The sequence below is a fragment of the Agelaius phoeniceus genome, chromosome 9 (assembly GCF_051311805.1).
Source record: "Agelaius phoeniceus isolate bAgePho1 chromosome 9, bAgePho1.hap1, whole genome shotgun sequence".
NCBI classification, from domain to species: Eukaryota; Metazoa; Chordata; class Aves; order Passeriformes; family Icteridae; genus Agelaius; species Agelaius phoeniceus.
In genome coordinates, this window is record NC_135273.1 from 28,077,219 (window position 1) to 28,221,397 (window position 144,179).

The following is a 144,179-nucleotide window of genomic DNA, read 5'->3' on the forward strand; positions in this document are numbered from 1 at the left end:
ACCACTGAGCTCTGGGGCTGTGCTCCAGCTTTGCTGGTGCCAAGGAACAGCCTGTTTATTCCAAACAGGGCCTGAGAGGCATGCTCCAAATCACACTCTGAGGCTGCCTCTCCCCATCCACTACAGACATAGCCAAGATATGCAAAATGAGTAATGAAGGGGAAAATCATAAAGCAGGGCTCTGTTCAAGAATTAATGTGCTCATTTTAACTCAATAAGCTCAATCTTCCCTGTTTACAGCCTGGACTATCTCCTTTAACATTGAAACAATGGAGGGAGAACACTTGCACTGCTTTCCTCATGGTAAGCAGACAGGTGCATGCTGCTTGTTGGAGGAAAAAAAATGAGCCTCCTAATAGGATAATATAGTTTGGATTATATTAGTTACAGAAAAATTGAGATGAGAAAGCTGCAAGGGCATCATCATGATGAAACATGGGGCTGTTTACTGCAAAGTGCTGAGCTCCAGACAAAGTCATTGGGTGTTAGATGTGCATTATAATATGATCACTACTGTCTTTCCACAAATTATGGGCAAAAGGTAGATTTTTATATAGCTACACATCCAACTTTCCTTCACTAAGTATTTTTAGATATAAATTTTTAAAATATGCAGCTCATAATAGTGCCCATTTAAACCTCTGCAAGTGCACAGAACAGCAGCACAATTATTTATAATCCATATATAGAATGCAGAAATTGTATAGCACTCAATGAACATGCACTGCTGCACATTTATACAGAGGAACAATATCAGAGACATTTTTTGAATGAAGATCAATCCTCTTGACCAATGCAATGGAAAGAAAATTAGGGCTAATGAGAAGATCAATCAAAGAAAATTCAAAGACTTCCAGATATTACTCCAAATAGAGATCAGAGGAAAAGTGCTTTCACATCACTGGGATTTTCCAGTGTGTCTGAGGGACCTGAACCCTCCACAGGTTCACAGTACCTGTCCTGAATGTGGGCAGAGAAAGCCTCACACAGCACCAGCTGCACCTCCCAGTGGGCTGGGCAGCCTGGGCTCTTGTCCTACGGTGAAAATAAAGGCACTGCACTAAAGGAGCAAGATAAAAACTTGGCAATCAAGAGCATTCTTGAAAATCTTTTGCATCTGTGCCAAGGGAACGTCTCTGCTGGTATCATTCCAGACAGGAGCTCAGAGCAAACAGGAAGAAGGGCAAAAGGCAGAGGCTCTGGCAGAAAGTCCATCAATGATTCTTTAGGAGACTTGAACTGTGAGCCAAGAAATTAATAAATTATGACATCAAAGTCTGCATTGATATAAGTGACAGGGTGCTCGTTTAATATTTACTTTTATGTTGGGGGGAACTCATTACCTACAGAAATGTTTGTGTCTCTAGAAAAAAAAAAATCACTTTTTTCTTCTGAAATTACTGTTATTGGCATCCCTATTGACAGGGAGAAATACAGAACCACACAAAACTGCCCAAACCACAACATAACACTTCAATGTGCCCATCAGCTAATGCTAATCTATAATTGAACACCGTGTAGGTACTCAGGAAATCCATTAATCTATATAGATTGTTCCTTCAGGATGAGTGCTTCAGGTTACTTTACATAAGGAAAGGCATCCAAGGTCTAGGACATTGTCAAAAAACTCACAGATCTACAGAAATACTAACTAGGCATTTAAGGAGAGACATCTGACAGCTAGAATGCTCAATAACTTCAAAAAGAACACACTCAGTGAAGATGTCCACCACAGAAAATGCCTGCAAAGACATAAAAGGACTTAACTGGCTTTGAAAATCAGTCAAAACTTGTCCAAAATTGTGATCTCAAGGTTTGGCCCTTGCCATTTCTTCCCTTTACACAGATAGCTCTTCTGTTTGACTGAGAAAAAAATTTGTCAAAGAAAGCAAATACATTAATGTTTTAATACTTTTTAATGCTATTTTCTAATTGTCTCTATTACCAAATCAAAGATGTGGGCCAATAAAATTGAGACAAATCACATGAAAATCACAACTGAAATTTTAAAAAAATGAAGTCTTATCCCCAGCTTTATCCAAAGGACACATGACATTTCATGAGACTTCCTAATATTCTGCTATGTCTAACTAGCAGGAGATCTCTAGAATGTACCTTTGATAATAGGAATGCTAGTGTGCATCTGCCCCTTGTTCCTCTTCTGCTCTGCAGTGTTTTCAGGAACAGGCTATATTTGAATTTCATTTCCTGATTCCATTGGTCTCCTTGGTACTCCGAAGCCAAAGCCACGATGGAAATCTTGGCAGAGGCCAAGTTTTAATTCACCAGTAATACAATCCATCAGAATTACAGATAAACTGCTAAAGTGCAGTTTACATTTATGCCAGGTTTGTAGGAGATCTTGTCATTGATTTATCCTTTGCCAAACAGTTTAGCACTCTGGAACAAAACACAGACTTTCTGAAAGCTGCTCTCATTCCATTCAGCAACACAGCACCTGTGAGTAAGAGGAAATGCTACTTCTACAGGCATTCTTCCTTACCCTGAAAGGGAAAGGAATACAGATTATTGCCATGGTACAAAGAACTTTTATTATTTATTCACTTTTCTTTCATTTCTTGACTTCACAAAAGCATTCATTTTTTTTTTTTAAAGTCAAAGCCGTTGATGACAGGAAATCATCCTTTACTGTACCATGAGGTGTTGCCTGCCACCCTCCAAAGGCACTGCTCCAAATTAAAACATGATTAGACTCTCTAGAACGTCCTTGTGAAAAAGCAGGGATGTGTTTACTTTCTCTGCCTTCCAAATCGACCTTGCTAATTTAGAAGTAAAGAAAAGATGGTTTTCCTAATTGCCAACCCTGAAAACTCTTGGAGCTTTCTGAGGCTCTGAGTATGTGATGTCTCAGTAACAGTAAAGACAAGGAAACAGTTAATGATTCTCAATGAAGAGCACAAATAGTCAATGATCCTGGGAGCTACCTGCAAGCAGACTCCAGCTCACACATCCACAGCTGGGCTGAATCTGCAAGGCTGACAAATAAAAAAGCAATAAATGTTTATTTTTTTCAACAAAACATAAAGCCATAATTTACAACACAAAGATTTTCAGAGCTGCTCTGCAAGAAAGTGCCTTATCTGCCCCTTAATTCCATGCAGGAGTTCGCCAAAGGTTCTCTCTGCCTATTTGCTGAAACAACACCCATTATAGGAGATATATGTGAGCATGGACAGCAACACAGGACTCCTTGGGATAGGGGAGGCCACAGGACACAAACTCTGGCCCTTTTCCATGGGAAACAAAAGCCACCAGCCCCGTTCCCTGATGTCAGTTTGCAGGAGGTGTTTGGCACTGCCAGGGCAACCTGAGTTGTTGGTGGTGGCAGATTGAGTCTGGAGACATCCTGCACTCTTTGGAATTTTAGGAGGCACAGCAGATTGGTTTTATTTTAGTGCATTATCCCAAAGAGCTGGCTTCAGTCATGGCCAATGGATTTAACTCCATGTACTTGAGGAAACTCTGAAATTCCCCTGGAGAGCAAAGGACTAAGCTGTGCTCCCAGCAGGCTCTCCAAGGATTACCAGGAATCAGTGTTCATCCAGCTGAGAAGCCAGAGCTTCAGGAGCAGGGCACTGGGTCACCAGGTAATCCCCTGCTGGGACAGGAGCAGAGGAAGTTGTCAAATCTGCTTTTCTGCCACTGAGGCTCCACGCTTTGGCCATCACAAAACTGACCCTTGGCTGAAACTGCTGAGCTGAAGAGCAGCATTGATTGGATTGCACTCAAACCCTGTCAGCAACCAGGAGCAGCACTTGCTGGACAACTTGCAGCCCTTGAGTCAGCACTTATTGGACAATGGTAGCAGCCACTGTCCAGAATAAAACATTCCCAAATTACAGCCATTTTCTATCTACACAGCAAGAGACACAGGACTATCTTTCCCACAACACCACTTACCTACTTTAGGCCCATGCTGCTCCTTTGCAAACTTCCCTTCATAGTTTAGAGGGAGACACTGGAAAAGTCTGCTGCTGAGTGGAAATTAAAACTGCAGCAGCCATTAAGCTGGGGAAAAGATGTTAATTCCAGAAGGTAAATAGGGCAATGCTTATTCTGCCACCTTCTACATGAGACTCATTTAGGTGCTCCTGACAAAGTGCATGTTTCTTGCTCGCACACAAACCCTTCCACCTTCAAAAACAACTCCTGCCTGATCCCAAACTGGTGCTTGCATCAGGGGCCTAAGGTGACTTTGGAGACTGGTCTTCTTTAGCCCAGCCTTCTCAAGAGGGAACACACTCTACATTTCCCGGTGCTGGTGGAAAAACTTCCAATGAATCTACTCCAGCTTTTTGCAAATGTCCAAAATGAAAGGTCACATGGAATGGGCCATGTGAAGCAAAATAAGATTTGCCAGCTCTATTTTCTCGTGTTGGTATCTAGAAAAGTCCACACAAACTTTCTTGTGTATTTGTTTTAATGTAACTCCCAATCTGAGCAATTGTGGCAACCAACACGAACTAAATAGAACACTGCTGATTACTTTCACATGGCATCCCTTCAAGCCCAGGTGCAAGCCAGAAGCAGATGTGGACATTCATCTTCTCTTTATTTTCAGGCAAGCAGGCCTACCTGCCCAGCTTTAATCCCCACCCTTGGGAGGCATTCCTGCTGCCTTGATTTACAATGCCAAAAGGCAACTTCTGTGAGGAGACTAACATCCCTGCAGATAAAGGAAAGAAAGGAGTTCTCCTGGAGGGTACTTCAGAGCAGGACCTGTAGCCAGGCCCTCAGAGTACCACTTCTGATAAAGCCCTTTTATCCCCACTGAGGAACCAGGGAGAGGAGAAAGGCTGGCTTCTTACATTATGCCCCTTAAATCAAGATATTTCAGTATCTTCTTATGGAACATTTTGGGGTTTGAAGCTTTTCCTGTTTTGTTTTTTTTTTTTCTTTTAATACTTGAATTCAATCAAATCCAGTCTATTTGCATAAAAAGCCCATTTGAAAATAACTAGCTAGAAGTGCCAAATTGCCAGCCCCGGAGGTGAAGCATTTTTTATGAGCAGTATGTTGTTCTCATGAGCAGAAGGGTACACTTTCAGTACCCTTCACAATGCTTGGCACAGAAAGACCACCAAAAGGTAGGAAGGATTCATTTCAACACTCTTTGATATGGTAGAAACTTTAGAAAAAATCCTAAATAGCTTTAAATGTGTATCAGCCTGTACTGTCTTTATTAGGAACTCATTAAATTTTTTTTGATTCATTTCCCATTGATTTTCAACTCATCATTACCTTTGCAGAGTCTACAAGATATATAATGTGTAATGCAACTCCTAACTATTTCCAACCTGAGATGCATCAGAAAAATGGGGAATTTAATGGCAGAAATTTCTTGTGACTCATGGTAGGTTTATGAGTTGTCAGAGTGAAGAATAAATGCAGTAACTTAATGGGAAAATAGAACAGCCATTGTCTACATGTCATAGCTCAGGTGCAGTTTCAGAGCTGAGAATATCCTTATCCAGCAAAAGCAATTAAATATATGCTTACCTTTAAGTAATCCCACAGGAATCTTATCAGTAATGATAAGCAAAATTTTTACTCCTCACTTTGAAGGTATATTTATAAAACAATGTCCTAACTGAGGCAAAAGAATTTCATTGTGACTTCCTCACTGTTAAAATTATTTGCCTCAACTCTGAACTGTTATTTTCAATATATGTGTAAATACCTCCATGAAAGAGAACAAAAAATACCCTGTCTTCATTCTGGAACCCATTTGCCCACATGTTGAAAACACCAGAGTTTCTGGAAAGGGAAGCATGAACTGCAACATACCTCTGAATGGCCACAAAATGAGTGGTCAAAGCATTTTGCAATTACCTTTCTCAAGTCCATTCCAAATTGTGATTAGAAGTCCACTTTAAGTCCACTCCCTTGGACTTTTCTCATGCAGCAGCCCCTGGGCAAGCAGCTGTTTTGTTTGTCAGCACAAGCTCCTGTTTTGGAGCTTTGCAACAGCCCCTGCCTTTTCCCACAGCCAAGGAAAGCACCAAGCATCTCTTCTGCTCTGCTGGGAGAGAATTCCTGGAGAGATGGTGTGTGGAGATCTTGTTTAAACAGTGGCAGAGGGAAGAGCCCAATGATGGATGAGGTGCTCAGGGAACTAGCTTCCCTAATAACTCGCTAAACCCAACAGCTCATGAATTTCTCTTTCCTCACAGGGCTCAGAAAGCCGTGCAGGATTCTGTCTTTCAGCTGCTTAGAGAATGAACCACTGCAAGGGTGGATAAAGGCTGGGAAGTTTGCCTTTCTCTCAGGTGTTTTCTGATAATAGGGAGTGTACAGAACACCCAGGATCACAGAAAGGTTCCTGGTCTCCTTATTCAAGGTGATTACAGCCAGAATTTTGCACACACTGAACAGGCCATTCACCCAGGGCTGGGGCTGGGTGAGAAGATGAATGAAAGGGCATTCTCCTGTCTGCTGCTCAGGCACAGCTCATCCAGACCTGTGGCAGTGCCCACTTGGACAGCACAGTCAGATGCCCCCACACAGCTTAATCACAGCCTGCTCTGAACCCTTGCTGCTGTCCCCATGTGTCCAGGCAGCCCAAAACCCTCCCTTGAGCAAAGAGGGACACCTGTCTGATAACTTGCTTAACATTTCAACTTCCTAAGAATCACCCATACTGCAAACAAACAAAAAAAACCACACAGGACAACCATCTTAAAGATCCTCACGTGTGCAAGACCTGTTGTTCCACTCCCACCACAGCAACACACATCTTGAGGTCTTGTCCCCTCTCCCTTTTATCATATTTTAAAATGTAGCAAATCTGTTAATTAGTGTCAAAGAAACAATGCAAACTAGCTGAAAGCAGCTTTCCTGCCACTGATCACTGACAAGCTAATAGGCCTGACATTTCCTTAGGCACACTACTCCTTTGATTAATGCAGCTGCACAATTACTTTTTTTTGAAAATTTGTGTAATACTCTCCCATAGCAGGAATTGATTTACAAATATAAGACAAAGAAGAGGAAGAGGTGGACTTTCAATATGGGGAAAAAGTTATAATGAGGTTCACAGTCAGGGAAGCTGTTCAACTGAATCTTGGGCAGTTTATTACTGACTTAGTAACAGCAAGAATCTCTTTAAAGGCAGAGAGGGGTTAGCAGCACTTCCCAGTGATGGGCCTCTGTTGCTAAAAATTCTTGGAGGAGAATTCTCCTATGTGAGACTGCCAACACCTTTTCAAAAGACTTGCACAAAAATAAAACCCTTCTTTGGTATTTCAATCTAAGTTATTGAAAATAAGTAGCTATTTTTTTGTTTATCTTGTTGTTCTTTGTCAAGTCAAGCTGCCTCCAGCTGTCTATCCCAAAGCTCAATGGCTGCTCCAGCATTTTTGAGCAAAACAGATTCTCTTGTCTTCAGGCTTACATATACCAAATGAAATAGTGACTTTACATCCAGTCTGGACTTTGTATTTTCTAGTCTGACAGAATTTGCCATGTGAAACACTCAACCTGAGAGGTTCAGTCTGGATTTTTATTTTCAGCTTTTTCCTTGGCAAAAAGCCACCACCGTCTCTCCTTGTAAACATGATCTCTTGTCCAAGATCATCAGTGGAGTTAGTGGACTGAAAAGTGGAACATTTGGTTGGTTGCTGTTCCCAAAGTTTTTTAGAAGAGTCATGGTAAAATCAATATCCCCTCTGATGACTCTGCCTGGGGTTCTTTCCTGAGGAAAATATCATATGTGACCTTACAGTATGTGCCCATCTATCCTGTTCTCACGCCCTCCTTTCCTCCAAAACTTTCTGTTACCAAATTAGAAATATAAACACATTCCAAAATGGCAGCCACATAGAAGAGAGTTTTCTGGGTTGTAAATTTTTTAGATGATTTTTTTTTGTGTGTGTTCCCTACATACTAAAGATATGAAAGGTGTAAAATCCACTCACACCTTAACACACAGAAAATCCAATCCCCACCAAGGATCAACCATGGAAGCAGATTTGGGAAGACTGAAACCCTTCAGCAGACCCACTGCTGGCTGAGCTGTCTGAGAAAGGCTGTGCTGTGACCAGGGGGTGATGACCAAGCAGCATTCCACATCTCCAGACAGGGATATTCCCTTGATAAGGACAGATTCAAACATCTTTCCACCACAGTTCCAAAAGTGAAACCTTGCAGGTTTCCCCTGTCCACACCACATCCTTGTCCCAGCTGGTCCTTGCTACAGCATGAGACATCATCCTCAGCTTCTGGAGATTCAGAGTTTCCTGGACACTAATGAATTTCCATGAAAGGTTTCAGTTTCAGTGAATCAGCTTTTCCTAATGAAAAATGACACTGACAGAAATTTCTCTGCCAGCTCTCTCACATTGAATAACCTTCAGAAACTCAATTCACCTCTGTGATTCTCCATCTTGAAACAGGGCAATAACACCAACCTCTTTTTTTATAACCTTCTCTGAGATGTATGGACAAAAGCACTGTGTAAGGGCAAAGCATCCATATTATTTACTAATCTAATCTAATTACTGAGACAATAAGGGAAAAGCAAAACACTATGCTACTTACTGAGGTAACAAAATAAGGCCATTCCTCTGGCACCACTTTTTTAAATGTTACAGCTCAGGCTTTCTTTTTATTTTTTTTTTCTTTTGGTAGCTGTCTAAAGGGTTGATATAATTCTCCAGTATCAAAACTGAAAAAAAAGTTTCTCATCTCTTAAAGAAGGCAAAGCAAACAGGAATAAAAAAATCTATGAGCATACAAACAGCCTCTGATGGTTTTGTCTCAAAGCAAGATCTTTTTGTTGCTAGCATTTTCTTGAGCACACAAAGAATCAGTCCTGAAAAACATATCCATATTGCAAGAGCCATATCCAGAATTTTACACTTCAGGGATAAAACTCTTCCACATCTCAGAATACAACTTAAATTCTAGTAATAAAAGCAGATTAAGCACTCAGTATCCTTCCACTCATATCATCAGCAAAAAAAAAATCCACACAGAACAATGTTTTATAGAATAAATCTCCATATCAACAAAGCATCTATATATTTAGATGCCATTCAGCAGAGATTACCACCCAAAGCTATTTCTCACCACATTTCAGTGAGATTATAAAATATTCATACAAGACACAGAAATGTTCACTGCATGCAAAAATCCGCTCTCTTCTGCAGGGAGCTTTGGAAGTAAAAAAATGTAACCCAGGTTGGTAGGGGACTCTTCAACACCAGCTCAAGCTCACCTGCCATCCTGGACAATCTGGCTATAGGAACAAACTGGGAGCTCTGGAAGAAGGGCAGTGGGAAAAGTCATGAGAGAGTGGTGATATCAACACAGATTAACCAGCTCAGACTAATGTTGAGGGCAGACAAGCCCATTAGCTTGAGATACCCAAGAAAGCACAAAACCACCATCCAATCTCCAGAGAAAAGGCCTCCTTTAGTTATTACAACCTGGAACTCCATTGGAACAGGGCAAGACACCACCTTATATCCATAGTTCATGTCCTATTTCCTTGCTCTTTCACAGTGATTTAAGCATATGAACTCTTTCTCATTCTAAAACCTCTGCACACAGGTGCCAAAAAAGCCCCAGAAGTCCTTGCAAAAAAGAATGGGTAGCTACATATATCACAATACATTTTGTAAGGGCAAAGTTCCAGCCTACTGTCAATAAAATCAGAGAAAGCAAGCAAAGATCAGTTTGTATTCACTGACATTCACAGCCTGCTGCAGCAGGTTTTGTCCTGATCCTCCACCTCCCCACAGTTCCACTGTTTTTCAATTAATCAGGTACCAAAGTATAAAAACCCTTCTATAATCAAGGAAAAGACAAAAAATGATGTCTCCTTTTCTACCTACATCTTCTTTCCCTACCTCTTCCATTTCCAGAGAATTTTTCAATCAAGAGGCAATATAGCATGACCATAAAAATATTACAGGCTCTTAAAAGACCCTCTTGGCTTTGGAAAGAGTTTAAAATGTTAAGTAATTTCTGTCAGCTTTCAAGTCATTAAAAACCTCTGGAAAAGATTCAAACAGTGCCTGGGAGAGAGAATTATTTCTGTAATTGAAAGAAGAACAGCAAAACACAAGTCCTTTAATAGGCACAGACTCGTGGGAGATTAAACAATCAGCTATCTTGTCAACTCAAAATGTACACCTGGGCTTCTTTTTCCTTCATTTGTTGGTTTCAAGGTGAAAACTTATTATTTCATAAAATACAATTAGAGCATTTTGCATAGGAAGTTCCAGATCCCTAAATTTACAAAAAAACAAATGTGTAGAAGTGGTGAGTCTTCACACAGAGATTAATCCACAGAGAGGGGAGATGGAAGCTAGCCTTCCTGCCAGCCCATAATGAGTTTCATACTACCTACAAACTGAATGCATCTACTTGTGAGGTGCTCTGAGTTATTCTCATACCTCAGGCACAGAGCAGATCATTTAAAGTGACTTTTCTTATCTTCCTGGCATGGTTGAGTGGCTGCTGTGCAAAAAGCCATGCAAGGAAAGAAAGGTGTCAAACTGCAATGACCCTCCCAGCAGAGGACATTGAGCACAGAGACAAAATAGGAGCCTGATGAGCAGCATGACTGGGCCATCTCTCTGGCCTTTCAATACCTTCAGGTACTTTGCTGAATTTATTTGTCAGAGAAGTCCCTTGGTTTCCATCTCTCAAGGCCAGCTCTGCTCCTCTCCAGAGGGTCAGTCTGTTTCATCACTTCCATTCCAGTCTGGGCAGGCAGCTACATAAACCATGAATGAAAAACTGAACTTTTACAATGTTCAGCAACAACTCATGGTCAATTCTAGCCATTTTAGGCCTGGGGAGGTTACTTGCTTCCTTATTTTGCTGGGATTTTGTTGTCATGTTTGATTTGGGGTTTTTGTTGGGGTTTTTTTGGGTTGTGGTTTTTGTTGATTGGTTTAAAATCTTAAGTCGGTTTATACAGCCCTAAACAAATCACAAACCTTAATTTGTCTTTTCTAGAGGTCTTTCTAGTAAACATTCTCTCTTTCTTTGGTAACTTACTGCAGCCTCAGTCTCTAATCAGGTTTGCAGTCTGAGGTTTGCATGTATAAAAAGCTTCCATTGGCATTAACTGGAACCACCTTCCCAGAATCAAAGATTAAATGCAGCCATTAATGACTTGCCTGTTTTTGCTGGTCTTGCTCATTCACTGGTCATTGTCTGCAAGGCTGCTCTTGCATGATAGTGCTGATTCAGGGGATCAAAGCACTGCATCTTTTTATATATATAAAATTAAATTCAAGGTTTGCCTAGTGCTATTGCTCTACAGAGGTTTTTATCCTGCAGTAAATCCCTGCAAGACAGACACACAAATATTGGGAAGATTTATAGGGTACAAGTAACCAAATAAAACCAAATCCACTGGGCAGGGAGGTTTGGTGTCTTTTCTTCATTAACCAACAAATACAGGGAGAGATGAGTTAGTGCAGAGAGACAAGCACAGCAGAAGAATTAAAGCAAAGTGCCTCATGGAGGACACTACACAATGTTCTAGCAGAACTTCAGAGGAGCTCAGAATTCCTGTTTTACCCACCTTTTGATATAAATACCATCACAAGGCCCAAATACCTATCCAAACAAGAGCCTTAGACACAGCTGGCACAACCAGTGCCTCTCTGCCCATTTGGCTGATAAAGGACACTCACTCTATGCTGCTGCTCCTTTCTATCTTTATATCTCCTTCTCCTTTAGGCTATCAAGGCCACAACAACCATCAGGTACATTTTGCAAAGCCTAATGACAGAGATTATTCAGCTTCTCACTTTGGCAAGTGTCAGCCCCAGACAGAATGGATCAGTAGCTGAATCCTTTACCTTGTCCTAGGGCTTTATAGCATGTATGACTCACAACCTGGTGCTTGCAGAGCTGTTTCAGAATATTCAGGTCTCATGAGTGTATTTGAGCTGTTATGGTACTGCTGGATGACTAATTCTCAGGATATTAACCTTCCTGCAAAGGGCCATGCTCAGCTGCACTGCTCTGGTTGTCTTCCCTCCATCTAACAGTGATGGCCAGTGAGATCCAAACCTCTGATGAGAATTGAAAGAAGGAAAAAAAAAGAATCCTTACCAATATCTCTAAGCACCAATGCTGCTTAGAACAGCATTTTTTCTTTGAGAAAAGCAGCCTCACCTTTGAGAGCACTGAGTAGTGATGCATTTTGAGATGCTCCCAATTACATAAAATTGGTTTTAAGGCTGCTTTCAAAAGAAAGGAAGGGGTCTAAAATGCAAAAGGTTATTTGAGAAGAGGGAAAGTAACAATAGAAACGCAGACAGGATCTAATGAAATCTAAAATTAGAAATTAGAAGATGAAGTAGCAACATAATACCTAAACTATTAGCAAATACTCTAAAGAGGATGGAAAAGAGGAATATAGCAAAGGAAAATTGGCAAAGAGATGGACAATTCAGGGTTAGTAAAATATTCAGAAAAGCCTCATTTTTATTATCAGTTTGGGATGATAAAACAGAGGTGAGCTAAAATGTAGAAATTCAGGTACATACACATGCAAAACACTGTCTGGCAGAACACATGCCAGGTAAGAAATCATGCCAAGAGCAATCTAACTCTTGCTCACCCAGCACATGAACTACCCTATCTCTGTGCTGCACCAACACCTCACATTTTGATTCTTCTGGTAGAAACCCAATACAAGCAAAGGCTTTATGAGGAACATTTATCACAATTCTTGCTGCAGTAAGTTACCTTGGTGAGCTCCTGGTGGATTTTATTTCTTCACCAAGACATGCATGGTACACAGGGATAGGACCTGCACTTCAGCACCTGCCTGCTCTCCTCCTGTCTCCATCAAGGATGGATGTGCCTCCACTGCTGCTCCCCACCAGCTCTGAGCCCAGAGCAGGGACACTTCCACTGACAAACAGGACCTGCAGTTTCCTGCATGCCTTTCTTTTTCCCATGGCTCCAGCCTCCATCTTTCCAGGCACAAATGGCCTGGCTCCATCTTCTTGACTTCCTGCCTGCACACTTTTATGAGGTCCCCCTGAGCCATCTCTTCCCAGGATTTGCCTGGAGTTATTATTGCTTACAATTCAAGTCAATTTTGAGTGCTGAGCTCTGATGAGAAAGGTTTACTATTTTCAGTGCTTTTCTGCACAAACTGAATTTTCTATGTAAGCCCAAGCCCTTTTCTTAAGTTTCATAATTAGAGGTGATGTACATTGTAGTAGAGCTGATAAGAACAGGTAGCATTATTTAGGATCCAGCTGCAAGTCTCTGCAGGCCTTACCACAGGCTATTTGACCTTTTGGATCTCTTACTGCCCAGGTGAAAGCCCTAATCACTGCTGCAAACTGAACCAAACACCACAAGCCCCCTCAAAGGAGCATGAAACCCAAGACAGTCTTACAGAAGCTCTCTCCTAAGCCATTCTCACCAGCATCACCAAAGATTCTGTCTGACAGCTAATCGACATCAGTTACCATAACTACACTGCATGAATTACCTCGTGAAGGGAAAAGAATCCCCAGCTGTAAGTTACATTAAAACACAATAAATCCCCTATCAAAGTCATTATCTGAATCACTGATGCAGTCAAGTGCAAGAAGCATCTGATCTGTAAAGGGGATTTGTTTATCAAGCAGAATTTCAAGTCTTTAGGAAAACAGCATCAGCAGCCTCACAATTTAAATCTCAACACAGAATAATCTTAGATATCAAGTAAACATTTTGCCAGCAATTAGTTAAATTTGAAGAGGCAGGAATACTGTATGCAGAGAACTCTATTTTCCTGCCCTTTAATAGCACAGAGGGTTTTCAAAGATTTTTTTTTCATTGCACTACATTCAATCAAGTCATTTAATAGTTTAATTTTGACAGGGCCCATGAATGTACAGCTCCCATTCTCTCCCTCACCAGTCAAAGCAGCCCCAAGTTTCACTGCAGAGCTTTCTGAGGCACTGAGATGCACAGAGGGAAATGTGCTCAGCTTAAAAAGATAAATGCTTGTCAAAAGCAACTGCATTTCCTGCCCATTGTTTCCTCCCCTATTCATTAAACTTAGTGCTCTTCTTTTATCAAAATAGAAATTCTGTCACAGCAAACATAGCCCTAAAGTCTACAGTTACCAGATGTGAAAATAATGTCAATATATTAAACCTGTGTGTACACAATGCAGATACTCCAGCCAAGCCACCAGGCTTTGTGTTTCTTTACTCAGTCTTTCTCTGTAAAAATTGTGCTCTAGAAAACTGAAGTGTAAATAAGAATGTGAACTACCAACACCCTGAGAGATTTCCAATAAAGAGGGAAAATGAGACATTCTCTCTTTGCATTCAGCAAATTAACCAAATAAGAAGAAATCTGTTGTGATCCTAACAGAGCAGGGAGGTTTCTTTACAGATGCTTGCACCATAAAATGGTTTAAAAAAAAAACCAAAACAAAGCAGAAAATTTTGCAGTTTAGTAGTTTGATTAAAATGTAAGGGTAAGCATCTTTTAAAAATACTTTATTATTTTTCAATTAGGATCCTTTAAATCAGGATACTTCTACACTGAAGATAAATGGATTTTCCAGTGAGCTTTGCTGCCTTTCAGGTACTTGCTTATTTACCAGTATCTGAAATACTGCATCCATCCCCATGAACCCAATCATGGAAATTTCTCCATTATCTCAAGTCAACCTGGGCTTAAAACTTAACCAATGTCAGATGTAATTCTGTGCAGAGCACAGGATTCTCTGCCTTCCTCAAAACCCTGAAGAGCAGCATTTCAGCATCTGTTTTCATGCTCTCCAATTCAGGACTGCTCACTAATACACTCACTTGGAAATTTTCAAAATAATTTTCAGCTTTGGATTGAAACATCTCAGTCTTATTTTTTTTTTCAAGTGAAAAACAACAATTGAAAGGTTGTTGTTGTTCAAGTGGGAGTTCAAGTCCTTTTCTCAGGGAACAGAAATTATCTGTGTGGCAAATGAAGAGGGTGGGTTGATTTTAGCAGAGTCAGGTGGAGGCCTGTGATTTGGCCAGGTTTCAGGCAAGACAGCAAAGTCTACACTTAGAAGAGAATTGTCTCCAGCAGCACATGTGGCACCTCCATCTTTCAAGTCAGAACTTGACCTCCATATTTTTCAAAGTGAGTTTAAAATAAAGTATTTTTATTGATGCAATCCATGAGATAAGCCTCTGAGAAATCCAATATGCTATTGAAAGATTACTATTATTGAAGTTCCCAGAAGTTCAACTAGACACTTTTCAGAAATGAATCTTGAAATTTCTCATCCTGTCCTTTTATTATGATAAGTGTCCATTGATTGAGACTATGATGTGCATCAAGCACAAAGGGTTAATTGCTGTGCATCACTTTTGCTTAAAATAACTCCAGTGGAAAAGGCAGCTGTAACAGCCTATTGTGTACTTATTTTCAGGGAGTCTGAGCACATTTTCTGTGGAAACCATGGCAATTTGAATGTTCCTGGCAAACAAAGAAATAATTACCCTTGCAGTCATTGAAATCAACTATGTTCACATGATAGAAAAAAAAAAACAACAAAAAAAAACTAAGAAAAAAGTGTCCATTCCAGCCTTCTTAGACTGCAACAAATTACCCAAACTTAAGGTATAATCAGCTTCAGCAACAAAACTTGACAACCTTTTCTCTCCCTCCTTTTTTTCCTCATTCTATTAACTCATTGCTGAAATACAGCTGAAAATTCTGTATAAAAGTAAGGCCTTCTAAGTACATACAAGTATTTTAAAATCTGCCTCTCTTGTGTGGTCTGGGAGTCAGAGACAGGTAACGGAAAACACAAAAGGAAGCTGGAAAAATTGAGAAAATGGAGGAAAAACTGAAAGAGTAAGATCTTCAGAAAAAACCCCCTTCACACTGAAAACTGTTGGTTTCTGGGTAGCTTGGAAAGCAGTTCTGCTTGCTCACAGAAACAAGAAATCCCCCTGAAAGCGGGATCAATTCTAATGAAATTCATAAATCCCATGGAGCAGCTCAGAGAAGGCAGGGACAGGCTGTCCCTGTGGTAGGACAAATGTTTGCAGAGTCTGGAAAGCAAAGATAATAACAATAGCAATAAATTACAGCCATTCCCAGCCTTTCTTGAGCTTCTTCCTTTGCTCTGCAGACTTAGAAATACCAAACACAAATGTTGAGCTCTTCATTATTTCATTTGCAGTGATTCCTCCAGCCAAATCACCAAATATAAACTGAGAGCTAGAGAACAGCTGTCTCACAGAAATGCCAACAAGCACGGGGAATTTGGGAAGTACCACTGAAATCTAATGGAAAACCACGCTTCTCCCACCACTGCAAAACTTCTGTTCAGGCAGCACCTCTCTCTGAAGAGAATTTTCCCCAGCTGACCCAGAATACCTTCTTGGCTGAGGATGAAGAGGAACCACCCTGCCATATCAGCAACAACTCCCTGCCTAATGCTGACCCACCACAAGAAATTGCTGCTTGGTCCCCACAGGATCAGGGGGGCAGCAAGGACAAACACACCTTGCTCATACCCAAGGTCACTGGCCAAGAGGGCTGGTACCTCTGGAGCTTAAATCTAGCATGTGCACAAGGCTTGAGGTACAGAGGAGAAAGGCTTGAAGAAATGATCAGGAAGACTAGAAATAATTTATTTTCTTGGGAGAAGCAATTGTGTGTAAATGATCTCCTTTGTACAATTAAACTCTTTTTTCTTAGCCTGTTAAGAAATGTAAAAGGATGGACAGCCTAACAAAATGGTTAGCAGAGGGAATGGGAAATAATGCAGTTTATTGTATTTCAGATTAGCTATGCTTTCACAAAAAGACTGCTCCAGCAGGCTGAACAAAACCCCATTCCCCTGTGGGTTAGATAGGAGAAATTACCTTTTCAGGTTTTAATTTTAAGCTTAAATTTATGAAACACTAATCCACGATCCACTGAAGATAGCATTTGCCAGTATAGCCAGCAAAGCAGGAATGCTTACAAGCTTTCAGAAGTGTATATTTTAAAGGAGAAAAAGCATTGGACTCAGCCCTTTCCATTGTTCCCACAGTTCTCTGTTTGGCAACACTTCAAAAAGGAATTGGCATAAGAAGCTGTACAGTCTGTTCTCCTTAAACAAGCCAAAGATTTTGCTTTTTTTCCTTCATCTTTGATATATAGGGACTTTTTGCAAAGGAAAGGGACAAAGCAGAAGACAGAGATCTTTTGTTTCTTTTCCTTTTTTTTTTCCCATATGCATCCAGATATAACCATTGAACAGATCAAACACCCCTCATGTCCAGCAGCCAGCCCAGCCTGACAGTGGGATAAGGCACACTACATGTTCAGGACAAATGTTGTGTTATTTCCCCCAAGCTCCCCTTTAATCTCCAGAAAACTGCAGTTAGGAGACTTCTGGAGCCAGAAACAATGTTTTTATATTTCCAAGCCTTCAGAGGAATTGCCCCATTGCTTTTCTGAACACATGTCAACTTTTAGCATGAGGAGCATTCTGCAAGCTCTGTAAACAACTATTGCTTTTTATCAGTGCTGAACCTGCTGGTTTTATCTGCTATCCCTTAATTTTTCTATTGGAGGAGGGGAAAAAAAGAACAAACTTTTCCCTCTTTCTGCCTCTCTCTTATATTCCCTCTCAGCAACCTCTTTTCTACCCCAAAGGCTCTTCCCCTGTATCAATGATTGTGCTGAGGTTTCAGGACCTCCTTTACACCTTCCTATGTAATTTTTCCAGCTATACCCAGAAGCAGAGGGAACCAGAAGTTTTTATGGGATTCTGAATGGTTTTGATTTGTTCTAGTCTTTCCACAATATATCTAACACATTATACATATTTTTAGGAGAGTAATGAGAATTGAGTTAATATTTTTACCACACCATCCATCAGGGTGCTAAAATCTGATTCCTAACTGAAAGACACAGCTCAGAATCCATTTTTTTAATATGTACAGATGGGATTATTTTTCTCTTATGTTCATCACTTTGCATTTATCTACACAAAAGTTACATCTGCCATTTCTTTCACTCAATGACTTCAGCTCAAATAATTTCTCTGCATTTCTTTCAAGTTACCCTTGGTCATTAATATACTGACATTCTTAGAACTGTCAACAAACCATCTCCTGTCTCTTCAATCCACTTTCAGAATTATTTTGACCATGATTATCTTGAAGATCATATGTTAACCAGCACTGACTCAAATACAAGCTTCTCTCTAATAACAACATTCTCCACTTGAAAACTGATCATCCATTTCTATGTTCTTTCCAATTCTTTATCCGTGCAATAGCAAGGACATGCAACCTATGGCAAATCAGTGGACATCTTCATTCTTGAAGCTGCTTTAGTGAAGATAAATCTTCAATATTAAGGTAACCTGCATTATTGGGAATGCCCACATCCATTTCTTTCCCAGCTACTAAAAAAAATTAAAATTGACAAATCTGTGAAGCTTAAAAAAAAGTTAAAATTGACAATCTGTGAGGCTTAACCTTATCAGAAAGAATGCTATTTCTGCCTCCTCTTGAGCCCATTTCTGCACTGTGATCTCCTTTAGAGCCTTGTCAGTGGTTCTGGTCACAGGGTCAATGGCTGACATGCTCTGATAGAGGCTCAGTTTGCACCTGAAACCTCAGCTAAAGAGCCACAAAACCTGCAAGCACTTAAAGGGAAAAAAACCAAACAGGAATTACAGAGTCTTCCATATATCATAGCAGGAATAAAAAAAGTAAATCATTAATGTTTTCTTTTATTCTATAGCTTTAACCCAGCTCCAGTTTTGTGTACTAGGCATTCATTAGCCATGACAAATCTTTGATCTTTAGTAATACACCAAGGCAGAATAGCAGAATTTGAAAGGATCCAGTTGCCTTCTCTGTAGCAGTGGTGATGACATTTGCCCCTCTGTTTCCACAGGAACTGAGACAACAACAAGTAGAATCACACTCAAATACACTGTGGGCTCTATTTGCAAAATGTCTGATAATGAACATCATTCTGGACAATTTCACAGGAGCAAGAGATTGAAAAAATTTACTCCTTATAGGTTGGTACTTTAATGTTAAAATGATGCATTTATCAGGAAACGTATGTTTATTGTACACTTCTAGAAACTCTCCCTGTATTTTTATGATGTGATTAAGCAGCCTCAGTTTGCTAGTACTTGCTCATCAGTCTTTGATGAAACACCTTTTAAAGAATGTTGAAATATGCTATTTTTCTTCTAACTACTGTAGTAGAATGGAACTGGAATTGTGTAATTAGTTAATTTTATTTATTCTGCCATTAGCTTAAGAACAATGCACATTACCTCTCCCAAGCAGTACAACTCCAGTCAAAGATTAAATAAAATGAGAAGTATTCACTTCAAGATGCAACAGAAAAAGCAGAGAAGAGATTGTCTGTGTCCCCATTTAATTATTGCTAAGACTTTAAAATTAATACCTAACTCAGAATATTCATGTCAGCATATGAAAATTTAGAGAATTAGACAATCCCAGACAAGAGATATGTGGTTTGGTTGTTCTGGGGTGCAGTAGCAGTCAGAGAAGGTAAGCTTTGGAAAATTGATTATTGTTCTTTTCCCAAAATATGAAAGAGAACATCTCAAGTCTCCCTTCTCTTTCCAATTCTGAATGCAATGTTTAAAATAAATGAGTCATCATTTGAATACCACCACCTGAAAGATCCATATCAACTACTGCAGAAGAACCTTTGTGAAATAGATGCTGGAGAGCAAGAGGGCCACTGACAGTGGTCTCATCTTGATGGCTTTTAGTTGAGGCTGAGCTTTCAGCAGATCTTACCAGGCTGGGCAAATCACCCCATCCAGTGATCACCCCATCTTTGAGCTGCTGGACCGACAGAGCTGCACTTGTCTTCTCTGTGCTGGACAGGAATGCCTTTGGCAACAGCACATTGCTAAACAAACTTGTCTGAGCTACAGCCATTAGTAAAAGTGTGTCTCCAGCTTAGTTCAACTGGCTTTGGAAGTGAATCAACACCAACTGAATTAAATTTCAGTTAATTAAGTTTGAGAGCACCAGCAGAAGGATTAGTGTGAAGTAACTATTCCACTCCAAAACACAATTCAGATTATTCCCTTTTGCTCGTATGCTCCCCACATGAAGAAGTTATTTCTAAATCAACCACCCAAACCCCACTCAGCTAAACCTGGAATAATATATGATTTAGAAACACAATAATTCCATCAATTCCAACAACTCTACCTATGTGCTTAAAGGTGCTCACCTCTAACTGAACTAAATTAGGCCTTATGCTTATTTTGCATACTTTTCTCTTCCCCACTGCACAAGAACTTCTGCATTAGTATTCAGAGGAACCAGAGCTCTCTATTTGAGTGTTCCACTCTAGGGAACACAATTCCTATCTTGTATTATTACCAGCACACTCAAAGTCTGCCTTTTTAAGAGAAATACCCCAGTCAAAACAGGAGTTTTGGTTTCCTGCAGAGATTATTAGGAGATAGCCTTTGGTCCGTGCTGTGAGACAGGTTTGATCACACCCTTGCAGCCTTCCCTTCCAGCCTCAAACCTCCAGGAAATCACTGGAAAACAGTTATTGTTTTAATCACAAGTTTCAATAACCAGCCAAACTTAAGGCAGCTGCTGTACTAGAGTAAGAATAAAACCTTTCTTTAAATTCTTCCATTAATAAAATCTTTCAGAAACAAAAGGAGGAAAATCTGTGGCTTGTGCAAGATTAAATTAGAAGTACCAAAATGTCGTCAGCTCCTTTTGTTTTTGCAGAGCTGGAGAGAAAAGTGTGTCAAATATCCGTACCTTTAAAATGTATTTATCCTGTGAGGGGCACGAACCCAGGACAGAGACATTTCTAAATGCCAAGATCAATTCTTTTAGTGGAAGAGAAATAAACCTGTCCCAACCCTACCGGAAGCCACAGTCCTGTGGCACGAGGTTGAAGTCTAATGGATCTTCTGGTGCCCACATGTCCAACCAGTCTGAATTCCCAAACTTTTAACTGTCCCTCCTCTCTGGCCAGGCTGGTGCCTGTCCTACACTGGCAGGCTCTGTTCCCCTGGAGCCGAGGTGGCTGGAGTGCAGCTGTAACACTCGGATACTGTGCAGCCATCTGTGCAGTCTCACAGCAACTGTTCATCTAAATGTCTTCAGAATGCAGCACTGATGAGCCTTTCCACTTCTGCTCAGTAGGTGATAAGAGGGCATTTTACCCCAAGCTGTGGCCCAGATGTATTGGACACTAAATGCATTACTTCTGTTCTGTTTTCATTTTAGAATGAAAATTAATAAACACTGCTATTTGCAATGCATCAGCTCACTCATCTGCCACGAGATTTCCTCTGTGGCTCCTTCCAGTCACTTCTCAACACTAAGCTACCACAGGGTCATTCATAGACCTTCAAAAAAATCTATTTTGCCCATTTTAAGAGTAAATTTTCTATCCTCATAGGAAAAGGCCTGTACAGATCCATGCCATCCTCTCTTCCCCTCCAAGCTTCCAAAGCTGACTTTAACACGCTATCCAAAACAGAAGGCTCTCAGAGGAAGTCACTGCTTCACTAACAAACATCTCTCCTGATATTTCCCAAACAATTTTATTCTCATTTGCATACTTAGCTTCCTATTGCATGTAATTGTGTGTCTAAGTGGTTAATGCAAGTGTAATAATGCCAATTGCCAGCCTTTCAAAATTACTCCACTGACATGGATCAGTGACTCACCCCCTCTTCACTGAGCCTTTTGTTAGAAACACATCCTGTTAAGCAGGAGGAGAGCAAAGGTAAACCAGGCAGCACCCAAAACAGGACCTACAGAGAGCAGAAACAGCTGGGAAGGCTGACAAAGTGATTTTACATCAAAACAAAGAGGTGATGGGTTACACAGAGAGACTCTGTGTCATGAAAAAATCTCATTCCTTCGTGTTCACTCTACTCACTGCTCCCACTTAAAACCTCAGAGTTGGCTCTGCCTCATTGGTTTTCCTGTTAATTGCAGAGTAGAAGGTGAGAAAGTAGTACATTACCTGTGCTACTAGAGATAACCTGTTTATCTACCTGAACACTTGAAATCTGCAGTTGAAGCAACAGCAAAACATGTTATATCTAGTTTCAGACTTTCTTCTTTGTCTAGGAAGGCAGTAGAGGAATGGTTTAGAGGAGTTGGCAGTAAAACCAAGAAAACTGGGCTAGAGGAGTATGAGGAATAGCACATTTGTAGAGCTCAGCAGCATGTGAAAAACCTGCAGGAAGCATTTAGCTCATTTACATGATGTGCACCAACAGCTCGTGGCACTCAGGAACAGCCACGGTGACAGCTCCAACAACAGAGGTAATTTTCAGGGCAGAGAGGAGCAACCACTGGCCAGTGCACAGCCTGAAAGGCAGATGAGGTAAGGGCTCAGACCGAGCACAGGGAGCCTCAGGAGACTTTCATTCAAAGGATTCCAAGGAATTCCCTCTGTAGAGGACGCCCAATGCCTTCTGACAATACAACTGAGCAATTCCTTAACTTGTATAGAAGACAAAAAGGACTCTCCTCAACACAAAAGCTCACGAGGACAGGAGGTAAAATAGAACAGTGTAACAAGTGTGTGCACACATAGAAAGTGTTAGAGAAATTTCATTTATTTTCCTCAGACTAAAGCAGGAGAGAAATACTTAGAGCTGTTCGTAGATCCCAGGTAAAACTGATAGCTGTGTGCAGGTTTAGTGGCCAACACCAGGTTACCGGAAGATCCTTGAGTCTATTCCCTTTCCAGTGAAGAATATCTAGAAAGGCATCATTATGTCATTTCATAGCTCATGGAAAGAAATAGATTTTTCTCCTCTTGAAATCCTGTTAATTCCCAACAACTAAGTAAACCTGATGGTAGAATTTAACCACAGGTGTGACAAAACCAGCTGGTCTTAAAGGCAGAATACCTTTAGGTGACAATCTGTTTCCAATTCCTCCCTGCTCAGATTTAACACACACACTTTTCATTTTCCTATGTAAATGGAAAAACAGGAAAAAAATTTTTTTATGCCACAGAAAAAAAGACATCTGTCTCCCACACTATTTGAATTTAGGAATTGGAAGCCTGCCACATTTTCATTTGCACTAAGAGAAGTAACAGCAAGATAAAATCTAGTGGTTTGAGCAATTTTGGAAGATGCAGCAGTAGGTAAGGAGATCTTTGGAAGCACAATGAAGATCATGTTTTTGAAGCAAAAGGTTTTGACTTTCCCTTCCCACTGCTGAGAAGATACTGCTTTGGGAGAGACAATGTATTAGGAAAGGCAACTCTTGGATACCTGTTGGGAATACAAGGATACAGAGCAGCACAATAAGGTCAAGTGTGAGAAGTTTTCTCCCTTCTGGAGTCATGAATTGGATCACAACCCGTATTTTGGGATAGGCTCAAGGTTCTAAAGCCCTAAGGTCCATACCTCAACACATAACCACAATTCAGCCTGAGAAAAAGCTCAGAGACATCACTCAGATGCTCCTGCCCTGGCCCAAGGGGCAAAGCTGAACAAAGTTCCTCTGTCTGCTGCTCCCACTTCTAGATAAGTAAAACTTAATGCTCTCTACATAGCCCCCACCTTTTGTCAAAACACACATTGCCATATTTTATCTGAGCTTGCACCCTCACCCAGACACTGACTGGGAGAATGCAGGAAAACACCCCAAGAGCTTCCTTTGAAACCAAAAATCCTGTTAACATAAGAGACAATGGCCAACAGACAGCCCAGATCAGAGCACAGCACCTGTAATGTGCTTTCTTTCTCAGATAAACCCATAAGGATGAGGGCAACACTGCAGACAAGACCATGAGGAGCAGAGTAAAGCCTGATCCACCCTACAGAGACACAAATATTAAATAGCTACACTGACTCAGAGGAGTGACACTGTGCTGTGCCTTGCTGCATTCAAACAAAATGGCAGGAAAAGCCTGCTGGAGGAAAAGTTATTCTACTCTGCACTGATAAGGGCTTAGTGATTTACAGGCTCATCAGAAGGACAACTGCTGAGGTTTTGAATTGCCTGTTAGAAATAACTCGAGGAAGCTGTGATTTACAAAGATCCCAAAACTTGCCTGGATGGGCTTTGTTTTATTGTTTTGGTGATTTGCTCTTTTTGTTTGTTTGGCTGTGGGTTGTTTGTTTCAAGACAGTAGGAATTTAATTTCATTAGTTATTTTAAAATGATGCTTTGAGGGTGTTTTTTTTAAGTCTGATACTTGCAGCTGCGATTTTTTTTGTCTGTTTCTTTGATTGGGTTTATCTCACCTCCAAAAAAAAAAAAAACAAGCCAGCCATACTTTATGCTTTATACAGCCTTATCTTGCAACCTAGTATTTATAGCATTTACATCCTAACCTTTTATACCAGCAACTGTTGAGTTATCTCTCTGCCCTTTACTTGACTTTATTACACACAGTGAGAACAGGGTGGATCCCAGAGGTATTGTATGCTCAGTAAAAAAAAAAAAAAAAAATCACAGGTTTTAATCTGCCATGGGTCTCATTTCACATCACATGCAATGATTTGTACATTTCTTATTTTTTGATTCAAAACTGCCTAAAGTGAATAATCCACTGACTTTGCTCCCCACTCACCCATTACCCACCACCAGGTGATTATGGTCTAATGGTTCTGATCCACAGAGTGTGGCTGCTGAGCACACTGACATTCTTCACAGGCTAAAACTGTTTCTGTGAGGTTAAATCCTGCCAGTTCAGCTCTTGGAAGCGAGCCCCACTGCACATGTAGGACAAGATTACCACCTGAGGGAAGGGGGAAAAGCTGTGCATTAGGCCAGGTGTGTCATCAATCTGCACCTCTCACAACGGCTTTATTACAGACACAGGGCTTCAGGAAGGCTCCACTGCACCTCCTGGAAGGGCTCAGTCACTGAACTCCAGTTTCCCCCTGCTGTGGCTCAATACAGCACTTTATCTTCCATCTGATGGGCTCACAGCCCTCAGGTGGAAGACAGCAAAGTGACCAAGCAGATACTCTGAGAAGTACAAATTCTGTGGTGGTCTGACCTTGCTTATCAGCAGAACTGCTTAGACAGATTGTGCCTGCTTGATTCCAAATGCCACCTGAAGGGGAAACCAATGGGATCCAACAGTCCCAGCCTAGCAGTAAGATTACATCTGTACATAAGCTTGAGCAGGAAAGATAACTCAGTGGGGTTTTCTTTCCAGACTTCATATGAACTTTGATTAAGCACTATTATTTTATGTTTTATTATTTCAGACATTACCTTGAAAAACTGCTAGATGGTGCTAGAATATATACATATGCAATACTATGCTAATACAGGGGTTTAAACTGCAATCCTGGCCCCTGGAATTAGCCTTTGATGCAATTGCCTTGTGACTGCTTGTTGTGTATGAAGAGAGAGCTGTGCCCAGGATGGCAGAATCTTGCTTTCTCATGCTTTGCAGGAAGTGAACATAGAGAAACACTCAGCTGCATTCACATCAGAGCCCAGGTCAAGGAGAATGACTCATCCCCACGCTGCTCAGTGAGAAAGGGCACAGTTCTGCACACATTTAACAAATATGAAGCTCTATGGATTCTGTATTCCCAAAAACAAGCCATCCTGCATAAAAAGAACATCTTCCAGAGAACACTGTGTTTCTTTCTCAATGCAAATATTCTTGGAAAAAAGAGGCAAAAGAAGGGAAAAAGAGGAAAAAAAGGCAACCAACCAAACAGAAAAATAAAAAATCTGTTCCTAAGCATGTTTACAGCAAAGGAGAATTTGGTCAAGACACCAGTTGTCTGCAACTGGTAACTGTTTTATCAGTCTAGCTAATATTATTGATTTTTTGAGTGGTTTGTATGGGGAAGTTTAAGCAGGACATGTCATAAATATATGGGATTATAAATAAGATATGCAGTTAAAAATAAGTATGATAAAACAGAGGAAGTATCACTGGAGCAGTTAGGTTTACACAGTGCAGACTTGATCCATAATTTACTAGAGTTTTCATATGGGGAAAAAACTATACAGACATTTTAAAATGGTATTAATAGACTTGATTCTTAGCATTAATGGCTAAGCATGTGGACACTGAGAGAAAACACAGCCCCAAGCAAACTAAGACCAGTTTTAATTACTGTTAATCTACAGAGACATTCACATCAGAAATATCACCCTGGCATTTTCCTGTTTACCAGCTGTAGATCAAGCTCTGTAACATTTAATCTTTGTAAGTACTTGCCCTTTGAAAACCTCTCCTTCCCTCATCTTTCCCCCAACAGATCACCTCCTGTTCCAGCCAGCTTCTCCTGGCTATTCCCTGCCTGGGCAGCTTTCCTTCCAAGCCCCTCTCTCTGCTCTGAACCTTTTCCTTCCTGGGAGGGAATATCAGCTTTCCCCTGACAAATTAAAGCCCCGGGAGCCCAGGGCACTTCTGGGCACTGGAACAGGAGCCAGGACTGACCCAGCAGAACTGCAGGGCTGCCATCAAAGACAAAGCAAGCTCACCTAAGGAGCTGTTGAGATTAAAACAACAGCCAGGCCAGCCTAGAAGCACAAGAGCTACTTCAGGAGATCTAGAGCTGCTTTGTTCCTAGAAAAAGGCAACATTTGCACCACCTCGACCAACAAACCTACACTTCATCGTTGGCAAGCACCAATGACCACACTGGAGCAACGTTTACCCTTCAGGCCAGCAGCATCTGAGAAACCTAACACCTAATTCTGCCAAGCTACTGCATCCAATAAGTTGTAGTGTAAATTGATTTGCTTTCAGCTTCTTATGTTTGTGTGGTTCTCCCATATGCAAGAGTTTTTCAGCAGAAAATTTCAGGCATTCCTGAAATCTTTGAGAATAAAATGTCAAATAAGAACTGAAATTGTAAAGTGAATCCACTTCTCAGAAATCATAGTGCAAGGTTAATCCATTTGCTCCCAGAAAGTAAGTCTGTCATCACACATGCCATCTCTTGCACTCTTTCAGACCCCTAGATAACTGGACCCACTTCCAGAGGAGTGCTAGAAATTCCAGTTGTGCTTTGTGCTTTCCAAGAGGAAAATGACATGGAACCACTTTTGCTTGACCTTTCCTTTTCCAACATGTTATTTCTACATTTTTTGAAGGAATCATGTATAATAATGGTAAGAACATCCATAAAGACTTCTTTCTATATGACTTTCAACTCAAGATTTTATAGTAGGTCTGTGTGACATTTCCAAGAAAGCAAATTACTGGCATTGAGGCACTGAATTTATCAAGTTCTTTTTGAACTTTCAACATGAAGCTTAAGACAAAGTTTTCCTTTCCTGGAGGAAAAAAAAATATCTTAGTTGCCATTTTGCTGCTTCAGTTGAGGTAAGGATTTCTTTGTACCAAATTAGAAAAAAAAAAAAGGAGGGAGAAATAGTCTGTAGGATTAACACACTTTATCTAAAAACCATTTTAACTTTCTTGACTCTGTGACACTATTATTATCTGCAAAACACCCATTAAGAAAGATTTTAATTATTTTTCCTCTGAAAAAATAAACCCCGTTTGTTCAAGCAAGTGAAATTGAGGATTCAGGCAAAGCATTCCAGCACATTTCCAGCTCCTGTTCCTTACCTGTAATTGTCTATGCAGTCATGCTGTACCCACCACACCAAGCAATGGATATTTCCCATTAGCACTTTTTAGATAAATAGCTGCACCTTAGAGAAATAATCCTTTTAAAGACAGAAGAAAGCTCTCCAGTATAAATAAAACATCCAAATCTAGAGAACCACAGCCCTTGAATGGCCAACAGAACTTTCCAGCTTATAAATGCCCAGGCCACACAGCTGATGAAATTAGCACTTGATTACCTGGTGCTCCAAATCAGCAGATGAGGTTCAGGTGGCAGGTGGGAGAAAATCAAGATCACCTGATGCTCATCAAATGAAGCAGCTGATTACCCAAACAGTCTTCATGTGAGGTAATTTGCCATTAATGGCATTAATGACATTCACATGTCACTCATTTTGGTCAATTCTGCCCAAAGTTACCTCATCACCTCACCATTCACTTAGCACAACTTCTCTTGCTCCTACCCCTCTGCACAGCCCATGGCTACACTTTTATTCCAGATAATTAAAAATAAAATTTAAAAATTCATTTTTCCACTGCAGTGTCCCTATTCTTCCTCACAGTTTCCCCTAGAAAAAAAAAAAACACCAAAAAACCAACCCTTTAACATGGATTTAACAGTATTATTAGGCTGCAAACATTATGCTCTGCAGGCATTACATTTCTGCTCTGGCTCTGCTGGCTCAGAAGCCTACTGCCTTTTGTTTCCCAAAACAGCTCTCTCCAGATCCATCAGGAGCTGGGAGATGCTGGCTTGCAGGCAGCAGAGAACTGGCTGTATCCTGGGTGCCAGCAGTCAGTGCCTCAATGGAGCTGTGTTACCAAGAATGCTTCTCCCAGCAGCTCTGCGCCTCGCCAGAGGCCAGCACAGCCCTGTGCAAAGCAATAATTTCCTTGTCTCTATGAACACATCAGGAGCCCTACTGATTCTGGATTCCTCCTCTTCCCCTACCCCATTTTTAATGCCACTCTCTTTTCCAGACCATGCAAAGAAACTTGCTTTCTCAGGTCACCACCCTCCAAATCCTGCCTCTCCACTGCCCCAGCAGACAGACTAGTAGCAATTACTTGTCACTGGGCAATATGTAACTACAGGTCTGTCAAATATCTGACAAAAGCTGAAATATCCACATATCAAGTTTGCTGCTCTCTTGTTTTCTTGCAAGGAAACATAATGTATTTTTCCCCTCTGACAGCAGTAAAAAGATGAGGCAAGACAGGATGTCATGTTATTTTCACTAAAATGTTCTTACCCTAGTGCTTATGCCATAAATGTTCTTACTGCCTCATCACTAAACTTTATCTTGCTGACAAAAGTTTCCATAACAGCCATAGGATTCCTAGTGGGAAGTACATGGTCTGAATGCCAGCAGCTCCCCAAAAGCTACTGAAAGGCCAAGTCACCTCCTTCAGGTACTGACTCAGACACAAAACCTGAGCTGCAGGAGGAATGCTGGAGCTCTGGGTATCAAAGGATGGCAGATGTGTGAGGGATACAGACTGAGAGACTGGAAGGGCTGAAAGCTGCTGCCAGTGACCAGGAATAATCTCCTTTGCACAGGAGGGGTCCCACAGGGGCTCTGGACTGCACCAAGGGGACCAGCCTGAGCTGCCATAGATCACCCCACCCTCAAGAGCAGGAAAACTGCCTGGGGACACAGGGTCAGTGACTAGGGCAGCTGCAGGCTGGAGAGGGCCCCAGCCCAGACATTCACATTCCTTTGGGTGTCTGCAGCTCCAGCCCTTTGGTTCTCTGGCAGGAGCTTTCACGCAGTGCTGGCCTTGTGACAGCTGTGTCACATCACCACCACAGAAAAGCACTGACTCACCATAAAGACCCCCTGCCACACACAGCCTCTCACTTGGGAAAGGGAAAAGAACTCATCAACACAGAAATTAATTTGACAGTAACCTTGAGAGAGTTTGGGGAATTCTGTGGCTTGCCTAATGGCTAGAGGAGGACTTTTTGCACTGGGATTTCATGTAATCTAACTGTTTGCTATTTAAACAAAAAATAATCTTTTAGAGCCTGCAGCTACCTCAGACTAAGTCCCCTTGCAATTACAAAAATGATTGTGTTTGAATAGCTGGCTTTCTCCTTCACTGCTCTGCTTCTCTCCACTCTGGTGACTTCTACAGGGAATTATTTCTTTGGACATGGTGGGTAGATGCTCCAGGCATTATTGGATTGCCCAAATCTCTCAATGCTAGTACTAGTCAGGCCAGAAGAGAATTGAGCTGTTGGAAAGCAGGACAGTTCTTTAGACACCTCTGAGAATCTTTATGCACACTGGAAAAGTCTCTCCCTATTAGCACTCATAACTAGGAGTCACTTAACCTTTGACTGTATAACACAGTCAAATTCCATGATCTATTGGGTTGCCACTGTAGAAATAATTAAGGAAGACAGTGCAGGAAATAATAATTTACACTGGCATGTCTGCAATCCCAAGTTCTCAGCTTGTTCTACAACTGTTAATGAAAAATAGGCAAAAGAGAATGGGTTATGTGATTAATGTTACAGTTCTTCCCCGTGCAAAAGTGTCATGGAGGGGGGGCAACACTGTTCAAACCTGACAGGAGAAGGGAGAATGCCTGGGGTAACAGAATGCACCTCTCCCCTTGCTTGGTCTCATTTTAAAAAGGTGTGGGGCTGTTATAATTTCATGCAAGCTTGCAAAGTTGACTGTCCTTATAAAAGGAGCAATTATACACACACCTTAAGCACGAAGCAGCACAATAATTAAATTACTAATTACCTTCCCACTTTTAAGCTGTCATGCAATTAAACTTAATTAAACATTCTCTATACTTCACTAATCTTATACAAACAGAAGAAAGTAAGAAGGGTGTGGCAAAGAAAGGGCATTTGGCAGAAGGTTGAGCCTATTATTCTGTCTATAATAAAAAATAACACTCTACAGTCAGCTCTAGGTTCTCATGTTATTGCCTTGTTCCTGGCCAGAAGATAATCTGGTCTGAGCTGCAAGATGAGCAATACACTGAGGCAATTCCACACTGTTTATTTTGGGTGGCATTCTTCTACATAACATTGCAAAATGCTCTTCAAAAGAAACAAGTACAAGGAAAGGGAAATGCTGGCGTTTTAGAGCAGAGGGAGTAAAGAATTCCATACAGAAAAGCTGGTGCAAATGTGAAACAAAATCTTTAATACAAACATAAGTCCAAGGTTTCTCTTTTCCCCAGCAGAGGAACTGTTGTAGGCACACAATAGAGGAAGGGCCAAGAAAAGACATGGGAATTTTGTTGACAAGGAGACAGAACTATGGTGCTAGAACAATTGTGAACTTGCTCCTATCCTGGTCTGAAATACAAATAAGCTTTGTAGAAGCACAGCCCACATATTTCTGCTAATTACTTATTCATTCCCAGAAAGCTGTATCACATCTACTGTCTCTAGCTGCATGTTATTATGTTAAATGACAAAATTAAGACAAAACACTCATTCTCTCAAGTAGTAATGATTCTGTCTTCCATTGCTCCTTGAGGCAAAGACAAAAACAGGCAGCAAAACAGGTACATCTAAAAGCAAAACCTAACTAAACTCTGTAAATATAATGTTTAGCTCCAGGTGTCCTCAGATTTTGGCCCACCCTCACAGCCCACATGTGTGCACACAACTTTCTGCTCCTTTTCTTTGCTACTGAGCCCTGATCCCAAGTGCCACAGAAACAATTTGAGCACATCACAGCAAAATGTAGCTGGGAAAGTCAATTTTGCCCTTTTCCACCCTCATTTCTTCCAGCATGCAGAGCAGTTCCACAGAACTGAAATCTGCCATTAATATTAGCAGAGGGGTCTTCACATGATTTGAAACTATCATCACAATGATGGGACAAAGGAGGCTTGAAGATAAGGTGCTATTATTAAAACAATGGAGAAAAACCCAATAACAATATTGAGCAGCTTTCCAAAATGCTGAGTGTGTCTGAATGCCAAGAAAGTGAAAAATGGATGAAAATCACCACGCTACACACCAACCCCTGCTGCCCCATACTATTTATTTACCATTGCCTGATGATAAACTGCAGCTCTGGTTAAAATGTGTCAAGAAAAGTTTTATGTTTAGTTCTCATTCCAACTCCCACAGCAAATAAAACATCACAGGCTGATAAAGTCTAAAACACAAATTGTCCAAAACACAGCACTGTATCAGCTACTGAGAAGAAATTCACTCTATTCCAGCTGAAAACAAGACAGAAGCATTTCTTTCTGGAAGGTGATACTGGTTTTTATGCTTTGTAGACCAAAACAAATAAATGAACATGTTGAAAACATTGGCAGTGCAGTGTTTAGGAAAAGACTCTTACAGCCAGTCAGTGTCAGTTTGCAGACAGCCAGCAGCAACACTGGTTTTGGCTGCTTTGCTCCTGCTGTCAGCCCTCTGTGCCACCAGAGGTGGGCAGGGCCATGCAGCCCCTGCCAGGCTCACAGTGACAGGGCCAGGGCTCCAGATCCCTTCCTCCATGGCTGATTTAAAAGCTGAGGACACTGAATCCAGTGCCAGCTACCTCACAGCTGCAGGGAGCCTTCAGGAGAGCCAGCCTCAGCTGTTCAACCCAACCTGGCAAGTTCCAAAGGATGTTTTATTTCCTGTCTGGGACATTCTATCTTTTTTGTTAACGGCCTAGAAGTCAACAGTCCTCTATAGGTGACAATGATTAAGTGCTCTGTGATTTGAATTCAGAATCAGCAACATAGAAACCATATTAAAATTATGGTTTCTGCCTTGTGATCCATTGCCCCCCCCCCCCCCCCCCATACTAGCATGTCTAAAAAAAAAAATTCCAGACCCCTGATGTCCTCAACTAACCCTTTCTTTCCCACTTTGATTTAGGCTCTGGTTCATAATTATTGATTTCCTCTTTCCTCCCCCCTCCTCTGCTTGTTATGTTTCCACAAATCTTTCTGTTAGATTTGGTAGTATTACCTCAAGTCCTGCTGCTTTCTGACACAGAGGCAGCACGCCTCCTTCCAGCCCCACGAGTGAGACTCTCACCTGCTGATGAGGAGCTTTGTTCAGATGGACAACTTCCATGTTACCTTCACTGTGGGAACAAAGAAAACAGTCATATAAAACTCATTTCCCAATAGGAATGCTCAAGGAAAACAGTCATATAAAACTCACTTCCCACTCAAGTTCCCCCATTACTGTGGGACAGCAATGTCAACTCACCCACACTATCCTGCTCTGGCTGACATACCCAGCCCAGGCTAGTTTTAGCAGATCCAGAAAGCATGTGATTGTTTCTGTGCCACAACTTTCTTTTTGCATGGTTTCTGTGATGGTCCTGACATATTTTACTGCACATCTGAAAACAACAGAAAGTTCCCCTCTCCTGGACTTACAGTGTGCAGGGAGTGAGGCACAGGCCGCACAGGGTTGTGTTTAATGCTGGGGAAGTTGCCTCAGGGATGTGTTTAACTATGGAGGTGATTGTCTCTTACTGGTAGGGGCTAAAAATGCAGTGGGATTTGTTATTTGCTGGATTTCAAGGAGCACTGTGATTTATATCAGCCAAATTTGGAATATCACTGAAATACTTAAGGAATGAACAGCTGGGGCCTGTTCGTACCAGACTCAGCATGAGGCCTCACTCGCCTGTTCCCTCAGGAGTGCTCAAAAGTCACAAGCAGCCTTCATTAAAGATATATGATTTTTTTCAACTGGGCTTTCACATTACTTCTCCAAAAGGCACAAGAACTCTCAAAATTAGAAGCAAAAATCATAGAAAAAGTAAGGACAGGAGGAATCTTGAGCTCCTCTAGGTGCAATCTCCCCCTCAACGCAAGGTGCTCTGAGGTCGGCTTAGAAGCTGAGCTTGCTCTCAGGATAATCTATTTCAACATTTCACCATCCCCATAATCCATTTTTCTTTCCCAATAACTAATGAGAATTTCCCCTACTGTAATTTGTCTCCATGCCTTTCATCCTTTCCTTAAACACTTCCAGGAAGATGTTGGCTCTGTCCTTTGTACACTCTCCCTGCCATTACACTGCAAAATGGTCTTTTCATAACTGAGCCCACAGCGGGGCAGACTGAAAGAACCTTCAGTGCCACTTCCATCTTTACAGTGAGGCACCATCCTGCCCACCATCATCTTGTATCTAATGCATCTCTTTTCCACTGCACATATAGGCAAGGCCAGGTCCTTTTGACAGTTCAGACAACCTCAGGTCTTCAGGTCTAACCAGCAGAGCTACAGCTCTACATGTTATGTATGTGTGTGTCTGTATATATATATATATATATATATATATATATATATATATGTGTGTATGTATGTGTGTGTATACATGTTATATATATATTTATATATATATATATATAAAAAGTTAAGTACAGGATATATATGTATATATGCATACATGATATGTATATATATTTAATTTATTTTTATATGTATATAAATATATAAATAACATCTGCAAATAACAGATATATATTTAATTTATATTTATATGTTATATATATTTAATTTATATTTATATTTAATTTATATATATTTAATTTATATTAAATATATATTTATATATTTAATATGTATTAATGTATATATAATATAAATATATATTTAATTTATATTTATATGTTATTTATTTATATATATATATATATAAAGATATACATGACCTACCTGACATTGCAACTTCACAATTAATAACTGCACTAAACATTGAGAAAATAGGCAGATATGGATATGCCCTGCTGGAAACAGCCTCCCTGCCACTTTAACAAGCAGAAAAACAGAGTAATAATAACCCCCTCTAGCTTCACTCTGGTGCAGCAACAAGATTATTGGCTGTACTCACAATCTTTGTTACTGCAACAATAAATATGGAACTGAAAATAAGAAGGAAAAAGAAAGCCACTTGGCTCAGAGGCTACTTCTTGGCAATCAATACATTTTGAATTGTGAACCAACAAAATTGTGGTCTAGAAGAGGTAGTCAAGTCTCACTGTCTACCTTCCTTTAAGCACTGATGTTCATAATGGTCCCTCATTTAAAAGTGTTCGTTTCCATCGCTGCTGGAGCTCAGCTCCATTCTCTTTGCCCAAAAGAGAAGAAAAAGGGAACAGACTGAGGCAGCCTTTGACTACACACTTTCACTTACCAGGCAGTTCTTAACCTTGCCTCTCTGACGTCTCCTCTAAGCTGATTTGCAAAGATCTGGGTACAGAAAATGGGGCAAAACCTGTAGAATTACTCAGAGACTAACAGAGATCAGTAAGGAGAAAAAATGTTTCACAGATCTTTCTCTTTTTTTTTTTTTTTTCTTTACACCTGTAAATTGCTATAGGGAAGAGTTCTTTCTTTGCAAGTCAATGCAACTGGATCATGAACTTTCATACTTCAAACCCAGCTCAGGATATTAGGACAGAAAAGCACGAACCCAAAAATATTTCAGAATAAAACCTAGGGAGATTTACCTTTTATAAACATGCATCCAGAACTCTTTTGTTGGACAGTGTTTTTCCTGTGGAGAAAAAAATGCCCCCTTACTAGCCAAAACAAGGAGATGCAAGTGGGTAAAACACTGTCAGCACAGTCAGTCCTAGCACAGGTTAACGTGTGCTCTAAACCTTCATGCAAAGCATGAGGCAAGGCTTGTGAAAGCTGTTTCATACTACCCAGAAACAGAGAGCTCTGGTTTATATACTGCACTCCTAACTCCCCCCAAGTGCTCTCCTGTATAACAGATTAGGCTGTAGGAGATAGTTTCAGACATGCTGAGGGTCACTCCCTTCCATACATTGAACCTGAACCTTCACTCCACAAGGCCAGCTCTCCCAGAGCACTCCCTCCAGTCCTCCAGCCATAGCCCTGGGCACAGATTTCTCATCTCTTTTGGCAGTGCCTCCCACAGAGCCCCATTACCAAAGCTATGAAAGAAAGCAGCTCTAAGCTCCTGCACAAAGCTCTCCAGCAAACTCAGAACTGCCCTGCAGAGCTCCTCACCAGGGCCATCAGCCTACAGCAGGAGTCAGAAAGCACCCCCAGGCACAGAGCAGCTTCAGAGCCTCTCAAAGCACCTCACAAGCACAGAGGCCATTGCTGGATGTGTTTTAGACACCCACGTGCCCATGCCAGCTGAAAGTGCTTCAAGGAAGGCACAACAAAGGAATGCTGGAGAGTCAGCTCAAGGCAAGGAGAAAGAATACTTTGAGAAGCTTCCAACAAAAAGCTGTAGACAAGCAGAACTCCCTCATGCCTCCTGTGGCTGCTGGGATCTTAAGTGACTGTTCTCTCCACCCTTTGAAGGAGTGTGGGCGTCTGTGGACAATGAACGCTCATTAACATTGATTAATTAACTTGGAATTAAGGATGTTGTCCATCACAGCAGCATAAATGCTACAGACTGAGAGATGTTGTGCATTAGGCAGCAATTGTATTGATCAGAAAGACAGGTTTAAAGTGCAAACACCTGTCCATGACAGGACTGGCACAGGTGATAGATCAGCATGTGGACTCAGGCCTCATGCTGCAAAACACATTCATGAGTGACCCAGGCTCAGTTCATAACCATTTATGGTAGGAATCTAAAGGTGGCAAGTTTGGTGTATCACATTCTAATCCTCTAAGGCAGCTAATCCACAGTTAAGATTTAAATTCAGGGGAATGGCCCAAAATGCTTTTAAGGCTTCTATTCAGTTGGCAGCTTTTCACAATCTAAAACTAATTCACAAGCCTGGGTCCCTGAGCATGATTTGGTCAATTTAGTTTGCAGAAACAAAACATGGGGGAAATAGGGAGCACTGGCTGAGGGCCGGTGAAAGGAAAGGGAAAGTAGACCCAGGCATCTGAAGCCATTTCAGACATGGGTCTGACAATGCTGTCAGCCCTGAGACACAGATCAGCCATGCAACAGTGGCAGCAGCTGAAAGCACAGAACAGCTACTTCCCAGAGCAGAGAACAACCAATTTATTGTTCATTGGTACATTGAACCAAATCCAGGACTAAAAGCAGAGGGAAGCATAGGTAGCAGCTCACACAGAGTAAGGTACACCCAGTTGTTGCACAGAGTGGCAGAGTTGTAAAGTCCAATCCTCTTGTTTGGTTGGATGCTCAGCTCTGAGTCCCTCAAGGTCAATAGCAATTGCTTCTTGTGAATGAAAGAGTGTATCATCAGCTTGCTGTTAAGGGGTGATAAAAATTAACATTTCTCGTTTTGACCCTTTAACCTTCTTCAGTCATATTACTTTGGCACACTATTAAATCTCTATCTTATTTGTGCCCACTATCAAGCTTGTAAAAGCTAAACCCAGCAGCAATACATTTTTTCTTTTAAGAAATGTACATGATTAAAACCTAAAGAAAGCTGCTATCTCCTGTCTTATCATTCTTTATGAAAGTTCTCTTTATGATTTCAAAATGGCAAGAAATATGCAATGAAACCCAGTGATAAAATATCTGAAAATGTCTGAAATATTGGTAGTAACTAAAGTGCTTCAGCATCCTCCTCCTTTAAATATCCCCATCTATGAGGGGATATATCATCATATTTCCACTGAATTCTGTGAAGTCCATGAGCAGAACAAACTGTATACACATAAAAATAACACCAAATAAGATGGAATAAGATTCTAGCACTTCTTTTTACTCCAGAACTGAGAATAATAACAAAATCAAACAAAGACTTCACTGGAAGTACCCAAGTATTCAAAATCCAAAAGGAAATGGAGTAGCTTTTGGGGATAGGAAGGTCTCACAATGTCCATCACAAGATTTGACCTGCCAATACAGAACTGACCACTGATGACTTCTACACAAGCTGAAAATATTCATAATAACAATCAGAGGGAGAATCCTTTAAACACTAACTAGCACTTTTCAGGCTGTTTTTATTGCCTTACATTGATAAGTACACCTCACACAGGCTTGAATTAGTTATACTGCAATTAGGATGCTGAAAGCAGCCTCTGAAATGGGCATCTATTAACTCTTTCAATAGTCTAATTAGGACTGCAAAACAAGGAATACATCACAAGGCAATACACATTTCAGCAAGTTAAAAGCAGTAACTAGCTGAAATTGAGATAAAATTACTACTTGTAAAAACCTTGGAGAGAAATTCCACAGGAAGAGTAGAATTTAAAAGCAACTCTTTTAAAAAAACACTTAGCAAATTAAAAAACTTAAAGACATAAATTCCTCACTAAAGTCATCTGTCTTACTTGACCCCTTACTTGACCCTTTCACATAAATTCCGAAGGGATTTATTCAAGTGCTTCTGCAATCAAGTCACTCCATGCTAATGAGGTCCAGCTTTAGCCTGTTAATATTCTTCCCCTAGTAAAGTTGTTTTCCAGCTTATACCACAAAACAGCCTCTCTGCCATTCATCCAGCAGCTGAGATCTCTCCAGTTCACCTCATATTTGGTTAAGACACTTTTCAATTAGAAAACTGACTGAAACCAAGTCCATATTCAGTTGTTTTCAGAAGGTGGTCCTTGCTAGGACCATGCCCCCCCGGATAAACTTGTGTTGAGCATTCTCTGCCCACAGCAATGAGGTTGGGACTTTGAGCAGCACGATGACTGATGGCCCTGCTAATAGATCAGTGTCACACAGGCTTAAGGAAGGGCTCAGCAGAGGCAGCTTGTGCACTAAACACTGTCACCTCTGCTCCTGCAGGCACAGGGACAACCTCAGAACACCACACACCTGGAATTTAACTGCCTTTGACCTTTTCAGGTTTTCAAGTTCAGGATTTAACTGCTTGGCTCCATTAGGAACAGCAGGAAGTGAGCAGTTAAAACCCCTAAAAAGGCTTTGAAAGCTACCTGCTAAATGTTCAGGTGTCTCTCTGCAATTCAGCAGCTGCAGGGGGGAAGGCAGGCTGAGGGATGAGGGAGCAGTAGGAAAGGGGACAGGGGGAATAGATGAGCTAAGTTTGGCCATTGTAAAACCAGCAGCTCTAAAAAGACATTGAGGAAGAGTCTGGCAGCTCCCCCTTCATGCCTCATTACACAGGGCACTGCTCTTCTGCAGGGCTTCCCAGATGTGAGAAAAGTTACTGAGGCTTCCAAAGCAGCAGTTTATTCTGCTCTTCCAAGGCAGCTTGGTTTGGGCTTTTTGCAGTTTGGCTTGGGCTCTTTGCCCACTGCACCCTGCAATTTAACACTGAGCCTGTACAACTGCCCAAGCAGCTTCCAGGGCAGGCTGGATCCTCCAGGCATCTCTGGCAGGAAAGCAGCAGCTGGAAGGGCTGCAATGCATGGCATGGCTAAGGCCATCCTGTGAGCTGGGTCAGGGCCACTTAGAGCAAGGAGGATGCCTTCCAATGTCACGATTCTTGAATCCTAGAGAGATGGCATGTCATTTCAGTGGGGTAATTATCTCAGTTATAGACAAGTCTATCCACTCCCATACAGTACCTACATTCCCCCTGCCACTGCCTTGGGGCCTGATTTGTCTCTGGCCAATACAGCTCAATTATTTTCTAAACCTATTTGTAAATCAATTCTCCTGATTGATGCAGAGTTCTGCATGCTGGGAACAACATGTTGTAAAATTTACATTTGTTCAAGTACAAATTCAGGTTGTTGTTGCAGCAGCAGGTTCCTGGAAAGACCACAGCAGAGACCCCACCATGGACACTCCTGATGAAAAGGTTGGCTACTCTCTCAGTTGTTCAAGGACTACTGAGAAGGCCAGGAATGATTCCCTACACAGGAGCCATTTGAACCTACAAGCTATGGCTCCTACAAATATGTAGAATTTGTTTGTGTCTGTTGCAAAAAAGGAAGAAAACCACCAAAATATGAAAAATTAGGCATAATTTTCATGGTTGTTTTACAGCTTTTGGGTGTTTTTTTACAGTGATTTCTAAAGACCCTTGGCTTAGGGTCACATATATGTACCCCTTTGAGAATACAAATGGATTTTATTTGAATTACTATTTTAGTAGCTTTTCTCATTGCTAAAGGCAATACACATGTGTTTAAACCAAGGATTCCCTCCCACAAACTATATGTTCTCATATCACTAGAGTGGCAGTCTCAGATACTTACAGGTAAATGAAATGTCTGGGATAGTTAAAATCCTTAATGAGTTCAGGTTGCTCCCCCTGGTATGCCAAGGCCCACGGGCTATTCATAGGGCCAGGTACAGCTGTGACCCAAGAAAGCTGTAAAAGAAAACCAGCTACTTGGCTGAGTAAATCTTCACCATCAGAACAGAGCTCAAATTGACAGGTTCCAGTTGATTTCCCTCCCCAGTCCCCATTAATTAAAAACTCTTTTAATTACTACATGCATGCAAGGGGTGGAAACAACAAGATTTAATTACCAAGCTCCCACCAAGAATGACCCAGCTTGGGCACTGCAGCAGGAGCTCTCACAAAATGCTGCTGAATGACAGGGCAGGTCTCCAGCATGGCAGCATCATCCTCTGGCACTCAACCCAGGATTGCAGCTGCTGCTGGAAGCAGAGAGGTCTCTCTTCTGCGTGCTCCTCTTCCTGTTCAAGCAAGGGGGTGGCACAGCTGGTCACCCCACAGCTGGAACACTGCTGATGGCAAGGACAATCCTTGCAGCTTTCCAGATGGGCGATGTCCATATTGATTTTCTCTCCCCCACTTCTCAGACTCTCTTTCCTAACTCCCCAAAAGGTAGGGTAGGAAGTTCAAACCTTCCAGGAGTGTGTTTTTCCCCTCCTGAAACACACCCATGGCTGCTGTCTGCAGGGGACTTGGGCAGGACCAGAGACTCTGCAAGGAGCTGAGCACCCTGGAAGCATATCTGGGAGGGGGGCAGACAGGAACCCACACATCCCCAGCCATTTCACTGTAGGACATCATGCCCAGAGCCCTGAAGAAAAATGAATAGCCCTGGTGGGCCCACCTCCCCTGACTCAAAACAACCTGTAAGTATTAATAGTGGAGGAGAGGGACCATCTCAGTCCACATCAAACATAGCCAGGCATGCAGAAACCAGAAACAATGCAAACAGTGTTATTTTCACCTTTACACATGCACGTGCACACCCTGCACTCTGCAAGACCAGTCAGCAGTAACAACCCCCAAACAAAAGGCAGGATGGACTGAAACAGGACTGAAACAGGGACCCAGCACTGCTCAGCCCCTCTGAACAGTGCCTCCAGCCCAGCTGAGGTTATGTTGAGAAAACTCTGCTGTGCAAGAGCTCCAAGTGAGCTTCAGGTAGCAGCTTTATGGGTCCCAAGCTGCAGTGTGATAAACAGCATGTGCAGAAGCCACCACAGACTATCAGGAAGGATATTAAGACCTTCTGGTAAAGAACTTCAGCACACACTTAGTCAGCTTGAATTTATGATCTGATCCTTCAATTCTTGGCTCCAGAAGTGACTCACCCTTGGCTCCTTCATACAAGATGTGCTCATTCCTGAGTGTGACTTCTGGAAAAGACAGACAGGAACTCAGCTGAGGCACCAGCTCAAAACTTTCAGCTGTTGCTTTACTTAACTATTTTCTATTAATTCATTCTTTAAATAAGAAAAAAAAAGTGTTAGCTTCCTGCATGAGCGAGGAGAAGAACCAGCAATAAAGGCTGATAAAAGAATAATTTAGAGCTGTGAACTCAAATCAATAAATAAATTGGAGATTGTTCAGTCACCACTTCCCAGAGCTGAGGAGAATTAAAAACCAATTAAAAACTACACATCTGCCTCCAAATCAGTCAAATGGAAAGTGAAGGACTATTATAGGGCAATGATTGTCAAGAGAAAGTAGATCTTGCTGGACCACCTTTTATGGCTGATCACATAGCAATAAACTTACAAATAAAGTAACCCAATATTATAAACCAGTGGTTCCAGTTTTAGAAAGCAACACTCTTATTGATCAGCTCAGAACAGCTTGCATTTGATTCATGAAACTGTGCCTCAGGTTGCCAAGAACAGATCTGCTCCTTAATTAATAGTAATGAACACCAGCTCAGAAGCCTCACACTTACCAGACCCCAAAGGGGCAGCAGCTGAAGCAGGAATCTCAGTGGGCAGCTTTTATCCAGCCAGAAGCAGAAGCACAGAGATTAGTAAGAGACAGTGTTTACAAAAGATGCGTTAATGATCTTTGATGTTCTTTCATAACGTCTCTAGCACTGCCAAAAATAACATCTTTTTGGGCTTTAGCAAAGCACCACCCCTCATGAACCTGCCCAGAAGTGGCTGCATCCCTAATTTTCACAGTCACAACTCATTAATAAGATACCAGAGAGCAATGAGCAAGCTCATTGTACTTGAGAAATAAAATGCAGCTGTTTTTCTGTGGCAGAACCTTCTGGAAAAAGAGGAAAAAACTGTGGCCATTCATGACTCATTAACATGATGCAAAAGCATTTACACAAATACAGACAGCAAATCCACTGCTCACATTAGGCAGGAATCATTCCACTTTGGTTTAGGACACCCAGCATCAGCTATTTGCATAGAGCAGATCACTTGCCTGCAGAATTAAATCCACTAAAGCACAAGTGGTGATGTCAGGTCAGAACTTTGTCCCCAGCTTCATCCTCAGGAGTACACCAGCTAAACTCCAGGTCTACCACCGAGTCTGACATTCAGCAGCTGCTTGGCTCCAAGTGCTGGCACCCAAAGAGGGAAAAGGAGCATCCTGTAGTCAGGGCACTCACATCAGTGAGCTCCTTGAGAGCCCATAAGGTGCTGTTCAGCTGGCAGTGAGACAAATGGAAATGTCACCTGAATGACTGATGCTGTGCAAAGTAAACAGGGACTGAACCGGCTTCCATGGAGCACCTGAGGCACCAAGACAAAAAAGGTAAAGCATTTCCTTTTTTCAAACTGAGCAACTCTTTTCTTCAATTGCCCTATTTAGGGGGGAAAAAGTAACAGCCATTTCAAAGTGCCAAGAAACCCTCTGTACCTTTCAAACCCCTCATGAATCACACCCACATACAGTAACACACATTGCTAATCCTTTCCATGAATCTGGCCCAACACCAGGTGCTCCAGCTGCAACCTTTTAGCTAAAAACCTCTGCACAGAGCACCATGCACCTCAAGACCCCAGGGCTACAGAACCTCTTCCAGAAATTTCCCCAGCAGCTGTTATTCACAGCCCTGTCTGCAGTGCAATGCAGGGAGTTCTCCCATGCACTTGAGAATCCTGGTGCCCGCCCCTGGGGATCACACATGTGAAATGGCCAAAGAGGAGGGAGCTGGGGCCTGTCACCCACCAGTATGGTGCCTTCCAATGGCAATTCCCCTTCCAGAAACCTCCAGAGATGTGGATTTTTGCACCAGAACAATGCTGCCTTGACCTGGCTGCAATGTGCACTTCCCTCCTGGTCTAACACACTCCCAGGGTTCACAGAAATCTCAGGGCTGCCTTCAGCAAAGCCACAGCCTCTGCACAGCATCAGCCCCCAGACCACAAAATGAGCCAGGGAAGCACAAAATTAGGAGAGATGCTGGGCTGAGGAAGTGAGGGATTCCTTAATCCCTGGCACTGGTACTGCTGGCCACGTTGAGCATTGACACTCATCAGGTCAGACAAGTGGTCACTGTGGTCACCAGAGAGCCAAGGCACCAGTCTGCACCCAACCCAAACTTTACAACTGTTGAACAGGCAGGTAGCAAAATCTGCAGGACATCCAGCACTGGGCAAGTGGCCAGAGATTTCCATGTACCTTCCAGCATGGCAGGAAGGCACCTTAGCATTGTGCAGCTAAACACCCCCCAAAAAAAACAACAAAAGAATCCAAGAAACGCCCAGAAAATCAACCACAGAGACCATGTCAGAATAAATGGTCCATTCTGGGAAATTGTCTTGTTTGAGCCATGGCCATTACCTTCCAAAACAAAAGAAAAAGACAAGGCACAGCTCTGTACAGAGCTGCCAGCAGCTGGGCCAGCTGCTCTGGGAGTCAGGGCTGTGCATTTCCATCAGATCTCACTCAGGTGCACGGCCATGGCAGCAGGCTTAGCTGCAGCCAGTCAGAACACAGGCAGGTGCCAAAGGTGTGCTGAGAGGTCAGGCATGTCTTGATGGAGCAAATTAAAGGAAGAAAACAGAGGAGGAATCCTTATCGAAGCTGCAGCTTCAACAAGGCTTATAAAAATAGCGTACTTAAAATGAATCCATACAGTGTCTGCTTCATTTTTCCACATAGCCACCCAAACCTCAAAGCTGAGAATTAATTACTCCCACACTTTTGATAGCACAGAGGCTGACAATAGGGCTTTGGACAACAAGGAAACATCTCTGAGGAGCAGACTCAGGACACATCCTTGGTTCCACAAGTAAGAGGTTAATTCCCTGTCAGTCTGCTTTCTGCTGTTGAAAGGTTTGTGTTCTCTGTAGTTAGGCAATGAAAAGACAAACTCAGTAATGCCCATGGCTCACTGGGGAAGAGAGGAACAATGATGTAGCTACCAATAATCAAATCACAAAGTACAAAGACCAAATGTAATCTACAACTGACAGGAGAAGCAGACAAGGTGACATGGAGATCAAAAGCTGGCCTGAGTAGATTAGCTGCAGATTGATTTAAAACACAGAGGAAGGGAAAAGATTCAGTATTACTTAAGTTACTGGGCTGATACAATTACAAATAAAAGGAATCCACACATGTAAGCAGCTAGAATACTGTGCAGTTGCATGACAGGAGAGTGTGGACATGTATGAAAATATCCCAGGGAAATAAAAAGAAAATTGTGTGTTTGGGTTCAGCTACTATACATAGTCATTGAGCTGGGACAGGGATAGTTATTAACATAGTTGCTCTGCTACTGGTTTAAAAGTTACTGCAGTCTCAGGTAAGTCTGCACTGGATCCTGCTACCGTGTCCTTCCTGTCCTTCCTCCAAGAGATTTTACAGGATTTGATGTTACAGCTCCTCTTACACCTCCACTAATGTAGCATCCTCCTGCCCCTCAACAGCCACTGCCAAACTTACACTGCCATAAGGCAGCAGCACCTTCCTGCTCTTCAGACTGGTGGGAGATACCAGCAATAACTCATACTATGGTATCTGTGGAACATAGGAGAAAAAGCCATCATTACTTAAAAAAATGTAAAAAAATATGTAAAAAAAAACAAAACCCAAAAAACTCCCTCTGGTGGATTCAGTATGCAAAAATAAATTATTTTACAGAATGGTACAAAGCTCAACTGCCCTGAAAGGTGACACAGATACAGCTAAAATAAATAAAGCTCTGCTTGCTTCCTACTAAAATGAACATAAATCATCATTTAAGCATAATTTGCTTGCTATCAGTTAAAATAAGGGTTCCATCTGAATATAGCGATGAGGAAAAATTTTCTAAATAAACATGGGAAATGGAAAATTGTATGTGAATATGGGGACAGGCTAATGTGGACTCAGTTTACCTGAAGGGTCAGAGAGACATTTTTAAACAGTTAAACTTCAGGGGTTATTAAGAATCTTTTCATTGTGTACTGGAATAGAACAGCTAGAAAAATAAAAAAGGTTGAGTCCAAGGTTTCACAGAGCTACAGGTCAAACAAAGAAGAGACTCCCTATGAAAAGATCCAGGTCTAATACATCACTAAATAAATTCCTGAAAAATTGCTTGCTTATATCTATCTCAATTCAGGTCAGTAATGTGCAATTGGTAAGTTCTTCTAACCTTAGTTCATACTTGTTCTACTTAAAGAAATCTTTTCTTTGAATTAAATCTGATCACAGCAGGCTTCATTTTTCATATGAATAAAATCCCAATAAAGTTTTGACCCCCAGCACAAGTGATCACTTCCATTGCTGAAGGTCTGAGGAGGAAGTTTTACCTACTGGATATGAAATTCAAGGAACCATATGAGCAAGTAATTATTTCTTTTTAAAAATGTAACAGAAGTATGCTCAAGAAATCAGGTTTATTTAAAACACAATGAAAACAGGACCCAATAGTGAGACTGATTTCTACTTATTTCATCTGTTTTATGTACAGGGAAGTTTATACACAATTAAACAGGAAAATAAATACACAGAGGTTCTCCTTGAGTAATTTTCTAACAGTGACCATCAGCACAACAAATTGTGTTGGTGTAGTGAAATGATCATTTCCTCCCAGCAGGATTTGCTCTGCAGGGTTTGTGCACTGAAAGAGCAGTCAAAGATTTCTACAGGGGCTTGGAGTTGCCAACACATTTGAACATTTAGTCTTTATCTCCCATCCCTCTTGTGGACTTTCCACCTGAGCAGTCAGTGAGCTGAATGATAAGTACAGCAGGCTGGAACAAGACAAGCCTGCCACAGAGACCAAGCAGGGAAAACAACCAATTTATTCCCATTCAAATTACACAGATTCCTCAGCAGAGGTTTCCAATGTCTGCTTTACCCCTCCACCTCCTGACAGTGGATTGCTTCTCTGCACTGAGCACCAAACAATAAATCAGCAGTGCTTACTTTGAGGCTGGTCCATCAGAGCAAGGAGGAGAGGCTGAGGCTGCTCACATGGTGAGAGCTCCAGCTGTGGCTGGGAAGGCGTGTGACACAGGGGACAGGAGCTGGCAGGGCTGGCTGCTTGCATTGCACTGCCCTCTGCTGTCACAGCAGCCTGGCAGGAGCCGGCTGCTGCAAACACCCGCTCGCTTTGGGCTCACCTACAGGGAAAGGGAATGCACGGCAGGATTTCTCCACGGCGTTTTCCCCACACAAAGCATTTCATCTTGCTCGCTGTTATCCACCTGCCTGCTATGAATTTACAGTTAAAGTAATAATCCTCATTCTTGTCTTCTTCTGTTAGTCGAGCTCCAAGTGCTTTATCTAAAAAAAAGTATACTATTAGATTTTGGGGTTAACCCTTAACTGCCTAAAACATGTTTCCTAAGGCCTGGGCAGCTGGTACTGAGCTTAGAGCACTTAGCAGGACACAGAGACCCATGCCCCGACCTACTGTTTTCAGTAACAGCTGAAAAGCCCTTCTAGAACATTCAACATGTAGCCATTAGTGTGTTTCTAACACCCCTCCTCAAATCTGCTAGCTTGTTCCTGCACTAGCACATTGCAGGATGGGACACAAGAAATCATATAAAAAATTATGCTGTGTTCTTTTGTGCCAGTAATATAAGAAGTGTAATACAGTTCTGTGAAATAACCTCCATGACCCTTTTTTCCCTATAAAACAAATAAATTTCTATGAAATCAGACAATACTACTTGGCAGAATAATAACCCACCAAGAAAATCCCTTGAGGAAATGAGCACCCTCAAAGCAGCTCAAAAAAGTGTCATTAGAAGAACATTTTAAAGGAAATATGTATTTTTCATGCCTAAATACAAACTCCAAATATACAGTATTTTTTCAGTGCCCTGCATGTGCCAGAAATGCCACACACCCAGCTTTTAACAGCTGTGAATATAATGCTCATGCACAGATCTTAACTAATTCCTTTGAAGTTGGGAATTGAATGCTGGGGTGAAAAGCACAGGAGCACGATTGGCAGAGAGTTTGTGCATCATTAGGCTTCCTGCATGGGAACACCAGATCTGCAACAGCTCAGAAGCATATGGTTTGAACATCAGACTTGGTAGAAACATAAGCTCAGATGCTGACAGATGAGCTCAGCCTGACACCCTTCTGTTGAGTCTTGTGGCAGTAACTGCTTCCCTGCTCCAGCAGGAGGCTGCTCCCTGTGACTGGGGGCTGCTGCCACCACCGGGGGACAGGAAACACAGCAACAACCCAGAGAAACCACACAGCAGAGAACTGCAAACCAGGGCTGTGCTCAGAGCTGCCTGCAGCAGTCTCAGTGACATGGAATCACTTGGCCAAAGGTGGGTGGAATTAAAAAGGAAGGATCCCACAAACTCACAGCTGTTTGCATAAATGTGATGAACACCTTAGGGATCCTCCTGGAAGATGGGGCCACAGGTTCCTACTGAGACTGCCAGTGCTGCTTGGGATACAGATTTCTATAAGGACTTCCTTATAGAGCTTCAGAGAACTTTGCTGTGCTGCACATAGCTCACACAGAGAGACCATTCCCTCTCATTTACACTTCATGAATTCCTGCAAATAACTGCCATGGAACTCCTAAAAGATGGAAATTCACTGGATCTAATAAAAGAGTCTCAACAAGGTCCACAAAATTTGTATGCAAGGAATTACTTAAAAAAAAAAAATTAAAGACTCCTGAGCAAGCAAATGCAGGAAGATTAATAAAGTGTTCAAGAAAATAAGGGTGGATTCGTTTCCTCAGGGAATTTTTTTCATGCTGTCAGCATAGAATCTTGCAAGCATTGACTTTGCTAACACCAGTACAACTCTGATTTTATTTATGAGGACACTAAGGCAGAGAGATTAAAGGTAGCGTGGGATAATTAGTACAGTTTGTCAAACTGAGTAGCAATTAAAATGGAATTGTGGGAATAGCTGGATTTTCGTATTACTAAGCATTGAAACCTATCACACCAAATGATCCAAGTCTTTAAAGGCTCATAGGTTTTATATACATATGCTTCTGATATAGCTAAATTAGTATATTTACCACCCCTAGACTGACCACTGTGTACACAAAGGGTGCTCTCTGATATCATGAGCAAATGAGGGAATGCACAGGCTGCTTTTCTGTAGCACCCAAGATAATGATATTACCAGGTCTCTTCAAAATAAAATCTAAATAATTGTTTTGACTGGAGAGGTGCTGAGAACCCCATGTTGTCAGAATGTGAAGCTCCACTGAAATCTAAATGCTTCTCCCAAATGGCTGCATTTCTATGGAATTTTCAGGAAAAACACCCAAACCAAACCAAACCAAAGTGAAGTAACTGTTGGAATAGCCCATGTCTACAGGTGGTTTTAAACACCTCTCATCTTGGACTATTTCAGGGGCTTGCACTGCAACAGGCTTTAAAAGCCAACCTGTGTCATGAAACACTTGAGGCAACTGAAGAGATTCTCAGAGCCTGTGATGGAGGGAAGCATTTTAAACAGCTCAGAAACTTTCAGATTGTGCTCTGGTTTGGAATAATCAAATTCAAAATCCTTCTTAAAACAGGCTTGCTGGTCAATTACTTCTGCCTTCAGCATCTTGCTAAGAACCCACTGTGTTTTCAGTGAGGACTTGGAACAAGTCTCCCCACATATTATATGAGACTCAAGGGCTCTTACTGCCTGTGGCTTCAGAGAAATTGATCAGAAATCCTAACAGAAACCCACACTTTCAGCTTTCAGATTGACTGATTAGCACTAAATATCTGAGCAACTAATTCTTAGAGCTGGAGCATTTATGTTCAGTGCCTTCTACTACAAGCCAATTATTATTGAAACAGCAGCTAATGCCCATAACTCATAAGGGCAAGCTAATGCCCATTACCCATAAGGGCAAGCAGCAACTGCACAAATTTGGTTGATGTTACAAATAGTTGGATATTAAACTTGTTTGTGGTTCAGCTGTATTCAATGGTGGTCATGAAACCCCCAGACATTTCTGTCAAAGGGAAGGTGCCAGGGGTGTTCAGTCTGGGTTGCAGAGGAAGGGAAATGTCTGACATGCCTCACCCTCTCTCACCTTCTCCCCACATGTAACACTCTTGCCCAACAGCAATAAAGCAGCTCTGCTCCAGAGTCAGGAAACCACTGTTCTCAGTCTGGACAGCAGCAGATGGAGGAAGCCTTTGTCTCTGGAGGAGGAAGACAGGGAAGCTGTCAATCACAGCTTTTAGGGACACTATTTCCATAGTCATTGCACCAGGTGTTTAACACCTGATATCACACTGATAATGATTAGACATCACAGTAACACAGTCTGGGCCATGAGAAACAAAGCACACTCACCCAGGAGGACGACAGGAGGAGGATTCATTCCCACTCCCTTCCTTCCTTCCCAGTTTGAACTTGGAAACCCTGTGCAGCTCTTTACACCCCCAAAATCCATGCAAATTTTCAAAGGCCATCTTGAAGCTAACATCAGGTTAAAGATTACAGGTGCCCGCCTGCAGTATATTTTAAATGTTCTTACTTCAAACTACAGGATTTTCCTCCCTTTTTGATCATAATTTCAAACTTGAACTCCCATCCACTGAAATAGGTCAGATTAATTAATGGAGCAGATTTCCTTTCATCTCAAGAACAGCAAACCATTCAAACCATGGGCAAAATACTGACATGCAATTAGGACTTGCATATTTGCCCATGCTGTATTCATTTGAACTTCTGTGGGGAAATAACTCTCTCAGAGTATCCTATGATAAAGATGTTAACTCATAAAATACTTAAGAAGAGTATTCAATAGTTCTCTTAACTGCACTATAGGTGCCAGAACATACCTTTAAGAATAACCATGTCAGTCCATGTTCATCTGCAATCAACACATTAAAATGTTTAGCTCTTCTAAGACTTTTTCCCCTCCTTTTCTTTCTCCTTTTAATAACAGTCTCATGCTAAAAGCCTGTGATTTCTGTTGGAGAAAGACAATTCCAAGAAAAAAATCCATTGTAAGTGTAAGCCTAATCTCCCTGTCCCCCCAGATTTTCTGCCTACAGTTCTGTCTGCATTTTGCACAATGACTTTAAAAAACATAGACATGAATAGCCAAGAGAAAGAGATACTTATTAGAATTATGACTTTTATTTTTATTCACTAGAGCAACATTGAGGAAAGAATTTTTACATACAGGTTTTTTAATCAACTTTACAAGCAAATTCCAATATACAGTATTTACTCTGGCCTGGGTTTAAAAAACCAAAAACAACAAAGCAGATAGTAAGGGTACCTCTTGTTTTAGCTAGTATTGAATTGAAGATTTTGCTACACGGGAATTATGTTGGTTTTATGGTGGTGCTTTTACAATCAGTAGGCAGTGAGCAGCTTTACCATAACAGTGACTGAATTTCCTTGAAAGCACAGTTGTAAGATGACTACACTGAGCCCTACCACCAGGGTCACATTAAATCCACTCTGCTCAGAAAAAGCCTCTGTAACAAGATAAGGAACAGCTACAGAAGCCCAATTCAAGAACTGATTTCCATTTGTACAGCAAGAAAATGTCCATATTAAGAGGATTACGTGCTGTGCAAAACCAGAAATACTTCCCCCCCCCAACATGCAACCTACCCCAGTATGAGACTTTAGAATGTGCATATGGCTGTGACATGCAAACAAAGGAAATCACGCAAATGGTATTCAGTTTTCAGGCATCGCTACAACAAATCAGCATGTAGATCAAGGCTGAAATGAACTGTACTGACCTATAATGCAGTCTGGTTGCTATGCCTACTCTCACTGCTGTAAAATGGAAAGTTGAGGAACCCCTTGGTTTTTTTTTCCAAACTGTATCAAAATTGTGTCGTTTTGGATTTTCAGGGCCTTGGTAACTATTTCGAGAAAGTTGGAGAGATAATATTGCACTTGTTTTCTCACAACCATATTCTGGGACCATTATTCTTTAAGAGCTAGGCTAGTCCTAGGGAAATTTTGCCACTGGCTTTGACTGGCAGTAGGAAGTGCTAGCTTCAGGGAAGGGGAGGGTAATAATGATCTGGCTGTTTCATCAGTGTTAGAATTCCACGGTTGAATTAAAGTCATTGCACAACAAAAACTCGGTACACTACATGAATGCTTTTAAACATGCTAGAGTGCATATCGATCCTGTGAAAGTGATGTGAAAATACCTTGGAAACAGCAACACTACCGGGGAAATTTGTTTCAAACAAAAGCCACACACAGCAGGAGGCATCTAGATTATTTTAGGCACAACTCCAAGCAATAAAGCTCATTTAAAGTGCAATTCTGTTCTTTTCTTTTGTGTTTATTCACTTGTTAAAATGCTAATTGCCTCTGTACACACATACTGAACAGTAGTTTAATACTTTTGTGAATATTGCACAAAAGAATGAGAAATCAAAACAAAAAAAAATGGCAATAAATCAGTTTTATAAATCTAAAAAAAAAAACCCTGAAGATATCAAATACTTAAATGTACACATTTTGGATAATCTGCACCAGTACTGATGATATATCTGCACCTTCCATAAGGTAGATATGACACCTGAAAATACTCACTTAATCCCATTTGACAAGCACTCTCTCAGTGCCCTCTCATCCATCACTCCCCAAACCCCATCTTTCACTGAGGTGAAGCTTCAAGCCTCACTTCACCACTTCTCTCCCAGCTGCCCATCTCATGACAGGCTTTGCCATACTCTGGACTTACTATACGTGCAACAGAGCCTTCCCTGGTAAAGTCTGAAGAGCCCAAACATGCAGCTGTCCTAGAGGGATGCCAGGTTAGCAGCTGAACACAAACACAAGCCAGGCTAGCATCTGCCTCATCCATGATCAAATCCTGCTGGCTCCAGCTCAGTGTCTCACTAACCTGTCAGAACAAAATGGGGAAATGCTATAAAAAAGGACTATAATCTACTAATGTTCCTTTAATACATATATACATGCCCATATAAATATAAGATCTTCTTCTGGAAAGAAAAATTAGGAACTGTCTATTTAATGAAAACCTTGATCATCTTGATATTCTTTGCTTAATTTGCTTTGATTATCTCCTTAATTTTCAGTAAAGGCGCAGATATGAATAAAGGTATAGATATCTATACTTTTAAATGTAAACATAAACATTGAACCATGACTAAATCAGGCTGGCGATACCTCCAGAATACGAAGCAGAAGATGATGAATTTCTGTCAATAACATTAAGTGAAAACTGTATTTTTACACAAAACCATATACAACTAACAATAAAATCAGCTTCTCTTCAAGGAAAGTAAACTTAAAAAACACACCTTCCATAGAAATCTATATGGACCAGAAAATGAACCAGGAATCTGATCATTGCCTCAGCAGTCTTTAAACTCCTGAGAAACACAGTTAGCTGCCAGGAGCTAGTTTTGGGGAATATAAAAAGTGAGTTTTATTTTCTTATTGAAAGTAAATACGTACACTAAATACCACTAATTCAATGCTTTTTGTGGAAATAAATTATTACCAGAGCATAATTGTTACTGCAATCTCAAGTTGTGGTTTCTGATCCTATACCAACTATAACAACAGTATTTGTCTTGCTATGTCTTGCTTACATTGTCATCACCTCAGTTCACAGAAGGTCCTGCAGGTCCTTTATTTCAGACTGATCTAAGTTGCTCAGAAAAAGAATCTCCCCCTACCTATTTCCCTCCCCAAACTTTTCATTTTTCCGCTCTATCTTCAGTTAAATAAAATTACAGTGTAAGAAATGCAAAATAATTCTTGAATATCAGTGATGTACTGAAAACTCAGGTGAGATGACTCTTTTTTCCTTCACCCAACTGAGGTATCCACCAGGATACCCCGAGTTAAAGGGCTTATATTATAGAAGCTGAATATTGATTTCATTTATGAAATGTCTACATCTACTCACTTTAATTCTCTCAAAGAAAATACTGTAATATGTCAATGTCCTACAGCCAGAGCCTAGAACAAACTAACACTGTGTTGCATTTTACTGACATTATGTGCTCTTCAGGAACAGATTTTGGGCCAAATTGTTGCAGCAGCCTTCTGCTGCTGATTTTAAAACCAACTTGAGAACAGGAAAAAAAACCAAAAACCAGTAACATCCAAGAGAGTCATGGTAAAGATGGGAAGAATTGGAGATGGGACATAACAATGAATTTCTGGAAAGCTTCACTGGATACGCACACATGTAACTGGCATCATTCATGTCATGGTCCCAGAGTGCACCAAGACTACTTTCAGAAAGAATACTTCTCCTAGAGAGCACAAAAATGTAGATTTTTTTTCTGCTTAGTTTCCCCAAGAAGCTCCTTACCAGTTATGCACTTCTTCAGAAATCACAAAAAAAAAAAAAAAGGAAAAAAACAAAAAACCCAAAATAACACATTTTTGAAAAACTCTTAAGAGTACCAGCTCTGGATTAGGACATAACAGGATTGCTCAAAGCAAATAAGAGGGATTAATTTTTTTCCTTTTTAAAAAATAGTTGCATTTTTAATATAAGTTTTATTCTGTAAAATAGTTTCAAATTCTTACACATATGGCAAAGTTTGTGCAAAATTTCAAGTCAGGTACTTCAGAGCCTTTCAATATTAAGCAGAAATCAATAAATACAAGCAGAACAATAAAAGTTTAAAATATTAATTAAAATGCATGTTGTGCAACCTCATCATAGGTGTTCTGGACCCCTTATTCCCAGAGGCTCCCTACTTACCAATTCCTAAGAGCCTGCATTGGAAGGTTTGGACAAACATCCTTAGCACTGCATTTCAAGAATCTACCCAGTAATGTGTCTATTCAACACAATAAAAACATACCACAATCATTTACCAAATGAGGATGTTTAAGCAAGAAGATTCATTTCACCCTGTGAAATCTGCCTAACGTCTGTGAACAGTGAAAACGGGATAAATAAAGAACAGAGCTACTTCAGATAACAGCAAAACAAAACAACACAACCCACCCAACCCATGAGATTAAATAACATTAAATATGTCAGTCTTGAGAGAATGATAAATACAAGGATTTTTGCATAGGCCTCTGGAATACAGAGTCAGAATTATGGCCAATAAAACATCTGCTAGTCAGTCTAATTTTCTACCACTCTGACCTAACGAGTACTCAGAACCAAGAAGTTCAACAGAACAGCAATTTCATTGTCTAATAACTCAAACAGAGGTAAGAAATAATTTCTGCCATCCTGAAATAAATAGTGCAGCATTCTGGCATTTGTGGTCATCACAGACTTCAGTATTTGCTTAACTACAAAGATTGCAATACTATCTTTATTACAGACCAACGATAAAATAAAGCGCTCAAGAGAAACTGCACAGCTCGTAACATCAGCCTCAGAACACGGCAGGATGGAGAATGCAAACCCTAAAGAAGATGCAGTTTGGAACAGTGACAGGATTTGCAGGCTGCAGGTACAGCAGGCTCCAAGGCAGTCACAAGAGGGGAAGTGGGACACGGCGTGGCAGCGGGTGAGGTTGGGACGGCCTCAGTGTGTCTTTGGTTTCGGGAGGCGGGACTGCCGAGCGGAGGGCACGCTGTCCCCGGAATGCGCACCAGCGGAGTGCGTCTGCACGCCCTCCTTCCTCTGGACTGGTGGCCTTGGGATGTTGGACTTTAGGGAGGTGTTCTGAGGCTCTGGAGGTACTGGTGTGGATTTCTGGCTGCTCACTTGCTTGGATTTGACGAACGATGTACTTGGTGGGCGAAGTTTAGACACCTTCTGACTCTGTTTACCCTTCAGGTTATCCTGCCCAGATGTTGGCTGTGGCTGAGTCGAACTCCTCAGTGGTAGAAGCTCACGTTCCTTGGAAGCAGCAGAGTGATCTGCAGATCGTACGGGAATGGCCACGGTAGGAGGCACTAAAGCAGTTGGGGGCTTCACGATTCTCAAAGTCTTTGGCTGGGAAGCCTGGTTTGTGAATGAGGGTTGAACTTTCACAGGTAATCCAGTCTGCACCTCTGGAGCATCAGCTCGTGTAGAGGTCTGATAGTGGGAACGAGGTGGTAATGTACCTTTCTTATTACTAGCCACCTCTCCAGGGTCTTCAGTGTTTTTGTTTTTCAAATTGTCCAAATATGATGCATTTTCATCTTTTGTGTTTAACTGTACACTTGTTGATGAGTTTACGTCATTCAGGCTATTTGGGAGAGAGACATTTGCAGCATTTCGATTCTGATGATTTCTATTGTCATGCAGATCTGGTTTAGGATATTCACTGTGGGCCTCGATATGTGGAGTTTTTATTAGTTTTCCCTGGGCGAGGTCTGTGGAATTGGGAAGGCTGCTGGAAGGCTGTAGTACTTGAGGCTGTTAAAGAGAAAATAATACAAGAATGTATTAGGCACAGAAGACACCAGGTACACTCAGAATCCAACGTGAGCTGACTGGATGCTTGATAAGGGCTTGTATATCTGGGTTTTTAAATCAAAACTTTGACTTCGGCAAAACAGGATGAGTCATGGGACGCACACAAATGGAACTCATAACTGAAGTGGAAAAAAATATACCAGCACTGAAATAAACAACAACATAAAGACAAAAAGGAAACCGACCGGCTTAAAAAGGAAAGATGAAGAAGGCATGGTTGATTGATGGTTTCACCCAAATCTGCAGGACAGCGCGAGAATCAACATCGGTGCAGATCAGCTCTAACCAAGTGCTTAACCCAACACAACAGCTATGTCCAGCTTCAATTACTGCTCACTGCTTATTGACCTCAACTACACCAACCCTTTTACTGCACAGGCAGGAAAGGAGTTGGATGGACCACAGGGACTTACAGACCATTTCCTTGCCTTACCAAGGCCAGAAAGTCTGGTGGAAGTAAGTGCTTATCAGGCTAGTGGCTAAGCTTCGGTAACTGTTTTATCTTGAACTGATTTTAAATGGGCTGATAAAGAAGCAGAGTTCATGTGAAAGTAGAGAGCACACTCTACCACACCGATAGCCATGGGATAAAGAGAACTGTAGAAGATTTTACATTTTATCAGAAGATACAATCTAATCAGACACGCATCAGACAAGAGAATTGCCAGTACCTCTTCCGGTTAATTTCTATTCTCTTTGCTCTGCCCTGTAAAGAGACTTAAAAGATTAATGGTGTACCACTTTCACAATACATCCTAGACCTGCAACTTGGATACAGATCTTGGAAGCATTACTAAAAATTCTGCAATTTGTGGCAAGACCCAAAATCTACTAAAACCTAAACTACAGTTTTAGCAGGTTTGGATTATTTTTCTCATTTTCTTTACAAAGGAGGGGAACTGAACTCCTGCCAACTAGCCATCACTCAACTACCTGGATTCTTACCAGCTGACAGGTTGCATGTACACAGTAAACAGGCTTATTCTGTTTACTAGTGAAATTGAGTAAATAAAAAAGAAGCAATGTTTGTGTTTCGGAGATTTGACTAAAAGTGTCATTTTAGTCACTCTCCTGAATTATTCACAAGTTCTAAAGAGAAAACCCATTATTTGTCTGGTCTTTTTAACTCTTCTTTGAATCAGCAGGAAGAATGCAATGATTGCTATGTATGCCAGATTCCTGTTACACATTTAGGGCCACAGCCCATCTCAGGACTCTTTAGGCTTTTCATCTTTTCCCTGGCAGGATTACTACTGAAAACAGAATCCTCAAAATCCTTCACCAAGAAAAAAAAATTAAAGGTTAATGAGAGGAAAATCAAGGTTTCTCAGTCTATTTTTTTATTTACGGGCAGTTTTTCCCTTTAGAATAGAATAGTTATCTCATAAGGAAGGCAAAATCTGGACCAGTGACATCCACTGTCACTGACAGACATGTAAGGCAAATATCCTGAGCAGTCAGAACATGATTGTTTTGGAAAGAGGGAAAAGATTAAAAAAAAGGCAAAAAAGCCTCCAAAATTGTGTCAAATGAGTACAAAACCATTATTCCTTGTTACCCAAAACTAGCTTAACTTTGTAAATCCTTCTTAACCATACAATCCTACAGGAAGGAAATGCTAAACACAAGGAGAAATTGCATACACTGAGAGAATTACAGCTTAAATAAAATTAGCCCTCCAGATATTTTTTCCATTTTCCAGTGTTTATTACAGATGTTATTATCCTTCCAGTCTAGGAGCTGACAGCCAGATGTTACCCAAAATGATTTACTGGTTTGAGATCTCACCTGCAAAACCAAAACTGCTAATGAATGCAGAAACCAAAGCAGTATGTACCCAATTCCCATGCAAATACTACAACAAATAAATCCTATTTTCTAATCCTACTTGAAGTAAAAAAAATTAAAACATTTATAGCCCACAGGATTGTGTCAAATGTGGAAAAAATAATTATCAGAACACTTTTCTCCCTCTAGGAGCTAGAAAGGGTTTTTAAATGCTACTCTTCAAAAACACAGGTAAATATCAAATATAATCAATAAAAAATCTGACTTAATATCAAATAATTCTAGCAATACTAATTAGCAAAATTCAAAAATTGGTAAATTGCAGAAGAAGCTAAATTTGTATGGAAAGTAAAGTTAAACACAAACGCATCTGAAGTACAACAAAGCCATCAAGGTTTCAATAATGCTATTTTGAATGCTTCTGACAAAGGCTAGGTAGTATTTGAGCTCTTCCCTTCAGGCAATTTTGCATTTTACATATAAAAATAGCCAAAATACATGTTTTCCTCATTATCCTTCATAACCTTAAAAGGTCTAAGCAGCTTATTAGCCTGAAAGTTGGTGATACTAAGATAGAAAATGGCTACATGCTCAGAATTATGAGGACACTAAAGCTCTGGAATCATCTTTGCCCTGTTGTTTTAAATACTGTACTGCTTTGTAATTGTGTATTTCTACTCAAGATCTGTCCAATTACCACAATGACAGATTTTAATATCATCAAAGATCTACATGCATTAACATTCAAACTGACACTAAAAGCAGCAAAATGCCACTTGCAAAATACGCATGTAACATTTCACAAGGTATCCAACACTGACATTGTCACCCACAGCTCATATCTTTGTACTAAATACAAGTTCTCCTTTTACAAAGAAAGTCTTTGAAATTCTGACCCTGTTATTGGTAAAAACAATAAGCCAGCTGAAGAACTGAAGTACTTGGTGAATTCCATCACATGAAGGAGGAGAAATAGATAAAAAAGCATTCTGCCTTCCAGGCACAGTATTTTATTTCACACAAGTCCTAAAATAGGGTTTCATCTGCATTGTTTTGAGTGCACTTCTGGTAATATTTCTGGGGTGGGACACACCATGATTTGGAATTGACTGCTATGCTATCCAGACTTCTATTTATGTCCCATGAAGAAAATGTGCAGGCAGACAAACACCTGCACTCCTTTGGGATGCTCCTAAAATGAAAAGTTAGACTCAAACATTTCAAGTACAATGGAACTGAAGACACTTACTCCTTCTCAAACTGGAAGTACACTTGACAAAGTGCTTTGTGCACGTGCTCCTTTCTGCACAAAGGAAATGATTTTTCTGAACTGGCAAGTCTTCCAAATATTGATGTACTAACCAAAATTACTCAATTCACTCCCTACTTCATTAGGCTAAGAGATTTTTCTATTATTTTTCTCCAGTACAACTGGCTGTTACATCATCCAGAGAAAGATGTCATCCACAGCAAGGATTACCACTATTGTACAGTTATCAAACTACTGAGGTTGTATTAGCTTTGTGCTGGAAAACTGAAACATCACGTTGTACTGTTAAAGAAGTCAAATGGACTGTTAAAGAAGCTAAAAATGTGGTCATGACCGTGACATTCATTCAGTAGCTGAAAATTCCCTTCAGTTTTGTTTTGGTTTTCTTGATCCCCGTCCCTATTCCCTTTACAATAACTCTGTAGAATGAAATAATTTTCTCCCTGCAGTGTCTTGAGGAAGGAGGGAAGCGATGCAATGGAAAATCTGAGAACTGCATGCACATCTCCCACAGACATGCATCATGCACAGGGCAAAGAAAAAACCCAACGGTGAAAATGCGTGAGGGGGAGATGGGAATAAATCTGAAGTTGTACTGTACCACGCTTTATCACAGAAGTAATGGACTAACTTCTCAACTCCTTGCCAATGGCATAATGGAAAGCAGAGACAAGAAAAAGACAAGGACAATGATGTCAGAGGACCAAGACAGAACAATGAGCAATTGCCATGACAAACTCCAACTTTTCACCATTTCAATTGCAATTACCGTGTCCCCCATTGGTTTTTAATCCTCCTTTAAGAAACAAAGGAAGCAACAGTATTTAAGTAATGCAGTACAAAAGCATTTACAGCAAGACCTGCATAGAATACCTTTGTCTTACAACTTCAAGGTTTATAGCAGTTAATCTCTCATACTCCAAATACTGCAACTAGAATTTGTGTGTATTATTAAAACTGTATAAAAGAAAAATCTTTGCATCCATGTATATGCATGTTCAATATCTAACCCTGAACAGCAAGGTCATTAAATTCACAGCATTCCATCCTTGGATTATATTGACCTCATTTTTCATAACTCAGTCTTCCTAGCATCTCACTCACAAGTTGGAAGAGACAACTACCACAGGTTCTTTTTGGAAAGGGGTACAAGGGAAGGATCACAAACTCTGCTACATAATTCTTTCATTTCCTCATCAGTTCTGCCATCCCTTCTCTCACTGCCTTGGACAGGATAAGCTGTCATTTCAAACCATGGCCTGTGCAGACAAGGCCCTGCTGAAACGCTGCACCAGAGAGCTCTCATTTTCCACCTCTGGAAAACATCAACATTTCACACCTTAAATCTGTAGCATTTGCTAATACCTTCTTTTTGAACTTCTTTTTTTTTCTTTCTCTTTGATCTAGCTGGTTTTTATCCATATTTCAGCATTAAATACAGGATTCTGCAGTATGGAGAATGACCTCAAATAATGACACAAAACAACTATTTTTAAGCATCATTCAGCACAGCCATGAGGCTAGTAAAATAACTGGTAATGTGGCAAAGCATTGTTATTCTTTCTACATAGTCTGTACAGAAACCCCAAATTGGAAAATTTTATTTTTTCAAAGAAAAATTACTTTGAGTAATGCATAACTACATCAAGGCAGGTATTTCATCCACAAATATGGATATATGTGCAGCAAGCAGATAAATATGACCATATACAAAATCAAGGGGTTTTTTGCAAACATAAACTTAGTTTAGTACAAGACTCCTTTCTCTTGTAGTTGACTCTGCAAGTACTGAAGTTGGAAGGAAAGGCATTTTTCCTAAAAAACTCTTCTTCATATAGCTGAACACTCTTGGAGCAAAAATAATTACATAAAAAGGCAGTAATGTAATGATTCCAGGATGTTTTTAGTAATTTGTCACAGAACTTCTCAGCTAATGCTCTGGAGCAACTTGTTTCTGCTAACACTAAACTTTGTACACCCTACAAAGCTGTAGCAGTCCAAAAAGCTTTGGAAACATTTCAGCAACATGCCTTTGTTTAAAAGAAAATGTATGAAAAACCACACAAGCCTGGATCTGATTTATAGTCACTGGGCATAGAGCAGCTTTCTTCCTGGTGATAACAAGCTGTGTGTCACCTGCTAGCATTGTTTAGATTATCTCTACCTGTAATACTTACATGCAAAAAGTCTAAATACTTCTTCCAGGATGTGCACAGTAAATGGAGAAGCAACAACTGCAATGCTTGAATAACAAAGTGGTTTTGATCAGCATTTCTGTGTGGAGAAGCACTTGGGGTGAGGGGCCTAGAGAAGGTGGTGTAATATTCTTGTATTACAACATAAACTCATGATTGCTTCCTTACCAATGCGTTCTCTAAATCTACTTCTAGAGCTACAGAATTGGTTCATTTCCAGAACACAAATATAAAGGGTTTAACTGTATTGAACAAAGTTTGAGATGTCATCAAAATATATCCCGTGATCAAAAGAAAAATAAATGACCCTTACATAGGAGTTTAGTTCAAGACACATGGGAATTACAGGAACAAAATTATTTGGATTTTTTTCCTAAAATGAAAGAATTAATGTACTGCTATCAAAGCGTTTATGAAATGCAAGCTGCTGAATTGTTTCCAAGGCTGGTGAAAAAACATGAAATTAATAAATGTGGAAGTATTAAAAATTAATTGTCATTAAAGTGAAAAACATACATCCAATGCTGAAGTGTGCTACAGTGCAGTGATATGCTAAGGCAAGTTCAGCAGCAGGTGTGCTGACATTGTGACTGGTGTTTAGAGAGAGCCATAAACCTACACTAGTGTAATATTATTTCCTAGCAGGGATATATTTCCTGTCCTGTACTGCAGGAGGGAAATTATTTTTAGTTGTTTACACACTGTAATATGAACAGTTTACAGATTTACACCCTCATAATCTACAGTGCCTGTAAATGATCTATGTATCCATCAGCTATCAACAGCACAGTGAAGAAACCTTCAGAATTCACATGGAGAGATATTTTAGGTTCAGGATCCAGAAGTTAAGAAAGAAGTGCTTGACTTCCAAGTCTATACTGAAAACACAACCAGACAAAACCTGAGACTACACTTCATGTTTCCATCATCTTCTCTGTATTAGTGCAAAAGCACACTGACATTGGTGTTTCAGGCTGTCCTACACTCAGTGGTGATGCTCAGCTCAGCATTTGACCTAAACCCCCATATTTGGCCTTTCATATCAGCTGCAAAAACTGACCACTGAAACCACTGAACCAAATGGGAAAGAAGGAAAGAATTAGTGACTGTTCCAGTAATGTTTTACTTTACAGAACCGTTAACACAGGGATAAATCATTAACTTTTCAAGAATTTCATTAAAATGTCTCAGGAACCTCCTAATTTATACCCTATTTTTATTCCTGGTGTTGCTCTATGGAGTAAACCTAAGGCTTTAAGAAAAAAGCTAAGAACCCTCCACTAGTGGAAACTTACTTTCCTAACAAAACATTAGTTATTTGGTTAACTAGTAAAAAGCCCATTTTCATTTACTTAGCTTCCTTTACTAGGAATTCATTGAATTCAATATATAAGATGCATACTAAAAATTCCAACCTGCTTTAGTAATAAAAGTTTACTACAGAACCTCAAATAAGAGACCACCCTTGTTAGTGAGGGATGAGGTGGAGGCTCAGAAAACCAGCAAGATTAGCAAGCAAAGTTTTCTTCTTCAGCTAAGCAGCCACTGTGAATGATGTGATAGCAGAGGCTCACAGGGCAGCTGGGACACCATCCTCCCATTCTGACTTTCCAGTCAGTCTCCAGCTCCCAAAACCGTAACATTTATATGATCCTCAGGTAAAAAACTGATCTCCTTGAAGTCAGTCTCTGTTGATAGGACAGTGAATCACTCAGGCTGTGCTACTGCTGGCCCCTCCACTCAGCAACAGAAGGCACAATCATCAGATTTTGGGGTTCTATGTTCATTACACACACAGAGTCCCACATCAAACACCACAGAAAAATGAAGCACATCCCTTATTGCACAGAGAAAAGCCCATGAAACAGGCTGTGCATTCCTGATGAGTTGTTTACATGAACATTGTCACAGAAGCATCAAGAGAGTATTTGAAGCACAGTTTACAGAATATTAGATTTTTTTCCTGGTGATTTATCTAAGTAAAGATTATTGCAGTGTGAAATATATGTAAGTTTAGTTCTCCAAGGTGCAGCTTACTCTTCAGATCTGCATTGGCTCTGGAAATCTTACTTTCTTTCCATAATTTTACTTTGCCTTTATTTCTTGTCAAATACACTCTTGAGCTTTACTAGGCAAACACTGTAATTTGCAAATTACAGTACATTTAAAAAATATAACTTTAGCGTTATGAAGTAGTTATATTTCTTCAAACACTTATCTGTTCAAAATGCAATATCAAAGCACAAAATAAGACTTACCATTTCTCTATGTCTACGTAAGCACACAGTTTTAAAATCAGCAATTGTCTTTTGTTTTGCAGATCCAAGCCAAGTGAACAAATGCATCTCATATCAGCCCACATTGTAGCTAGCACATAAGGAACGTTAATAAATCATGCAAGTTGTGCAACGGCCACTTCAACGTAAGAGAAGCCTTTTTACAACAAATACCGAGAGATGGGAGGGTAAAATAATTAGTTTGAGGGAAGCCATTCTGAAAAGTTAAAACTTTTTGTGAGAGACAATGCAAGTGACACTTTCCCAGCAACACTTTTCTGCACAACCACGACGCGTTGACGTGAACGCGCGCGCAAACGCGCGTGAGCAAACAGAACACACACACACGGACAGGAGAGTGCATCACAGCCATGGAAAACAGGGAAATGCAGCAAGCACGACCGATGTTAAGACAGGACTGGAAACAAGGGCCTACTCGGGTTTGCCTGAAGAACTGCTGAGGTCTATTGGCGTTTAATGACTGTTACAAAGCTAGAGTGGCAGCTGCTGGTAGGCTGGCCGGAGGAAGCGCTTTGTTAGGCACAGACTATGGTGTATGCCTGGAGATCTGCCTGAGAGAGGAGGAGACTACGAGATGAACGGTGCGTGCAAAGGGGAAGCTGCTACTGGAACACGGTGAGGGAGATGAGTGAGAGGGACAGACTCACTCTGTCTGCGGTGCGGTGGAACACTCCGAGGGATGCCCTGGAATGAGCCCTGCCAGGGAGAGAAGGAGGGAGCAGAATACCCACCCTGTGCAGAAAGAGAGAGGGGGAGAAGTATAATAAAAAAAGAGAACAGGGAAAAAACAAGACACCAAAAAGCCACACCATTCTTTTTCTTTTTTCCCCAGAAAGGTATCATATTTCCAGGTGTTCTACTTTGTAAAAGCAAATGTTACACACTACCAGAGCCCAGATGTCCTAAACTAGTTAGAAATCTTACAAAATACCTCCATTTTTATTCAATATATAAGCACACATTTCTGTCCTAGGTAGTTTTAGGGGACGAGTACAGAAATGGAGCTTTTCATGATTCAAAATACATGATAAAATTGTATTTATACAGCTTTCAAAAGTATTTTATAAATGCCTCACCAAGTAGTAGCTTGCTCAGTTCTAATCTACTGAAAATCCAGTCAACTTTAGTTTACAACAAAAATTTCTAATGCATAGAAACAAGTTTTCCAGCAAGTCCTGGTGCCTTAGAGACCACTTTACTCCAATTTCATCAGTATTATTTATTGTGGAAGAGAAGAGCTGACATAGAACTGTTTTCCTTGCACCTTGCTCTTGGAGCTTGAGTCTTCCTTGAAATGATCATGGAACTGTGCAGCTCCATGCAGTGCAGGCTTTGCCTGTCAGAGCTCTCAAATCACCACAAGTGTTACATACTGTGGTTGACACATCCTCAAGAGAAGTAATTTTCTTATTACTTTTCCTTTTCCCCACATCCTTACCTTTGCAAATCCAAGCTGCACTTTCCCTCTTAAACAACACAATCTTGATTTCCTATTTCAGCAGGTTTAAGCATTTATAATCCTTTTGCCATTTAAGCAGCCGAAAACTGCTTTTCTAAGTCCTGGAACACTGGTACTACAATAATGACTGCCCCACTGCCTCCTGACCAACAGCAACTAACTGTGGCTACCCTGTGAGCCAGCAGGCTGAACATACCTGAACAGCACCCACATCACAGAAAACAGGAACCCAGTTTGGTCCCCCTCCTCCAGATTCTCTGCTGCAGACCATACTGCCACAGCTGGACAAATAATGGAGTATTTGACCTCCATTCTTCTTTTAAAACTATGTTAGACATGACATTATTTCTATAAATAAATATTATGTTTTTATTTGTCTTAGGAGAGTTTTAAAAACCTCCCTGATCTTCCAGTTATCCTTATCTAATCAGATTTTATCCAGCACTATTCCAGGTTTCAGTGCTGCTAAAATGAAACTTAACTTGCATTTAACCAAGTCTTAGAATCTGCTAGTCAGAACACTTTTCATCTAGAACAGGAAATAAAGAAAAAAGCCTGACAAGACTCCTTTATTGTTCTTCAGAAGCTGAGATAAAACAATTATCGCAGCATAATCTAAAGGTAAAAATGAAACAAGTTCTTCAGTCTGATTATCTCTAGATGGAGGTATTGATTACCTAATGTGTTCTTACAGTCCTCCATCAGCTGTCATTAAGATCGCAATTTTAAGACTGCTGCATGAAAGTACTGGAATAGTATTAGCTTCAGTCAAGCAATGTGACAAAATAATATAATGTGCTGCATCAGCTGAATAGGTACATACATTAAATACATAAATAATTCCATAAATTATCACTCAATGACTGATGAGAAAATTATCAAACGCTTTGGATTTTGATAGCGTGGTACAAAAGAACACTACATTTTACAGGTTTGGTCACATTTCATCCAAAATTGGGTCAGGGTACTGGAACAGCAAGAAAAACACTTTCCATTTTCTAAACATAACTGAATCTCCACATAGTAGAAAGCAAATTATCACCAGGCACAAGTCTGACTTTGCAGAGACTCATCTGAGTTGGCAATGGGCTTTTTTCTTTGAAATTCTTAACACATTAAGAAGGGAGGTGAAAATTATATATCTCTCCCTTTTACTCTCTGAAAAGAGATGAAAAGAAATGCAAGCTATCTGAGCTACATAACAGTTAAGACACTATTGTAAAGGCAATGAAATATTTACATGTCTTGATACGTTCCAGAAACTTTTAAGCATCCATATTAGCACTTCAAAGCCCTGCACTAAGTACAGCCAATTCAATAATTCTTCATGCTACTTTATCATTGCTCTGACTAGAGAGGCAAATGAAGAAAGTGCAAGTAACTTCCTTCAATCTTTTGCCAGCTGCACTGGTCTCCAGGCATATTTTAATCCCCTTCTTCCAAATGCTGCAGCTGAAATTGTTCCATATAGGTAAGTTTCAAATAAGTGCCAGATTTTCTTTTTTGTAATAGATGAATAAATTAATTTTTTTTTAAACACTCCAAACCAGGGTTGTTTAATTGTACAACAAATAAGGTAATAAAATCAACATCAATTGAAAAAGTAAGAATCAGCAGATACAGCACTGGGAATGTATTAAGATGAGTGTTATGACTTAAACTGATTATAAAAATTATAAAGGATGTAGCAATCCCATTCATATAGCACATTAAGATTTAAGTATCTGCATATATGCCTGGCTTACAAAAAGATTAATTTTCTTTTAATAGTAATTATTGTAAAAAATTCCAGCAAATTTACCAAGTTTTCTCCCTTAAACATCAACTCATATTCATCTCCTATTACTCAAATGTGCACTAAGGTTCCCAAGAAATCGAAAGAGGAGGAAAAAAGAAACACACTAAAAACCACATCTCCTCAGATGATACTACATATTCAAAATGCACAGATAATGTGGCAGTTTCCTACTAAAACTAAGAAATAAAAAAAAACTGAATCACCACTTATTTATTACAATGTCTATAAAACTCATAAGCAAGGAATTCTAGAATTGAAAGATGAGAACATGACTTACCTCAATTTCAATTAAAAAAACCCCAAACCCAAACAAAAAATGTCTGATGGGATTCTTCTGGGTTCTGAAGCACTTTTTCCTCTAAGACTTTAATGTTAGACAGCAGTTTGAACAGTCCCTCCCCACAGCTATTATGTGTATCCAGCCACTACTCTTAAATCCCATTCCTCTTATTTTACAGACACTAGATTTGTCAAATAGCAAAGGCATCCCCAAAGAGAAGTGAATCAGAATTTTAAATCAACATGAGATTCAGGAGCAGAAAACTAAGACCAGCTGGGATAGAGCAGACTACAAACCAGAAGGACAAATGTTCTTTGAGCTGCTGATGAATTCTACTCCTGCTTTATGTTGTACCAAATGCTATGTGAAGTTCTGACTCTAACTGCACTGGGAAAACCTGGTGGTTGTTTCTTCTTTTAAATGCTACTGTGAAGACTAAGGCCAGAGTTTTCCATTGCTAGTTATGAGCAAACTTCAAACTTAGAATAAGAAATCACATGAACAGAAGCAACTGCTTCTGCCAGAAAAGGAGAAGCAAAATATTTCTAAGCTATTGCCCCACAGTCATTTTAGCCCTACAGCCAGATACTCCAGTTCTTCTCCCAAGGATAGACCAAAATGCAAAACTGCTACTGCTTTAAAAAGTCTTTTCTGCTGCAGAAGCAAATACAAATACAGCCAAGATCCTTTTTTTGAATGCATACAACTGGAGCCTCTGAGCACTTCAATGAGGAGGTGATTTTTACTGCCTCTCACCAAGCACTGCCAATTGTCTCATACACACTCAGAGCTCCACATCATGAACAAACCTAGAATGACAGACCTCACTACTGAGGCAACCAAAATGTTTCTGCAGCAGTCTTCTCTGACTGGCCCAGCACCCAGAAAGAGATAATGAATAAGCAGTTCTGACATGCAAATAGTCTTTCTGAAAGTATTCAGATGAAAAACTTCACCAACCCAGTTTTATGTGCTGGTTTACACAAAACCAACATGAAATGCTTGTGAAGGGTTCAAGGACCTCTCCTCCATGTAGTCCCACATGTCATGTACAGTCAACACAAGAGACAGGTGCACAATATGACCACCTAGCCCAGCTATGGTTTTGTTTCACCAAGTATATGTATAAGAACATGAAGCAAACAGCAGAGCATTGGACAGTGACAGAAACAGAGGCTGGCTGTGAAGATGAACACATACAGTGACTGGACCTCAAAAGCTGCAAGCTTAAATTAATGGTTGTGACACTGACACATACAGGATGTTTAAGGCTAAGGATAAGGAAGATACTAAAACCAGAAGGCCAACAGTACACAAAGACAGACAAAGGATTACAAAGGTTCATCAAAACAAATTACATGGAAGGCTTTGGAATGACAAAGTGGAACAAAATTCAAAAGGAAGGCAAAGAATATCTCAGTGTAAAAGTAGAGAAAAGATGGAGCAAAGAACAAGACCATGCACGCTCCCATGCAAAGTGAGAGGTTCTTTTGTCATCTCAGCAGAAACAAGAATGAACTTGTATGCAAATTTAGGCAGCAAAGCTCATCTCACCACTGTGAGCTGTTACCAAGGGGAAATAGCCAGCTTTTACTGTACACACTATCTACTCTTGCAGAGAGTGGAAGAGTAGACTTCCACCAGCAATTAGGAGGAACCTGTCCTCACAGGCCAGAATCTTTTGCAGGTATCTTGGAACAAATTCAGGGCTTTGCAGTTTGCTTGCTTGTCATTTACTTCTCAGCATCTGCCAACATCCTTTCCAGTCCAAGAAACCAAATGATTTATCAACAAAAACTTGACTTCTAACCCCTGTACCCTCAAAGTCTTAAAAACATCAGTATTTACTATTAGAGAAACAATCCTGCAAATGTGGCAATGGATGTTCACATTTTTCTTTCTTGTAAGTTGTCCATTAACATTGATTTCTTCAGGTAATTTTTATCTTCTTCCATGATAGTAAAATTGTAAGTCACACTAACTGGAATGAATTCTGTATAACAGACCTGTAAGAGATCCTTTCAGAAATGTCATGGTCTACCCTGCCAGCAAATATCTGTACCAGCCTTTACCCCAAGGATGGCTAACCAAACATAAAATACAAACCTAACCTAGAAGTTACCTAAATTTTGAGCATCCTGCACTTACAAGAATATCATGTCACAGACACAGTAGACAGACAATAGGTAGCTACCCATCAATTTTTAGGAAGCCAAGTTTCCCAAACATTTCTTTCCAGCCCCTAGTTTTTATTATGTGAGCATTAAGTTCCAAGGATTAAGTTAAAGTTTTACAACTTCCACTTATGTACATATTTACCTTTAAATATGAAAAAACTTAAAAGTATTTTGAAAAACTGTGGTCCTTGAAGAGAACACCAGACAAGTTTATAATCACATCAGAATGGGCCATTTTCTGGAAATATTTAGTAACGAAGAAACTATGTGACCATGACTTTTAAAAATTAATATGTTTAATGATATCCATTTATTTACTTAGTAGCAGAACCATGAAGTGATCAGAAATACCAGCTATTTCAAATGGCCAGATGAATTGCTGCAATTCATATGGTCTTAAATTCCTAACTGAAATAGCTGCTTTCCACTCTCACTGTTTCCTAGTTTATTCCAGCATCTATTCTTTATGACACACTACATTAACAATGTTTGTTAGACATGTTTCAGTAAGCATTTAAAGTATTCCTTGGAACACCAAGTCACTGTGTCCCCAGACTGGTACTAAGTCCTGAGGAATAAACACATTCTATCAGTTCTGATTTGTATAGAATATATAGAATTTATAAACAGTCACATTAATTCTTAAAATTTTGACACCTGAAGTACCTAAAATCCACCATAAGTTAAAATGACTGGCAGGTCAACGCTAATAGGAAAAACTGAAGTAGTTAAATATTCGTCAAAATTGAAAACAATTAATAAGCTTAAAGAAGCAAAAAGCTAAGATGTCTCAAAGGAACCACTCTGTCATTGCCAAGACTTCAACTACAATTTGGTTTAAAAAAAAAAAACGACAAAAAACCCCTAGTCTATATAAAAAAGCTAGTCTACATAAAAACTTGATAATTTCATAAACATCAACAATATTTCAAAACTTATACTGTATATAGGACCAAGAAACATGATTTTTCTTAGTCTTTATTCTTAGGTCAAGACCATTAAACTAAACTGAACAGGAATGTTGATAAACCAAAAGAATTTATTTAAGAGATTTTTGGGATTTGAGTAGTGAGAATACACTTTACTTAAGTGTCTCCTTCTGTTTATTGTACTCTTACCTCAAGAAAATAAGAGCTGATTGTGTCTCCTTTCTATTGCAAGAGACGTTTTTTGTTATTAGATTCAAATCAAAAACGATTTTATACATTTATATATCTATTAAGCCATGCAAGGAAACATCCAAATGCATGTTAGCAGAGGAAGCATGAAACCAGAAAGTTGAGGTCTGACCATTGGAACTGAAATTTGGCTGCACCAGCCAGACCATTGTCCTCCTTGAAGAAATCCCATGTTACAGAGGTCCTGCTTCTGTTGGCTGAAAGAAAGGCTGCAACTTACAAATATGCACATGAAGATATTGAAAAAAAACTAAAAACATGCCCAAAGCATTCTGCCCAAAACTTCCCAGCTATTAAAAGGTCCTGAAAAGCAGCACAGTTTCAAAATTTGTTAACACTTCATGAATTTTTCCAAGTCCTTTATCAGTTTCATGAGAAACTTTGCACATGGATAAAATACCAATAAGTTTGGATTGTGTGTGCAATGATCAGATACCTAGGAATATGTATGGGTATCATATACACATATCCACACACCCAACCATGAATACAGCAGAGGCTCCTTTAGTTCTTCTTAAAGATACTGTCCCTTAACCCAAACTTCCTCCTGACAAAAAAAAAAGTCTTTTTGAACAAAACTACAATATAACTTTAAATGTATACTGGCCAACCTGACCCAAACCAGACAACTGTGCTGAGTGACTCCTTTTGCTTGAGACAGCAACTCAAATTCCCCATCTTCTCCAGTATCTCTGTCTTATCAATTAACACCACAAGTTGCACAGACTAAAACTCCTGTAGGTAACAACTAACTTTCCATGACTATTAATCTTGACTCTGAAGCCATGTGATAAATGAGCTAGGAAAAAAGGAAGATGGAAACAAAAGCTACTAACCTTGTGACAGCATCAATACACAAAGACATCCCATAAACAGCACACACAGGAAATTAAATTGGGAAAAAGAAACAATGCAAGGGCTCACAAGCTCCAAAGTAAAAGGAGAAGAAACACATGGGGTGAACCAAGAGGCTACATGTACATGGGGGAGCAGAGGTGTCAAAGCAAACCAAAAGCTACTGAAGGTTATAACCTTTTGACAGCCTCTTATGACAGCAAGAAAGAGGATGGAAAACATGGGTAAAGCTGTTTGCCAGTAACTGGTGAACACAGTGTGGTGGTGCTTCTGCCCGATAGTGCCATATATTTAAAAGAGCAATTTTAGAAGGATAACAGGGGTGATTAATCTTTATTACAAGCTTACATCAAGTAACTCAATGTAGGATAGAAACAAAGAAACAAAAAAAAAAAAAAAAAAATCAAACCAATTTTTAACCTTGAATAAAATGTCCTAGGTTTTCTAGCTAGAGCAGTAGCTTCAAGATCCAAATGCTATTTGGTGGTGACTAACAAAACTTTGTTTAGCAAAGGTAATTTCTTATGATTATATAATATCAAATATGTTGTCCCTCCCCCCCATCTTAAATATTCTATTGGTGTTTTATGAAGAACATAAATTTTACATAGTGAAAACAAATGTGATCCATGCAACAACATATGGGAATGAAGATGTCTTTTGTCAAAGTGATTTTCACACAATTATTTTTTAATGATTCAAGTTGTTAACATGAATTATAAAAAAATAAACAATATTAACTTTTGTTTTTATACTTCTGCACCAAAATTTAGAATATACTGTTTCTTTTCCTCAACAAATATGAAAACATTAAAAATGAAAATTTGACCAGGAAAAAACCCAAAGAGATACTTTGAAGTCAGGATATAAGAAAATCCCTTAAGTATGACTAGATATACAGGATTGACTTGGATTTACTGTAACTTAAAAACTGCAAAGGGTGATTATTTAAAGAGAAGATTTCTAGAGTTTAATTATTTCTTTTGAAATAAATGTTTGTAATATTTGTTTACATAACAGGGCTGCAAAAGAATGCAAGGGTTGCACAGCAGGAAGGACTTCACTCACACACAGTACAGAATCTCTTGAACAGGGCAGAATTGTGTGAGACCCAAGGTTATAGAAGTGGGAAATGAAAGGCAGAAGGAGGTACCCGAGCATGAAGGGCCCACTTTACTCACAGAACTCCTCCTCCAGGAGGTTTGTGTGAATTTATCGGCACGCGCGCGCACTGCCCCTGGAGGCTTTTGACTGTCCTTCTGGCAGTTACATCTAGTGGCCTTAATCACCCCCAAAAAGAGAAAAACAAACAAGAATTAGTTAGAAATTAACCAAGTGAGCTGTTGAAAAGCACAGTCAAGGCCCAGTGTTCAAATATCAAGCAGACTTGACTGTAGAGCACAATATGATTAAACTGCAGAAACCGCTATTTAGCTGCACAACTGCTGCTTTTCCCAAAGGATACTGAGAAGTAATCCAGAATAAATACTGACTTTTGGAAAAAGTTTTTCCACTTAAATTTCTGAAGCACTGAGTTCTTCAAGTCATCTTTCAGTCGTTACAAATGTAAGTTTTACCCATCTCTACAGCAGAGTTCCTCAGCTGCAGCAGGTACAGGTTACTCCAGCAATCAGGTACACGACCAAGCAGCGAAGGAGAAACTTCCTTCCAGGAATTTTGGCTGACTGTTAAGAGTGAGACTAAGTGTACCCAAAACCCAACACTTACTGCTAAATGCTAACAAACAAGCTAATTTGGTTTGCTATTCTGTGATCTGGGATTCTGCTGTTTAAACAGCAGAGCAAAGGCCAAACCTTCATCTTTCAGTTTTGTTTTAGAGGGAACGTTCCCAAGCCAGAGAGGGAGAGGATGAAGGCCACAGCTCAGTTTTACTGCACACACCTACAAAAGCACATGTTTAACATTTCATTAGAGCTTATGGTCACACAGGTACTGTCTCCAGCTATGAAAAACATGTATGGTGTGCACCTCTTGGCATCTCATCTACCCTGCCTGTGAGATCTTGGTGTGGCTTAAAAATGTGGGGCTGTTTTACAAGAATGGTCATAGCAGGCGAATTTAACAAAACCAAATGCAAAGATATGCATGGAAATCCAAACTCAGAACAAGAGCAAAAAGGTAAAAGACACATGTAACTTTTGCTTGAGGCTTTGTGCTCCCCTGAACCTAATTTATGATGAAGTGACCCCATAACTTGTTCCTAGTTGGCAGATTTAATCTGAATATTCAACTTGTTTTGTATTGTTTCCTTAAAAAACAATCAACTTAGAATACTCAGCTTAATTCTAAGCTTAGCTTTCAATTCTATGGTGTAATTCTTTATTAAGTAGAGGAAGAAAAAAAAAAACAGTAACAAAAACTTCAAGCAGAATGATAGGCCCAATATTCGTGCATTTTTTAAATACTTCAAGTGTAGCCTTATCTTTTCCTCACCGTTTTTTCTAAGCAGCTCCTAGAATTTTATGTTCAAAACTGTTTTGGAAATTAAATACTTTCAACAGCATTACAAACATCCTTGCTTAGTGCCACACAAAATCATGACCAGATTATGGAATTAAAGATCCCAGGAGTACAACTGGGAACGCAAACCTACCTTTGTAACAGTGAAAGTGCAGGGAAAAAAAATAGCTAAAGTCTCTTAAAGCCTTCATCAGTACTGCCTATTGAAGTTGCACTCTGCAGTGCACACCTGGGACTTGGCTAAACATTTTAGATTATACTTACAAGCTGCTGCTCTAGTTGGTTGATTGTTTCATCCTTTTTCCTCAGTTCATCTTTAAGCTGCCTGATCTCGTTCAGCAGATCATCCATCTGCAACAGAACAGTGGTTTTGTGTAAGGACTGCATGATCTAAGGAACACCTCTACAGGACATGAGAGATCAGACATGCCTGCAGGAATGGCAGTGACACAGCACATGCTTTCCTCCTCCTAGTCACACAGAGAGAGGGGCTGCAGGCACACGGGTTAAAAGAATGAAGAAACTTGACTAAAAGTCCCTTTAAGAGTCCAAATTCAGCTGACCCACTAAATTTCCAGGGTAAGTAGATCAGCTGCATTTTTGAAGCAGTAATTCATCTGTTGTGCAAACAAGTGACATTATGCAGATGAAAATGTCTAGTCAGCAAACACTACCTACAGTCCTCTTTATCAACAACAGAAATTACTGAACTCAGAACAAACATTAGACTTTAAGTGTTCTTCAACTTTATGAAGTATTTATAGCCTTGTTATATTTCCAGTAAGCAATGTTTCCCTCCTATAAATACAGAATTAGTGATCTTTGTATAGTGATTTTACAGTAAGAGTCAAGTAATGCTACAAAACCTTACCAACACACAAAACACAATATTACAAGTCTCCAACTAGAAAAGATTATTCTATTTGCAGTACCTACTGTGACTTCTTTGGCCTTTAATACCCATTCTAAAAAAACAGTAAACTTGCCCCTGACTTTGTGGGGTTCACCTAGGTTAGCATTTTAACAAAGAAAGAAGCAGTACTTCAGTAACATACAAGCTTTGGGTGTGTTTTGCAAATATAAACAGGTTTGCATCTTCTATTCCTTAGAGTCAATCAATGTAATTTACCTTAAAAGTTGACTCAGGTTCTTGTGGTTCTGGACTTGATGGAACTGAGACTGTGATGTCCTGGAGTGACACATTTTCATCATTCTACCAGGGGACAAAGACAAGAACACAAGTTTGAATCACTTGTTGAAACATCAAGTTTCCTTTTTTCCCCCCTCAGGAAAGCCACCCTTGCTGCAGCCTGTGTACAATGCCCAGGTGATGCCCAGGCTACAGACACTTGCATTTCATTTCTATAACTTGACAGAACTTATACCTCAGTTTTTGGTGCTGTTTTGGTTTGGATGTGCTTTTGGGGTTTTTTTGTTTCTTGGGCTTTTATATATAAATTGACAGATAATTTTGAGAACAGTCAAGTTTACACTGTCCAGTACTCAGCTGTCATCAGTTCTCAAGTAGCTGCTTGTCCCTTCCAGGCCCATGGCCAGCAAATGAAAGACTGATGAAGCAGCAGTTCACACACCAGGTTACAGAGAAGTTCTACCAGAGTGCTTTGAAATAATTTGCATAGTAATACCATAAAACACAAACATTAGTTAGTTCAAAACATTTGTAAACTGCTAGATGAAAAGTGAAGCAATTAGAATCCTAGGATTACTTTCAGTTTTACAAATTATTTTTGCATATTTATATTGCATTTTATATTTATTGCATTTTATACACAGTATTTATTTATATTTTAAATTTATATATTTTATTGTACTTTATATTTATCTTATATCCCCCAATTAAAAAGTTTCACCAACATTTTATTTTAAGCAATGATTCAAACAAATACACTCAGAAGTGAAGTCACAGATGGCCACAGTTACAACTGTGAAAGAGTCATCATGGGAATGGGAAAAAATAAAAAAACAAGACAAACTATTTCAAGCAAAAGTATCTCACATGACTTTTCAAAGCTCTGTACCTCCAATATAGCTTTTACTGCTATTAAAATGCAGGGAAGTGGAGCAGTAAGACATTCCACAACAGCAGATTAAGAGCTGATTGCAAAGAAGGTTAGTATGTCACACACCCCCTGGTGATTTAAATCAGTACTCCAGGCCTGTGCTCCACCTGACTCATTCACCAGCAAAGCAGGGACAAAGGTCATTGCAGCAATTCCCTCACCACTGCTGCAATTACCTCAGTACACAGGGAGAGAACACAGCACAACTGGAAAAGAAACACTTCTAACTCTATCAGTAGGAAATCAAGCCTCCATTTGAACACATGCTAGGATTAATCTAAGAAATATGCCTTCTTGTGCTTTTTGTTTCTTTGTCATTACACTGCTAAAATGAAACAGGAGAAATCAGCAAAATAGAGACATTCCTGTACAAAAAAAGATATTAGAATTACCAAAAAGACGATAGAATTAGCAAAGAAAATGCACCTGGTTATATGCATATGCTATTTTTGGTAGGCTAGAAATAACACTAAGAAGTATACCAAGATACCATCAAATTTGGAAACTTGGAGAGTATCTGCTTTCAATCTTTTGGTGAAGATGCAATAAACTTTATTAAGGTATCACCACATTGCATATCACACTACAACAGGAAATACAGAAAACTGCTACTGCTAACATTCTTACAGTAACAGAACATATTACTTATTTTGGTAAATCACTTATCCAGAGCAGTGGCAAGTTTATCAGGGTCTACTGAATTTTTACCAAGGTCTAGGTTTTGATTCCCAATTCCAAGCTTTATCCAGTACAAATCACTGATCTGAGCAGACTCTCTTGCTAAAGGCATTTCAATAATGATGTGAGCAGAAGCTGAGTTAAGTGTTCATCAAGCAGAGGGTGCTATTCACCTGCTGCCTGCCTGGCATTCTGAGTGCAGTTTATCCAGGCCACGTCCATCTCACTGCCACTGTCAAACCCTGTCACAGCAGCAGTCTGACAGTGAAACAACAGCTTCAACCTAAAATTTGCCAATTTGATTTGCTACTGTTTGTTCATCTCCTTTCATTCTGTTTCTTTCAAGCACAATTAAGTCACTGAGGTGAAGTATTTTGTGGCTAGTAAAAAATAATAATTGTAGAGGCAATTTATACAACTTAATGCATGACACAAAAGCATCTTTTTATTTTGTAACTCTGTTTCTTTCTCAACTTCAGGCTTCTCATAAACAAAAATGAATCTCTCCTGTGGATCTCACCAGATACAAAAAAAAGAAGACAATGAATATGCATTTCAAAGATATACAAGTGACTTACTGATCTAAAGCCTCAGCAAAATGTACTGATGCATTTAACAAATCTGCACTACATGGTTCACTTTTTCATTCACACCTCTTCATACAAATGGGCCATATCTGATAAGCTACAGTGAAGAGCTGTGCTTGAAAAATAGAATTTCATTTCCATTCATGAAAGATAAGTTGAAATGAAACATTTTTTATAAAACCTGCCTCCCACAGAAAAAGAGAGCTTCACAGATCTCACAGTTCTGTGAACCACCTCATGTTTCAGTCCTCCCTACAGGAACAGCAAGTGCAAGTGATGCAACCAAGTTGCATTGGGTTACTACAGAGGATGGTCAATCCTTGCAAAGATCAAAGGCTCAAGGGCAACAAAAACAGAAAACCTTTATTTAAAACAGTATTAACACATTAGCCTCCACCCAGAGCAGCAAGTTTATGAAATTAATTGAGGAGGAGGAAGAAACTGTTACGATTAGAAGAAAACTTATTTCTTAATAAGCATGCAAATGAAGTACCTTAGTCAATGTTTAAGAGGTATTAACATTTACATGTCAATTATTACTAGAATTAGACTTCCAAAACATTTTCTTCTTACAATACAAAGCTAGCACTCCAGTTAAGCATTAAAGAGAGAACAGTCTCCAGCAGTACACCTCTCTGCAAATATGGCTGCATTTAGTACAAGAACAAGCCACGTTTTTCACTCCATGTAGGTTGTTTTACATCACATTACTGAGAAGTCAGAGAGGGTTAGATTCACTACTGTGAAAATCTTCTAAGCTCTGTATGAGAGAGACTCCTATTGCTGATTTCACTGTCTGAAGGCACAGGAAGATGGCAGTGAGTGAGGAGTAAGCAGCCAGCACGTGTTCCTGCTCACACAGAGCTCAGCCAAGGCTCTGTTGCTCAAAGAACTATTTCTTTTTCCAAGCTGAACTGGGAATGCAGCACCAACCCCACACTGCTGCAGCTATGTTGCTAGCAATACTCCAGCTAATTTATATCCAGTCACAGCAATGAATCCATATAGCACATTAAGTCTCCCCAGGAATCTGCTAGCTATACATTCATTATGTGCTGTGCTCTACACTAAGTCATGCTACAGCTGATTAGATAATTGTATAAAACTGAATTTAATTGCTAACTCTTCCTATTTTACTGTAACTGTTCCTCTGGGACTTTGAGCCTAAGTCCTGACTACAGCTCTATTTCTACCTATCCAAATTAAATTTTATTGCTGAATGTCACAACTGAAGAAAGGTAACACATACATTTAAATGTGTAATACTGGTGGGGCTAATAGAAGAACTTCTGATTTCATAATAAAACTGGAGTTTGAAAACAATTGACTTTGTACCTTGATTTTTTATATTTTGCAAGAAGCTGCTTATGATCCAGTCCTAGTTCAGAGTTCAGAATGCTAAAGTTCAACTATTGGTTTTCAAAACTGTATTTCTGTTCAAGAACTAAAGAAGAATTGTGGCATTTTTACTCATTCCTGTTAGCATGAAGCACGATGTTTACAGTAAAGGCTTAACACTTTAATGTAATGAAAATATATTTCATACAAGTTCTGCCCTAATTGTTTAGCAATTTAGGTAGTAAAGGTCTGAAGTTTCCCCCTCTGTAGCAGGCTAATTTACTTTTACATTACTATTCATGTTCTTTGATTAAAAGATTGGATTATACACAGGAGAGTAGAATAAACATTCAGAAGTCCAGTGATGAGTTTTGGAAGCAGTGAGTCAAAACAGGGTTGGTTTAGGTCAGGAAAATACAGTCAAGTATGCCTGACAAAGTGTGAAGGGAAGAATAATACCTGTTACTCACTGTTACAGGGAAGAAGGATCAGGCATTTGTCAAGACCAGGAGCAAATTTTGAAAAACCGACATGTTAAGAGTAACTGCTTCATTCTGTGCATTTAAGTTCTTTTAAAAAAGTTAATCTGAGCTTCTTGAGGCAAAGTTTTTATTCTGCAACCTGGCTATTATAAACTAGATCAAGATTTTACACATGATACTCTGCAGGGCCACACATTACTTGGCTATAATGTGCAGGCCTTTACACCCTGAACCACACACACAGTTCATCCATCAAGCTGCCAAATTGTTAAAGACATTATGTAAATTATTGACAATTATGTTAAAGACATTAGAAGTCCTAGATAAAGGTTCCCTGCCACCTATGTATTAATGCCTGGGGCTGTTGGGGGATACAGTTTATGCAGCCCACCACTCAGACATTAGGTTCTAAGAAGACACCTTCCCTTCTGGCACTGCATCATTTTTGTTACAATGGTTTTTCCCCCTGACAAAATCAGGAATACATCTCAGCACAGGAAGAAAATGCTGTCATTTCTAAAAGGCACAATCACACCCATGAATTAGCCTCAAGGTTGATTTGCTTTCTGTTCTGTTGTTTTTTGTTTTAGTGCCTGACTTTTAAGGCACAAAGTTATTTTCATTACATTATCCTATTAGAAAAGAACAGCAATGAATCTGGTATTAAAAGACAATATCACACACTTTTCAATGCTCATCTGTGTATGCCTCCAAAGAAAGCCTCATGGACTGTTCTTTATTATGGTAACAAAGAAATTTTTGTAGCTGAAATGCCACACTTCTGCTGAGTCATCCAGCAGTTTACCAACTCCCACAACTTGCCAAGTTTTGAGGTACATTAAAAAAGCTCCTTAAAAGCTTATGACAATTTCATAACATAGGAAGGGTAAATTTGAACACTTCCAATAGAGATGACGCAGCAGGATTTGTTAAGCTTCTTGTCAAAACATAAAGATGAAAAGAATGAGGAAAACAAAGCCTTAAGAAACAGCTAATAACATTGACATGCTGAATGCAAGTTTGATCAGTGGGATCAATTTTAATATTTTATTTTTTTTTAACTCCCAGATTTTTTGAATCTTATTGGATTCACATGCTGGTTTTCACATGTGCTGATTTTTTTTTTTAATTTGACATTTCCTCAGAGAAGAAAATTTGTGAATAAATTAGTGAATAAATATTACTTGTCAATAAAATGGTGAAGAAATATTAAAAATTTTAGTATCTAGCATGTTTTGTAGTCAGTAAAGTGCTGACAAGGCAGAAAAGGCATTACTGCAAACAGCAATAAAAGGTATAATCACTTTCTGGGACATTGTAACTCAATGTACAAATGAAATGCCAATATCCTAATAAGGCCAAAAAGTACATAAGCCCACCTAGGCCTAGTCCCCAGTTTATTTAATGCCTTAGTCCCTGTGTGTAAGAGTCTTAATGAGACATGTGGGACTCTAGGAGGCTCTTCAAAATGCAGTTTATTACATCTAAGATGTTACAGCAGTCAAGGGTTGTGGGTGACAGAGCCTATGCCTACAGCTGTCAGCTCCAGCTGCAGGCAAGCTTACAGACTTTTAGTTTAAGTTACAAATACATTATATACTTTGCTGAGCATCTTAATACAGTAGAACTAATCTATACTTTAACTTTTATCTATAGCTAATCATAACTACTGTAATTACTATATTCATATTATTCTCTAATCACTAAAAGTTAGTACATTACAATTTAAGCTAGAAGTTGTTTTTAAGTTTTCTTGCAGTAGAAAATTCTGAGAACTTTTTTCTTCTTGCAACATTTGCTGACTTGTTTGCCTGTGCTATCTTTCTGCTTAGTAAAAACATCTTGTTTAAAGTTTTGCTCTAAGTCATAAAACCCCCTTCTAACTAATGTACTCTTTGCCTGTCTAGTTATCCAGTAAGACTGGCTCAACAATTCTTTTCTTCTATATTAACACTTACTTCTATCTCTATTCTTCATTCAGATTCTACGTTCAAAAACCTTTCTGCTAAGCACACCCATCTGTGAGACTTTGCTGCCAAACTCCGATGCTTCCCAGCAGCTGAGGAGAGCCCACCTGGTGCAGCAGCCTCTTGAGGCGGAGGAGCTGTGTTTTGACGGCGGTGCAGTCCTGCACCATGTGCCGCAGGGTCATCTCGTCCAGCATCACCGTGTTCTCCGCCAGCGCCCGCGGCGCCGCGCAGCCGCCGCCCGCCCCGCAGCTCTCCAGCACACCCACGCCAGGCTCCAGGTAGCTTGAACCCCTAAAAACCCAAAACAAACACACACAGGTGACAAACTGGAGCTACACAGAGGTTGGTAAAAAGGAAAGTTATGCAATGTGGGCTATACTTACGTATTGTGGCACACAGCAGAAAATAAATTAATAAATCAGAAAATGTCAATGCTATTTCACTAAAATACAGAGTTTTCCTTTCCACTCCCAGAGACCACTCAGACTATAAAGCACAGTGCCCTAAAACCAGTTACTTCAGCAGAATTTCTATAAACTGTCATTCAACCCTTTAAGGACTAAAAAGTTACATTGACTTTACCAACAAATTAAACTGCAAAAAGCTGCTCAAACTTTAGTAAAGTAGTAAAACATTGCAGTGGTTTTCCATGGAACACATAAGCTATTTTAATCAACATGTATAATATTGTTATATTGTTATTGTTATTTAACAATATTGTTATTAACAATATTGTTATTGTTATTTAATCAACATGAGCAACAAGTACTTGGACTGAAAACAGAAGCATAAGTTTTGAAAAGAATTTGTTACAACCCTCGGTGGTGCTTCCACTTAGACATACTATTCAGAAAATGTCGTACTTGTACTCAGTATCACTTGAGATACCTTAGTGCCAAAAAGGAATTGCTCACTGGTGCTTTAAATGTTTGTGAGGATATAGAAAAGTGCTTTACCTGTTCAAATCATTTTTGCCATGGATATAATGGTCAGTATGGCCAAGATGATAGTGCTCCTGTGTATTCCATCGCTGTTGTGGTGCTCTTTTCCAGAATCCCTCTTGATGCTGTCTCACATTTCTGTCTTGTCTCTCATAGCGGCTCATATTTTCACATTCCTCTACAGAGAGCATAATGGTAAAAAAAAATCGTAAGACTTGTTCCCAGGACATTGCAAATAAAATATTAACTATGTGCTGGTAGCAGATGCAGTGTAAAGTCTGTGGGGCTTGTTTTGGTTTTTGTTAACTGATCCAAAACAGTATGCATTTTAGAAGTGTCAAGTGGACTTCTGCAACAATGTCACATTTTTATTAAAACAAAAACTTGTTACAAGAAAAAGAGCAACCTGTAGCAGAAACTGAAGAATCCAGCTTTAACAGTATTTCCACTCTTGACAGAAAATCATTTGAAGTAGGTAGAGATTATAGAAGAAAATAAATTTTAAAATAACAATTTCCTGTCTCTCTTACTGATGGTATCTCCAGGCCTTTAACAAGTTCTAACAATGCACAAACACAGAAAGGCAACATTGCAAAAAAAGGCCAGGATTGCATTGCAAGAACAGCTTCGTTACTTAAAATACAGATATACCTCCTCCTATTCACATGGCTTGGTTTTCAGATTCAGAGACATGAAATCTGTATTTAACTGGACAACCAGCATGATTTAAAACAAGGAAACCAAACAAGCTCTTCAAAACACCAACTTCTGCAAAGCCACAGGAATTCCACAAACGTCTTAAGGGAACAAACGCTAAATTTGGCAACAGCCCGGAAACGACTGAGAGAAAGCCAAAACAACTTCTACCCAGGAGTCAGACCCGGCAAAAACAGTCCCAAAGTGCTATTGTGCCACCACACCTGGTCCTTCACTTACCCGAGGAGCTTTCCCTCACATTGTCAGTGCTTTCCTGGCAGCAGCTGCACGCAGGGGAGCAGCGTTTGCCCCCCGAGCCCTGCTGCGCACGCGGCTCCGAACGGGCCCTGCTTCCCGCTGGGTTCCCAGCCTGCGTGGGGCTGCGAGCCAGCCCGGCGTCACCCTGTGATTTACACGGCCCTCCTCACTCCCTGCATGCTTGTGCAGCTACCACTGCTGCTAAAAATAGTGGCCAAGCAGCATCCCAGGCTCCAAAGTGAAACCAGCAGAGTTTCTGAGGACCTGGAAAGTCTTAAGAGGCTGTTGTCAGTGAAGTCACACATAATTATGGAAAAAGTGTTGGCAAAAAGTGCTGTCAAATATTACTAGAACAAGTACTCACACCTCCAATTTAGTTTTTATCACCTAGCAAATAACCAAAAAATTGCATAATAAAATAAACTTATTCACCTTAACTAACAACATTTATTTTCCTTTAGCCGTGTCTTTCTACAGCTCGTAACATATGAAAATTAATGAAAATAAGCGCTCAGTAAGTTTACAAGCAATTATGATTTTCAGCTTAGGAAAAGTAAATACTGAGACACTGAGTAAAGACAGGTGGAGATTAACCAAGAAGTTGTTTTGCTTTTTCAAGTGGTCATGTTTACATAAGGGAAAACCTGGAGGTGGCTTTTAAATTCTTATTTTCAGATCCTCTTTGCTGAAAATACAGAATTTTCAAGATAAGAAGCAGAGATACCCTATTTATGCCAGGCTAATTTTATAGGGAAACCCAACCTCTAAAAAAATGTCAAAAGTGGCAGTAATTAGCTTTTAATGTTTTTGTGGTAAACATTTACCTTTATAAACATGCCCTTCTAGCAGTTTTCAAATTAATAATTTGTAATGGAATTACTGATGCAAATGCAGTGCATGTTTCATATAAACAAGGAAACTTAGGAGAAATTGATCTACCCTTTAAAATTGTTTCTTAGTTTTTCCCCAACAGAATTAAATTACTCCCACTGAAAGAATATGCCTTAGGCTTGCATTGTTACCCATTCTGGAAAATGAGTAAAAAAGTAAAAATCTCCTACCTGTCAGGGTTGAAAAGTTGCATACTTGCAATGTTCTCAATCATTTCACACAAGCACTTTGAACAACTCATTCTGAGATTTAAAAGATTATGTACTGCACTTCACACGTGCCCAACATTAGAATACAATTTGTCACGATCATCATAGATGGAAAACTCTGCTTTATTTACTGCAAATTTGGCTTCATATCTAATATACACACAGGAGTCCTCACCCAGATAACTCAGAGGTGCTCTCAAAAACCCCTGAATTTACTTCAGCAAGCAGGTGAATGTTACACAAAATAAGTAAAGCCCTCTTCCTTTCAGGGCCTGTTTGCACTGGGTAGGGCCTGACAGTGCTCCACATTCAGTGTTTCTGTATTTGAAGACAGACTGCCCTCCAGTGAACTTGCAGGTAAAACTAATACCCATATTCACATAGCAACAGCTCATAATAACAACGATACCCATCAGTCCCGTGAGTAGCTCAAGAATAAACAAAGCAAATACCTCAAACTTTTCCAGTCTGAGATTTGGGAAAGTGCAGCCATAATTTTCTTTACCAGGTTCATTGTATTCTGAATTTGTTCTATTTCAGGGGCATCTAGGTACCTCTACCTTCTCTGTGAAAAGTCTGCCAGCACCCTCACTGAACACAAGAGTGCATAAAACACAAATTGAAAACATAGATCTTCTGCTATCCTGAAGTGTATGCATATCTATTAGGAGATATTGTCATTTTGTAGAAGAAAACAATTATTTATCAAAGAATTACCCTGTCATTCACCAAAGCTAAAAAAAATAAAATACTGTCCCAGCATTTTCAAATATAGCTGAATGATGAGACTGAAAGGCTAACTTAAAAATTTGGAATTTATTCTATAGAAATAATCCTAAGGAAAAAACCAGTATGAAACAAGGTTGCATTTTTATTCAAGGTAGTACACTTCAATATTCATAATTTTTCAAATATAAGAGTTGTATTTGGGAAAACAGAAATATCTCCCTTCCTGTATTTCACAAAAGAAAGAGTTGCTACTTTAAAAAAAACACCCCAACTTGAAGAGTGCATTAACTTATTAAGCCAAGAGTCAGAAGAAAGCAAGTCAAAAGTCTCTTAAGGCCATGATCCAGTTTCACAGGGAGAGTGCCTGGCTTACTCACCTTTGTCACGAGGTGGGTCCTCGGGCAGGTCCACATCAAGCATGAGATCATCATCTTCAAGATCACATGAATCAAGATTATTCAAGATATCCTGCAAGAAAGGAAAAGTGAGATATAGCTGGTTCCAGGATATTTCATACACCCTTCTGTCACAAAAAGCTTTGTTACACTTTTATTGTGCACACATTCAATGTTACCAGCAGCCTCCTCTCCTCAGGGAAGATCAGCCCTATTTGAGATCTATACAAAGAACAATCATCACACCTCTGCAAATACAACACAGTAACAGTGCTAGATGAAACAAAGATGTATTAAAACATTTTTCGGCCTGATGCCTATGGAACATTCCAAAGACTTTTTTATTCATTAATATCCTGCTTTCTCAGCAGTTGGGAGCATTTTGAAACTCAACAACTTTGTTTACTTGGAATTCAAAATCAGCTTTGTGAAGAGATGATGTTAATTCCTCCTATTTCAGCTCTCATATTATCACAAAATCATTGAAAGGAAGTGAGAGAAACCTATGTTATCTTGACGTTTTGGGACAACCAAGATTCAAACATTGTATTATGAGCACCAAACTCTGCTTCGTTTTGCCTTTCAGATTGTGGTTCATATAAAGCTGTTCCTGAAGGGACTAATAAACCATCACATTGAATGAGTATGCTAATGGCACAAGAAAAATGCTATTTAGTGCTAAATGAATTATACATATTAAATATAGGCAGGTATATTAAAGGACTGCAATGAGGGCAAGCCCAGTCAGTGTTTTAAAAACAGAGACTGACCCCTCTTGCTTTAAGAATACCAAGAGGAGGAGGAAGTGAGGAGGTCAGGGCCGTGGAACACCCAGCTCATGGCTCAGTCAGACACTGCCAGTGCTGCTGGAAGCCACAGCAGCCTGGGCAGAGAGCCCAGACACCCTTTCACTCCAGCACTCCAAGGAAACTAAACCATTAACACCAAGAGCCTGTCACACACAGCAGGCCTGAGCAAGCTCCTAGGGGTATCCAGCTCCTGAGCTCCCAGTCCAGGTCATGCCTTTAAGGCCTGAGACCAGACTCAGGCACCACATTGGCCTCTTTCCTAATAGCAGAAATACAGATTTTTCTTAGGTTTATTGACTACTCCTAGAAGTGATGCCTGGCACCAATATTGTATAATTTACCAAATATTAAATCAAATAAGTGTTTTATAATTATTTCTCATAATAAATTGATCATGAAATACTTACATAAATACTGGCATACAAGCTATGAGCACACTGCCCAACAATATTCCCTAGCAAAGCCACCACTTTGCTGGCTGTCATTTGTTAGATTTGCTTTGTCACAGATGCACAGGTGAAAAGGAAGAACATTAACAGGCATTTGTTTGAAATGTTGCTCCAGCTGTTCCTCAGCAGCCTTCCTACAGCACTCACAAAGCACTACTGTATTTTATTATGAATGCTGACAAGAGCTAAGTATATTTTAAGATTTTTGGGGGGATTTGGGTTGTGACACAGGACATTAAACATCTTGCATTTCTGCAGGGCAAGTTATTTACTGACTTAGGAGGGAGAGTGTGATATGAAAATAGTTACTATGCACTTTGTAAAACATGAGCAATACAAAAGAAAGATGAATACTTGAGACAAAACCACCTGCTTTTGTCATATTTCAAAGTCCTATCTGAATTGCTTTGTCCACAAATAGCATTCTATGCATTTACAACAAAAATCAGGAAAACCCACACAGCAAGACATTGGAAACAATAATAAATCCAACTATGACAAAGCTTCACAAAAAAATGGAAGCCATTTAAATGAAACATGGATTTAATATTTGGGACAACAAAATGCCTGTATATTTTTGCTTCCATTTATTCAGGAACCAGTTTTTAAACTAATGTATATTTTTTCAAACAATTCTGCAAAATACAGGCATGCTTGAGAGGCAGTTTCAGTTTGCTAGTTGATAAATTATTTCTATGCCATGCTTTCATCTTCCAAATTAGTGTGAACAAGCATTATTTTTTCCTACTGAAAGAACTTTAATAAGCATGACAAATAAAATGGAAATAGTGGCCACAAACACAAAAAGAGGAAAAGCTTTGCCATCACTGTGCAAATGCATTTAAAAATGCACAATATAAAAGCACAATATGCCAGAATTTTTCACTAGTAAACCTAGATAAGCCACTTTACTATCTTTGAATGAGAACTTTGGAAGTGTAATGGTGTCATAGAAGGTCAGTATTTGAGATTCCAGACATACTTTCCTGTCAACAGCACACTTCATTATGCTTCCCTAATTACACATTCTTCACCACACTGAGGAAAGGAAACTCCATGCTACAAAAAAAACCCCCACAACTGCAAATACCAAGACTTTGTAATCACTGGGCCATGTGTGAATGCACTTTGAGCATTTTCCCCTGTGAGCTACTTGGGAAACACAATATACAAAGAGGTGTCAGCAATGTCATCCTGAAATAGCCATAAGATAAAGTACAAGTTTCATCAGCACATTAGTGCATGTAAAAAAATAAAATTTAGATACTCCCACTATTATTCTTTCTACTGCATAAGGAACTGCAGGTAATTACATGGGAATAACATAGTTAATAATGTGTGCTTAACAGCAATTAGCATCATGAAGTGATTCAGGGCAATGAGCTCAAACAGAACAGGAAATAAAGAAATTCTTTCCAAGTGTATCAGCTCCAACCCTAGAGAACATTACATGTTCCAGCAATTATTACAAGTCACAGAAAAACAAGAATCCCATTCTATTTGTATAGGTGAAAAGAGCAATGTGTATTAAAAGGGGTATGATTTTCACAAGGCTGATTCAGCACTAGATTTTCAAGCTGGTACAACCTAGGAAGAGATTGACTTTGGGACTGTGAAATCCCAGGTCCAACTACAGTGCTGTCCCCAAGCTCTCTCTCCACAAAGCTTTTCCACTGGACACAGGCAGCAGTGCTTTGCTGGCTTCCTGCAATAGAACAGGGAAGGCAGGAGGTGAGACAGGTCAGCTGTGAGTCCTGCTGTAAGAACTGAGGAACTCAAGCACACCAGTGCAGGGAGCCCTCATACTGCACAAGGAGAAGGGAAAAGGCTCAAAGGGCAAGGCACATGTGACATACCACTCTCAGCAAGTTCATTTCCATATTCTGCAAATCCTTTCTGGAGTGGTTGTCCTCAGATGCTGTGTTTTGCCACAGGTTCAGCAAGCACACACAACACAACAGCTCAGCCACCACAGCTTGGGATTTAACCCAATTTGTTGGAGGCATGGAGCCCAGCAGCCCTTTCTGGAGAGGCATACAACATCAAGACCTCTGCTTTGAAGGCTGGGGAACTCTATGCAGAAGAGCTGCTTTTGCTGAAGCAAAACTTCAGACGTGATTATAAAGTTCACCATAATAAACTGGAGTGCAAAATATTCTTCTCAAAAAGTTCAGTTTCCAAAAATTCCTCATGCAACATGCACCATAAGCTTTTTCTTAAACTGAAGAGTGTTATTTTTCAGTCCACCAACCAATCTGAGTTCAATTTAGCTTAACAGCTGAACCTAGGCAAGAGGTCTGATTCTCAGCTTTCCCACTTCTTGCACTAAGTATTGTAAGATTGTAATACAACCACAGTAAAGCACAAAGTGCCCAAAATAGAAGACAGATATATATCTGCATTTTCTCCCTATTTAACATAAAAATGTTGACCAGTGAAAGTTTATAACACAATGTATATTACAGTGCAATTAAAAAAAAATGAAGTCAGGCATTGAGGTTAGTGCAGAAATGCAAAACCCCCAACTCATTTCAGAGAGCATTACCAGAACTGAGAAGAGCCTGAGCTCCAAGTACCTATGCCAGTTTAGGATACTCTGCAGGAAAAGCAATTGCTTTGAGGGAGTCATGAACTGGTGGTGAGCATTAGGAACAACATTTTACCTGTTTCCATAACTCACCATCTCAGACACCTCACTTGTTCAGGAAGCAGACAGCTAAGGAAAAATAACTAATTGTTTTTATTACTGATTTAGTGACTTAGGTCTTGCTTTTGATGATGCTGAAAAAAGACCACAGTAGAAGATAAGTGTGAGTAAAGGGAACAAACTACAGGAGAATCAGGCCAAAAAACTCAAGTGAAGCATTTGAGAGCAGCACCAGCACTGAAAGTAAGAAACCATCATTTCAGGTTCTTGAGGACTGAAAAAAAGGAAGTGGCTTTTAAAAACAGACAGAAAACAGACTGAGTAAATCAGTCATCTGAAGGGCAGCTAAAGAATAACTGCCAAAGTCAAACACAAGGCAAGGCTGACACAAGAGAAGAGGGAAACCTCCAGGGTCTTTTTCAATGCTATTTTCAGCATTTGACAATATCTGAGATAGAGATAAAAAAAGAAATAGGAAGTCTCCAAAAAGGCAATGTTATATAGGAACAGAACTCTTAAGTGAAGGCAGAAAACACAGGCAGAGGAAAAGCACATAGTGTACTATAGGGCTGAAGAGAAAAACCCCCTGTAAATGAAGGCCTGAAAACAAAGAAAACCACCCACAGAAGAGGTGGGATAGAACTCTGCAGGTTACCAAAGACAGGATAGGAAAGGAGTACACTGTACAAGTCACATTGAAGATAAGTAGGCCAAGCAGCCAAACAAGTACTTTGTAATTTTGTCCATGCTCTGTAACCGAAGGTTGCTGTGGCAACACATGTGACAACAACTTGGTTTGGAAAATCCAAAACATTTTTGGTTTAACTGTTAAGTAGAACGGTCTTAGATTTACTGTTCTTGAAAACATTTTTATAGAGACATTGTATGTTCTACTTAGGTTTACTGAAGGTATAGAGGGATTCATTATTAGTTTAAATTATTACATATTGTATCGAAAGCATCTGTACTTGCTGGGTTTTTAATTTTTTTAAATATATAAAATGAGATGTCAGACTGTGTAAAAAAATCTGAAATTCAATAACACAATGAAAGAAGAGAAAGAGGAAAACCAGAAATATTAGCCATTCTGTTGAGACTTGACCAATTCATAAGCAACAGCACTTTCAAACACACAGCCCAAGCAACACCCACTGCCACATGCAGCATTCCTTGACTGCCATCTAGCCTCCAGCAATGAGGAAAGCTGAAAGGGGGAAGCATTGTAACCATCCTTCTATAGAATTCCAGCAAAATTTAAAAAGATTTTCTATTTTTGGGTTTCTATTGGTTGTTTTTGGTTTTTTTAATAGGCTGTGCTTTTAAATAGAGGTTCCTGTTTACTTTTAAACACAATCACAGAAAGCAGTCAGCAGTGAGCATAAATAGTGACAGAGGAAGAGCAGGGGAGGAGGAGAAGCAGTTCTTCCTACTCACTGCTTCCAGTCTGTTTGCACAAAAAGGCTACCAACACCAGAGGTTCAGCATTGCTTTTACAGTTTATCTAACCAACAATGGAGCATTTTACCCTATTAAGCAATGTGTAATTGCTACAGCTACTCTTAACTGGCAGAAATGATTGTGAATGATTGTCATTCCACTGACTTGCGCTTGTATTAAATGTATAATGTTTGGTTTAAGGAAAATATAGATGCCTCAAATAATTCCCAGCTGAGAAAGGAACCAAACAACCTCAGAGGAACAGCATGGGCATGGCTGTACCAGGAGCTCAGTTGTTCCCTCTGAGCAAGAGTTTTAATTCTACCCTAAGAGACTTTGGGAGTAACCTGACTATGACACGTTACACAGCATTACTGGGTTCTATTCTTACACAGCCAGCTTAATATACTTGTTTCTAATTAAAACCAAAACAATCCTCAAATATCTGCAAGCTACTTTGGGTGATTCTATTTTGACCAATCTCTCCATGAGCTGCTCACAACATGGGAAGTGTTCCCTCACTTCCTGCACTACTGCAGAAGTGTGTTTATGCCACATCATGCTGATGCATTTCCACAGCGTCAGCCAAGGGCACAAAACTCAGAGCCAGCTCACACGTGGACATGCAGAGTTACCAGCTCATACACAAAACATCCCTTACAAGCCTAGGAAATGAACCCAGTGCCTACTTGTACCAGTGTTTGTTTGCCCTCATATTTCACACACCACCACAGCAGCTGCCACACTCTCTCCACAGCACCAACCCAAAGGTGTAATTAATGGATGCCATGAACAGAACATGTCAGTAAAAGTGAAGTTGCCTTCCTTGGCTTTTCCAGCCAAAACAGCCTGAGAAGATTTACTGTGTCAGTTCTGAAGGAAGCAGCTCTCAAAGGCATATAAGCTTTCCCAAAGGAAAAAAGGTAATTTGCCATAAAAGGATGTTCACCAAACGTCACATCTCTCAGACCAGCATCACAAGAGGTTTGTGCACTGTAATAAAGTCATATTAACTCCTAATAATGTTTGACAGAAGGGACACTATATAACACAGGACAGACACAAGTGCCATCTCATTAAGTAATTCTGTTTCTCACCACCTCTCTTTGCTGCTACAGTTAAACTAAGAAGTTAAAGACTAGAGCAGAGGTAGGACAGTAGACGGTGGCTATTTTCCCTCTAAAATCAGTCTCTAATGTAATGACATTTCCTTCTCTGCCATCAGCAGAAAACTGCCTGCCAGCAAACCCCACCACAGGAATGGCTGAGGAGCTGTCAGAACACACTGAAATGAATTTGTGCCCTTAGCTCTGTATTGACAAGCAACAATACAGACTGAATTCTTCATAGCAGTTGCAGTTTTCTACTAAAAACTTAACAGTGGAAATATTACTCAAGGATGTTCTCCCATTACTTCAGTATATTCACAAATATTATCTGTTCATAATGAAGATTAAAGGCAAAAAGATTACACTGATTTTGAGGCTTTGAAATCAGAACCAAGCAGTCTAGTGGTTTTCCAAACATACATTTTTAGGCATAGGCTTCTTAGAAATTAAGAAGATAAAAAACAATTGCCACAGATTGCTGTACTTGTATTATTGGAAAAATGAAAACTATCAAGTTGGAACAGTACCATTTAAGTGAATCTGAATAATTTTTATCAGATTCTGGAATATGACATGAAGATATTGTAAGAAAATAACCTGGAACTTAGACATGAATTTAGGAGCCTAAACAGAGGTTACCAACTACAGCAACTTCCAATAGGCAGCTTCCAATGAAAAACAGCTGTCAAGGCTGACATGTGTATTAGAATCCAATCCCACAATCACTATATACATATATATATATATATATATACACACCTGAGCAGGAAGTTTGACCACAGAAATGGCAGCTTCCCAGACAATGTATTTCCAATAAATCTTTCTGTATCCCAAGTAAGAAATTCACACATTGTTTGCCATTTTCTAGAATGCATCAGTAAAAGCTAAAACCTCATGTGCTACTGTGGTATCTCTTGCCAAGAGATATATTGGCCTAATCCAAAAGTCAGGCTTTCAGGTAAAGGAGGGTGAAGGACCAACAAATTCAATCTGTCAGCTACTTCAAAATCCAAATCACCCCAACACAGGTATATAACAAGATTTCCTAAGACTAGAACAATTACACTTCATTAAATAATTATACCACAAGAATAATGCCTTCTCTCTCTTTCCAACCTCACAAACCTCACTAGAGTATTGAGCATCTAATATTGTCATCAGTTCTCACTGTATCACATTCACTAGCAAAAAAAAAATTAAAAAATCTCTAACCATATACAAAACTGGAAGTGTGTATTTATTAATGCCATAATGAATTTTAGTCAAAATGCACTGACTGAGGTGAAATCATCCTTTGCTTTCAGGTACAGAACAAACTCAGACACTTCTCAAAGAAGTGCTAAACTGAAGTACACAAATTACTTTCAGGAAGCATCATGGAAGCACAAAATGCAATTAATTCACTTTATTAACCTTACCTTTTGTATTCTAAGAGAGGAGGAAATGCATTAAGTCAACACTGCTCATTTGAGTACAGCCTGTCAAGAAATATTTTCATGCTCTTCTCTGCTTTGAGTAAGACCTTCATTGTTCTTTGAAAGATGTAAGGAGAAAAAAGAACTGAATTTCAACCGGCTCATTAGATGAAAGGCTTTTAATGTGTGCTTCTTGTACCTAGCTTGCACCTGAAGGACTCATTTAATGACTACTCTTTTAGAAAGTTTTAGCAAAAAAAGAAAAGTTTGTGTTGAGAAAAATTACATAACTTTTACATAGGTAAACTGCAAGCTTACTGGCAGGTTTATTTTCATTATAGCTGTAACCAAACATCGCAAAGTTTAAAAAGCCCAGCTTCTCATAGAACAAGAATTAGTGTTTTGGCATTAACCTCCTGAAAAGAAAGTTCAGCTAAAGAAAGGAAGATGGGTAGAAGGCGATATCAAGAAAGTATAATAAATGGAGATAAATAAAATAAAATAATAAAGGAAATAAATGTATTAGAACTACACACATTACAAGTCTGAATTCATGTTAATAAATTACTCATTCGAGAAATCAGACTGGCAATTTAAACCTTACTACAGAGTCATTTTGAGAAGTGAATTATTAAAAAAATTAAGGTAATTAGCACTAAATTACTTGTAAATAACTACTGAAATAAATTAATAACTGAACTAAACAACTCTATTTTAGCAAGTTCATTTTCTATTAAGAAGTAGAGCATATTCCACTGAGCACCAATGCTTCAGGAACCAGAAAGCATTTTGCCCAGTCTCAAAAACTAATTCAGAATTGCCCTTGCCCAAGTTACAGTCACAAAGGGGAAAAAATATAACAAAAAACAATAACAAAAATCTTACAACATTTCAAAAAATTGCCTGGAAGAGAAATGGAAGAGAAAAATGTAACTATTTTATACTGTGGCTAAAATTCTGGCCATGTGTCAAACTGATTCATTCCAGTGAGATCCAGATTTCATCCCAGGAGCAATTAAATTCTCAGCAAAGCAGTTAAAACCCATCTGTCTCCTCAAGCCAGATTTCAATTATTATTCCATAATCCTATGCCTTATAATTACATTGATGTTCACTCTGCACATACCCAAAAATACTGGCTTTATTTACTTCAGGAAAAATGAACCCAGTGCAAAGATTCACATTGCTACCGGAGCCTACAGGAAAAAGAGTCAATCTGACAGTACAGGGAACACTCTGAAAGCTTCCTGTCCAAACCTATTGGCCCAAATGAAATTGCTTGAAAAGAAATGAAAAAACAAACCCAAATCACATTGCAAAAACCTCTCTCGAGAATATTACAGAAAGGAGCCAAAATTATTGGAATGCCTTCAGTTTAAAGTTTTACTTCTTGCAGACTTTGAGCACTAGAATATTGTAGCATCTTTATAACAAGCAGATACCTCAGAACAAGTGCAGCTGTACTACCTATCCTTCTCAATGTAAATCAGGACTTGCACTTGCCAAAAACATTCAAAGCTTCACTCTGAACAAACACACATTAAAGCTTCTGTTTCTCATGTGTCTACTTAATGTGCTGGAGATGAGAAAACACCTCAAACCTTGCTACAGCAAGAGAGGGCAAGCAAAGGAGCCATGAGACTCCAGTCAGGATGCCTGTTTGAGAACACATTGCTTACATGTATGGTGAACAGTATTTTCAGACAAAAATTAACAAAAACAAAAATTAATGGAAACAAAAATCTAGCAAAACTAAACTGCACCCAGGAGTTGTACCTGGCACTGCTGAGCAGCTTTCTGCCATGAAGCAGCAAAGGAACTAGGCACTGCTGTCAGTGACTAAAACCCAGGACAGGAGCAAACAGCACAGCTAAAATCAAGTGAGAGCACCTATGGATAAATACTGCCCTTCCTGCTAAGCTACAGAGCCATCAACTGCTCAGCTAAGCATCAGTCTGCTCACACAGCACTCAACTTGGTGCTCAGCAGCAAAGACCAGCTGTTGAAAAAACCTTAAAGGGCACCAACAAATTCAGTGCTTAGAAACTTAAAACCAGTCCAGCACAAGAAAGTTATCCAAAATAACCAAAATTTCCATTCAGAAGTGAAAATAAAACAACAACAGGGATAGTGGAATTAGTTACTTTCTGTTATGCAATTAGACAATAAAAATATTTTCATCCTTCCAAAAAATCCCACACATTTCTACCAAGCCCTAAGTCCTCCCTGTGATATTCTTTAGATTTGTATGATTCTTAAACCTCCAACACTGGATTACACACTTTCTCTGCAGCTGCTAACTCAGTTAGTAAAAAACAGGAGGACTGTACTAAAAGAGGCCAAATTTTCTTTTATTCTTCATCCCCATGTCTTTAAAACAAAGATGCACTGAGAATAGCACAGATACTGGCTTTTCTTCTCCCCAAAAAGGAACAATGAGCTTGAGAGGCCAGCAAGCTCCTGCTGCTGCCTTCCTATGCTGGTTCTCATTTCAGAAGCCCAGTTAAAAATCCCCTTTGCAAAAGCTGCCCTCCCAAAGATGGTCCAAACACTCCTAATATCACCCTAGTGGGGGCTGCACTGCCATCTATGGAAAAGCTTAGGAAAAGCATTTAGCATCTAGTGTTCGCTGATACTAGGAAGGATACAGCTTAAAAGACTACCAAAACAACAGTGGGATGGAAATGAGGAAGAAAAAAGCAAATTGTGCAGTAAACATGACCAATTACTCAGCACACAGTTCCCTGAACTGTCACTCAGCCACACTGCTTCTACTCACCCAGCCTGGTGCCACAGGAACTCCAGAACTACTGCCTTGGTGACTGCCCTGGAAATGCTAAATCCAAAGGGCAGGCTGGCTGGCATTAGTCCAAGCACTCCAAATTCTTAAATCTGACCCTCATCAATTGGATTTTGACACACAGATATGAACTGCTTTCAACTCACCACACTAGAGGATAGAAACTGCATAATTTGATCACGTATCTGCCAGCAATCAAAACATCTGACGTGTTGACTAATCACAATAATTATTCTCAATGCCTTCACTTTTTTGTCTTTCTACTCCCTGCTTGCAGAGAAAAGGAAAAACATAGAAGAAAAGCTTACAGTAACCTACTCAAGAGTACTATTTTTCAGAAAGAATGAAAAACTGCATCAGAAATTCTTCTGCATCTTCAGATTAGAAAAGATCACTGTTTAATCTTTAGACTAAAGATATCAAATATATCAAAATTTCTACCAAAACCAACAACTACAGGGAAAAAAAAAAGAACAACTACTAAAAGGCAATTCAACACTTCAGAGCTCCTTTTTTCCCCTACTGAAAATACATTTCTGCCTTGCAAAAATAAAAGGTGCTATTGATGCTTTTCTCATTCAGACAAATGTCACAGTACAGCAGTAAGCACTGAATTCAGGAAAAGCAGTAACAGGATAAAAAATCAAAATGGGTAGCAACAATCCATGATCTTCTAGATTCAACATCAAGTCTTAAAATCTCCTTTCTCCACTTCCTCAAAAACTAGTAAATACATTCTTCCATTCTTAAGCCCTCTCTAAAAACTGTTTACTTTCAATAAACAAAGAAATAATCCAAAATAGTGAACAAGAATATCAAAGGCTTCTAATGTACCTCTCATCTGCTTACAACAGCTTCTGTCAATCAGCTCATTGATTCAGTAGGAACTCATACCCATGCACAAATTAATTCACAGGGGCTACATGTATCAAAACCTAGATATATATTCTGAAAGCACAGTAGAAGTGTCTTCCATTTGTTTGTTACTTTTCAGTGTATGTATTAAAATATCTATGTTTAAAACTTACCATGGACAAAGTTTAAAAACTTCCCTCTTTTCTTGGCATGTGCATGCATGTGTCTGCAACAAGGGTATTTGTCTTTGCAGTGGCCTCCATGAAACTTTTCCCTGTAAACACCAATAAAGCTACAAAACTCACACTACAAAAATCTCTAACAGCTTTTCCAAGCTGGCCACAATTGCCACAAAAATTGTTAACACAAAATTAACCACAAAATTTAACCACTGCTAAACTCTTTCAAGCACTAGATCCCAACATCATCATTTAAGACAGAGAGCAAACAATACCACAAGCAGCTGAAAATATATCAGGAATTGATATTAAGTTACACACAAAGAATGTAATTACCTATCTGTGCCCAAGTCTGAAAGTGGTATTTACATTACTGAATTGGCAGTGGTGACACAGTACCCAACACGCCTGAAACTCACGAAGCATGACGCATCAATTAAACCAAATTGGTTTTGTCAAATGCTCTGATGCTTAGCATCATGTTAATAAAATCCAAGTTGCTTGATTCAGAAGTCTGTGCAGATAAAGAAGTATAAACAAGGGCAGATAGACAGAATTTTCTTCAGGCCCACTAAAAGTACAAGGTTGGCTCCCTGATTTCAGATGGGGGATCACCACATAGCAACAACTCTCCATCCACCCTCCTCACATTTCATGATGCTTCTTGCACATCAGTTTGAGTTCAGCAGCAAGAAAAAGGTTGTGCTGCATTTGTGTATCCCACTGGAGATGCCCAAAGAGCCCTGCTACAGTGAGCTACAGCCAGGTCTCCACCTCAAATTTGCCATGACTGACTGAAGAGAGAAATCAAATGTCTGCTTCAGCTCACAAGGGCCCTATGAGCACAGAGTACAGAACAACAAATGCAAGAAGCCACAGAGGCAACAGCTATTTTCTGGCTTTTTCACTCCTATCTTTAGAGATTGCTAGAAGGTGTTGAACCTATACTTTGCAGAAATCAAATTCCTTTACTCTTTGTGAGCACTGCTGTGAGACTGCATAAGGAAGGACCTGTTTTGTCCTGACTTTAGAATAAGGAAAGAAAAAATGTGTGCAAACAGCCTGATCAAGGCCACTTGGTCCAGAAACAATTATAGCTTTTTTTTAAAAAAATAACTAGTATTAAATAATATACTTAATAAGCAATAAACTCAACACATTGTAATAATTCAAGTTATGAATACAGATACATACTATGCTGTTCATTTCTGAAGAGTCGTAACTTCCACAGGGATGGACACTTCCTATAGGTTCCAGCCCTTCTTCATCCCACATGTATGTGCCATCAGAGCTGTCAGATGGAGAAAGCTCAAAGGAGGAGCCAGCTCTGTAGTTCATCTCTGAAGAGATGACATTCTCAGTAGTGTGTTTTGTGCTTTCACTGTTGTCATCCACTGCTTAAAGAGAACAGCATCAGTTAAGATTACCAAAACAATCCAATAATCAAAAAATAAACATTCAAATGCCTGTTACTGGTGTGCTACCTTTGCTGGAGCTGTACTATAACAGAAATACCTGAAAGCTTTCTACAGTATTGTCCCCTGGTCCCAGAAGGGGGAAAAGTTTAAGCTGGTTTGGCAGCTACAACCAAGGAATCTTCCAACCTACATCATTGCTAACCTTTTACACTGCCCTAATTCACCCACTGTGGAAGCTGTTTTCTAGAAATCTGCATCTCTTTAACATATTAGAAGGTGGGTCCAAAAATATATCCTTTGGATCTAGTCTTGCAATTGCAACATCCCTCAAACAAGCTTTTATCATGAGAAGACCATCAAAGATTTGAAAATGTGACTTTCAAAAGCATCTTCTTGTGTCTTCAACTAATTTTTAAAGAATTAATATGCATCAGAAAAAACAAAAAAGACCCAGTAACAATCCTGTTTATAACTGAGCTAATTCAATTACACATCCTACACTTATTTCCACTACTTAGAAGCAGTTACAGCTGTTCTCTGCCTACAGAGGTGGAGGGAGCATGAGGTGAAATTTTCTTAAAATATCACCAACCCAGAAAATGAATGGCATAGCAAGGATACAAGGAATCCCACAACCACAACACAAATGTGTTCAAAGGAGGTCAGCTTCATTTTTATCACAAAGAGCTCCTCAAAGTAATGCTTGGGAAAAAACTATAATGCAGCAAAGGCAGAAGCAAACACATATGTCAGCATAGAGCAGTTCCATTCTGAAACAAATCATAAGCAATGAGCAATTACATTAAATAACTTAATTACCATTACAGAATTTTGACTTAGCATTTAAAATTTCAAATAGAACATAAAAATGTATTTACCAGACACATTTATATCAAGCCAGTCATCAGCATTACAGTGAGATCCTCCACTTTCCTTGAGAGACGTGAAGGGCTCGATGGACGTTCTGCCCCCATGCTCTAATTCCTGAAGGCAGCTCTCCTTCTGCTGGATTTGTACAGTTCTGTTTGCCTCTTCTATATCTATGAAATCGTCACTGAAGTCTTCACTCAAATCGTTTTTCTCAGAGGATGACAAAGAAGATATCGATATTTCATCTCCATCATCGCTCATACACATCACTTTTGACCCATGTTTTCCCAGACTTTCATGCAGGGCTTCCCCAGGTTCTGTTCTTTGAGCCCTGCTCTCCAGAATGCTGTTTTTATCAACGGCTCTGTTGATGTTTGCTGAGATCTCCGCACTCTCCACCAGGCACGCGTCTGGAGCCGCGCTTTTGCTGCCATCCACAACGGCGTTCCCAGCAAAGCGCTGCCTGGTTGGCTTCAGCAGAGAAGGCCGACTTAATCTGTATCCATAGGAAGGTGCTGACCCAGATCCATTTGACAGTGGGGGTTTCTTGGAACAGGGAGCTGACACAGCCGAGTACGGTCTGGTAAATCCATACTTCAGCGGCTCGTTTCCATTGGGTACATCCAACTGACACGCGTTCCTTGACAGCAGAGCAGACCTCTGAGACGTCCTGGCAGCGAGATTTTGACTATGATAAGGCCTTGTAAGATCCACAGCTTTGTTAAAGGAATGTGACCTGGTTAGAGATGCAGTGGGAAGGAAAGAATTCTGAACGGAATGTGAGAAACTTTGTGATCTTACCATTTTGTCACAGGAAAAAGCCTTGCTGGCATTGTCTGTAGACTGTGCCAGGCTTTCTCCTGAACTTGTCCTTGTGGCACCAGAATTAGCTCTAGGTCTCTGCAAACCTACCACCGGCCGATTTCCATAAAATCCATTTAAATTTGATCTTGGAGCATTGAGTCCAGAGTATGTCCTTCCTGACAGGATACCTTTGGTGAATTTAGCTGAACTAGAGAGTCCAGGTATAGACTTTGGATTTAATTCCTCAGTAGAAGACACAAACATATTGGTTTGCTTTGCTGCTTTTGACACAACCGAAGCAGTACTGTTCAAACCCACCCTGAGCTCATCATTGCCCAATGCTCCTTGAGATTGAGGGTACTTCTCAGAATCAATTAATTTTTCATTAGAGTTGCGTCTGGTGTTGGCTTCTCTCCCATTCTGATCGTTAAGCTGATATTTATTTGATTTTTTCCAGTTGAAAGCAAAGGAAGACATTCCAACAGTGCCATTGTGCTTGTTGAAATTTTTGCCACCATTACTCCCTGCTAAGTTCACGGCCGTCCCGTTTGGCATCGGTTGCAAAACAGCCCCCAAAGTTTTCATTCCATATTTCGGTAGCCTGGAAACCAAGGATGTCCTGTTTTGATTTCTTTCTTCCATGAGCTATTGGGTACATTGGTCCTTAAAGGGTGCTTGAATCTAAGAAAGGAAAATAAAACAACATTAAACCTGAATCAACCACATATTAAACACAGTTTTCTACACATTTGCAGCTATGTGCTTCCTAGATTTCTGTGCCTAACTCCACTATGCTGATAAAAAGTAACCCAGACATTTTGTGAACTCCAGATTTCAAGCAGTTATCTGGCAGTAATATGTTCTTCAGATGACAGCTCCCTCCCCCAACTTTCATTCTCAGCATAAACCATCTCTTTTGTTTTGTTTTCCTTTTGTAATCAATAAAATATACTTCAGAAGAGGTTGGATGATTTTTTCTTGGATTTTTTTTACCCATTCTCAGCAACAAACTGAGCTTTCAACTGTTACAATTATTAAGTCATAAACTTAAGATTTAGTCTTTTTAAAAAGTCACAAATATAACATAGCAAAAACCTGTGGTCAGCAACACAAACCTGCAAAAAACAAGAATGTAAAATCTGACTAAAAGCGAATTTTTTGAGATTATTTTCTGTTTCCCCAATGCCTCAAACACAGGAAATAACTACTCATCATCCATCTCACTACAACATTTTTTCTTCCCAGACCTTATGGATCTCCCCAAATCAAGATTCACATTCTTAGTCATTGTTTTCTCTTGGTATGGAGACTGTAGTCTATTTTGGAAATCATCTTATTCACACATAAACCTGAGGTACAGTGCAACAGTTGCATAAGGTCAGCGTTAGTAAGCGAATTCAAAAGTTCTACTTATTCAAAGTACACAGAATATCTTGTGTAACCACAGCAAGCATTACCCTAAAGTGAATCACTCCCCAAGCTGCAAGGCTCACTAAGAAACATTTAAATTCTTAGTGATACAGTTGAAGATAAAATCAAAGATAAGATCGAAGTGGCATTAAATTCATGCAAACTGCAATACCCTGAGGATTTGTCAGGGAATAGGATGCCCCAGAGCAGTACTTCCGGAAGCAGATCTGCATTACAAAGATAGAAAGAGAAAGGTACTGCAGACAGGGCATTTAGGGGCTCCTAACTTGTTAGAACACCAGAATCCACATTCTGCAACTGGTGTGTGCACTTCCATTTCAGAATACACAAACCCCGACTTTTCAAAGACTCAGAGAATTCTTGCACAGCAGAGACACTGCCCTCACCCAGGTGTGCAAAGAAGGACACAAGTATTTTCTCCCTGGGACAAGCAGAACATCTCATTCACCATGTATGACACCTGCCTGCATGTGGATTGAAGTGTCTAATGTTAGACTTCTTGCCTACCTGCACACCTTGCACAGGAAAATAATATCATCAGGCTTTATTAGCAACATCAAAGATCTTTACTTCATGTCAACTACATGCAATAAAGTACACCTTTTTTTTTAATAACTCTATGAATAAAAAATGGCCTTTAATATGCTGATGAATTCATTCCCAGCAAGCATCACAGTGCAGATCCCTCAGAAGATAACCTAACTCTAAAGAAAAGGCAAGTCTTGTGAAGAAATCTTCCAAATTGAAAAAGTTAAATTAGAAAGCTGCTAATTTAACTTGCATGCTTTATGGATAATTCCCTTTTCACATCTGTCTACCATCTCTTAGGTGACTGCAAAATTTAAATGAGGCCATTTAATTAGATTACTTTAATCCTCCACCAAGTGCTGCAAATTAAACTTGAAAAGGAGACCTTGCAGTTCTCTAGAAAGGGCTCTTGCTCATTTATCCTTGATTAGGAAAAGACAACAATTATCTTCAACAAAACCATACTGATAGCCCAGAACACTTCTGATAATTAAATTAAAAAACAAACAATACTTCTCTGTATTTTATTAGCTATGTAACTGTAACTACTGTGCCACTTCCTGGATGCCAAATGTTTCATTTGTTTCATTGAAACACAATGTCATCAAAAAAAACCACTAAAACTTAACAGCATCATGTCTGGCAGATGTTTTCCAGAAAATGGGGAATTTTCTTATTAAGTTCTCTAAAACTTCCTTACTCTTTAGCTATGTTTACTAGGACAGATTAAACCAGCCTCACAATTAAACTCCCTTATCAAGCAGCACTGTTACCACTTAGACTATGATTTCTGCATCCCAGAAGATTCAAGTTCAATACAATTTAAATTGCAGCCTACTGTACTATAAAGAAATTCAAAGTATTTTTAGACTTAAGTAATCTATGGATTTTTTAAAAACTGACATTTGGGCAAACAAGTTTTATATTCTTTGCCTTGGGAAATACATTATCTAGTGCACACAAGCCTAATCAGGAATTAAGCTAATTATAAAGAGCCTAGCCTTAAATAATGATCCAGGGAAAAGGAGTTAAAATCCACAGACCCCCTCTGAAGTATAATCTGAATTAACTGAAAAGCTGCTACATCCTTACCTTCAAGGATATTCAAGATCCTGGTGATAAGCAAAAGGATATTAATTCTCACCCTCCTTGGTACCTCCTCTACAGGATTATTTACACCTCAATAAAATCCTGCACTCTTAGTTTTAACTGGCAAGCACAACATTCACTGTAATTTCATTCACAGTTTGTTTCAGCACCACCAGGAAGGCAGTTTCCTATACATTAGCTTCTCAGCAAAGTCCAGCTTTGCACCTGAGACTCTGCCCTACAGAAGAAGACAGCTTAAAGATTCACACATTTGAAAATGTATTTGTACATTTTAAAATCCTGCAATCCGTAGGATCCCTGCCACCAGGAAGATAACAGCATTTTCCAGTTCCAGATTCCTGAATGGGACTGAATTCCCCTCCTCTTGTCACAGCAGTGTGGAATACCCAGCTGAGGGATGGAACCCATGTGACAGGCTGGTGACAGGCCAGAGAAATTCCCCTTGCAGTCCTACTGCCATGGCAGCAGTTTCAGATCTGTGTTTCACTCACAGGAATTGAAGTGCATGTGTATTTCAGCTGTGCCCTGTGCACAGCTTATAAAACCACCTCTTACACCTCTGGGTTATTAAAAATGCATTACATCAGTTATGTGAAAATATCTTATTTCCACCAATGTAGGGAGGCATTGAATGTCATCAGGGAAAAGTATGGGAGGTCCTTGCAACAGAAACAGCAAAAGGTTTCTTTAGCACTCACTTAAGAACAGTCCAAGACGGGCAGCATGACTGCAAGTCAATTTTCAGCTTTAAGAGGACCATGGGAGCTTACTAGAATGGAAGAAACTGGCAAGAGATCCAGCTGGCAAACACCTGCTCTGAGCATGACAAGCCCTGGGGAATTCAAGATCATGAATCCTGAGGAAATCATGCATGCTGTATGAACTAAAATGAATCAGAATGCAACCAGAAATTCTGATGGCTTCAAGACTGAACTTTGAGTATTTACAACTTTTTGTGTTGTTTACTCTGCACAGAGTGGTTTCAGTTCAGTCCAAAGTGCCACTTTCACTCCAAGATCCAGTAAGATTTATCAGCTCTGTAGTAAAAACCTCCAAGCCTGCTTTCCTTCTCCTGTCTTCCATTTCTCCTAAACACCTGTTCTTGATTCAATTCCCAATGTTTTATGAAGGCATCTCTGAATTCAGCAACTCTCCTTTTCCTATGTCCAAACTGCAGAGATTAACACCAGCTTCCCTGACACTGCCTTCTGAAGGAACCATAGCCAGGAAGTATAGCAAGAAATTCCAAGACTGTAAGGGCTTCCTGTTCTATTTCTCTGAAATTGCCTTGCTTTTCTGTGTCCCAAATTGTGAGATTCTGTTTTCAGGTCTCAATGCAGCTTAGAGATACGCCCTTTTCTGTTTTTCAGCCCTAACACTAACGAGGTTCTACCCACTTTGAAGGGCTGATCTAGCAAACACCAACCAACCAGTTACCCAAGCTGCTCTTGTGCTCAATTTCCTGTCAAAATACACTAGGTCAAAGAACAGGAGCAGAACATGATAATGAATAAAGGGAGAAGGAAGCAAGAAATGCATCATAAAGAGTTTCAGTATTTTTAACATTAAGCAGTATCTTTGGTCAATAAAGCAGAAAATGTAACATCCCTTGTCAACTCTAAAAGCATTCTTGCTATTCATCAGAATTCTTAATGTTTGATAAGGCAAGAGGACATAAGCACTTACTGGAGAAAAAGAAATTGGGAAATGCAGCTCTATTTTGTAGAAGAAAGCTACCACAATACTTCCAGAATCAAAAACTCCCTCTGCATCCCTCAGGGCCACACTGTCAGTTCACTGTGCCATTAATGCTGTTTACATGGAGCATCAGGCACCTCAAGGAAGCAAAAAAGGGCCAAGTGTTATCTGACCAGACAAGGATACTTTGTAATTGTTGTCCACTTGTGCTTTTCATAACAGTCAAACAGAAACTATTCATTTTAAACTCCAAATTTTTACACCAAACCTAACCAAAACATTGAAACAAAACAGGGTATGAGTTATCAGAAGCCCCTTTAGATTTTATGGGAAAAAAGTCATGCAAATTTTATCTACAAGAAAAACTTTTGATAAAAATCTGTTTCTCAAACAAGTAAAGTTGCATTGATTTTTGGCATCCTTACACAACTGACAAGGTGGAAGGCAGTCAAGGTCCAGATGTTTAGCCAGCTGCAGCAAGGAACAGCTTCAGCACAAAGAAAAGAAGATGGAAGAGGATACCTGAGGGTACAGACCAATTACTCCCAGTAAAAGAGACTATCAGGGTCTCTTGTAAGGAATAAGAAAGCCTTGACAGTGCCATTTCAGGTTCCTCATAAGTGTTAATGCAGGTTATTATGGTTTGCTGATAAATGAGACGTGAAGTGCAAGGACAGTTACTCTTTGCTGCCTTAGTGCTGACAGCCTAACTGCTGTCAGGGACAGGTCAGCCAGAAACTGGAATAAAGCACTGGAGATGCACAACTCTGAACCTGCTCTCCATCTGATGCATCCTCTTGCAGGAAGTCATCAATTCCTTTCTTCAGCAGACCTTGCTCAACCTGGATGAGCAATGTCAAGCCTGTAGCTGCAGATACAAACACCAGGCAGCCCTTGCATAACCAGCTCCCAAACACAAGACTCAGAGCACAGTGGCTTTCACTGGCATCCAAGGACCACAAGGCCCAGATGATAACAGATGATAACACCTAACACATTAGGTGTGCTGACCCCAGGAACACTGCAAGAGGTGGGAGGGATATACTGTCATATATCAGAAAATTATCATTATCATGGCCAATACCTCTGGCTCCAGTGCAGAAACACCCCTGCCAGAAGGAATTAAATTATGTGGATTACTTCACTCCTTATGTTGTGCAAGGAACAGCCTCCTGTGGACTGAACCAACCCAGGAGATTCCACCCCAGTGAGCAAGTCAAGCTTCTTCACTAGGGTTGCTTAATAGCTCCTAAATAGCAAAAGATGCAGATGTTTTCAATATCTTTGCTGGAGAAACGAAAAGCCTTTACTTGTTTCTCTTGTTGATGATACTTTAAATTGCTACCAAATTTGCAGGGATAACAAACAGAAAGGGGAAAAACTTAAGAAAAGACAGACATTGTCTGCCTGCCTTACAGATCCAATACTCTGCAACCTAGAGACAAAGTGACACACCTACAGAGAAGCCAAAATCTGTTAATCATTCACCAGCACCACCTCCCAAGCCCTTCCAAAAACAACCTCAAACAAATATACTGTGACTATAAAGCACATTTATATCTAGGTTCCTATGCTGTCTTAATACTTCCCTGCATTTAGCAATTTCTGTCCTGGAAGATAAGCCATCATTGTGTATATGCTTGTGTGCAAGTACATAGATTTTGGAAAGACTCTCCTCTTTCCCATCAGAGTCTTTTTTCCAAGGTTTCTCAAACATTTTTGGCATTCTTACATGAAGAATAAGGCAGAAGCTAATCAGAAACCTGCCTTTCAGAAGAGTTTTAAAGGTGGCATCACCAACATAAAGGCAATTTAAATTTTATGCTGTGGCTAAGATTGACTGGAAGAATCCCAAACATCAATTGCAGTCTAGAATTAAAGCTTTTTACCAGTGAAATGTCAGATCCTGATCTCTCCTTAAAACATTTTGTGATTATGTCAGCATCAAAGCAACTGACAGCAGAAACAGGCCCCTGCTTCTGCTGATGGTATTAGTCCTTCAGCAACAGCATTTCACATGGGTAATTTAATCTGTCTTGTAAGAACAAATCCAGAAAGATTGCATCTGTCTCAAAAGCAATGTCCTACTGCAAACAGCAGGAATGACCTGCTGTTCTCTAGCAAATATTTCACTTAAGAACACAGGAATAACCCTTTTTTCCTCAGCACTATCCACTGTTACCTAGTGATTCAAACACACTATTCCCATCTCTGACTCTTCTAGGAAAGATTTACTTCACCATTGACTCGGTAACAAACTCAAAGAGCTGGTTACCAGTTACTGTTTTCTACTTCTTACATACAAACATGTTTAGTGGAGCAGGATTTTCTTCTTGATAAGAACAGGCAGGCTGAAAGCCAAGTGAAACTTGGTATACAGCTAATTATAACTGGAAATATCCCTTTTTAGACTGCCATGTTGTCCATCCTACTCCTCTGGTTTGTTTATTCAACTGATGCATGTTCTCCATGTAAAAACACTGAGCTGTCTTGAGCTAGAAGCCTCTCACACTGGCACTAACATATTTTTCAATATATATTTTGTAATGATTAAATAATGACTAATAACAGAAACAATACTTCCTGTCTGAACTGCTGCTGAACATTTTTCTATGTGGGATCCTAAGATTAAGAATTTCCATGGGTTTAAATCTTCAATGAGGCTGAGCTTTCAACCAGTATGTAAGTCGGTTTTTTTCCCCCCCTCTAGCCACATACACTCATTCTTTCTTTTTCTCCTGCTGCCTGAGTAAGAATTGCAGTTATAGGTTAAGCTGAATGGCAAGCAGAGATAATTGGAAGAGACTGCATGTAATTCATAGACTCACTGGCACTGGGATATCTTCAATAAGCCTGAAGAGGTTCACACGTGATAACTGAGCAAGATTAGACAAGATGAAGCAGAAAGAAGATAGAAAAAATAGTTTTGAGATTTTCTTTCCTACATACTGCAGTGCTATTTCAGCATAGTTCAGTTTTTCACAGAAGATCATGATCTTGAGACAAGAACACATCAGCATATTGCTACATATCTAAAAAAAATCATATTGTTAAGTCAGCCACTGCTGGATTTCAAAAAATACTAGAAAAAGGACTGACAGAGAAAATCCTTAACACTGCTATCAGGAAAGACAGACAGTGAATCCTGCACAAGCTGGAAATATTATATAAATCATGGAATTTCACTGTGTGTGGATCATGGCACTTCAATGCCCAGTTCAATTCTCCAGTCAATTCTATTTTAGAGGCGAGGAATACAAAAATCCCATTAACTTGTGGTTGTCTTAAAACAAAAATGCACCAGGAAAGGGATGATTAGGGCAAAGACAAAATGAGACTTCCTCAACCTTCAACTGCTCTCAATTCATAGTATATCTTAAATTTGATGCAGTTTGTTCAGGAACCCTACACAGATCTCTTGTCCACTGCTTTGTGTAACCTGTCCTTGAACCCCCAAACTTTCTACATCCTTGACTGCCTTAAGCAAGGAGTTCCAGAGCCTCAATAACAAGTCTTTCAAGGTTATTTCATTGTCTTGCACAGATTCTCAAAGAAAACTACTAAAACTGCTGCTTCTAAACCCCCTACATGGCCAGAAGAGGCAATGTGTCATACCTACTCTCCTTGCTACCAAACACACCAGTCTGTTTCACATTTATGTGTTTTCATGAAGATACTGTATTATTTGAAATCTGACTTCTTAACATTCACCCTTGATCAAAAATACTGCAGCCACACACCTGTGTATTACAGCTTTCAGCTGAAACTTGGTTATTTGTAAAACACATCTTCAAAGTATCATTTTCTTGCTATTGAGTTTCATTTCATTAGTGCTGGACTCAATACAGCTTCTGTCTACAATTCCACTGATATAAATCAGTTTCCAGTCTCAAAACCAGACTCCCTGAAAATGTTTGAGTAGCAAACAACTTTGCAAGTTTCCCACAGTATAACAAATACCAAGATGTTTTTGACAACAGACTGGCAGCCTCCAGGATTTTAATGTGTGTTTTGTGTTTTCCTACCAGCTTTCTGATACACCAGCAGCTATACGGGATTGTACTTCTCAAGGTCAGTTTCCTACAGCATGGAAGACACAGATATTTGTTATGTCCCCAGAGGTTTGAAACAGAAGGAGAAAAAAAAACCAAAACAGATTATCTGAGAAACTCAGATGTAAGTTCAGTTAGGAATGACAGTTTGTCACAGGATCCCCTTCAGAGTTAGTCATCTATGCTGTGTTTTATTCAAATTTACAGGAAGCCAATACATATTGCTTGTTTTGCTTAATCAGTGCTCAATGGAGTCATAGTAAAGCTACACATATCCAAATTACCATTTCAGAAAGCTTCCATGATTAAAAGATTTACACAGAGATATTTTTTTTTCTGTTTTTAACTCTGTTTACTGATGGATAAGGCTATGCAGGCTGACAGATTGTGCTCCTCCCCTCAAGTCTCCTGCTACCAACAGCAGCAGCCTGGGTCTTGCCAAGTTTCTACCTATGCAAGTTTGCCTTACTGAGATGAAGGTAACTCAAAAGCCACAGCAACCCTCAACCCATCAAAAATATATATCAACATGACTATGTAATAATTTTAACATATAATATCAGAAAAAATAGCATTTAAGTAAAGCCAATCTTCAAAACAACTTACAAAAAGAGTGTGAATGGAATTATCAACTAAATCCACGTTGTAGTGATAAACTGCATCTATCTAGAAGAGATTTGAATCTCCAGCTTAAAGTAGGCATTTTATTGAGTCAAGAGGAGCTGGGACATTCAGTTCTCCCTGGATGCTTCCCTTGTGCTGTGTGTGTCACAAGCCATCTGGGCTGATTAGCCTAAAAGCACAGAATTTCTTAGGCTTCAGGGAATAATTGCAGAAATTATGTACAATTTAAGGGCTATTCCTGATCCATAAGTTGCTCAGCCACCTCATCAAAGTAAATCCTTATCAGCCATTTCCTCTGGCAAAGAAGCCAAGCCTCCTTGCAGTGAGGACATTGCCAGCACTGCCAGTACCTCTTCAATAAAGGCCATTAAAATGCACTCTGCAGAGCAGGACTTCAGCTCAGCACAGACTAAGTGCTCATGAAAAACCCAACAATCTGCAGTGAATCAGGCAATTTAGCAAGAACTTGCGACACCAGTTCCCCATGTGACCAGGGATAAGCAAAACCACCACCCTGAGGAGACTTTCTTCAATTCCTATAGGATATTGTCAGCAGAACTGCTGCAGCTGAATCCTCCTTTCAGAACAGAGAAGGACTACTGAGCAAAGTCCAGAACTCTGCAAATCCAGCTACTTTTGACTAAGGAGGAAACAACATTCTCAGAATATCTTCCAAAATGCACCTACTTGGTAGCAGTTCAAGAGTAAGCTGGGGTGTGTATCCAAGAGCTGGGAAGAAATGCAGAGTCCTTTCCTGACCAGCCAAACTTCAACTTTGGGATAACCATTTAATGCTCTTGGGTTTTACTGTAACATACATGTGTGCAGGTATCCAGAGATTGACATAATCTGTTTTTATTGCTCCAACTGAAACACAATACAGGATTTTCAACCTGATTATCAAAAGCACCATTAGTATTTTGATCTCCTTAGCATCCCTGTTGGCACGGGACTTAACCCTGCCTGAAAGCTTCTAATTAAGAAGATGGTGCTGCTGTTTACAGTGAATAGTGGCTGAAAGAGAACACCACAACCACTGGAGATTTATTTCATCATATTAGTTTCTGTAACCTTTTATTCCTTCATCTCCTTTCCATTTTGAGAGATCCACACTTTCTAAGGATTCCAGGCAAGCAATGTTCATCTCAAGAGTGATGGCACGATGGCTTTTTATCTAAAGAGCCTGTGCCAACATTTCCTACTAACTGGTTTATTCCAAATAACCAATCCCTCTTAAAGGATGATCAGGTCCAAAAGTAATGGATTTTACTCCAATGAGCTTCTACATGAACAGTTCCATTAAACAGGATTACTCATTAGTATAACAATACATTAAATGAGATCATTATGTTAATTGAGGCTATTTCTACCCTTTCAACAGCTTTACAGTTAAAAGACTATACTGGGCAGTTTTTGGAACCCAAACATTGATACTTTTATAATGAAAAATACTATCCATGAGCAGAAATTAAACCTGAACTTCAAAAACAACTTTTCTACTCTAAGCTGTATATTGACATAGATCCTTGGTTGACATTTAGGTTACTCATGTCCCATTTGTTAGGCCATCACCTCTTCAGCTTGGAGGCATGTAATTCAAAATGGGCCCATAGAATTTAGAGGCATGTGATCATTGCAAAGACGATAAAAAGTCTTGCCAATTTCATTCATTATCAGCAAACATTGTAAATATTTACTGCCCCAGGCTAACCCAAGAGTTTTGTATATTTCTCTGGAAGAGAGAAATTTAGTAAAGTCTCAGTAACCCAAGAGTTTTGTATATTTCTCTGGAAGAGAGAAATTTACTAAAGTCGCAGTACATATGTGAAGTGGCTCTCAATTATAAAAATGTAACAAAACGAGAACTTAGATTCAACTTCATTTCACTTTTAACACCTTCGTGGCAAAAAATTCTATTCTGCACCAAACCAAGGCTCAAAGCCCACAGACACCAAGATCAACCTGCTGTAGACATGAAGCTCTAACCCTGCAAGATGCACCAGTTCCCCTGAAAAGTGCTTTACATCTTCACACAGCATACCAGATGGACAATCCTTACCTTAATTTGATGTCTGGCCTGGACACTAACGCTCTGCTAGAGCACAAAGTTCCCATGCAGTTTTGCTTTCTTAAACTGAAGATAAACAGCTCGACCTCCTCCAGCTCAAAGTTAAAGGCTGAGGTTGCCTACGTTTCATTGTGTGCCAAAGTACATTTGACAGAACACGAAGTGAACAGCAGGCTCTGGGTGACGAAAGCAAAGTCTCAGTGTCATTAAAGTGAAATCACCACAACGTACAGAACATCCCCTTGGTATAAATCTCAACAGATCACTGCTAAAGCAGAAATGCCACCATTATAATTCTTTTCCGCCGTCACTATTTTTTTTATCGTTATCGTTACACACACTGGGCGCTTTTGCGTCTTCCCCTTTTCGGAGATTAAAATCCTCGAGATACGACACCTCACGCTACAAGACGTCTGCGGCCGGAGCTCGCAGCAGCTGCTCCCAAGGCAGCTGCAGGTGCGTCTGCCCGCACACCGCACACACAGGACGCGCCAAGCACCGCAGAGCCGGCACCGGGGCGCTCCCGGCGCCGGGCCCGCCGTGCCGGGCTGCCCCCGAGTCCGGCTGCCCCCGAGCCCGGGCACGGCGGGCGGCTCGCCCGTGACATTCAGCGGGCCCGGAGCTGAGCGCTGAGGCCGCCCCGCCCGCCCGGCCCCGGCCTCCCGCGGCCCGCGCGGCCCCCGCTGCCGCAGCATCCCCGGCCGAGCCGCGACCCCCGCCCCGGCGCAGGGCGGCGGCGCTGGGCGGAGGACAGCGGCCGCTCCCCGCGGGCACAGAGCCCCCGATGAGGGCGCGGGGGTGGCCGCCCCGCACTCACCGCCGGACGGCGCGGGCCGTGTCGCCTCCCGGGGCAGGCCCGCTCCGCGCCCTCGGGTCCCGCCGGCCGGCCCGGCCCGCGCAGGGAGGGGCGGAGGGCGGGAACACGCAGCCGCCCCGCGCCCCACCGCCCGCCCTGACGTCAGCGCGGCCGCCCCGCCCTGCCCATGGCGGCGGCGCCGCCGGGAGGCATCGCCCTATCTCCCTCATCTCCCTCATCGCTCCCTCAGCCGTGCCCCGGAACCCACCGGGAGCCTGGCCCAGCGCGGCCGCCGCAGCTCGGCCGTGTGGCGCTGCCGCCGCGGGCCGCCTCTGCCAGGCTGCCCCAGCTATGGTCGAGCTGGCTGGCAGAACCAAGGGCAGAGGGAGTTGTTAAAAGCATTGCAGGAATGGGCCTGCGGGTGTCCCGGCCCTGCGGCATGGAAGGGTTAAATCATGGCACCGTCAGGGGTGGAAGAGACTTTAACATCAGCCAGTGCGGTCACCCGCCCAACACTGCACTGTGAGCCCTGAGCCAGCACCCAGCGCCAGATCCCCATGACAAACCCATACCACCTCTCTGCACGACCTACTCCGGTGCCCAACCATCCAAACAGTGACAAAATTGTCTTCTAGGATCTAGTCTGAACCTCTCCTGTTTAAGGCCATTTCCTCCTGTCCTCTCTCTGCAGGCATGGCAGAAGAGACCAGCCCCACCTCAGTCCAAGCTGCTTTCAGCAAGCTGCAGAGAGCAATGATGTCCCTCACACCGAACCCCCTCAAGACTAAACAACCCCAGCTCCCTCAGCTGTTCCTCACAAGACGTATTTTCTAAATCTTTCACAAGACTTGTTGCCCCTCTCTGGACACTCTGCAGCTCCTCAATGTCCTTGGTAAAGTGAGGGCCCAGAACTGAAGACACCACTCGAGGTGCAGCCCCAGCAGTGCCCAGCACGGGGATTGGGATGGTCCCTGCCTTGCTCCTGCTGCCCACACTACAACAGAGGCACTCAAAGGAGAAAGGTGGTGACCCTGCTGTACAAAAATCCTGAAGGACTCGCAGTCATCCACGGGAGACCAGGAATTCTCCATGCCAGTGCTCATAGTACTAATTGAGAGTTTAATTTCCTCAAATTTTCCACCTGTGCTAGGAATTAGAAGGCACTGACAGAAGGTTCAGGAAGTTCCTCGCCAGTGAGGTGAATCACTGAGTCGTTATTTACACCTCAGTGTTCTGCCTTGGGGCTTGAGTTTCTGCATCTGCCCTGTTTTGGGGCCTTCATTGGCACAGCGTTTCACCATCTCACACTGCTGTGCTTCAACATCGGGTGTTCTAAGTTTCTTTTCTCTCACAAGTTTTGATAGCCAATTTTTCTAAGCTTTTGCCTGCCTGCTTTGCCAGGCCTCCCAGAGGGAGGAAGCTGTGCAGTCACCTCAGGCTATGTTTGTGTAGAAATAAAACCAACACCCTGTCATTGATAAGCCTTCTTCACCTCTTGACTAGGAGCTGGGTGTGCCCAGATGTCAGCCCAGGCACCGCAATGCCTCCTCATCATTTTAGACACAGGGCATGAAGACTTTGGTACATTTGCCCCATAGGCAGCAGAAAGGCCTTTTTAGAAAAAGAAAAGAAGGAATGAGAACTGAAGCTTTTATATGGGTTTTTTTTCTGCTTAAACTTAAATGTACCGGCCACATTAATGCATTTATTCTTAGAACAATCTAAAGTAAAATGACTCTGCTGTGGTGAAGGAAGGCAAAAAAAAAAAAAAAGGCAAGCAGAGAGATTAAATCTCTTGCTCAAAGCTGAAGTGATAGCAAAGCCAGGAAATGAACTCAGATTTCCTCAGTCAGGCATGGGTGCTTTAACCACACAATCATCCTTTCTTGCCAGTCATTCATCAACTGCATTAGCATAAATTTGATTTTCCCCTTCTTTGTTCATCAAAACTTCCCCATTCCCCATTAAATTTCTTCCTAATAACTTTTTTCTCTGTTTCCTTCCCCAAAATTAAAGAAATTCTATTAGAGCCTCACTGGGAGAGTTATATTACCCACTGCCTTTCTGCAGGCACTGGTGGGTATTTCTTCCACATCAATACTTGAAGTTCTCTCTCACAAAGCAATTGTGGAGCTCCCCTGGTGCATCTCTGAGGCACAGTGGGCAAGATCAAGGAATAAAGATCAGAGAAGCAGGAACACTTGTAACCAGCACAAAGGAGGCACATATGCTGTGTGTGCTGACCTGGAAGTGGTGGTATAACCACATTTTTTAACTCCAGCTCATGCTTTTATAATCTGGAAATAATTATGAAACAGAGCTCTGAAAGAAAGCTACACATGTAAAAGAAGAAAGCAACCTAGAGATATTTTAGGACAGATTTGAAAAGCTCCACTATCTGTTTAGGCAGTTAACAGATTTCCATATGCTTATATAGGCTAAAGATTAAGATCCAGTCTTGAAGAAGAATTCAGAGTTTTTGAAAAAGGAAGCATTACATACAAAACTCCAGCTTCTGACTGCTTGCCTCAAGAATTGGTGTTAACCCTCCTACAGACTGCAGACTGAAGGCCAGCTATGATCAGCTGCACTATCTTTTCCTACCAGTTTATTATCAGATGTTTTCAGCTTGAGGTCTTCACCTTGAATTGATTTTCTATGGAATTGATTTAAATGGACATTATATTACTTTGGGAGATGGACTAAAAGCTTGTTATTATCCCCTTTGCTCACTGACCTGGCAGTGTGCTGCCTCTAAAGCCAGAGACACAGCAGTGGGTGACACCAATGACCCCAAGAAGAGCTGGATGTGCAGTCAGTGATATTCACACAAATATTCTCCCAGCCCCAAGAGTTCACATGCCAGGGACTCCACTCTAGTGGAAAAGGAGAGAAGGAGTTCTCAAATTTGGCCATGTAGCAGAGCCCTATACTCTAGAAAATATGTACTAGATATTCCTAATTCTCTTCATTACAATGAAGCTGAGTGAGTCTGCTTGAGTTAAAATTATCCTCAAAGGACAGTCTGCTTCCTGCATCGCTTCATAAAAATTATCTTTGCCATGATGTCCATTTAAAAAATCCTGCTCCTTAGCCCATATGCTGTGACTGCTGCAAACTAATCTGTTCATAATAATTTCACTTGTACTTTGTGCATTCACTTTCTATCACTGCATTCAAACACGTTCTGCTTGAACTCAGATTCTATGCTGTCTGACAGATGAGATATATTTTCTTGGTTTGCATTCTTTCAAGTTCAAAAGGGCAAAGCACCCAGATGCCACCGTTTTTTTCCCCACATATAAGTAATAATGTACTCATTGTGGGCATTTTACTTTTACAAAATACTGCAGCATGGATTCGCCCTAGCTCACCAACATTCAAGAAAAGGAAAACAGATGTTAACATTAGAAACCATATGCTTCTTGGGGTCTAGGTGCACTTTTGATTAACTATATGACAGTACATGCAGTTGGATGGTTAGAGGTTGTAATTCTTCATTTCAAAATATCTCATGATTCTGTAAAATGCATCCATCAACAGGCATCATAAATGAACTTTCAGCTGTCTTCAGAATCCAAATCTCTACTTTTTTTTTTTCATTAAGGAATATATCCCTTATATTTTCCACATTTTCTTTTGACATTAAGGAGTCACTGTCTCCAAAGTTACCTATTTACTTTTAAACTCCTTTTTAAACTATACAGGTAATTTTGGTTTTGTACAACCTTAAAAACATGTACTAAAATGATTACTTCAAGTTTATGAACTTTTAGTGAGTTAATAAGGAAAGCAATGGGCTAATGTCATATAGAGAAATACCATGAGTGTGGTCATATGTGTATATATGTATTATTTCCATTTATAGTGTCCACAAGTAATGAAACTTCATAGCATTCTGCAATAAATAATTGTATAAGAATAAAAGAATTCAGTTTGGTGCAACTTGAGGTCTTTATAGTGGTTCCCCATCAATGTATCTTCTTCCCTTTTTACTTAAGGGAAAACACAGAGGTGAGCTCAAACTCACTCTGCTGAAATACATGTTTACCTTGTCCCATTTAAGACTAAGTCCTTTGTTTTTCTTAGCTTTGAAAAAGAATCCAAATGAAGTAATTGAAGATTTGGTATCTTTTCAGGCCTTAGTGCTATCTACCAGTTTCTATGTAATATTTAGTTAATAGGGTAATATTTAAATGAAGACCTGTTCATTGCAGTTTCGGCTGCTTTGTTATTTAAATAATTGTCTCAGATGTCTACCTTGCAAAGACAGTGTTGCTGTATTTATGGGTTTGGTGAGCTTTCATACCCTTCCTTCAGAAAAGTTTTTTTTGGTCAAACTTTTCTTCTGAACGTTGCTGAAAGAATACTCAAACATCAGTCCAGGATGTGTTTTTAAAACTCTGATGTGTTATTCTGTGGCCAGCTTTGCTGATGTTCAGAGATGCTCAGGATGCACTACACTGTCTGCTCATGTGGGGGAAAGCAGTGAATTTACACAGGCTTAAACTGCTCTTGTTTTTTAGTGGTGCTGGAGTAGAAGTAGCCTGGACCAGTTCAGTAAAATCTGCCATTGAAACCCACCTCAGGAATCTTTACACCTTGCTGCTGCTGTGTTCTAAGGGCTGACCATGCATGATGTTTCAAAACACTACATTAGTCTAAATAATTTAGACCTACTTAGATCTAAATTATTTAATCAGACTAGTTAAACAATTTAGGAAGCCTGGTTAAAGCTGCTTCTAAAATACAGTCTTTGTTTTCTGCACCGTCTTTGGCAATCTCATTCCACCCATCCACCCATCCACACCACTTTTACAAACACAGAGAAGCTTTTCTGGGCAGCCATTAAAATGGTGTGGCACATTTCTAAAATCCAAGTGTGCTGTCTTTCATTTCTTCTTACAGAAGATACTTCTTCTCAGTGTCTGAATGCTAAAACACATTAGTGCATAATGTATTTCATTTAAGTCTGATACAGTTTCCTCCTTATTTTTCATTGCAACTTAATTTGTATTCATGTCGGCTGAAAGGCCAAAGGAATCCAAGTGCCTGTTGCTTCCATTATTCAGTAGGATTTTGGAGGATTCTGGAACATAAATAAAACTCCTTATTTCAGCTTGATGTACAGCTATGGAAATTATTTCCTTTTGTGTAATTAAAGTTTTTTTTTCTAAATCAGGACAAATTAATCTTTTTTGTTGCATTTTGCAACTGAAAGGTTGACTGATAATCTCAGAACTCAAAAAATAGCCTTTTACTAGTGACATTGTTAGGAGACTTTATCTCATGTGTTTGGGATTCTTTCTTTATCTGTAAAGGCATTCATTTACACAAGAGAAAAGACAACAGTCATGTTTCTAATAATGGCCTTCAAATTTAACAGAAGGAGAAAAGTTAACTGGAATTCAATGAAATCTCAGTAGAAATCAGTAATAAAGATGAAAATTTATTTGCAGTTGTATGGCTTATCTTTATGTAAACACTGTTACAAAGGAGCCTGCTTTAAAATAATGTTAATCCTGAACTGATTGATGTGCATAATTTGTGGGTTTGCTAATTTTGTAATGTAATAACATTTTAAATTCTACAATCCTTAAAATGCTTAATGAAGATGAAATGATAGCTTTTTTGTTTGTATAGGCAGTGTCCTGCATTTTATGATATCATTACAGTTTTTAATCCTGAGATTTGCAGAAGTTGTAATCTATTTATAATCAGCACACAACACAGTGGATAATGGACCAACAGAGCTGTACACATTACGAAATGTAAGAGGAAAGGAAGCCTCTAGGAGAAGAACAGAGCAAGAGCATCATATTTATGTGTTTTCATTTGACTGCTCAAAGAACAGCATTCCTGTTAACATGCATCCACAGGGAAGACTCACAGCTGGAAGTGAACTAAACATGATTCTTCTGGGTCTTGTTCAAAAAATATTTAGAAAGGACAAGACACCTGGGTGGTGTGGTGACCAAAGATTCCTACATGCTGATAGCACACAGTTAAATGTGATACACAGAGAGCAGTTTGATTCTTGGCAAACTCACTGTCACCTTCTCTTCTAGGAGTGCCAGTCATCTCACCTGCCCTAACAATAGCTTGATTATATGATGTTCTCTCAAATCTTTTTTAAAGTAAGATACCTGCATTGTCTCCTTATCTGTTTTACTGTAACCTTTGCTATTTTGCTAAAGAGGTTTAAGGAGTGCCCAGAATTACCTTTATGAGCTATAATTTTCTTTCTTGTCTCTGTACCAGTGACAGATATTCTGTGATCAGTAAGAGACTACATAAGAATGACAGAGTGATATCACAGAATGGTTTGGATGGGAAGAGACCTTAAAGATCATCTCATTCCATCCTCCCTGCCATGGGCAGGAACACTTTCCACTAGACCAGGTTGCTCCAAGCACCATCCAGCCTGGCCAAGAACAGTCCCAGGACTGGAGCATTCTCTGGGCAGCCTGTTCAGTGCCTTACCATTCTCACAGTAAAGAACTTTTTCCTTATGTCTAATCTAAACCTGCCCTCTTTCAGTTTAAGAATCCTAAACCAGACAGATTTATAGATTAACCCCACCTTCCTTTCCTAGGGAAAATTCCCACCCACTGATTAGGGAATTATATGAGAAAACTATTACATGAGATGCTTTTGCATATTGTAAGGAGGCACTAATGATTAAAATATGCCCTCTGATCAATTTAATTACTTACTTCTCATTGCAGATAGATAAGAGAGCTCACAGGGAAGAAAACAGATCCTGCACAGTTGCTGTACTTCACAGGGATTCTGGCCACAGCAACCAGAAATGATGAGGCTACAAATCCTCCTGGAGAGCAAAGTCACAGCTCAGTCTCTGGCCTGACAGATGCAGATCATGTTCCACCTCCCTGAGCCTGGCTCCCCTCTCACTCCACTGAGCAGCCCCTGCTGCCTGTGCACCAGGCCAGTCCTTGGCTGAGCCTGGCTCCCCTCTCACTCCACTGTGCAGCCCCTGCTGCCTGTGCACCAGGCCAGTCCTTGCCTGAGCCCTTGGTGTGTGAGCAGTCAGGCCCTGTGCAGAGCAGGATTGCAGCTTACCAGGAGCTGGCACAGGGAATACTTCCTGCCAGCTCAGATGAAACATGAAGATGTTTCAAAAGGGTTCATATATTTTTCAAGTCTTGATTCATAGCTGAATCAGACTGCAGAAAGGAGTTGACTCTAAGTGATGTTGTTTCCATGAATACTACTCCAGTCCTGCTATTTTATTTTTTTATATGCAACTAATTACTTTCAATTAACTTAAGGAAAAATACAAGTAGACTGCTCCAGTAGCACACAGAGGTTTCAAAATACAGGTCAGGACTTTAAAATTAGTGTTATTCTATGTATATATTTGATCCTAATCTTTCTTGTCTGAACATGTCAAAGCATCAGAAGATAAAAAATGAAAGCTGAAATTCCATTACATTTGCAGTATTAAATGGCAACAAAAACCAAAGATCAGATTAAAAGATGCAATTGCTTTTCCTCTAGCACGTGGCAGTAGCATGTGCACTGAGGAGTGAGCTGACCTTAGCCCAAATCATGTGTGACCAAGCAGTAATTAACTGAATAACTGTTTCAGAGCTCCACAGGAACATCAACAACACTAACACTGCATGCCCAAAATCATCCTAGCTTGGAAAATCATGACATCTCACAAAATGTTTTAAAAAAATTTTCTTCTACTTTGATGTTTACTCCATCCCTCCTATTTTATTAACCCTGGTTACTCAGGAAAATAGTGCTTATATCTGGACATGTATACAAATAAAAATATATTTCTATAAAACATAAATTTTGCATATACCTTCCTTTAAATGTATGTGTATATGTATGTATATACATACATCTGTGTGTGTACATACATAGAGATGTAAAAATGTAAAAGTGACTTTTAGGTATTGGGAATGATCTGGCAAATGGTAGTGGATGTTTAGATGATTGATAAATAAGGACCCTGGGCAGCTGGAGATACAATTTACTGGATCATTAGTGGCTGTTCCTCCACGTGGGGCTGGGAAGCCCAGCTGAACATGGGCCAGAGGATGAGCCTCAGTCTGTCTCCAGGGTCCTTCCTAAACACTGAATCTTTCTGGGCACTGTTTTCAAAGTCTGACATAGTTCAGTTGCAGTGAGTGATAAGTGCTTGCTTTCCTGTCAAGAAAGCTGGATTCTCACAAAGACAAACCAGAAATTTTATTACTATACTTGCCTCTGATACATGGACTTCTGAAGGAATTTATCTCCAGAGATTCTGACAGCTTCCTGAAATACTGGCACCAGAGAATCAGTCACTACTCTGTCTAGGAGGGCACGTAGAAAGGGTCTGCTGTGCTTTTAAATCAGGAGGTGTGGAAGGTGTTTTTCTCTGAGTTGATAATTTCTAACTGTAGATAGTGGCAAGCTGGAGAGAAACTGAACTATTTTACAAATGCATGCAATAAATAATAATGCTTTCCATGGTTGTCACAAGGCTCAAGGACAAATTCTTAACAGCATGACTCTGGCATTTTAATGGCTAAAAACATGTTTTAGGATTAATAAAAATACATTTTATTTTATGCTTGGAAATAGAAAATACTGGCAGGCAAAAAGTTAAATGCAAAATCATGGGAAGAGCTGCTGCTCTTTCAGTCTCACTATCAAGACAGCTGTGAGAAATATTTTGCACTTAAGATCTTTTGAAATCAAGGAATTCCTGGTGTACTACATACTTGAATGTACCTTCAGAATTTGCTTTGACAGAGTTAGGGCTGCTTCTAGTAAACTGTAAATAAAGTGAGGTGCAGAAAGGTGCCAGGATCAAGGTGGCAAGCTCGTGGCAGAGACAGAGGCAGAATGCACCATCCCTCCCTGCCAGATCCATACATTTAGGACTGGCCCATGCAGACCCTGTATGGAACTATCCTGTGCCAAACTGGTGCAGAGAGAGAAAGAAAACCAAACCTGATACACTGGGTGCAAAACAGCTTTAACAGGAACAGCTGTGAGTAAAGAGAACTAGTATTTGTGGATATTTGCCTAAATTTGGTGGTTAAATCCAAGGTTCCAGAAGTCCCAGGGGTGCTCCCAGAAGGAGAGGCCAATTCAAAGAAGCTGGGGGTAATCTCCTTACTGGGAGGGCAGTTGAAGTACAGAACTAACTCAGACTGCAATGATGCACATATTGAAAGGATTAGTAGATAAGCACGTAGAAAATTAAAAACCTACATAGGATGCCCAGATAAGTGGATAAACTTCTAGGGAATGCCTGGCTTTCTTCCATTTAATATCACTCTAAGCTGTTTATTTGATTGGAAACATGTTTTATATATTTGCTGGGGTTTTTTGTGCTGCATTTTTATAATCCATCACCATCCTTTTTCAAGACCAGGATGGTACTCTGGAAACCTGACTCTAAGTTGCAGGAAAAAGTGAGGACAAATATTTTAGAGGATGAAATCAGTAATACAATGACAGCTGCTGGGTTTGAATACAGCATCTATGGGAAAAGAAGGATCTTGGTGAAAGGGGGATGTTCTTCTGCATGATTCACTTTCCACAGTGAGAATGGAACTACCTGAATCAAGGCTTTCCAGTGCACGCAGTGACACACATCACTGGATGCTTGGAGTATTTAATTTCTGCTAAGACTGATGATTTTGCTGCTGTGTGAGTGACACTCTGTGTTACAGACCTTGGCATGGAACATAATCTTCTTGTGCTCATCAGAAAGCAGTTTAGGGAAAAAAACTCTTTTTGGAGCCAGAAGGTCTAACCATAATTAGCTCAAGATGCACTGTGGTGTCCAGAGGGAAAATGGGTTTGGAGCCATTTTCATTATAAAAGAGATACCTTATTAGTCCTGTGAAAATGGGCCAAGATGACAAACCTCACTGATGTGAAAATTCAGCTACTAAAGTTCTCCTACTGATTCCAAAATACATCACTAGAGAGTAATTGGATGGGAGGAAAAAAAAAAAAGAGTTTATGGTAATTTTCCTTAGGAAAGAATTCTTTACAGGTATAATCTCCTAAATAAGTAACTGCACCCTTCACGCTGGCAGAGACTGTGTGACAGTGTGCATTTAAAGTGACTTATTTCAATATTAAGGAAATAGTAGCCTGTGCTGCTGGTGCACCTAAATCATGAGGAGTATTGCAGGCTTTAGCTAAGAAAAATGAGCCTTAGTTTTCCCTGGAGCTGTCTTTCTCCTGTAGTCCCAGTGAAAGAATTTTGCTTTGGAAAGCATTGAAGCAGCTGCAGATAGGAACATGAAGTGTCATTTCTCCAGATGCAGATGGCCCAGAGTGGTTCAAAGATGGAAGAACACAGAGGGAAATGAGAGATCAGGAAGAAGGAGAATCAGAAAATTACAAAATGAGTCACAAAATAGTTTTTCAACCAGCAGGAGAAGATGACCTTGTTAATAAGAGATCAGGTCTCATGAAATGTTGAAGAGAAGTTGAAATGTTGAAAAAACCAGTCCTGTCATTTTCCCCTGCAGTGGTGGAAGCCCCTACTTTGCACTTGCTCCATTTGCTTTTAATTCCTGAGGCTCCTACAGGGGCACGCCCTAATGAGAGAGATACACAAGGGGATCACTGGGGAGACACAAGCACAATCTGTAAAAGTTTACAGCTGAGCCAATTTCGAGTAATTAGCTAAATATACATTTTACATATTCAGTGAGTGAATTAAAATGTAAGCATGGGATAGAAGCATGATCATCCTTAGATCTGCTCTCTGAATCAGTGTTTATGTGACTCTGCCTTTGTCACTGAATGAATAAATGCCATCCCATGAGTTCTGGGAGGCCATTGTAGTTCTAAATGCAGAAATGCTTACCTGGCAATGTTGGTATGTCAGTAACCAAGGTTATTGGCTTTTTTTTTTTAAGCAAGAATCTGCAGTTCTATGGCACTTCTAGTTCTGTCCTGCTCCTCCAGGTACAAACTGTAGATCCAATATCAGCTTGGATAGTATTTTATTTCAAACATTTTCTTTTCAAATATTTTGAAAATAATTTATTCCAAATATGTATTTCCTGTAGGTGCATAATGGATATGCAAGCATTTCCTCATAAGCTTTTGACTTAGGCACAATGAACATAAAGAATTATTGCTTAAAATAATGTGCCCTCATAAATTACTTTGAAACATTAGTATTTTAATTAAGGGTATATTGGAAGACACAACCATTTTTCCTGCATTTCAACAGCTCTTTATTTTAAAAGATATGTATACCTAATCTCTCACTACTGTTAGGGATCATGAAAATCACTGAGCTGTCTGCTTTCTTCCCCAAGATGTTGCCCAAAATTATGTTTATTCCAGCTTACTGTCATCAAGACTTACTACAGGGGTCCACAGCTGATGACAAATGTCAGCTCTTACAGTAAAAGTTAATTTGGAAGAAAAGCAACCCACAGATATTTTGATGGATCTTTTCAGATATTTCCATGATTAATAATTCAACAGAGGATGATTTCAGCTTCTTACAAATTTAGAAAGCTATGATGATAAATGTACCAGGTTAAGGAACTGGAAAACCATAATTCTCTATTTCTACATGACTTTGAAATAGCTTTAGGGAATATATGTTCCACTGCCAACGTGTCTCTCTTCAAAGCTAGGAAATCCTCTTCAGAGGAAAAGACACTTTGGAGCCCATGTCTAATTAATCTGTGGCCTTTTTGCCAAAATGCAAAACATTCAATCTTAGAGAACGAAGAGCACATGGTCACAAGACTGAAATGCTGATAACCACTGAGAAAACCATCCTTCAGTGGCACTTTGATCTCTGAGGACTAGCCCAGGACTACAACTTACTCTGTTGCTCTTTTAATAGCCATCAGACCATACTGTCTGTCAGAAATAATACACTGCCTGCACTGAGATGTGACCCACTTGGTGACAGCGAATTAAATCTCACTATGTTCCCTTTACAGCTCCTTTGAGATAAAGATCTTATTATCCATTACCTCTGTCTTTGTAGAGCATGTAATTTCATATGAAATTTACCATTTAAAGGCTAATAATATGCTTAAAGCTCTGTATTAGATGGTCTTTGGTCACTGCCAAGAAGGAATGAAGCTGACACTGAAAGTTCATCCATGTGGATAGCAAACAGAAAGAGTAAAACCAGATCAGGGAGAATGGGGTTCATATTTGCTCTACAACACTGACTTCTGTAAAATAATACATACAAGTGAGAATATATTTCTGTATCAAAATGCAGACAGCAGCAGGAGACTGTATTTTAAAGAGCATAGTAAATTCTGTATTGTTTAGCTTGCAGATAAACTGGGGGGAAGATAAGAAGGGAGGAATATACTGGAGACCTGTCTACAAAAGTGTTTCTTTTCTTACTGAAGGGGCAAAAATATTATTATGATACATCTGGTGCTTCCTTGTTTGTACTTAAGAATAAAAACTAGATACATATTTTATGCTTATTTTTAGCATTCATTTTCCTGTCTCCATTTTGAACATCTATTTATAACTGTAAGAATATACATCATCTATATGTATCTATATGATAGCCTTGGCAGCTTGTTCTCAGAGGAATGAACTCAAGCACTCAGTCCTGCTAGGAGACTTGGCAAAGGCACACCATTGCTGAACCATTTCAGGCATTGCTCTCAGATGCTTCTCAGGCCAGCAGCTCATGGAAATACTGAGACAGAGTCTCCCATGGCTTGCTAATGCCTAGTTTTTAAGAGAAAGAGCTGGAAGATGTAAAATAAGGCAGAAGACAAAGAAGAATGAGGCTGCAATCTCAGCATTCCTTATCTCTGCCTTATCTCATCGATGTACATCTCTGGGTCAGGCCCAATAAGGATGCAGTTTTGAGGAGGGTGTGGGGGAAGCAGGTGTGCTTCTCCAAATCCCAGGGATACTAAAGATGGCAGAGATGACAGAATTCCCTCCATCCTCCCAGCCTTTCTCAACAGCCACTTCCCACAGTTTTTAATCACTTCAGAAAACATAAGGAGCAGAGTCACCCCCCCACTGCCCTGCCTGCCAGTTAGTTTTAATTGCCAGCACATCAATTATGGTGCATTAATTTCTGGTTCCATTCCTCCCTTGTGTACCAGACATGATGTCAACCCAGTGCTTGGGTTGTACCAGTAGCTGGTTTTGTTTCCTGGCCTTCAGCAGGCACCCTGTCCACCCTCTCTCACAGACCATTCTTACAGGCCAATAGGACATTCTGTGAAATGCCTCTCACATAAAAATCCAGCTTACAGTCTGGTTCTAGTATGAGAGGGTCCCCTATGAACTGGCCATCTTTATTTAAATGTTAAAGTTAATGCCATTACAAAGTCAAATTAGTCTGCCCTCTAGACCTGTAATAACATTTAAGCAGGAAAACTATTATGCTCTGTGTTCACTCTGTCAGCTCCCGAGTGCTCCTGGTACCAAGAGCATTTCCACAACGGCAGGGTTAGTTTTATTCACCCACTGTGTGCAGCATGCCAAGTCACTCTTTTCACATTTTGCACGAATTAAAAAATAAGCATGTAGCATGACAAGTTAAGTTCAGAAATCTCTAAAGGACAGACCTGCATACAGCACATCAGCTGATACTCTGTGCCCTCAGCTATGACTTATCCCTATTCTCTTAAATTACATTCGACTGGCTGATCAGTTCATAAAGTAAATGGACAGCTGCAGCAGAGAGCAGACATTTTAATAGCAGAGTGCTGTAGACATGGCTGCCTGCCAAAGAACACATTGTTAAAGCAAGCAGCATAAAATGAAAAATTAAGATATTGGCACCACGACCTACTGGTAAGAGCTGAGGGGCAGTAAAGGACACAGCTATAATCTAAAAGATTTCTTCCACTAGATTAAATTTAGGACAGGCAAAGCATCCTTGCTTTGGAGAAGTGTTCAGCAGTGCTGGGAACTGCAGCAAGTCTCCAAACAAACATAGAAGCCCCTGTTGCTGTCCTGGCCACCTCAGCTTCTCTGCTTGACAACTGGCAGCTCGGTACAATCTCCCTTTATAGCACAGCTGTCACAGCTGGACATAGCAGCACTCAGATCAGCTCTGAAATGTACATTCTCAGTAATCAATACTTATTTTAAAGTATGTGCTTCATTTCATACTCTGCTTTGGCTATTGTTTATTTATTTGAAAAAAACATCAACGGTTTCTTGAAATTGCCTTTTGACTGAAACAGATGCAGAATAACAGCAGAGAGAGAAAAGAATGTATTCTGATTCTGTGTCTGCCACTGTTATCACCAGTTAACAAGCACTGCATAAAAAAAAATGGTTTGGAGAAATTCTCTAGTGAAATGGCTCAGCTTTCATTATTCAGGAGCTCCAAGCATGAGTGCACATCCCTTCCTCTGGGTGCACAAACATTGTGCTCCAGTCTCTGCTTACTTCTCATCATGTGCTGCTAATAGAGTTGTGATTTTTTTTATTGCTGTCCTATACAATGACTACAGTATAGCCTGTGATGTGTCTTTATTCCCCTCAGTAATTCTTCTGTCACTGTGACCTACTGCCTCTTCTTTGACTCTGATTTCTTTGCAGAGTTGTGTTTTACCCCACAGACATGTTTAAATAGCTTGTCAGCATCTCTATGCCATCCCATTTATTTCTGTGCCTGAGAGTACTCTTTCCTTTGGAGCAAGTTGGACCTAAACAATTAAGCAAATTGCTAAAATTCAAATTATGAGAGCCTTCAATAATGTCTTATAGGACCTGTGACAATATTACAGTATAAATTGAAATATTTTTTGCTTGTTTGTTTATATGGAGTCTGTCTAGGAGTATTTTCAGTGATCCCTGGAGAGCACAGCTAAAAACTGGAAATCTTCTTGACCTGTGGCTGTTCACAAGCAACAGGCAAAAGTATCTACAGATTTCATTATTTGCAATCACTTAGCCAAAACCAAAGGTATAAAATACAGCCTGTGTGTGTGCCAGGAAATCTTGTCAGCTCAGTACAGCAAGATTTTCCTCACAATGCAGAACAGCTCAGAAATTTCTAAGGTGAATCACCAAGAGTGAATTTTTACAATAAAGCAGGAGCATTACTAATGCTTTCAACATTTACAAGGTGTACAGGAGCTGAGCCTGAACACCTCCAGCACAATATTCATTATTCATCTGTGTAAGTGGAGCAGGGAAGCAGTGTGTGATGATCCAGAGTGGCAGAGCCAGCCCTGCCACGTGAGGTGGTGAGAACAGGGGAGGGAAAGGCAGCTCTGCTCAACCACGTGGTGCCAAACACATCCCAGGACGTGGGAGTTCCTCTGCCACATCCCACTGTGCTCACATGGGAGACCAGCAGGTGTAGACCTCCCTTGGGAGTTTTTCCTTCCTCTTCAGCCCACCTACATTCAGCACATTTACCTGTGGGTTCAGACCATCTTGTTACAATTCCTGCACTTGAGGGTTAGGATTTTAAAGTGAGGTGTTTTTCTGACCTTGCCTCAGATTATTTTTACACACCAGGAATGAATTGCTGTTATAAATAATGGTGCTTTCAGATATTTTGGGTTAGGAAGCTATTCAGAAGACCTTGAGAAGCTGACTTGTTTTCAGTGGCTTAATAGAAGCAGATGAAAACAGGAAAAAAATAACCTTTTTCACATAATACATTTTAACAGGAAAGCATGTGATGTTTGTACCATGATCTAAATGTTCTGATGCAAATCATCTCAACAGGGTGTGAAATGAAGAGTTATAGATTCATTCTCCCAAGCTTCCTCCATCAAAGTTTCAGCTTGGATAACCCAGAGTCTCCCACCCTAATCAAAGCATGTTTAAAAAGGCAAGTGTCTAACATACATAATCTATAATGTACATCTATAATATATATATATATATATATATATACATCTATAATATAATCTGCATATAAATCTATAAAAATAGATGTTTTATAAATCCATCCATAGGGATTTTTTGGGCTTATCCACACCAGCCCCAATTGATTGTGACTGTCCACTCACTTCATTTTAGAGCAGTCAGATAGGTTGGGTCAATTTCTTGAAAACTGAATTACATTTGCATTATGTTAACACAGGGTGACAAAACAGGCTGGATATAAGGAAAGGTGAAAATCTGGTACAGAAAATTCAGTCTGACCCTGCTTACACCCAACTTTGCTGTCCCAAGCTGTACCACTCAGCAGTACTACAAACACAGATACTAAGCTCCCTTCCACTTTAAGCAGCATTATTAGGACTGGAAAAGTGGGACAACTGAGCAGCTTAATATCACTCTCACCATGTGCAGGCTAATCTCTCCTGTGTTTATTCAGGATGCTCCTTCCCAGGGTCTCTGCTGACACCTTGCCCTGTCTGGGCCAGGGAAGATCTGGGTCCTGCAGTGATTGAGGTCACTGGGGCAGCCACACAAGCACCAGGCTGCAAACCACAGGCACCTGACCCTGCAGACACAGGGACAGCCACAAGGGCTCCCGGCTGAGCCTCACATCCCAAAGGATGCCCCAGGGCCATGGAGCTTCTCACTGATCCTCAGCTCAGTGAGGGCAGGCAGTTTTTCAAGCACCACTTGTCACTAGGATCTGCATTAAATAGGCTACAACAACACATTCCTCACTGAGAGCTGTACAGAACAGGGAAAGTCTGATCAGGGGCTGAAGACCCAAGGCAAATATGAACAATCTTTATCCCAATGGCTCCTCCACAGCAGACTCCTATCAGCATTTCTGCTGATAAAATTGAGCTATGAATATGAAAGGCAATTTTAAGGAGAAAAACCTAAAGCACAGCTGTAAATTAGCGAGGCTGGAGTCAAATGTAACAGTAATGAGTGCAATTTAAAAATTGCCAATTTGTTGCATCTTTTAGAGATGAGAGTCTCAGAGTAATAAAAGTAATGTACATGCTAAGTATGATCAAGGTTAAAGTGACAGCAAGGCTCATTTGTTTCAGTTCCTCTGCCTTCTGAAATCCTCTCTTAAATCTTAAGGCTTCAGTGACATCTGCTGTTGAAGACCTATTTAATTAATTTGTTGTAATTTAACAGATATTCCTTCTAAGTGAATTCTCCTTCCATAGAGTTTCCACTCTTTAACTATATTTGAAAAGATTCCTACCACAACCTTTTAATCTGATCAAAATGAGCTCTTTTGTTGTCCTGCTCGTCCCACCAGGTGTTAAATCCCTTTGGCCTTTTTAAAGCAACAGAATTTTTCTCCCTGCCTTGCTCCTGACCTCCCTCCCAATTTTAATACATGGAGATTGCATGAGCACATGTTTAACTGCCAACAAAGCTGTTCCCAATGTGTTCAAATCCATTGGTGGAATACCAAGATGGAGTTCATGATCAAAAAGCATCCATGACAAGAGGAAACATGATCCTAAAGCTTTGTAAACTAATGCTTCTGTGCTCTCACAATAGCCTTTAAAGAGCAGAGAAGAGGAATTAACCTGTGGTTCCCTTTCATGTGTTTTCCCTTTAATGCTTCCAAGAGCATAACAGAAAGCCTTTAGTCCAAGCAGTTCAAGAAATGCTTAAAGTAAGGCTAAAAGTCGATCTGATTCTTCACCTCAGGGCAGAGAGAGAGAAATATTCAGAATTAAACTCCCTGCACTGCAGGTCACACCTCCAGTAATGTGATATAGTGATTGCTATCCTGGATAAAAGGTGTTGTGTCAACATAATACTCCAAGAACAAAATATGGCCTAGCAGTAGACAGCATGCTGCTGTTTGGTTGCATCTTTTCCTTGATATTCTGACAAAGAACCCTTTGTCACACTAAAATTGATGGCCTGTGATGCACTGGAGTTAAGGCCACAGAGTTGGGCACCAAAATTTTGCACCTTGCTTATTGGTGTTACAGAAACTGTTGGTATTGAGCTGTCAATAATACAAAGTAAAATGTGATGTAAAATCTGAACTACCACAGCCCAAAGCAGAAAGGGACTTTTAAATTTAATTTCATCAAAGTATTCCAGAGGTTGGAAGTGACACTTGAAGGAGTGAAATCAAGCAGCCAAGGGGAAACCTTCCACTGCCCTATCAGGCTTTCGGTCCCCCACATCACTGTAAATAAACATAGGACTGTATTATTTATTTCTGATCTTTTTTAAACTGTGGCTATGACTGAAACATCCTTTCTCTTGAGCACTTTGACCTTGGATAGAGCTATAGTAAACAGAACTAGTTGAATTTAATGTTTTTTCCTCACTGGAAGGGATCCAGGTTGACCTTTAGCACCATTTGGAGATGCTTAAGACTTCCTGTACAGCTGCCTAGGCAGAGCAGGGTCCAGGGGTGTGAAAAATAATTGACTGAGGAAGAGAGACCTCTCTACCAAAGAGGTAAGCATCAGCAATCCATAAATTGAAACAACTGAACTAAGTGGGGTAGGGAATCTAAATTCCACTTTAGCTAATCCTTTTAGGAAAAAAAAAATTGATGAACAGTGTAGAACTACATAGTTTACTTTTATAAAAAGGGAAAAAAAAAAGACAAGCCTCTGTCTTCCCAAACTGGTTTTACAATGTACTTTAAAATTGGCTACATTATACATTGCTACACATTATTTCATTTAAAAGCTGTGTTTTTTGTAAGACTTTTTGCCAACATTTATCAACTGAAAAAAAGCTGCTTTAATATGGAAAGCTTAGTCCAAGGTTATTTCCCTATTTTTGGAATCAAAACCACGCAAGCGTTATACCAGTGTGAGGTTTCTCTTACACAAAATAAGCAAATATTGCTCAGTTTTTATTTTGGACCTTGTCCCTTCTTTTACTGATTGTATTTTTTACTTATTTGTATTTCTGTTAGGTTTCTTAAGCCAAAAAATACAAAAACTACAAACTAATATTTCAAAAAAGGATATTATTTCTTATTCTCTAGTTAAAAATTTATTCATATTCTCAATTAAACATTATATTCTAATAAATAATGCTAATAGAATATTACTAATTGGACATTTTATAACATTCTGCTAAGTCATATGATGCACTATCCAAGAAATTTTCTTCCACATTTGGACTGTATGAAAAAGTCTTAACTAATTTATTTTTCCATTTTAACAGAAGAGGGATATGGACAATAAAATATACCTCTTCTAAAATTCCTGATACTCCAGAATAGCATATAGATCCCCAAAAAAACCATATTTCAGCTTATATGGCAGTAGATTTTCATTATCGAATCATTTACAGTGAGTTCAAGTCAGACTTTTCAACATATGTTCTTCCTTAAATAACTTTCATTAGCAATTAAAGACTTCATCCATAAGGGGAATGCTTAAACACAAAGTCTCTGACTATCACCAAGACCTTGACTGCTAATCACACATTTTCATAAAAGTGAAACATTCCAAGGTTGACTTGCAAAAGCCACTGCAAGACTGCCACACTTGCTTGCTTTCGTTTTTTCAGGACCCCATGGAGCTCCAGCTGGGGGTACCTGGTGACAGTTCTTCATCTTCATCACAGCCCTGATTTCATGTCCCCCACAGCCTCCCCTAGGGAACCCAGGCTGCTCCAGTCCTTGCTAAGAGCTCGGAGTGCAATGGGACACTGTCCCCCGAAAGCTGGGAAGGGGCTGAGTACAGGGGTGGGAAAAACTTGAAATACCCAGTTTTCTCAGGTTTGCTGTGAACCCTTGCACTTATTTACCCAGCTGGTTTAAACATTCCTGCCCCCTTTCTGCATCTGCTGTAGTTGATGTGAAAAGCCTCCGTTCACTTTTCCATTCCCTTGCAGTTGTGCCGCAAAGTTAGCATCTCCTTTGAAATAGCTTAAACACTCTTTTTCAGCCCTTTGACTTGTAAAAATATGAGGTCAGAGAGGAAGCTACTATGGCTGTGCCTGTTCAAGCCCAAGACCACCCAAACCAATCCATGAGTTTGAGCAATGAAGACTGGTGTTTTCATCTGAATGAACTGTTAGCTCCACCTATTACTTTCAAGTGAATATGAAATAATCCTTAGCTGAAGTTTCCAGCTAATGCATTCATGATAATTCTGAGCTCAAATTTACCCAAACATTACAATGACCTAAAGGAGAATTAAAATCCTTGCCCTGCAGAAGCCCAGCTCATGCCCATTTGTGTGATAGACTGCAGTTTGAAACACCAGAGTCCTAGAAACACCCTTGAGCACACTTTTTTAAAAGGCAGGAAGGAGCAGATGGCTTTTGAACCCTGATGCTATTGGTGCTGTCGGCATGATGAAGCACTGTACCCTCATTTGTACTGATTGGGGTCAAATCAGCTCTAGCCTGTAATTTACCCTAACCACTGAGTCCTTTTTTCTAATTAGAATATCTGTCATTACCTATTCCTACAGCAATGATAACCTACTGAACTCTAATGATTCAATCCCATCTGCCTTGCTGTGCACATCCTCGGCCATTTCCCTGCTCAGAACCAAAAGAATTCACTGTGGCCCACAAGCCAGCAATCACAAGTGCTGCTCCTTGTGTTGGGATGTAAATGGAGCACTTATCCTGGGTTGAGCTGTGATTTTCTGCAGGATTTTATTACTGGAGGGTTTCTAAGGTCATTCCTGTGAGACCCTTTGACAGTCTGCATCGCTAAACACAAAATACCAAAGCCCAGGTGCTGCTCTTCAGCTGAGAATTGATGTCTTGTGTGAAGGAGAGAGGTGGAGGGCACCCAACAGCTGCAGTTCATCTGACCCCAAACTGCAAACTCCAGCCAGTTCATCCATTACAGCTGGATTCCCCCAGCTTTGACACCTGGGTTAGATCAGAGGCATCTGAGCATCACCCAACAGGTACCAGATGTGATCCTGGCAGCTCCCACACAGTGATGTTCAGAGCCCTCACAGTGCAATCATGTCCTGGAACGCTGCTGGAATCATTTTATCCTACCAAAGATGCCTTCCAGGCAGGAAAGCTGTGGAAGGCCCACGTGCCATGTGTTAAGCTCAAAAACAATTTGCAAACTGCTGCTTATTTAAAGAGGATTTAACTACTGATTCCAGCTCATTCTGCCATAGACAGGAGCATTTTGCAGGATAAAGAGGACAAAAGCAGTTGATTACTAACATGGCATCCAGTTTAAAAACAGTTTTTACAGGTCTACATTTTGGGGAAGAAGAGATTTGCTGTATTTTTTCTCCCTGTAATAGTGCATATTCAATGCACTTTATTGCCTTACAATTTCTCCCTTCATGCTTTTCTTCTTGCTTTCATGCACAACTTGCTGTTTCTTTCTGTGTTGAAAAAGGCTCATGAATGAACCAATTGGATAAAAAAATTCCAGAAACCATTGTGTATTTGCTACCTGCACTGACTACAGTGCAGGAGGCTGCATTTTTCATCCCCATTGTTGTGCAATAGAACATTATCAACAGCCACAACGAGGGAGTTTTAGGGAATCTGGAGACCATGGCCATGGTTCTTGAACCCAAGCCAGTGGCCATGCATCTGCCTCCTAAAAGGATGGCAAAGAAAGCCCATGCACTTTTCTAAATGATGCCTTTATATTTTTCCCCATTAGCAGTGTTTTTCCCCATTGCAGTATTTTACTGTAAAACTGTACAGCAGCTGTAGTAGAGCAGGGAGGCAACTTGAACGGGGAAAATTTAGAAATAATCCTTATCCTTCACATTATCCATTAGCTCAGAAAAAAATCCTTATCCATTAACTCAGGGAAGATCCCAGGTGCCTGAATGAGTTACAACAGCACTGCAGAGCTGCACAGAAGTTGCTTACTTGTGCATATCAGCAGTGGCAGAAAAAATCTGCTTTGATCAGCCTCACAAGACCTTTATGGGAATATTCTCTTTCTTCATGAGGGTGTTCTGTGACACACAGCCTAGTTATGCTGGCAGGAAGATTTGAAGTCTCAAGATTGGCTGTTCTGCTCTGGCCTGCAATTACACTGGTGGCTGAAAGGGAGGATTGATTAAATTGTTAGAATTTCTGGCTAAAACACAGTTGGGCTGGCTTTATGTGCAGCTCAAGAGTGAAAAGAGATGCTTCTAGCTTTTTAAGTTCATCAAAATTCACCTGATAAATGAATCACCTCTATCATTTCCCAAGGGAAAGGCTTAGGAAAATTCAGCTTGACAGGTGAGACCTTTCCCAACCAACTCTGGACTGCTACATCTGGGCAAGAAACTCAAACTTAATTTCCAGGTCCAGATATTTGGTTCTGGAGCACAGAGAACAAAAGGCTTGATTCTGGATTTCTCCACTGGCAATCAGTGATCTGCCAATACAATATAAATATATTTGTATTTTATTGCAACAGATCCTAGATATTTTGTCAGGATCAGACTGATGAACGACTGGAATTCTGTAGTGACAGATTCCATACCCAGTTCTCCAGAAGGGAGATGCATTTTTATAGGGAGGGATATTAGATTAGTGCTGTCCAGCTGGCCTGAGCCTCTCCTGGGTCCCAGAAGCCCAATGGCAGCAGGAACACCAATATCCCATTAGTATTAATTATGAAAAGACCAAGTGGCTTTCTAACAGCTTGATAAACTATTTTTCTTTCTAATCTTTCTAGTGCAGAGTTAGCAAAGGAATGGATGGCAGCTACCAGCTCCAATACAACAGGATGGCAGCTCCTGTCCAATCCTCAGGCCAGGATTTGGTGAGGTCTGTTGGCTTCTTACACAACTGCACCAAGCAGCCAGAGCTCAGGAAGTGTGTGTACAATGATCTAAGGCACAGGGTGTGACTCCTGGGGCTGCCCTGTGCAGGCCAGGAGTTGGACTTGATCGTCCCTGTGGTTCCCTTGCAGCTCAGGGTATTCTGTGCTTCTCTGACATGAACAGCAGGCTTTGCCTGGGACTTGAATGCTGTGCTACCCTTTTTCATTTCCTGGCTTCTCTGAGATTCTAAAATTCAAAAGCTGTGCTTAACATGACTTATAATATAATCCAGTTCTATTTACTGTACTGTAAGGAAATACATTCATGGTCACAGAATAATTATCATATGACTTAAAATAAAGCTTGACCTATACTTAGTTAATCATATAATGGAAATCTCATTGTACTTGTACATCACTCCCACTTGTATTTCTCAAACATCTACATAAAATCAATATTTTATGTGGGGCTGAACTATTTTACATATTGGCTATTTGATACCATAACTGGGACAAATTCAGGCAGAGAATTACCACACTGTACCCTCTAAAACAAACAAAAAACAACCCTAAAGAAAAAACTAACCAAAAAAACCAAGACCTGAGTTTCTCTGATGGGTTGACCAAGGCTGGAGATGAGGTGCCCACCAAAGCCCTTATTTGAAAAATATTAAGGAGTTATTTCACCATAACTGTTATTGCTATTATTACACATACTATTCTCCCTTGTTTATCGATGATAACTCATCTATGGTTATAATATTTCTGCTTCACCTTGTCAGATACATAGATGCTAACTTAATATTTTTGCATTCCATAATTTGCTTATTAATGTGCATCTTGTAATCACTAAACACTTTTCAGTCAATGGGGTGCTTGTCAGCAAAGCCAGATGGCATGGAGTAAATCCAATTCAGCCAGTCACTCTGGAGAAAAAGCTTCAGGTGGCTCCTGGCAAATACTCTGGCACCAGTGATGAGACAGGACAAATTCAGTGTGGTCTGGAGGTACCCATTTGCACAACACACTGCTTCAAGCTGCCCAAGCAGAACTGGAATAGCTCTCAGGGTCTGTTTCCCTGGTGTTAGAATGGCAGTAACAGGAGTTGCTGTCATGTTTTATCTAAAGCTGCTGAGCTACAGTTTTCAAAGGAGCCTATGAAAACAAAGCATAGTGGAACACACCTATGGACACTTACTGAAATCTCTTGCAAAAGCAAAGCTTTAGAGAACAAATAAGATCAAGAAAACCCTCCTTCAAAAGCAAGAAATCCTATCCCAGCTCTTCCCCCACTAATCTCCAGGCAGTTTGATATATAACCTCACTATTAGAATGCTGTGGAGCTGCAAGTGTCAGCAGTTACTTCCAGTAGGAGCATGGACAAACATTTTGCAAACAAACCCAAGGGCACACTTAGACTGCAAAAGCTTTTACCTCCCATCAGCTTCAGGAATACTCCTGATGTTTCCCACAATGCCAATTCCAGTAAGACTCTTTGTTTTCACACTTTTCAATTACCATAACAGCATATTTAAGTGCAGAACACAAACTTTTCTTTCTAGGTCACGGTAATGAATGTTTATGGAAGGTCTAAACTATTATTTACAGGAGTATTTGCTTATGAATGTGAAAACAGAGTTTAAGCACACCAAGTCAAGCTCTGCAGTGCAGCCTGTGTGTTGCTCACCACTGGTACATTCTGTCCTTAGCAGGGAGCTCCTCTTGTACCATCACAAGGACAGGAAAAGCTTCTCCATGTGCTAAGGAGGTACCAGAGCCCTGTGGGTTAACGGAATGAGCCAGGGAATTGATTTGTCTGCAGTGATACAGCAGAATGATGCACCACAGGATGACACTGCAGAATGAGGGAGTTGCATCCCAAGGGATCAAAGAGGAATTTTTTTGGTACCTAAGCACTCTATATAACTATCTAAAATAGATCTTAATGTGTTTATGATACTGAAATGGACCTATATAAGAACATCCAGCAAATTCTGCATCAACAAAATGTTTGCCACACAGAAATGCCAATGCTACAAAATTCTCCTTACAGTTAATACAAGAGACAACAGCTACAGGACATTGATAGAAAATTAATTAAAGTTCCCCCCCACCCCAGTCTGTAACAGCTCTACTGGCTGCAGGCTGGAATGCATTCAGCTCAAATACTGCCTGATCCAATTTCATAAACCAGCTTCTCTTTTTTTCTCTCTTTTCTCTTTTGTCCATTGTATGTAAATAGCTCGAAAACTCGAGAAGCTATCTCAAATTGGATCAATGGGCTAATCTCTCGGGCTTTTGGCTCTTACCACCACCATAATTATGGCAGTAATAACAACAATCAGAACAGTAATAACAGTCATTTCTGCAAAGCATTTACCCTGTGGCATCCTAAAACCTCTGCGGTCTCAAATGGGAGCACTCTCAAGGCCGGCTGCAGAGAAGCAAGGACACAGCCATCTTCCAGGGACCTGGCCAGCTGCATCAGCGTCATTTGTTTTTTTGTCTTAGTCATTTGGTATCAGTCTGGGAGCTCCTGAGCCAGCAGAGAAACAGGCTGCTTGTGCTAGAAGCCTGACCCTAGCCACTCCAGAATATTACATGTGTTCATCTGGCCATGGGGGCTGGCATTTCTGAGACACCACGTTCAGGAAGAACACAGTGGATGCTGAAGTTCCCTCCTGACCACCCAAACAAAGAAAGAGCAAGGAGGGCAGTTTGTGCCCAGCAGCCCTGGGAGCTGTGTGTACAGTGAGTATATTGTTACCCTGTGAAGGCACTCAGCCTCCCAAAGGTCGCTGCCCAAGGGCACAGTGCAGCTCTGGAGGAGAGCAGAGCATTAGTGCTGCTCACCCCGGGCTACAAAGCAGATTAAAGCTCCCTCTCTTTCTCCAAAGCACCCTTTATTAGTTTAAGCCTACATGCAGTATGAGGAACACATTGCAGGTTAACTCTTCCAAGTGTATGACAGCTCATGGGAACTGATTGAAAATACCCAAACACCAAATCCACCCTAAACAAAAGGGGAGAGAAAATTTGAGGAGAAAAGGAAAAAAGTTTCAGCAGTTAGCACATGAACAGAGCATGCTGTCCATCTGCTCTTGAGTTACTGCAATGACATTCATAGCTAAATTGCCAGATCTAAATGGTGATGCAGTAATTACAGTTTAGGAGTTTTTCTATTCAGAATAGCCATTTTTTTTCCTTTTATAATTGTCTCAAGATGTACAATAGCCTGAAGTAGATCATCTAAGTTCTAGCCCAGAAATGCTAAATGAACAGCATAGCCATTTTTAATTAGGTGAGTAAAAAAAGGTTTAATTTTCAAGTCTCCACATGCTCCTGTTGGCATGTCCATCTACCTAACCCAGCTCATAGGCCTGCTGATGGCGGTGCCTGGGCATGGGAGATGAATACTCCACTGCACCCAAGCCCTTGTCTCCTGTACAGAGGCAGTCTTTAATGACCATCCTGATCACAAACAGCAGGAATCAGTGCAGGACATTTTTATGGACTGCCCCAGCAACATGGGGAACTGGTGGAAAGTGCAGGTTTTGGAGATTTCTGGGTGAGTCACTTCTTTCTATTCCAGTCACAAGCACCTCAAGGACAGAGTTTTTTTCCTCAGCTGAAAGATAAGCTGCATCAATACCTGGTGCTGTGATGGGGTTTATGTACAGAGGGATGCTAGGATCTATAGCATCCTAGCATATGATGGATGGGTGGACATAAATATAAATCCTTGGCAGTCAGAGAAATTAGAGCACCAAAAAGAGCTCCTATAATCTGCATACCTGAGACAGAGACTGCACCTGCAGCAGAGGGGACACAGCCTGGGCTGCTCTTGCTGGCCATGTCCCAGTGCTGAGGGTGCTTTTGCCCCACAAGAGCTGGGGAAGCGCTGGGGTCAGGCCAGCTGGCCCCAGAACAGCTCAGTGCCTGCCAAGTCCCTGTTCAGTCCAGCCCCACCCTGGCACTGCTGAGAGCTGTCACTGATAGCTGCTGCTGTCCGGGTCCAGTCACTGCCCTGCAGCTGGTGGTGAGCCCCAGGTCCCTGTGCTGGGGCTGTGCAGAGCCAAGCCTGGTGTACCCCCTGTGCTGGAGGCTTGCAGAGCTGGTGGTGCAACCCCTGCCTGGGGAGAACAACAGCTGGGGCCCATTCCCACAGCACCTCCAAGAAACTGAGACCTGCTCACTCATCTGCTCCTTCCCTGCTTGCCTTCTTTCAGCCCTACTAAAATCAAAGCCCTACCCAGCCCTTCTGAAGTCAATGGAAAACTCCCATTGAAGCAGTAACTTTGAAGGGTTTTCTCCTCATAGACCATTTATATTTTAATTAATGTTATGAATTTTCTACTGTATTAATTTAATCATTTAAGTCCTTTTATGAAGTTCAGTAATTAATTTCAATTCTCAGAAAGCGCTTTCATTAAAGTGTTTCTATTGTTGAAACCTTATTTCTACAAAAGAATGGGGTGTTCTCTGGAAAGATATTTAAATGGTTCCTCAATTTTAGATAAAGTTACGGTGTGATTGCAATTACTCACTCTATACTATTCAATTGAAGTTTTATGATGTTTCCAGGCCCATATCTAAAAATAAAATGAAGACTGACTCCTTTCACAAGCTCATACAGGAACTGTTTTGTTGCTGGCTCCTTAGTAGCCAGTTGTTTTGATTTGAATACACATTGCACACTATATTGCAGACATCTATAACAAAATAATTTAACAAACTGGTATGCCCTTCTTAATAATTTCACATTTTAAAATAAACAAAGTAAGAGTGAGCCAACATTTTTTATATTGCCTCAGCAGCATGGGATTTAATTATCCTGTTGAGTTTTATAGATAATTGAAATATTTTTTCTCCTTTTTATGTGCCTATGAGGCACTGACCAGCACTACAGCATTTTATGCACATGTATCAAAGGCTGTGAAAAGCCAGCGTGTGAGATCCCAATTCTCCAGGCTCCACACAGGGAAAGGAGCAGGGAAAAGAGGTTGCCCTGTAAAACCTTTGTGCTTTGAAGTTGTTATAACAAACCTGGTCTTAACCCAGACTCTGCACAGCCACTACAAACTGGAACAAGCTGGGGGCCTCTCAGCATCCTCTGCTGCTGATGTGCCCTGAGGGGGTGAAGAACAGCAGCAGCTCAATGTGCTGACTTCCACCCTGCCTGCCCAGGGCCAGGCTCAGAGATGCTCACTCAGTGCCTTAATTGCAGCTCCAGGCTTCCTCTGTTCTCCCCAAACCCTCTGCTACCTCCTGTGAGATCAGTGAGAGGGAGCCATCAGGAAAGGGAAGGGAGAGGGAGAGAGGGAAAGGGAGAAAAGAGAGAGAGAGAAAAGAGGGAGAGAGCTCTACCCCAAGGTATGCAGCAGAGGAAAAGGGGCCCATTCCTAAGGACCATGGGAAACTGGGATAAATCTTAGTGCTTACTATTTAACTTCCTGTGTTGCTTTTCAGAAGCAAGCAATTATTTTTTTTTCCTAGAGAAAGAGTGGAACAGGTGTTTATTCTGTAAGAACAAACATAATTTTTTTTTGTCTGTGTTTTGAGAAGAACTAAAAGGGCAGCATTAAGCAGCAAAGCTTCAGATTGAATAAGCTACTTAAAGCAGCTGTGCTGCTGCCTGCAGCCAGCAATGTGCTCATTCCAGCAGCTGCATGGCACAAACAGGAGCTGCTCCCTCTTCTCTCCCAGCTAAATCCAGGCTATCTATAGGGTTTAACCCTGTAAAAATGCTGTACTGCCCCTTCAGGGGAGAGGATTGTTTCTTTCATCAAATGCCTCTAGCCACGTAAACAAGACCCTAAATCACCAGAACTTGCATAGCTGCTTCTTCTGCACAGAGTGAGAGCCCCCAGGGTGTGCTGGGGGCTGGGAGAAGGGAGCCTGACCTGTTTACCCCAGAGTGGGATCCCCCAGCTGTGGAGCACAGGACAAGGAGGAATCAAAGGATGGCTGCAAGACAGAAAGGGGCTTTGCCCCACAGAAGCCTCACATCAACAGAGCCAGAGTTAGGGTCTGATGGAAAAGGAACATGGCTAGGTACTGCAGAAGCAACTAAAGCTCCAGCATAAGTTATTTTAGACTCTTAAGCATTACACCAACAAAATAAAATGCAAAATGTTACTTCTAACACTCACCTATTAAAAGAAATAAGCAACATATTCCAGCTGCAAAACAAAAAGTGTCCAGAAGAGTTTGCATTCCTTTATGCTAAATAAAATCTTTTTAGGCATAGGAAAAAACGTTTTCTAAATATAATTTACACAGTCATCTCCCATGTCTCACATAAATTGCTTTCCAATTTTTGTTAAATGAGATCCTTTATTGGATAGCCAAATCTTGAATGGTTTCTGAGAGTTTCCTAGAGAGGTGTACAGAAAAACAATAAAATGTGGAAGTGACTGTTGTGGAGTCATTTCAATTCCTGCCTAATGAAGGGAGCTGTGTACCAGCATGCACTGGGATGGGGGTTTATGGCCTGTATGAACAGGGCTGTCAAGTTCCACTTCAAGGGGACAGAATCTGCAGTGCACCTGGACGCTACATCCTCAATACAGGAATAAGGTTACCCTAATAATACAAAAAATACCTGGTAAGATGTAGAATTTTATGTGAGAAAAATGAAAATACAGTTGGGGGAGCTTTCTTTCTCCTATCTGCTGAATTAATGATATTTGAGAGTATTGAACAATGCCTTACAATCAAAAGTTGATGCATAAACTGTGAAAGCTTCTTTTAATAGCAAAATCCCAAGGGACTGTTCACACATTCTCTTCTCTGTGCTGCAATCTATAGCTTTAAAATCTGACAGTGTTTTTCAAACTAGAAAATCATGGCAAAAATAGAGGTTAGAAGTATTTCCAGATGCAGCCTTGTAATTAGCATCAACAGCTACTCAGAGCATTTTGGTAATTATGTCACCCAAATACATGCAAATAATATGAAAAATGATGGGGGGGGGACACATGCTTAGCTGCCTTTACAGCACAGGGTGATTATCCAATTAGACTAAGAGATGCCTCTGGGCTAATCCCTTCTTGGATGCTCAAGACAGCCAGGCATTTTTAGAAACATTACTGATGGTCTGGAACTGTAATTTAGTTGTGAGGCTGCCTGGATTTTAAGCCCAGGGATGGGGAGAAGTCCCCATCCAGCCAGGATGTGAAAGCAGCCATTGCAGAAAAAGCTTTCCCAGTACAGAGAGCTGGTGAAACAGGAGCTTCAGGGGATTTTTAACAGGAGAGCAAGCTTTTTACCTCCATGTCACTGGTTCAAATCTGTCCAAATGGCAATTGAAAGTAACCAGAGGCCCTGACAGCTGGCTAAATGGGTTTGTATTCTCAGACCAGTGTTAACGGATGAAGCCTCACAGGCACCTGCTCAGAGCAGGAGTTCCTCCTGGGTGCACTGCAGTTGTGAGGCATTAGTTACTCTAATTACCAGTGCAAAGCCCTTTAAGAGACTGAAAAATGTTTTGCAGTGCCTGGCATGGATGCTCTATAAACCTCAGCACAGTAAGCAGCTCCTTGTGCTTCTCCTCACACGAGCTCAGGATGTGAAATCACAGCTGAGCCAAACTCACTAATTGCTGTCTGGGCCAGCATTCTCTTTGATTCTGATGTGAGCAGGACAAGGCTGCTTCATGTTTCAGCTCCTCCTCAGACAGCAGACTAGCTCTAAAGTCTAGCCCAAAGTGAAAAAACAAGCCTGGGGCAGCAGGATCAGTTACAGGGCTCTCTGTGATGATGTGGCCCTGTACAACACGGTTCCTTCTCCTCCTGAGCTCCTGGCACATGAAAGCTCCCAGTGTTGGCAGCTGAACTTTGCTGACCTACCAGGCCCACAGCAGGGCCCTGGGAGGGGTTTACAATGAATCTTTATTTTGTGTGTAGCTGTGTTGCACACAAAACATGAAGGAAGGGTGCAGCTGGCAGGATTTATGGCACGCTGTGTGCACGGCTTCGTGGGCTCTGTCCTCAGTGCACACACACACAGGCAATTTCTGTCACAGCACAAGGAGTTGTGGTCACCAGCCTTATTAATCCTGAATAAATAATGGTGATAATCACTCACTGAAAGCTCAGTTTATAGTTCAATTAACCTACAGCTGTTCCCAAGAATCAAAGGTAGAAAAATACTGTTGAAGTATTAAATGATAGCTGCAGTTAAATGATAGCTATAGTTGCTCTTTCAGGGCATTTACACAGACTTGAAGACACACAGCTTCTACTGATTTTAGAGAGAATTGTGTGGCTTAAATGCTAGAAGGCTTTGAAAAAAAATCTGGGAATTAGAAAAATCCATCTGACTTGCTCAGCATGCTGAGCATCCAAGAGCAGAAGTGGGCACTTAGTGCAAGTAACTGAGGCAAAACAGGATTGAAAACTATTGAAATTCCTAAACTTCACTTAAAGATTTGAGTTGTATAGAGACCTCCATACAAACCTCTGAAAGAGGCAAAAAAACTAGGAAATTCAAGAATTAATCAAGCAATACAAGGAGGTAATAGCAGTAGGATTGTGTCACAGCCTAATACATAATACAGCAGCCCTATTAGGTGATACCTAAACCCCTTCAATGACTCAAATCCCCCTCTGGAAGCAGATTGGTGCACCAGCTGAGCATCTGATCTCAGTCACAACGTGGCATTGTGGTGCAATCTATAGCTTTAAAATCTGATAGCGTTTTGCAAACTGGAAAATCATGGCAAAAATAGAGGTTAAAGTATTTCCAGATGCTTGTTTTCTAAATCAAGCACCCCACTTTTACTTTTCCCATTGCCAATCGCCTTTCCAACACAGCAGGGCTGTTCTATCCCTGCAGTGGAGATAATCTTCCCAGCTCACACCTCAATGGAGTCTCTCCAGGGAGATGATGCTGCAAACAAACCAAGGCAGCTATGGAAATTAGGCTTATAAGTTAAACACCTATAGTTTTTGTTTAGGTGCTCATTTTAGGAATAGTAATGGGGCTCATTTTGTCCACTCATCTTTTGTTTTCTATCAGTTAGAAGGAGATACAACACAGAGAGAAAACCTGAAGCTGTCCGTTTGCCAGAGGCTCACATCTAGTACAGGACAGGAGTGGCAGGGGAAAGCACAGGAGTGCAAACCCAAAAAAGCAGCACTGGTCATTGTAACAGGCAGCAAGCCCAGCACTGTCTGACCCTTAAACCCCTCAGTTTGTAGTTGAGACACAGGACAGCTAGGAAAAGATTCAGGTGGAAATTCATATAGATTTTTTTCAGTAGAATTTTTGCTATTATTTGTTATGGAAAGCCCAGAGGAATTAAACAAATTTGTTGTACTGAAATCAAACATAACAAGAACTTTGCCATCACCAAAGGGCTGGTGAAAGCTGTTGTGGGTCAGTCAGAAGAAAGGTTTGGCATCTCACTGCCCAGGGGTCAGGGGCACTAGACTGTAAAAACAGCCAAAGGAGAGATCAATAACATCCCATGTGCTAGAAAAGAGCAGGGGGAAGGCAGGAAACTCAAACCAGACTGAAATCAAGACCAAGTCTTTCCCCTCAGCCTGCCATGAGTGTGCAGGAAGGTTTGCTAAAGATGGAAAGGAGCATGGTGCACGCACAGAGATGGGGAAAGCAAGGACTGGATCCTTCCCAGCTTTCCCTCCAGGTCAGCTTGTGAAATAAAGGCCCTTTTTGTACATAATGGCATCTACACACAGCAGACACCAGCCTGAGTCACACCAGGACACGGTGGTGCCCATAGCAGCCAGAAAGGAAGAGCTCAAAAGCTGTGCTAAGGTGGACACTGAGATGGAGAACCTTCCAGCAGACTTTGCTGAAGGGCTGACAAAGGGCTGGGCAGTGACAGGGTCACAGAGGCCAAAGGACAGACTGGGGGAGGAAGAGCGCAGGGAGGGTGGTTGAAGGCAGCTGACTGACCCAGAAGAATGAAGAGGCTGTGCTTGATCAGAGCTCTGTGCTGTTCAAGAGGCTTTGGTGGCATGGGGAGAACCACTAGAGAAAAAGCCAAGCCCCAGGAGCAGGCTGGAGGAAAGGGGCTCCAGGCAGCAGGGACAGGCAGCAGG

General features: G+C 40.3%; 1 protein-coding gene across 7 annotated transcripts; it reads right to left on the bottom strand.

Moving 5' to 3' along the window:
* Window positions 1-50,101: 50,101 nt before the first annotated feature.
* Window positions 50,102-111,672, bottom strand: CCSER2 (coiled-coil serine rich protein 2). 7 transcript variants are annotated; one of them, XM_077183344.1, is made up of 12 exons: window positions 111,537-111,672; window positions 98,413-99,889; window positions 97,311-97,510; window positions 84,399-84,489; window positions 81,254-81,416; window positions 80,402-80,588; window positions 74,291-74,374; window positions 73,426-73,512; window positions 71,862-71,960; window positions 63,581-63,665; window positions 59,043-59,082; window positions 55,116-55,323 (listed from the first exon to the last, which is right to left on the bottom strand). In XM_077183344.1, the coding sequence occupies exons 2-12, from the start codon at window positions 99,848-99,850 to the stop codon at window positions 55,260-55,262; spliced, it is 2,538 nt and encodes an 845-aa protein (XP_077039459.1). In that variant the 5' UTR covers window positions 99,851-99,889; window positions 111,537-111,672; the 3' UTR covers window positions 55,116-55,259. The 7 variants fall into 7 exon arrangements, with proteins under 7 accessions (XP_077039456.1, XP_054493160.2, XP_077039455.1 ...); XM_077183342.1 differs by having other exon boundaries at window positions 97,311-97,513; XM_077183341.1 differs by lacking the exons at window positions 59,043-59,082; window positions 63,581-63,665 and adding an exon at window positions 110,711-110,895 and having other exon boundaries at window positions 50,102-55,323; window positions 97,311-97,513; window positions 111,537-111,665.
* Window positions 111,673-144,179: the final 32,507 nt, after the last annotated feature.

Excerpts from the sequence above, each read along its gene's own strand:
- CCSER2 (XM_077183340.1), bottom strand. The coding sequence starts at position 99,850 with ATGGAAGAAAGAAATCAAAACAGGACATCCTTGGTTTCCAGGCTACCG. Across the intron at positions 80,589-81,253 it reads GGCAAAAATGATTTGAACAG|GGGTTCAAGCTACCTGGAGC; the intron begins GTAAAGCACTTT and ends TTGGGTTTTTAG. Across the intron at positions 71,961-73,425 it reads ACCAACTAGAGCAGCAGCTT|GCCACTAGATGTAACTGCCA; the intron begins GTAAGTATAATC and ends GGGGTGATTAAG.